The following is a 143,253-nucleotide window of genomic DNA, read 5'->3' on the forward strand; positions in this document are numbered from 1 at the left end:
GGCGCGGGGCGGGGCGGGGCGGGGCGGGCGCTGCCGCATCCGCTCACCTGTGGGGGCGGGGCCCGGCCCGGCCCTGCCCGAACATGCGCCGAGGTTCCCGGCCGCGCCGCTTCACACTATGCCAGGTGGCTGCGGCGGCCGCGCGCGCCGGGGATCAGCAGCGGGAGGAGCAGCAGCAGCAGCAGCAGCAGCAGCGCCCGCGTCCTTCCCGCAGCCGCTGGATCCCGACGCGGCGCCCCGATGGAGCCCCCCGCGGGCAGCGGCAGGTGCGGGCGGGGGGCGGTGCGGGGCCGGAGCTGCGGGATGGGCGAGCCCCGACCCGACCCGACCCGGCCGCGGGGTGGAGGGCCGGGCGAGCGGGCCCGCGTGGGGCCGTGCCCACAGCGCTTCCCTTCCTCTTTCAGGTGTTCTTTTTTTCCCTCCTTCTCGCGCGTGGGAGGTGTGGATGCCGTACCTGCGCTGCAGTCCTTCGGGAGCTGCGTGCGCGTCCTTCGCTGTGGGTGACGCCGAGTTTTACTTGCGTCCGTTGGCGGCCCCCGCGGTCGAGCGCGGTTAAACGCGGCGGTCCTGCGCTGGAAGGGCAGCGGGGCTCCGTCTGCCCCCGAGCGCTCTCCCCGCGTTTTAATGTTGGAAACAGCGAACATCAGTCTGAGACTTCAAAGGGTCTGCAGAAACCGCGACGGAAAGCATTTCCTGCGTTGCAGGTTGTACAGCCCGTACGGTGGCATTGATTTCTTTTTTGTTGCTGGCACCTGTGTTGACGTCAGTCAGAATTAGCGCGGTGGGCGCAGCAAAATCCCATCTGGTTAACGTGGTACAGGGGGCTGGGCCCTGCTCATGGTCCAGAGCGATGCACGTGTTTGTAGCAGCTTTACAGGACTTCGGTCTGTGGGGAAGGTGGGCCCGGTGTTTGTGTAATGGTGTCGTTGGGAGGCTGCTGTGCTTCCAGGCCTCGCCTTGGTACTGCACAGCAGCAAAGGCTGACAGTCTGCAAGTATATCTGTTGCAAAGTCCTGAATGTGCAGAAGAACGTTGGCGAAGTGTCCCGAAGCAGTTTGTTGGGTGCTGTTACACGAGGCGGTCCGACAGACGGTGCTGGGAGCTCTGTGCTGTGGCCCCGTTGCGTTTCTGCAGCTCCATCTGCTGGAACCGGCGGTCACACAGCAGCACCTCCAGAACTTCAGGCACTCCAAAATACTGAATTGTGGTATATATATCAGGATTTTTGCTAAATAATGGAAGAAATATCAGCGCTTCCTTATTATGCCTCACGTTTTTACTTAAAACTGCACCTTTATTGCCACAGTGAATGATTTAGGAAATGTTTCTGTAGGGCTGAGATGGTGGTTCCTGAGGTCTTGGATATGGTTTGGGAACAGACTGAAGTTATTAGGTTGTGGCTGGAGCACAGGGCTGCTTGGAACTGAGAGCAAGCATAGGGTTTTTGAACAGGAGTGGTGGAAGATGGCCTCTCATTCTGCAGTTCTTCAGCTTTTTGTCTTTGATGCTAAAATTTCAGATGTCTTTTGTGGGAGAACAGTAATGGGAAGATACCTGAGCATGAGAATGGTCATTTGGGTATACTTGAGTGGAGTCTCAAATGCAAATCAGAGTGCAGCTGTGCCATTACTAGTCCACCTCTTTGTCTCAGAGTAGAATTGCCCTGAATTGGTGAAGCCTTATCACTGTGTATGCATCAAAATGTTTATTTCTGCCAGTCCACCTTTCTTGTCAGAAAGGGAAATAATGCTAGGAAGTTCCCAGACTGCTCTGACTCAGAGTTCCGCATCCCCACTTTTTTTTTATTTTTATTTCTTAATCCTCCTGTAACTTTCTAAGTTGATTTTGCACTCTGTGAACTGGGGAGAATAGCTGCATCCTTCCCAAGGCAGTTGTGCCTATGAACAGATGTTCAGAATGGCTTTAGAAGTGCTGAGTGCCAGGAAGCCTTGCTGCTGGTGCTTTTACTGTGTATTGATTCAATTTACAGGTTCAAGAGAATTACAAAGGGGTTATGCTGAAGTGCTGTGCTTCAATTTGTATTTAATTGGAGAGAACGTGGCATTGTTACTGGCCAGGGTGCTGTGAAGTGTGCTGCACGGATAACTTCTTAAAACTGGTCCCATTTATTGGAAGCTCTCAGGGAAAAATACTCTGAAATTTCATGTAAAGCAATAATCAAAGGAGTGGCAACAGTCTCCTGTTTGTCCAAAGTGTTTTGTCATTCCTGTATGTAAGTATATGAGTCTCAAGTACTGCACAGCAATGGAACTGAAACAGAAGCAAGGTTTCTTTTCTTAAGTTGCAATAAAGCAACTGTGACTGAACAGTTCATTTTTTAAATGAGTTGCATATTTCTAATGCAAAAAAGAAACAAATCATCACAGCTCAGAATAAATACTGCAGGAAAATGCCTTTGGGGCTTAAAACGTGTACTTCATCTCTTTTGTGTTTTCCACTACATTGAAATATGAAAGCAGTAACCATGAAGAAGTACAAACCAGGTTGTAAACTGCTGAAGTCAGGTGTGTGGGTAATGTTGGGGACTTTGCAATTGCTCTTTATTCAGATTATTATTGGGAGGTAATGGAGCATCCAACCACTGGTAGAAATTCCCCAGCATCACTCCCTCCCTTCCCTCTGGATCTTATTTCAGTAATACCACAGACCTCTAACCTGATCTTGTACTCCACAGAAAAATAAATGTCACTGATGCTGTCAGACTTGTTGTGATGTACGTGGCAGATGTGAACTTGCATTTTGCAAAATCTTTTTGTTGTGTGTGCTGTGAGCTTAAATGTGCTCAGCACTACTGCTGGAAAGTGGTCCGGTGCAGCTCTTGCTTGTTTCTTTTAATCTGGACAGGATTAGAGTTTTGCAGATTGAGAACAACTGTCAGAAGTATGGGTCAGGCAGAGAGAGAGAAACTGAGACTTGGGCGATTTGGGGAAAAGGACAAATGGGTATTGTAAGGTTGTCTGAAGAACTTAAGACCCTTTAAAAATAAAAGCATGGCGTGATTCACACCTGTACTTGAAAGTGACAGACTGTGTAGCATTAGAATCGATGAAGAGGAGCTGTTAAGTGTTAATGCAGACAGATTTATGATGAAAATTTACTCCTAGTTGCAGTGTTGCTGCATTCTGTAGTGGGTTGAGAACTTGCAGTTTGTCAGACCATATACATATGTACACTTATTTTATAAGCAGTCACAACACCAAACCACCCACTGCTCACGGAAAGGGAGCTGCAGAAAGGACGCACATACTTTTTATTTTCCTGAACAAATCTACCTAAGTGAATTTATTGTGCTGTTTGCCTGCTCAAATACAGGATGAGAGCTGTCAGTGTAATGCAACCCAGATCCTGCTCGCTGCAAGTCAAACAGTGGTGGGACCAAGGGCAGAGCAGGAGTCTGACGACTTGCTGGACTTTGCTCCAATCCCGGACTGCTTGGCCACATCCCATTGTTCTGTGAGCTGTCACTGGAACCTAAGGGCCTCAAGCAGATGATGTTTGCGGCAAAAGCCCGTGACACTGCTGAGACATCAGCAGCTGGCTGCTTCCGGGGCTGAGCTGGCCTCAGAAATAAAGGGCGGCTGTGAGAAGGAGGGGACAGGCTCTTCAACGAGATCTGCTGAGAATAGGACAAAGAGAAATAGTTTCAAAATAGAAGAGAGGCAGTTTAGACAGGCTAGAAGGGATGTGTTTTTTACAGTGAGGGTCTGGAATGGGTTGCCCAGAGAGCTGGTGGATGCCCTGTCCCTGGAAACACCCGAGGTCAGGCTGCTGGGGCTCTGAGCACCTGATGGAGCTGTGGCTGTCCCTCTTAATTGAGGTAGGGTTGGATTAGATTGCCTTTAATGGTCCCTTCCAGCTCCAACCATTCTATAATAAGCTGCGTCACCATCCCTGTGTGGTTTGAAGTACTGACAAAGGTCTGCTAGTATCAGAATTGCATTGGTTTTGTGTTTCTTTACGAAACATTTGGAGAATATTCAAACCTTTCTGATTGCTTTGCTGTTGGTAGGAATGGTGGCATTTCTGCAGCTCCTTAGGGGTGTGTTAGTTGCAAGCCAGAAGTGTGCCTGAGAGCAGAGAATACTGCTGTGTTGCTGCCTTGGCACATAAACCAGGAAGGGATAGAGTAGAATTAATTTTCTTACATACTTATTTGCTTTTGAATTATGAAAAAGTTTCTGTATTGTCTGGAAAGTGAATGGCAACGAATTATTAACCAGAGTTGCATTCTGGTTCTCTCTTTCATGGTAATGAGAGCAGTTCATACAAGATTGTTCCTGATCTGAACAGTTTTGGGTCTGCTGGCAAAACAGAAAAGGGATTCTTCGCAAGTGATGTGCTTTTTGTTTTCTTTGCACGTAGGGATATTTTTCAGTCTTGAGATCAAAACATATGTCACACAGCCTGGCTCTAAATAACCATCCATTTGTTTAGAAAGGAACTGGCAAACTCATAGCAGGGAACGGTGGTGACTGCAGCGTGTCCTGATAACTCCTAAACTCCTCTGTGACTGGCCAGCATCACGAGAAGTAAAATGCTGTAGGTTTAATAACTTCTGTAATCAGGGGGGATCTGTTTGAAGGCATGCAATGGGACAGACCCCTGAATACCAGTAAGCCACGTTGTGTTTGTATGTTGGAGGTGCTTGAAATCAGGTGGGGTTTATTAAGAACCAAGACTGTGACCTTAGAGATATGCTCTGGGTGCTCCTCAGGTCTGTGGGTGGTTAAAGCTTTAGCACAGGTGCAGCCAGAGCAGCACAATGTCTGTAGGGAGCCAGCTGCATGGCTTCATTACTGCTTCCTCTTTGGAAGAAAAGCAGCAGCTCTGGGCATTTTTCTGATCTCTGTTCAGTTCCATTTCACACTGCATAAAGAGACTGTTCAAGAATTCATTATATATATATTTTCACTACACTGCTAGGAGTGCTCCCTAAATGTAAAGGCAATGCTGGAAGTTATCTTTGTGTTTGTAGCAAGCTCTCTTCTTCTCTCAGAGGTGAAAGTGGGCTGACAAATACCTTTGCTATTGACACAAGTACTTTGAAATAAGAGAAGCGTTTTGGTGCAATCCTGTCCTTTCTGCCAGTACAAGGAGAGTTTGTGCTGCCTTAAAATAGCTTATAATTGGCATTGTCTTGTAAAAAGGGAAACTGTTAGAGAGAAATCCCTTGCTACAAAGGGGCTAATGAAAGCCAAAATATCACATCTTCCACGTTGTTAAATATAAAATGAAAATAAGAGCAAATACTTGGCAATTACTTAACGGGAACCTTCTGAGCTCAATTTTTTAGCCCTGCAGATGTGCTCTCCTTCCCGTCCACGTTGAAGGCTGTATGCTGAGCAGCCTCTGCTCTGCTCAGAAATATGTTCTGCTAGAAGAGCAGCTGCACATACAGGAGAGCTACTGCCAGAACCTAGGCTGGTATTCGCTACAGTGGCTTCACTCTTGTTCTTCAGTAAGATTGAAAGCATTGCTCTTGATTACTGAGCACAGTTGCACTGGTACTATGCAAGGCCCTGAGGCAGAAGGACCCTGGTATGATTACAGAGATTTGAGATTTATAGGTAAAAGTTTTAGACGTACCTTTTTTTGCAGAGTTCTCATAAATACGGAGTTTGAAGGAGTCAGTGGTTCACCATTTTGCAGAATACAACACTTGAGATTCTTTTTATTAAAGAAATCCTTAAAACCAGTAAGTGTATGTGTGCTCCACACTCGTAGTGTGAAATCAGTCAGTATCGTGCACACAGTGAAATAAAACCTATGCAGAAATATTTTAAGCTCTCTCTTCAGAAATAAATATGTAGAAACCCCCTTCCCCATTTTGACCGTGAAAACCATTTTGATTCTTGTGCTTTTGAACAGGCTTTACTTTTCATTAATATTCAGGAATTTAATTTTACTTAGTGTGCTTATGTATTTTGTTCTGTGTTGCTGTTAGCATAAAGAGGATTTGATGTTTAAGCAAAAAGAGTGTTGCCTGGGATACCCTGAGTCATTGCCCTTCTGATGGGGGCGCGCTGGGGTCAGGAGCTCAGGTCTCACATTAAGCCACAGGATGTGCTGGCCTTTGTGAAACACCCAGCAGTGGTCCTTAGGGCAGAGAACGATGGTGTTTCATAAATAATAAAACCACAGTGAGAACCATGTGATTGTCCTCACAAGACCTGCAGCCAAAAAATCAAGAAATAGAAAGAAGCTTCTAAAACCAAGAGGAAAAGAACCCAAACTTGGAAATATTCATGATCTTAGTTTAGTTTTCTTTAGTTGAAAGAAAATGTGGGGGAAGAGAGGTTGTCTGAGCTGTAATTGTTACCAGACGAGTGGTGCTCAAAGGAAAGCTGCCAACTCAAGTCTTAGAGAACTTGGCAGGAGCAGCACAGCCCTCAACGCACACAGCTTTGGAGACAGATTTTGGAGATACAGTACCAGTTAGACATCAGGTAAACTAGTGTGATGATGAACAGCCTGTCCAGAGTAGCTCATTATCATGGGACAGAATTATGGGTTATCATGGGACAGACACATGGGTTAATTGTGAGTTGTAATTACTAATTATTTCCAACTGGGGGGGGGGGGAAGGGATAATGTCTTATCTCCGGCAAGCAGCCTAGGTACACACTGTTGTTAGGAGCTTGTAATGCAATCATTACAGGGGCAGCCTGTGGCTCTGTCAGGGTAATTTTAATACCAAGTGCAGCTTTTCCTGTACAGGGTGTCATAAAAACAGCAAGAGATTTCACCAGGTATGGTAACGTCTTCCAAATATCTTCCCGAAATGATCCTTTACTCGTTTGGCATTTTTGGGTCCTCCTCTAGTTGCTGATATCTTTATTGGTGATACTGCTTTGTGTAACCTAGCTAGGAGAAAACTTTTACCATTAGACTGTGTGCTCTTGGCAAAAGTTAGCTCATTATTGATCAGCTTCTGCAGTGCAGCTGCCTGGATGAGGGGTTATAGCTCTTGGTGATCACAGCTGGTGCCATTATGTACAGGGGCAGTGGTGCTGATGTGTTAGCAAAGTAGTTTGGGAGCATGCACTGTTTTATTTTGGAAATAGCCAGATGAGCTCACATCACTGATTCAGTTGTTAGTGCCAACCTGTTTCCCTTTGCCATTAAAGAGGTTTATACAAAGACCTCAACATCTCCCAAACTCCCAGGGCCCTGGGAACCACACTGCAGCTGGGCAGTGTGTTCAGGCCTGGGCTGCGGGGTCATTTGCTGGGACAAAGCACTCTCACCTGTCTGCTTCTCACTTTGAAGGCAATTAGTGCCTCGACTCCTTGCATTTCAGCTGGCCTCGTTTGACTCCTCATTCAGGTTTGCTTCTGATGCAACGTGCAGTAATTCGGTTGGTTTGGGTCTGTAATTAGCAGGTTGTTTGACTTCTGCCTTGGTGCTGAATGAAGTAGCTGCTATAGTACTAACTTCAGCCAGGTCTGTAGCTCCTCTGCCGGTGCCTCCCAGGTCCTGGCTCCCGGGCTGTGGGAGTGCTGTGACGCTGTGCCTGCAGCAGCGATGCTCACGCTGTCCCCGGCTGTGCTGGGGATGCAGGCAGCGCCCGGGCTCACTGCACTGGGCACGGATGGCCATGTCGGGGCACACTGCAGCGCTGATGGAAAGGTAAGGGGCAGGGCATGGTGTTTTCCGTGTGGATTAGAGGCAGTTCTGATCTTACAGCCAAAAGCAGGAGGGAATCTGCATCCTGCCGAAGCATGACTAATCACTTTGATACAATGCTCAGCATTTCTAGTTTTCAGTCTGTCTTTTTGTCCTGTTGTTGACAGCAGTGAGTGATCGTTCGTGGCTTTTACGTAAGGTGTGTGTCTTAGTTCTGGTCATAAGCCATTTACTTAGGAGCTACGTGAAATCTCTGGTTTCCTTGGAGCATTAGGGAAGCATGCAACTCATGCTATTGCTGCTGCTGAGGGTGGCACCATGCTAATAATTCTTATTCCTGAGACAAATGTATTTTATTTGTGCCTTGAACTTCAGCATATTTTTTAATCATCTTTCTGTTTTATTATTTATCTGATTTATCATCTTTCTGTTTTAAAAGGACGATTTTGAAAAGGTTTACTTGTATTGAACGGGTTTTGATTTATAATCCTGCATGGAGATAAACAGAACAAAACAAAACCAGATAAAATGCTACTAGTCCTAATATTTTAAAGCAGAAGAAAGTGTGTTTTACGTGCTGCTAAATGATTGTTTCAGGGCTTAAGAAGGCACATAGGAACCATAATACACACAGGCAATAGTTAACAAAGTTATGGTAAGTCAGGCTCAAAAAAGACTCAGGGAACCAGGCTGGCATGATACTGCATGTTGCATGAGGTGGTGCCAAGGCTGGGTTAATCTGTGTTTGCAGACACTTGGAGGGTCTCCTGCATGCAGGATTTGCAGTGTATCTCAAGTGGTGGCAGCAGCCACTATACACAGTGTCGTGTGATGTCTCTTCAAATCTACACACCTGGTTTTCATATGTGTAGTAATGGTCTTTCTTCTTTGCAGTCATTATTAAAGTCAAAACCAGAACACAGCTGCAGTGGTTATTGCTGATGCTATCTGTACAGTGCTGCTCTATCATTTTTCCTGAAGATGATACCAGGGCTTTACTGTCTGTTTCTCCTTTCAGCAGGCTGTGTTTTGCCATTTTTTAAGACTGTAACAGTTCCCGTGACAAGATAGTTCCCGTCACTTAGAGCTGTTTCAGTCAGAAATCCAATGAGGATTTTTTCTGTATTTTGTTGGGGCAATTTTTTGAACAAACTTAGATGTGACATACTAATGCTGTTTATCTCTTTGATCATGAGATGCAGATGTTTCAGCTATCCTGACACTGACCAGGTTACTTTAACTTTGTTAGTGTAAGGCCTAATTGGTTTCTCCTGCAGATTTGTCCAGCAGTTCTGATGGGGAGGAACTTGGGCCCAAACGTTTTCAGCTGGTCTGTGTTATCCCATTGCCAGTAACCCACAGACCAGCTGAGAGCCCTCGTTGGAAGGTCAGGCTGACATCAGAGTGTTGTGAAAGAGAGAAGTACAGTCAGGCTACAAAGATAATCTTCTGTCTTGGAGATGCAGCAGCAGATTTGTGTCGGAGTGCAGCATCACTTCTGAGGGACAGTGATGTTCCCAGGAGTATGCACAGTGTGAGACTTTAACCAACCTGTGAGTCTGCAGGAGTCTGCTGGTCAGGAACCAAGCTGAGCATGAACTGAGTTACAGCAGCAGTTGATGGAACAGTCCTGTGTGGTTTGGCATCATCTCACACTTATGCTAGCAGCAATCATAAAGTAATGAACCTGCAGTGTTTATGAGGCTCACACCCAGTATTCCTGCTAAGTGAGCTCATCAAAATGCCCTGCTCCCACCTGGTACTGCTGCTTGCACAGGTTCTTATTTACAGCACATGTGGTGCCTTTTATCCTCAGGACGCAGAAAACCTGAATTGCTTTTCACCTGTTCCAGAGCAGGAGTTCAGATAAGAGACAAAAATAAATAAATAAAAAGCACTCATAATTTGCAATCATTAGGAGTGGACTGGGAGTAAGACTAGTGCGAATGGGAAGTTGAAATATACAAGTATTGCACTGCTGGAAGGAGAACAGATGTGCTGAGTTTATTTTCTCTTCTTCTGGCAGGTCACCAGCATCAGACCTCAACGTGGCACTGCATGAATGCATGGCAGCTCTGGATTTATTTCTCAGCAACAAGTTCTCAGATGCTTTGGCTTCTTTACAAGCCAAGTAAGTTGGCTACTTTTACCCATTCTTGTTCATTTATTTTCTGCTTCACCATCTCTCATAAGAATTAACTAGATAGCTAGTTCTCTCATCAGTCATTGGTAAGACTGTGTGGTTTTGGTTCAGAAGGGGAGGGTAAATAATATATTAAGTTTTGGGGAAGCCAGAATAAGTACTTCATGCTTGGTTGAGTAAATAACATAATTGATCAAAGGTAACTACAGTCAGTTCTGAATTGCTATCCAAAGAAGTAACTCTTTTGCTGTTGCACAGGATATGAGATTTTTTTCTCCTAGAAAAGTAAAATCAATCTTCTGATGTTTTTTCTCTTTCCCATATTTCCTTGTATACAGTGAGATTTAGTAGTTTTATGTCAGCAACTGATAATAAATTGTCAGGCTTAGGGCATGTTATTCCAGGTTTCAGTGCATATATGTGTTTGCTTTGTGGCATGATTATTGTTTTCTTTAATACTTCACCACTTGCAGAAACTTTCTCAAGGTTTATTTTACAACTTGGTGTTGTACTCATGTGTCCTAATTACAATGTTCCCCACCTGCAGGCAGTGATACCCAAAACTCCTAGAAGTTATTTCATCTTGCCACTTTTTCTGATTAATTTTTCATACCCTCCTGAAGTTACACGTGCTCTTAGCTTGTTAAGTCTATGGTTAATTTGTTGTTTTTTTCCCCCTCAGTTTGCTCCATTTATTTTTTTTATCCATCAGCAAATTATGTTGTGCCTGCTTTCAGGTCACTGGAATATCCGGTAAAATTCATAGATAAGAGAGGTTTTCTCTTTTGCCACCTCAGCTTGCCATTTCCTTTATCCTTAACTACATGACTTCAGAGGTGTTTGGAGATATCAGTGGTCTGATGAATCATGTAATCAGAGCTCTGGGTGTTCACATGCAGTGAAAGGACATGCAAACACTTTTCAGTAAACATCATGGCTCTTGATGTGTACATTTGCTCAGACCTTTATGAGACTTCAGATATCCTCAGTGGCAGCAGGAGTAGCAGATTGCATCAGCTTCCTTTCTACCCAGTTATCCTTTTACTCACCTCATTCATCCATAAGTATAGCAGTCAGTGTTCTGCATCTCCTTCACTTCCTCTTTCCGTGTCCTCCCCAGGTTGTGACTGCTCAGGCAGGAGCCACCTGAGGTCGGGAGTCTGCTTGAAATCCATCAGGGTTTAGTGAATGTTGTATATCTGCTTTGCTTTGCTGAGGCATTCAGCTCAGTCTTTGATACCAGAATCTATGGTTTTCCAATGAAGTACACTCAGACGTTCATGGTACATTGTAGGCTCAAGTGTATCACTAGAATTGGATTTATTTGCAGCAGTGTTTGCTGTGCTTATGTATCATCAGAAGATACTATTAAAATGGTAAGAAGAGTGGCTGTTATGTTAAATTCTGGTACTGAAGCCCCTGTGCCTGTCTGGAAATGTTTATTCAGTGCCTAGTGTAAAATGGGAAGATACTTAATTGAAAGGAGGATTCAGTCCACTGCAAAAGCTAGTGAGGCTGTGTTGTTTTTTGTGAATCTGTTTTCTTGTATTGCATGTGGTCTCCATCCAGCTTTTGTAGGGCCCTGCAGAAGATGTTTCATGAGCTGCCATTCTGGTTTTGTACCTGAGTGCGTTGCATATTGCAAAACAATTTTGAAACTGGTTTTCCACATTAGCCTGTTGTTGTGAGGAAGCCTTATTCCTGTTGTCCTTTGGCAGCAAGGGAAATGCAGACTTCCAGTGTTTGCAAGTGTGATATAGAAACAGGATGCTAAATTCCCTGCAGATTATACCCATCATGAACACACTCCATCTCTTCAGGGAATGACTAGAGATGTAAAATGGGCACGTGGTAATGCTGAGTGTTTTCTCTGGGAGTCATCCATTCCTCACTGTTGCCTTTTAGTGTGCTGAGATTCAAAATTGGTTTTCACAGTCCATAAACATTCTATCTTTGTTTAAAGAAATACTTCTCAGTTTCTGTGTGCTGGATTTTGCAGCTTTACCAGTTATGTTGTAGGACATATTCTGCTCTGTATTACATTATTGTATATTCACTAAACTACTCCCATTTGTCTTCCACAATGAGTGTATTTCCAACTGATTTGTACCATGTGTAACTGAGAGCAGATATTGGCAATGTATGAGAGTTAAAATTAGCAGATCTTTCTTAGCAGCTTAAAAAGAAATAGCTAAGGATATTGTCTAGACTTCTTGAGATAAAGCTCCTTTTTCCTGTTAGGAAAATAATATCCTCCATAAAGATGATATTTTGTTTCATAAAAAATTTAATCTGGTGGTTTTGCTTCATAGCACAGAACATTTTGTATCCTGAAATGGTTTTAGAAAAGAGTCTTAGAGTCATTTTTCTTTCTTAATGAAGTCACCATACAACAGTGGACTCCAGTTCTTTTCAGCGCTAAGTTTAATTACTTTAATCTCTTATATGGAATATTGATAGTAAGTCTAAGAAGTCTGAGGAAATCCTTAAACTCAGTCACTAAGCACAGCATTTACAGTCCAGTCACTGGGGTGGGTACACGTGTGTTCCTCCTCAACCTCAAGGTACAGCAGATCAATTAAAAGCTGACTAGATTTTTAGCTCTCACTTAGTTGAAAATATTTAATCATTGCTGAAAGAGTTGATGAAGTCAAGATTTCTCATTCCTTTTCATGAAACAAATGGTCAATATCTTAACTATTATCCTAAAGGAAAGAGTGCCATAGTCACCTGATAGTTTGCTGCTATCAGATCACTTGGGATAAGTGTTAAAAATGAAGGAAAATTCATGACACAGTAATCTGGATCATTGGTTAAGCTTCCACACATCTGTCTTGCTGCCTTTATATTAGATATATGAGAGCGATTCATTCTGGGCTGTAGATTTTATTCAGGAAATAGATTCCAAAAGCCTTTGGTGATGTTAGTGTAATGTTGATCCTAGAATGACTGCATCCGAAAGCTGAGTTAAATCTTTTCATATATGAATATGTCAGATGGGTATGATGACATTCTGCTTTATTGGTTACTGTTATTGGAACAGTGGAGTTCCCTGGTATGTATTTACTATCACTGGAATTTTTAGAAATCTTGAGTTGTAATATTAAATGCTATCTGGAATATTCTGAGTTTTAAAAAGCTTGAGGAGGTTATTAAGGTTTTAATAGAAACTTTTTGTAATGACTGTTGAGTGGTGAAATGTTATTGTACTGTAGAACAAAACCAACTATGAAGTTATTCATTGGGTCAGAGAAGGTTTCTCAGAACTATCTAACCAAGAAGGTCTGTGATGGTCAAACTTAACAGTGCAAGAGTAAGGGGAAGAACATGGAGGTAGACTGAAGATCTAGACTGTGTTTGGATTAAGACAGTGCAACTCCATGGAAAGCTCGGGTTAGCTGTTTACAGTAAAGAATGTCAAGAACATGAAGGTCATTATTTCCACTTTTTTAATGATGGGAGTCAAGAGAAACACAACTTTCTATTTATTGCTGCCAAAACCTGACTTGATTGTCTCACCTCCTAGCTGAAAATACTTACTAGAATCCATATTGTATAGAACAGTTTATTTCAAAAAGAATGGGGTTTACTCTTGTTAAATTATAACATTTTGGTTTAGACCAGATTTAAACCATTTCTCTGGCATGTGCTGACTGAGGAACCAGACTGGTGGTTGATTAAAATGGTCTTTTTGAGTTGTAGACTGTGGGGAATTTTAATAGGTAAGAAGTTTTTATTGGAAGATGTCCAGCTGTCCGAAATGGAGGTGTCCTATGGAAGCCCACTCAGCACTCTAGTGGGTTGTTCGGACTTCTCGTGGTATTTCTGGGCAGAGAATAGAAAACTTTTTAGTCCCTGTGTCCCCAAATCCTCCTGAGGCAGCTTGGTTTTGAATGCTGATCCTTCATTCTTGGATATGCCTTGATGAACAGACTCTTTCTCAGTCCTCGTTGTTGAATTTGTTTCACTTGATACAGGTGTTTTAATACTAAATCAGCATACAAAGTTGACTCTGGGCTTTCTATAAGCTGGTGATGTGTGTCCTACCATTAAGTTACTGTTAAAGAATCTCCAAAAGGATTTTAGGCTTTGTGTTTCTCACACAAAAGATTGGCCTTGACTCAATTCTGAGGTTAAAACATGCCAAGCTTCTAGGCTTTCACACTTCAGCTAGAGAGGAGAGCTGTCAGTGTCTTCACGTAGGTGCTTGTTTTTAAGTGGGAATAGGTTATCTCCAGCAGGTCTTGAGGAAGGGCAGTGCTACAAAGATGATAATTATTGTACCACAGCTGGAGAACAGACATGTGGCATAACTCTGTAAATGCCTTAAGATAATGCTTATAATCCTCTTATTCAGACATGTGATGCCAACTACTTGGGTAAGTCGTTAATCAGAGTATTAGTTTATGTCATAAAGACTTGTTAACTCCAGTAATATCCCGAGGAAGAATCAAAATGTCCTGCTGAGGAACTGAAAGCAAAAAAAAAAAAAAAAAAAGCTGTTACATGGACAAATTTGAAATGAAACATAAAGTGGAAGTCCTAAAGCAAAATATAGCTGCTGATCTCAGTTGTTCATGTAGTGTTAAGTATATATAGTTGGTTACAGACAGTTGCACTGATGTCTTATCTCCCAGCTACAGGAAAAATAAAAGGCTTAGGTTTTGATGCTGGTAGATACCAATTGACTAACGATAAACATTATCTTACATTAAACTTCTGTAAAACATTATAACCAAAATAGATGAAGCTATTGATTAGGGCAGGATTGATTTGGCATCAGAAGCAAATTGCTGGAGAGGGAAATCCCTCTTCACTGTTGTTTATTTGAAAAATATGAATTTTCCTTTCAGAACAGTGGATTTAACATCTATCTGCTTTGATTCTGACAGCAAATTTCTGAAATTTTGGAAGAGGTCTATTTTAGTGCCTTCCCTGTGTTTTGAATTTGAAAGGGTTTTATTTTAATTAATCTGAGGCGAATTGTGTTTATCTGTGCCAGCTGAGGCTGATGAGTAATAAAATGAATAGGAACACTTCATAGGTGTGCATGTTATCTTTTGTTCTTTTTTTTTCCACTTTACATTGTCAGTCTACTGTAAGAATCTCAGTGCAGGAGGCTGAGACAGAGCTGTCCTGACTCCCTGAAATTTTAAACCAGTTTCTCTATTGTTGGTCTCTTCTCCTGTTTCACTCTGGAGATGATATGGATGTTGGGGGCTCATGATGCTTATAGCAGTATGTTGCTCAAAATGGCTTTTGTGCTAGATTGCCTTAGAGGTTGGTTAGAGCAGGTTGTTATGTATCCTGTGGGTGTAACATGTGCAGCTATGAGTTAAGGATGGTCAGAAAATGCTGATTTTGCATGGTTTAAAGATGTGTGCTGCAAATTTCTTCAGTACAGACAGCATGCTCTGTGCCACGTGCACTGGAAAAAGGGAGCCCTCTGGCATCGTGATGGAGGTTGGCAAGGGAGCTACCAGGTGTCTGTGTAAATGCTGTCTGTGCCAGTGCTAGGTATAATTTTAATCCCTAAATCTGAAAACATACGTGATCCAGACTTGCCTTGTATATATAGTTGCTGGGATTTCTCTTGGATCTTTTCATTGCGTGTTGACACTTGAGCAGGTTTTCTTGGCTTTGGAAAACATAACCAAACCTCAGGGACTCTTGAGGACACTTTAGGGTGTTTCACTCCAGTCAGCCAAAGAATGAATGTGTAAGAGTGTATGAGGAGTTGGAAAGCTTAAAGTGATTCAGATCACTTCACTGAGTTATTCAATCACTGACAAATGCAGGGTTATCTTAAATTACCCTTAAGATTATCTTTCAGTGCAATCCAGATATCTAAACCCAGAGAAGAAAGCAAGTGAATAGAGATGTCTTAAAAGCTTAGTAATAGACGACTATCTGATCCATTCTAAAAGTGTAAACAACTGAAATAACAAATGTAGCTCATTAGCAGTGTTTGAGCCATGGAATTTGTCATGAGTGAATTAGGTAGGTCCACAGAGAGCACCTATTACAGGAATTCATCTGAGCTTTCCCTTCAACCTGCTTCCCAAGATGTCTTTGTTGGACATCTACACCTGAAGATGCTTGTATTCATTTTCCGATGGTTATAACATGGTTACGAACTAAATGCTGTAAATGTGTGCAGTGTATGAACCCTTTCTGACAGAGGAATGGTGCTGGCAATGTCTGCAGATTACAATTACTTTTATTCCTTGCATTCCTGCCATATGTTTTTGGTTTTCTGTGGAAGAGACACCATCTGAATCTCACAGAGTAATATCTAAATTGCACAGTTCAAGGTAAAGTTGATATAGCCAGGAGAGGAGGAAGAAGCCGTTGTGTTTGATTTAGGCTGGAATCCTTCTAGTAGGAAAATCTATTTGAAGAGGATGCTACTTTGGCCAGGGTTATAGTATTGTGTTACTTATCTCCTTGAGTCTTTGCTGTGTAACTATCTCGAAATAGAATGATGTCTGGATTTCTGCCATGTATTGTTTAGTTCATTTAGGTAATGTATTAAAGAGGAAAAAAAAAAGTGATTGTTTCCCCTGAATGGTTAGCCATGTGGTTAATTCCTGTACTTTAGGTACATTAAGTACCTATCTTTGGCTCAGAATTGGAACATCTCAGCATAGTGATTGAAACTGGAGCTGTAGACATGATCTCCTGTACAAATTAGGATCTTTTATAATTTCTTGGTTATGTTAGCTGTTGGTATGCCCTTTGTGTCTGATTTCTATTTTGTGTAGGCCTAGTTCCCATCAGACTGACATATACGCTTCTGGAGTTCGATTTCTATTTGTTTTTTAAAGTAATAGAAACAAAGCAACTCTGCTTTGAATCCTGTGTTCTCTTGCAGAACAAAAGACAGTATGTATCATGCACTGACTTATGCCACCATATTGGAAATGCAAGCTATGATGACATTTGATCCTCAGGACATAATGAATGCAGGAAATACAATGAAAGAAGCTCAAGCCACCTGTCAAAAGTAAGTGTGGGGCGATTCAGTCACTGAAGCTGGAAGTTGACATCAAGAGGCCATCTAGTCCACCCTCCTGCTCAAAGAAGCCTCAATTATGAGGTCAGACCACATACTTCAGTGTTTTCAGCAGTCTGAAATATTTTGTGTACCACAATATCTGATTTTTTTTGTCAATTAATTTTATGTCAGTCAGTTTTTTGTCCTATCCATTGTACTGATTCTGCAGTGTCTGGAGGCTATTTACCATTTATAGATGCTACAGAATACTTCCATTTTGATGGTTTTGCTGTAAACAGCTGTCTTTGCAGCAATGTACACATGCATGCAAAATGATTCAAAAAGTCTCCTGATCCTTTCCACCATCAAGATGGGTTTCTGTGCAGAAAGGATAAAAGGCAGATCTCAAGTGGATCATATTGGCAAAAAATTTTACATGGAATATTCTCAGATTTGCATATATAGTGAGATGACAGTGGGTTGGTGAACAGTAGAGATATTTTAGAGACTGTAAAGATAGCCAGCCCAAAGATATGGTTCTCATGTTCCTTTGTGTTCAGAATGACCAAACTGACTTTTCTGCAGATTTAGGAAGAAGTCTACAGTAGCTGATTCCATCAACAACCTTGTGCATAGACAAAGCCTCGAAAACTTTACTGAAGGTAACATTATCTCTAATTTGCCTCTTGTTTGCTTTACTGGAATTAGAATTGTATAGAGTTGGCAATCTGCAAGAACACATTAGGTGAACAACTCACCGGTAAAACTGATGACTTATCAGCAATTACTGGATTGATGTTTTGGCAATTATGTCACCACGTCTGAAGCTGCTGACTGTTCTTTGTTGGCTATTGACTTAGTATTTCCAAAAATTACTACATAAGGAAATTCTTAGAAGTCTGTGGTTCTAGGTCCAAGAGTTTCTGGAAGTACTCATGCATAGAAATTTTGCAGAAATTTCCCTGCCCTTTTATTGCTTGGAGTTGCTTTGGTAGTGTAGAACTGAAACAGTGCAGCCAATTTTGAAATGATTTTTCTCAGTTTGAGATTTTTGGTCTAAGTTTTATTTAATGGTCTTTATTAATGGTCTAAGTCTTGTTTAATTGTTTTTCATCTGATTGATTTGGTTTTCTTCCATTCCATGTGACGTTAGAGGAAATCCATGCAGAAATTTGCTATGCCGAATGTTTACTTCAAAGAGCAGCACTCACATTTCTCCAGGTATGGCTTCATGCATAGCTCATGTGCAAAACAAATACCATACACATTCCCTTTGGTGAATTGAATGCATTGTAGATGACTGTCATTCGACCTGATGGTGTAAGACTTTTTCATCTGGATTATTTTGTCTTTATTTCCGTATTCTTCCTTCTTGGCATGAGTAGCTTCTAGTACTGGGGACAGTTCAAGTGATGTCTGATGCTGTGGCAGAAATGTTTTTCAGAACTTATATTATGTAAGAAAAGAATATTTAATGTCTCTTGGTTTTAAGCACTGCTTTCTCACTTTTCTATTTTTAAAACTTCTTATAAATATATGAGAAATTACAGCGTAGGAAAATAATTTCCAGTTATCTTCTGCATGATAAAGACTGGTTTATTTGCTTCCTCTTCTATTCTGTGCTCAATTTTTTATGAGCACAGGAAGTGGTTTTAAAAAATTAAAGGTGCTTCATTCCAGCAGCTACTGCAATCTGTTAGTTTTGATGCTTGATGTAAATGACCAAACCCAGTTGAAAATACATAGAAATTAGTATCAGGATTTTGAGACAGAGGCTGGACTATTCTTGTGCTGGTTATCTCTGTTGCTGGTATCTTGAGTATTCTGAAATTAAATGTTTTAAAATCGTCTTTTGTCTTTTCATTTTCCATTCAAAGGAAAATATTTTCCTCTGAATAGGAAGAGAAAGGTATATAACTGAGAATATATGGTTTGTTATGCTCAAGTCCTCCCTAACTAGTAATACAGTTTGTTCTACAGAACAAAGAAAAACAGGTTGACATCTTTGTGTGATTATTTTGATTGCATGTTATTGGGATTCAAGTCCCTGGGAATGTGTCATCAGGAATTGCATGTTTGCTTATGGTGCTTTAGCTTCTGTCCTCATCTGTCGCTCTTGACAACCCTTCTTAAGGACAGCTGTCAAAGACAGGTCTGTGATGATGCTGCAGTCTGCAGAAGTAAGCTCCTACCCTTTATTTCAGGACATTAGGCTTCTGACACTAATTTGTAATTCAGTATCTTCTAGAGTTTGCTTTTGGTAGGTTTGATAAGATTGAGTTATTTTCCTGACTGGCACAAAGGTGGAAAACCAGGCTCTGTCTTTGTTTAAATACTAATGAGCATGAATGGTGCCCATTTTCTTGTCAATAACAGTAAAACATTCATCTGATCTATGCTCTTTTCTCCTAATATATGCTCTCTTTTCTGCAGTGTGTTGTACAGTCTCTCAAAATACAGTCACAGAAAAAAATCATTTGCTAAAACACATGTAGCCTTTTTGTCTCAGAGTAACAGCAGATATTAAAACAAACCAGAATGACAGATTAGATGCGTTTAATAGAGCATGAAACTACCACCAGGTATTTCTGAAACTAAAGATTTCTCTCTTTGGGATACAGCTGTTGACTAAAGGTCCCTCAGAAACTTTCCTGTAATTTCTCAGTTCATTATAGCTAGTAAAGTACCATGCTACCATACAAGTATGGGGTTCAAAGATACTCAATTCAGACCAGAAAGAACATATCCTGTATAACTTTACTTACCCTGATTCCTTTTTTAGGATATGAAACTGTATTCTGTAGACTCCCGAGGACAGGCAGTTATTTGTGTTTGGTGCTGAGCCAGGAAACATTCAGATCTTAACTGTGCTGAAGGACAAATGAAAGCTATTTTTTTGAAACAGACATGAGTTCATGTACTGTAGAAGCCATTCATTATCTCCCTGTGCTCATTATGGAAGTTCAAATGGTCCAGAGGTCATGGGGGCTCTACTGATCACAGGAGGTATCAAAGTTAAGTATATGTATATCTAAACGGAGTACAGGTATTTAAATATAGAAAGGAAGCCGTAAATCCACATATTGTTTCTTAGTGAATTACTGTGTATGTGTGTAATGATGGTTATGTTCAGGGCACGTGTTCATCTCCAGAAGACAAAAGCTGTTTATAATGCTTAAAAATTTGTATTGCTTGTGTGCTTCCTTTCTAACAGGATGAGAATATGGTAAGCTTCATCAAAGGAGGCATCAAAGTCAGAAACAGTTACCAAACATACAGGTATGTTAGAGTGAAAATAAAATTAAGTGTACTCTTCAAGTATGAAGTCCAATTCTTTATTTCGCAAATAAATTAGTGGTGCATTTATTCCAGCCTTTATTATGGGCCTTGTATCTAGAGCCTCTCTTGGCCCACCCACATTGCTTCTTTACAAAATGAAAGGCAGTGATATTATGGTTTATTTGGATTACAAATTTGCATTAGATGGACAGGGAATAGGAATAAAAAAATAAGTAAGGTAGCGAACCCTTTCCTTGTTCTCTCCGAAGGTTTGTCTACTTCAGGTGAGATGGGCATGAAGCAGACCATCAGGCATATGAAATAACATATCTTCATTGTTCTAGCTGCAGCTCTTTTTGAAACATTGAAAATCAGTAGGTGAAGTGCAAGTAATTCCATTTAAAAGGCATGAAACAAAAAAATTAAGAGAAAATAAACTGAAGAGCTTGCAGTGGAAAATATAAATGACTTCAAAGGAAAGTCAAACAAATTTACAGGAAATAGGCTTATCAGGGGGTAATTAGCATAGAACAGATGCAGTCCCTCCACGTCACAAAGTCCCTGAACAGGCAATTCCTAGAGGATGCTTTCCCAAGCATATGTCATTGTCTGCGTGAAATATTAGGTTAGCTGAACCTTTAATCTGGTTAAATATGGCAGTTGTACTCTGAAGAGAAGGTGCGTGCTGTTAAAAATGATAAGCAGGGTTGCTTATCTGAACTCTCAGTATGTCCATTACTTTGTGTCTAGAAGCTAAAAACATCTGTGCAAGCATATTCGTGTTCAGGAAGTAATGGAGAGCTCTTTTTAAAATGTGCAAAGTGTTTTGAAGTGCAGTAGTAAATTCTGAAAAGGTGCATTAAAACGTGTGCCATGGGAAGCATGCTCAATTCTGCCTCAATAAATTAAGAACAGTTTTAGTATATGTGAAAAGCAAGGTGCTATAAATCTAGTAGGACTTAGGTTGCCTCCTTCAAAAGAATGATAAAAGCAACTTGCCCATTACTAGAACATATCTTAACAGGGCAGGTTTTTACGTGAGATTGGCAGTTTTAGTACTTTTGATGTGGCATGAAATAATTACTTGCAGCCCTGATGAGAGTGTGGTGCAGAAGGTTACAGAGAAAATGATGAAATGAGACTTTATTTGCATTGATTGATTGATATTTATCACAGTGTAATTGGTGGTATTAAAAAGCCAGCTTTCCTTTCACTGCTGCCAGCAGAACAGCAGCAGAAGCCCTGGCAGAGATGCTAGGCGGAAATGTTGCAAAGATACGATTTTTAAAACTCTTTCAGGGAGGAAAATTTACCATATGCTCTAAAAAAGATGGAATAAAATACAATAATTTAGAAGGAAACATCTGTAAGTGCATGGAAAGTATGAGAAAGCTTTTGTGGTAGTACCGGCTAGATGAATAATTAAAAAGGTGAAAGCAAAATATGCATCCTATTTTGTTTTATTTTAGGACTTTTTAATTTGTACTCAGAAAAGCCAGAAAAGTTTGTGTGTGTACCAGACACACAATAACATCCAGTCAGGTTCTCCAGAAGGATGCTGAAAGGGAGAAAGGTGACAGTGTCCATTTGCGTGGGCTGGAGGTGACCAAATGCAGGTCCATGGTAAAAGCTGTAATTGCAACAGTCCTATATCCATTAGCAACAGTCAGCAGATAAAACCTGGACAGCCTGAAGTGTGTGGCTGCCATTGAAGTGGTGTGTTTTTGTTTTTTTCCTCCAGTAATAAACAAAATGAACTAAAATTATATTGTGATAAACACATGGCTGTGGAGAGCTAGGGGACAAAACAGCTTCGGATCTGGTTGGATTATACAGGGAAGCAAAAGGATACTACAGAACTGAGAGCTATGACAATTAGAAAAACAAGAATTTCTGATAACCACACCACTGAAAATATATATTGTAATTTTCCTATATTTAACACGATGTTCTTTTTATTGAACATGCACAACATGAGAAAACAATCTTTTGCTTTTTCAGAGAGCTGGATAGTCTTATACAGTCTCCACATTATGTTAAAGGAGAGAACCACCTTCATTTTGAGGGAGGTGTAAAGCTTGGAGTTGGGGCCTTTAATTTGGTATGTACCAGCAGTTCTTCTTTTGAGCTGAAGGTTTGCAAATTGGAAATGCTGATAACTTGTCTACAGGTATTTATCAGTGTTACTGGTGGTGTGGTTGAAGGCCACTGATCGCTGCTGTTGTTTGCATTCTGACCTGAAAACAAGGAGTCAGATGGTGGGTGGATCTTGGTGGATCAGAGGCATTGACCCGGGGTGGTAAAGGGTGCTGTGGTTGTTGAGGTGATGGACTGCAGAAAGTGCCGGGTGCTTCCCTCAGCTTGCCTTAAGCTGTGTGAGAGTCTGGCACAAGCCCCAGTACTGGGTTTACTGCACAAAGAGCAAATATGTACTGTGAGGTACACACCCAGTATTTCTGAAACTTCCCAGAAGTGCTGCAGTTCCTGAGCATGTGCTGTGTGAACATCTTTCTGACAGGGAATCCTTGAGTCAAATGGCTATTTGTGTTTAAATTATATACAAAAAACAGCAAGTGTATAAATTTACCCAGGAAATCCTCAGATATATAAAGATGGTTTTAGTGATTGTTATTGACTATTTATTACGTTTGGAAAAGTGGTATGAGGCAACCTGTAGCTGAGATGCAAAAAGTCTGCTACCGTGTATCTTGTGGTTATTTTTCTGTAGACATTGTCCATGTTTCCTGCACGAATTCTGAGATTATTGGAGTTTGTTGGATTTTCTGGAAACAAGGTAAGGTTGAATAAGTGTTGTTGGTATATTTCCCTCACTTCTAAGTTTAAAAAAAATAAATTCTCTTCTTTTTCACATTAGTTGTAACTGAAACACACTGATGGCTGTCACAGCATGTACATTGCTGGCACTGAGAGAGTAACACTTGAAGCTCCTGTATGACACCCAGTCTGAAAAGAAAAAAAACAATTTCTTTTCTGATACTTTCCCCCCCCCTCCCCGTGTCTTTAATGATCTTCAAAGCACCTACATTCTCATTGCCTAAAGAGTTGTGAGTGCTATTTTGCTCAGAGAGTAACAGGTCTGACCTGTGTTGTTTGTACATGCAGACTAGCCAGTTTAGCAATGAAGCACCAGTAAACTTACATGAACTGCAGTAATTCTGCACAGGGCAAGTGGACAGAAAGTGATACTCCCTCTGTATTGGCTTTTTGTGGATCATTGTTTCAAAAGAGGATATTAAATTATGGAAATTACTTATTTTATCTTGGCTTCAGTACCTTGTACCTGCATTAGTCTCTCATTACACTACCACAGTGTGAGATTGATTCAGAGTTGTTTTCCTATATTAAGAAAACATTAAGGTTCACTTAGCCTAAATGACTGGTTAAATTTATGAAATAAATGTTAAGCTAAATGTTTGGTATCTCTCAAATACAGCAAAAGCCGTGTAAACAAATGCAAACTCAACTATTCTATTACAAAACTTTCTATTTAATAAACAAGTTTAAAGGAAAAGGAGGGCTCCTTGATCAGAGCTGTACCCTTAGGTGACATGTGGGTGAGTGTCATTGCTCTTTGATTAGTTTATAGTAAGGATCTTAGATCTGGAAATAAAACATCATGATTAAAAACAAGGAACATTTGGCAGAGCATTAATTAGAATTTGGAAACTTCATAGAGCTTATTGAGAGCTGTTTCACAGACAATAAAGGCAAAAATGCAATACTTTAACCTGTCTGTTATGAAAACAGAGTAGCTAAAGCAAAATCCTTAGAAAATGTAAAGATAATTCACATAGCAGAATTCTGAAAATAAAATAATTTAGATTCATCAGTGTCTTGGGCTTGGAGGGGCCCATTTAGTTCTTTGTTGAACACTTATCCTTTTCCTGCAGATGAAAATTTTCCCTTTAATTGAATTTCTGTTCTTTTGCCCTGTGGTTTGTTGTATGGCTGTGAGTGGGCTGCTATTTGTGTTGATGAGTCAGCTCCTGTTCCAGTTTTTTAATATCTGTCTAAAGCATGACCTAGATTACCATAAATTTAAACAAAAACCTGATATATGCACACCAAGAAAAATATCATTTTAAGCATATTATTTAAAGTTCATTGATAGTCATTTATTTTAATGTCCCAAAAAAGTCTTTATGCATTTGGCAGTTCTGAGCTAGATGCCCAAAGTCAGAAACAAGATTGCAATTGCATTTGTAATCCTTTCCAGTGTGGGTTTCCCAAAGCTTACAAGAGGAAGCTGTCCTCTGCAGTACGATGGGCTTGAAGGTGAAAGAAACAGTAATGGAAGAGGAGAGGGATGTTTGTGTCTCATGTGTTGCACCCCATCTGGAAAGAAGGAATTCTGTGTGCATCTGTGCACAGTAGTTTCAGTTAAGTGCTCATGGTGAGCACCAGGCTGTGTGGAAGATAAGAGAGCCATGGTGAGTCTTGAACAGCTTATAGTTCACTTGGAAGAGCTGTATTGCTCTGGAGACCAGTTTGCTTTTGGTGTGAATTGTGTCTTTATTAAAACTGGGTGTAAAATTGATAGATATCTCCCACGATATTAATCTGCCTTAGAGCCAGCGGACTTGCCTCTAGTGAATCTCCTCTCAGACATGTCATGACTGTTAGTTGAGGACGTGCCCAAAGCTGGATTAATTCCTCAGCCAGTTGTGGGCACTGTGGAAATCAATTTAACAGCAGTTTGGAGTCCCAGAGCTGCAGGTTGGATACAATCAAGAAAGTATAAAAGCCTGAGGCCCCCTTGCTCCCTTCCACTCAAAGAAGCGCCTGTTGTGCCATTCTCAGTTTGAGCTCCTTTCCCCTTTTATCATTAGTGAAACTGAGGGCTTATTTGTGTTTGATGGCATGGCTCTGCATTTAGGTATTGACATTCGAGGGACAGGGATGTGGTTTTACCTGATTTCATAAGAAATTCTGTGTTGAGGTGTATACATAATGCATTAGCAGGTACACTATCGTGTGTCAGAGGAGGCTGGCCTTCACCACTCACTTGGGTACTCAGTGAGGAAGGTATCCCATCTGGACTTCTTGTGTTTAATGATGACTAACTTCTGATGAGCAGTCACAAGACTCCTCCAGCTAATTTATGCTGTCATTCTTAATATCTGTACCATTCTGTAAACTGTGCTGCTAAGCTGTAGAAAAGTTTGACGTGAGTCAGCCATATGTTGCATGCATCTTACATTAGGGTGAGCTGCCAGCTTGATTTCAGGGAAAGGCAGGAAAAATTTCAGATAGAACCAATTTCCTTCAAATTATATGTTCTGATGTGGGAGGATGCTTTTTCCCAAGGCAACTGAACTGATGAATGTTTTTGATGTTTCAGTTTGTAATAAAATGAATTCCAGTTTCACACTAAGCATCTTTTTGATTTACATTTCAGTCTCCTGCAAATTTGAAACTAAAGTTATTTGCATTCAAGTGCCCAGTCTACCAGCTTAATTAGCATTTCATAGACGCTAGTAGTAGTATCCATCCTTGCTACACCTTCAGTAATGTCAACAAGTTATGGGACATGAGCAGTGACCTCGTTTTGTTTTGGTTTTATATATGGATTTGTAATTGAACAAGAATGATATAATACAAGAGCTTTCACTTCAGGTAGATAGATGGATTTTAGACACAGCTGATATAGATATAAGTTGGTCTATGTGTTCTCTAATAATGCATTTGGACTTTGTCCTGTTCATCCCACATTCACTGTGGGAATCCCCACTGGTTGAGATGTTCTGAGTAACTTAAAAAAAAGATAAGGGATCGTGTACTGTGTGTACTGGATCATGTTTGCCTGCACGAGAAATGTGTTTCGTCCTGCTCTGTATTAGAAGTTATGTTATGCAGGGTAACCTCCATCTTGTGTTAATGTCATGTAAGTATTTTACAGGAATTACTAGCACTTGTTTGACATGTCTTTGATATTGTAGCAGTGTGTTCTGTAATAGACTGTTTGGAAGTACATCCTGGTATTTTGGCACTGCTCCTGTCACCGGTGGCATAGGTGTGGGAGTTATTTACTGGTGTTAAAGGGAACTTCCTGACAATTACACATAATGTACTTGTACAGTGGCTGGCACCAGTGAGTATGGTTTGTTCAGACAGTAACTCTTTTCGTACAAGTAGCAGACTGGGCACAGATATCCTCAGCTGATCCCTGCTGAGGATCATATGGGTGTCATAGCATTGCCCAACTCATGACACCTGTTAGGTTTGCTGACTAATCTCCATTGGCCCCTTCTGCAGAAGATCATGTGCTTAGCAAGGTGATTCAGAGAGCCTGACAGGCATCCATGCTGATTTGTTCCTTGGAGAAATGTGTCCATCTCTGCCAGCTGCAGAGGGATCTGGGGCAGTCTGGCTGGATGCAGTGGCACAATCATACTTCTCAGAGATAGCAGTCATTTTCTCTCTTTGGTTATCTCACCATAACAGAAGCAGTTTGCAAGGATTTGGGGAGAAGAAGCAGCTTTGTTAAAGCCTTCTCTACAAGGAAGCATTGCAATGCTATAAGAACTACTTATCAATTTCTTATTTTTCAGACTGTGTCTATTGATGATATTACTAATTTAATATTGAAAGTTTGAGGTATTTAAGTGGCAGAGCAAAATGTAAGCAGTCTTTAATTGCTTCTGTGAGACAAATCAGGATTTTAGACATGATGCTTGGTGAGCTTCTCAGACCTGCGTAACTGTTCAGTTTAAGAACTGAACTGATGTATGCCAGATTTGCAGCTAACTTTTCTATAGAGTAGGGAATGTCTTTATCTACTTGCATCACTGTTACTGCTTTCATAGATGCAGTCCCACATGGGATGGATATGGACCATATTCCTTTTCCATATAGATGACAACTGTCGCTGGCTGTGTTAAAATTAATTTTGGAGACTTAAATACACAAGTGAAATCAAATCAAATTGATTTACATAACTAATATAATTTGTTTCACTGTTGTTCTCCAGTGCTATTCACAAGTACAAGCAGCAGCCATTAAACAAGCATTTCTACATCATATGGAAGATACCTATTGTGTGGGGCCAGGTTCTGCTGCCTGTAAAGGCTGAGAGAAATATCCAGCCTGAATATTCTTAACTTAAAAAAAAATCTGCTTTGGAAATCTACTTTTTTTTTTTTTCCCTGACAAAATCTGTTCTGCAGAATGTTTTGCCTTCTACCTTGTAGTACTGCAGTGCTACTTCTTTGAAAAATCCAAATATTTGTGGTTTTCATCTGAGCAGCTGGAAGAAGTTGAGTGTATCATATTTTACGAGGTTTTTATATCAATCAAACTTCTGCTTTTAAAAGCAGACAATGAAGTTGGCTTTGTTTGCTTAGTGTTTGCTTTCCATAAAGCCATTGATTTTTTGGTAATGTTTTTCACATCTTTTAATTTCTTCTGAAGTGCCATGCACGTCAGTATTTTCACTATTTTTATCCAGGCTGGATGTGATACAAACTCACCTGCAGATATTTGTGACAGTGCCATAATGCTTTTCCCATAACAGCTGTTAATGTAATAAATTAAGATGTAAATGTAGTTATGTTGAGTTTTAATACATTTGCAAAAAATTAGCCACACTAGTTATGTGAAAGCATTTGTATGGTAGAAATTAGAATATGATTACAGGCTTCAGGGTTTACACCATAAGAATTAATGTCAGGCAGTGTAACACCCTTCCACTGGCAGACAAAAATCAGATGAAAAAAAAAGATGAAAATCAGTGCTGAGATCATGCTGTGAGTGCTCTCTGTGATACCTTCATCAGGGGCTCCAACAGACATCCCTCGGGGTCCCTATTTATAGTGTTTGAATTGTATGTCTTTATAGTGGCCTATATCATCCAGTAATTTTCCACTGCAGTCACAGCACACCTTTCCAAACAGAATTTTCCCTCCTGCAAAATGAACAGTGCACCATGCACATTTACTAGAAAGGAAATCTCATGGTTAATGGTTGCATATTTATAATATTCTTGGTATCGTGGAGCCAGTCCTAGAATGTGCTGCTAAATGCTGTTGCCACAGGAGCTTGAAACCTTTGCACTCACTTGGAATGTGAATATAGCTTTACACTTGATTGTCTTAGTACTTCCCAGATAGAACTGAAACATTCTTTACGTTTTCCACTCATTATAGTTGTCCTGCAGCACCACTTCATTTGTCAGTGTGCTTACTGACATCCTTCAGCACTGTTATCCTTTGCCCTCCTCGTTGTAAATTATTTTTTCTCTGTTGTCTTTCCCAGAGATTAAGCATGTACTCCTTGAAAAGATGTTAGATAATTTTATGTGTTTGTGTCTCTGGTTGCTACATAAGCAATTTGCATCAGCGTGTTTTGGAAATTTGGTGGGTGAGCAGTCTACAAATGACACTGCAGAAGCTAACAAACTAGCAAAAGGTAGATTTGGTTCTTTTCCAATCCTTTGTCTTCCTCACCTCTGTCTTCACAGGAGCGTGGCCTGCTGCAGCTTCAAGAAGGAGCATCCTCGTACAGCTTTAGGTCGGTGCTGTGTACCATGCTGTTGCTTTGCTATCATACTTTCATGACCTTTGTTTTAGGTAAGATGGTTTACAATAACTCTTGGATTTGATCAGTTCTTGTGGGAGACAGGCTTGGGGGGGAAGATGATTTCATCACCTGTGTGTTGATGAAATGTTGGTTCATGATCAGATTAAATATGTCATTTGTGTGTGGCTTTATAATAGTGATTATACCTGAAGAGAGCATCTTAATCTTCAAGAATGAGATTTCTTTAATGCATAAGATGGGAAAAAATGGGGTAACAAAAGAAGTCACGAGAGCTAAATCTGTATTCTGTAGTCAGTTTGAAATTTGGAAGGTTGAAAGCATAACTGAGATTACTGTCCTAAATACTGTAATCACGTTCATATATTGTCTTCTTGGGGAGATGATAGCTTCCAACTGAGAGTATACTCTTCCCATTTAGCTACTATTAAAACTTTTTCAGTGCATTGGTCTACACACACTTTCAATTTATAAAGCACAATGTTGTTTGGATCTTCCTGCTTGCTAGTTTAGTGAAACACTGACCTGTATTTATGCCTGATTTATGAGAGAGGAACTTCTGTATTGGCCAGATGAAGATGGCTATCAGTACCTTGCCTTCCTGTTTTGTCTTGTTTTTTACTTATTTTTTTATCATTTGCACTCTAGGGACAGGAAAAGGAAATGTTGAGGAGGCAGAAAGGCTACTTAAACCTTACTTGGCTCGCTATCCAAAGGTAAACTGAATCATAATTCAGATTGGTATGATTGTTTGATGTTTCCCTGCCAAATAGCTAAGTTAGACTGTATAGTCAGCTTGAAAACTGTTAAAGAATACTTGTATTTTTATTATTATTTATTACAGGGAGCCATATTCCTGTTTTTTGCAGGCAGGATAGAAACACTGAAGGGTAATATTGATGCGGTAAGTAATCCATTCGCTTTTGAGAAAATAAGCCTCAAAAGCTTCAGAAAAACTCTGGGGACAGCGTTTCCTTTTTTTGTTTAATGCTTCCTGTAGCTTTGGCCTGTATGAATTTATTATTCATGAATTTCAAGTAGGAGTTTAGAAAACTATTTTGATGAACTTGTTGGACCAGCTCATGTCACTACGCTTGATTTATGGTGATAAACTCATCCACCAGTATCAGTGACACTGTTTCCTCATTGCCTTTCATATCCTGAAGCAAGTCATACCTTTAATAACATCTCATGATAATATTTCGCCTTCTGCCTGAATAGATAGTCAGTCATACAAGACTTGAAAGAGTTAAAGTGCTGGAGAATGCATGTCTAAAATATTCCAAGAATGAGTATCAGTTGATTGCAGTGCTATAGCTCCTTTGGAGCTATGATAGTAAGTCTCAGCTTCACATCTGTCCTCTGATTTTAGTTTCCCAGTTTCCCCTAGGGATTAACATTAATTTTTGCCTGCATGTAGGATTGACAATATGTTTCAAGAATGGGGAGCTGTGTGGCAGGAAAAAACTTGCTAACTCCGGGGTAACTGTGGAGTCAGGGATCTCTTATATGAAGCCACCAGACATGATCTTGGGGAATGCTGGGCTGTTTTTAATTAGGAAGTTGCAGGGGCAACTGTGAAAGCAGGTCATGGAGACCCAGGGTCTATTACATTTACATGTGATTAAGGCAGTATCTGGTAATCTCTCTGTTCAGGCAGTTAATAGGTATGAAGAGTGCTGTGAGGCTCAGCAATACTGGAAGCAGTTTCATCACATGTGTTACTGGGAGCTCATGTGGTGCTTCACCTACAAGCGCCAGTGGAAGATGGCCTTCTTTTATGCAGATCTGCTAAGCAAAGAAAACACCTGGTCAAAGGTAAGCTAAGTAGAACAAGGATAACATACTGAGTGGCATGCATAAGGCCCTGTAGTGTCTATCAACTCTTATCAGATGGAGCTGGCTTTTTGTAGCTTTGAGCTGACTGAAAACTGTAAAATAAAATTCTGATCTATTGTGACTTCTAAGACAATGTGAAATGTGAGCATTTAAACCAGAGCAGATTGTGGGCATAGAAAAATCTTTTGGGCCCCATTTGTAGATGAAGAACAACCTGCTAAAGATGTTCTGCCATGCATTGACTGGTCATTTTATCAGCACACAGCAGTTAGTGGCAAGCTGCCATTTCCCTCTTTACGTTATGGATATAAGCTCTGTTGGTGATGAGTGAGGCTAACCATGATGATGCCTCTCTGATAATAAATGTAATCAGAAGATGCACCGTGCCATGTGCACGTGAAAAGGAGAAGTTCTCAGGTCTATAATTCTTATTAGCTTTTCTGCAACCTTCACCTGAGCCCCAGAGAAATCTGTCAGAAAAGTTTCAAGTCTGGTAAATGGGTGCTGAGGTTAACTGGTGTTCACTGGTTTGTTTCCCTTCAGTGTGGTCACACTGTGTGTGCATGGGAGGTGTATCAATGTTTGTTTTTTTTCAACTGCTCATTGTGTGTATTGGCCAAATGCAACCACAAGTGGGATGAGGTACAAACAGCCAGATGAGAGCAGCTTGCACAGTATTCCCAGCTGAGTAGAATCTGCAGCAAGGACTCCCACAGTGCTGTTCCTTTGTAGAGGAGCAGTACTCAACCTGGAGCTCAGATATCCTGAGACGCTGTATGATTAATATTAATGTGTGTGTCCTTTTAAACTGTGTAGCTTTAGGTAGTATATTGCAGGGGGCCTTGAGGCAGCAGAGAAGGTGCTTCCTATTAATAGGAATTGCTTGGTAGGACCAAAATATTAAATACTTGAACTAAGTGAATGATGGTCATGTAAATAGACTCTTAAGCTTGGACTGTTTATTTACAGCAGAATCTAAGATACTTTTCCTGAAAACTCCTGAAACTTAAGGTTAATTTAATCTCCTTAAAGCAATACTCAAAACTCATGACTGTTACCTCTGCTGTTCCAAATACTGTAATGTCCTGTGTGCTGCTTTGCTTTCTTTGGTTGCTTAGAAATCCCTGTGGAATCAGTACGTTTCATAATCTGAAATAATGAAATAATTTAAATTTAAATAATAATTCAAAAACTACTGTCCTTTTTCTAGAACTTAATATTTGAGATATGATACCACCTTCTTGATTGCATTTGCAGGCTACCTACATTTACATGAAAGCTGCTTATCTCAGCATGTTTGGGCCAGATGACTGCAGTCCTTTTGGAGACAATGAAGTTGAATTATTCAGGTAAAATTTGCTAACTACCAGCTATAAGAGTTCCGTATCAAATCACAGTGTTTGAGGAAGAGAGGCAAAATTACTCATTATGCAGTTTGAAAGATCTGCACAAAGAAAGTTGGAATTGGTAAGAAATTGCAGAATGAAATGGTACCTTTAGGCTAAAGGAGACCTTGAATGGAGACAGCAGATTTCTGCTGGCCTGGGAGAGCTTTAGGGACCTTTCTTTGAGAAGTTAGTTTAATCAGCCATATGGTGGCTGCTGTACTTGCATGTAACATTCAAGTTCTTTATAATTGTTTCTTTAATCAAAGCCGCATGTAAGATCAGAAAGTCTTCAATGCAGTATGCTACAAGATGGATGCCTTCTGTAGCAGTTAATGGAGACGTTCTGATTTGGGGATTTGAAGTCTGAGAGAAGTATGGAATAGTTACATGTGCAAGTGGATACTTCCATTATTGACACAGTAACTTAATCTGATTGTTATGAGTAAGTACAAAAAAGTCTAGCTTTTGCTGGGCCAAATAAAATTAACTACTTTGCTTTTTTGAGTCTATTTCTGTAAAATTTGAATAACACTATTTTTTATGTGCTTACTATGTATTGATTCTTTTCAGATGTTCCATAATGTAAATAATCATTGCAAGCAGATTTCATTCTTTTTCATTGGGATACATTGCAAAGGGAATCAGGTTGTTCTTTGGGAAAGCAGGAGCCAGCTTGCCTCTTTCTCACTCTGTGAAAGTGGTCCCTTTATAAGTTAGGCACATCATCTAATTTTTTCTTTTGGATGGGGAAGAGCACTTCGTTCTTCTGCTTGTTTAAAATGGAAGCCCAAAGAGCTATATGCATGCGCTGCATAAACAGCTTTTGTGAATGCATGTTGCTGTGCTTCCCCAGAGATAACAGTTCAGTATGTAACATCTTTGACTCCATTTATTTATTTTTAAATTGAAGTGTTGTTATCCCAGGTGTTCCTGCAGGAAAAATCCCTTATGTTTTCTTTTAAACTTTCAGGATTGTTCCCAGCCTGAAACTGAAAATTGCAGGGAAGTCACTGCCTACAGAAAAGTTTGCCATTCGGAAAGCTAGACGGTATCTTTCTTCAAACCCCATTCCTTTACCTGTTCCACCTTTGGTAAGCTAGAAACGTTTCCTCCCCCCCCTCCATGTTACACTTTCGTTTTTTTGTTTTTAATGGAAAGAAAACCAGGGTAATTGGAATAGTATCTTTCCATGTTTCTAAGGTAAAACCTCTGCAGGAGACTGGAATGTTCCCAAAACAAAGCCAAATGAATGCAAGGAATGCTGTAAAACTGGGGCAGGCACCAGCCACAAGGAGCTGAGCCAGTTGTTTGTGACACGTAAATGTGTTGCATGTGTAACTCATTATTCCAGCTATAGACTAGCATGCTCCTAACAGCTTTCTTTTAATTACCTTTTGAGGAACTTTGTCCTGGGTTTCTTCTGTCACGAGTCATTTACTGACACTATTAAAAGAAGACTTTAAGTGAGGAAAAGAACAAGAAAACAATGCAAGAACTGGGTGCCCCATGTAAGCATCTACTTAATCTGCCCAAGTGTTTGCAGTGTGGTGCCCCCAGAGCACCTTGGTGATGGGATGAAGCATGAACATGTCTCTATAGCCACTCCAGCAAGCTGCTCTCCACTGGTAGTTGTTTATGGTGGCTGGGTTTTTTTTTGATGCCTGTAGATGCATCAGATGCACACAGTTCCCCTTGATCAGGTAGGATCAGCTGCATAAGGCTCCACCCATTGCCTGGCTCACGTGGCTCTTATAAAACTCTTGTCTTTAAATGCCAAATAAAAGAACATTAAACATAAAAAGAACAGAAAAGGTTTGCCAAGAGCTGAGGAGCTGCCATTTGCAGTGCTCCAAGCTGTTTTATTTGAGAAACAGATGAATAATTAGTAAATTCTCTTTAAAAGAATGCCTGAGCAAGGAGAGCCTCCTGGAGACACTGGTGAGTGATCATTTCTCAGCCCACCAGCTGGGTATGTGACACAGTGCTTCCTGAAGAAATACAGTCTCCTGGAGATAAGTTACAGCACGGCGTGGGTATTCACTAGAGACCACTTTCCACCTCGTCATAAGACTGACATGAGAGGAAGTACATAGGTGACACAGATTTGTCTTTCAGGTTTCAGAGATTGTAGAGAGTAAAGAACCATACACACCTGGGGTTTGTTTGGGGTATTCTAATGGGATTTTACCTAATCAGGTTTCTGTACTAAAGGCTTTCCTTGGGTGTCCTTGTGGAAACACAGCAGTCTTTGTTTCTGCTGCAGTTGCATATTTGAGGCAGCAGATGTCATAGCTGAACAGATAAAAGTACTCTGAGGATATGGAAAACGGTGCAGAATGCCATTTCTAGAATTTTTCTTTACCTTGTGAAGGGACTCACTAAGGGAGAAAGGTCCTAATCTCAGATATTTAGCCTAGAATAAGTAGTTCTGCAGTATTTATTGGCATTGAGTGCAGTCAGTGGCTCTTCAGCTGTTTTCCAGGACTGATCTGCTCTGAAAAGGAGTAGGACTTTGGCAGTGACAATATGTTTTGACAAACTGAGATTTTGGTTAAGGAGTCTGTAACTTTTGAATCATACAGAGATAACAGAAGTATTTGATAGCTGCATTTATCCACATGCTGTAGTTAACAATGGCGTCTTCTCTCCCTGATCCTAGGAGATGATGTATATCTGGAATGGCTATGCTGTAATTGGACAATGTCCCAACTTAACAGAAGGCATGTTAGAGACTTTAATTGAAGCAGAAGAAACATTGGCAAGAAGTTCAGGTAATCAGTGATATGGTTTAATCAGGTATTTTACAGTGCAATAACTGAAGATATTATCCGTGAATAAAGAGAGACACTTGTTAGTAAAGTTAATCTGATCATATGAGGAAAGTAGATTATGAAACCATAAACTGTTAATGCAGACAGGAATAATTTTCCTCTTCTGTCATAGCAATAACTCATAATACTAGCAAGCTATTTTCCTTCCACAGATGTATATTAGGAATAATTTATGACACACATTGAAGGCCTGTTTATTTTGCTAGCTCAAAATCAGTGTATGAAATGACTTGATTACTTAGATCATTAAGGTTTATTATTCTTAGGTACTGTATTTCAGTTTTGAAGAATAAATAGAATGAGATGAATGTCTATCTTCTGTTCCAAAAGTGCTGTCAGCTTACAACATGACCTTGGAGGACTGAATGGTATTCGTGTGTCAGAAGCTGGGACACCAGGGATGGTCTTTTCTTTGCACAATGAAGGGACATAAGAAAGGAGATAATACTGAACTGGAACAGTCTCTGCTACCATGTCTTTTGTCACTCTATTAATTACCTTTTTATTTCTTGCCAGTATTTCCCAACACCACGGAATTGCAACCTAAGTTTTTCTCATAGTTTCCCCTTACATAAATATTTGATCTTATGTCTTTTCTGTAAAAGGATTGAGCCCACCTTTATAAAGGAATATGGGTTGTCACTGCATTGCAGTCTTTTCTGGGACCTTGGTGCATTGTTACACAAGTACTCCTTTAGAGTTGAAAGAGTTGCTTGATAGAATGGCTAAAGCTGTCTCCTTTTTAATTATGAGAACAGGCAAAAACATTTCAAAAGATGACATCTTATTAAAAATAATTTGTCTGTTTCACCTCATCACACATTTTGCTACATTTTTTGGGATAAGTGAATTATTTATTTCTTTTTTCCTAGTTGATAAATAGTGAATAAGGCTGACACTTTGCAGGGACACGTGGGAGCTTATTCACGTCTGTAAAGTATTATGAGGACATACAATTGAAAAGGGCAGTATATTTTAAACACATCAACAATTTAAAGTATTACTTGTTACAAATAATGACTTGCTGTTTCCAGGCATCATGCTTCCCTGGAGCTTTCCTGATGATGTTTGAGGCTGAACTGTAGCCTTTTCAAATATTTTCTTTCTTACTGCTGGATTCCTAATTCAAGAATCTAACACTATAAAATCTTCAACCTGAGAATGTGCTCATGCCAGTAATACACAGATAAGGTGTAGAAATTCTGTTAGTGGAAATATCTAGAAATGAAAAATCTGATGTTATACACAGCTGTGCCTAGGATCAGTCCCTAAATGTTTTATTTTATGCACCTGGGGGCAGTTTGTAGGCTGTATTATATCGAATCATTAAGGTTGGAAAAGACCACTAAGATCAGCTAAATCCAATCAAACAGAAAAGATGCTCAGAAGAGACGAGATCTGCTGATTTTCTTATGAAATAATTCTTCTGTGGCCCTGAGACATCTGACAGAGTGCATTTGTAGTGTGTCAGCTGTTGGAGTGACAGAGGAAGAACTGGAGAAAGGACTATGGTACACAGTAGAAACAGGTTGAAAGTCAGCACAACATACAGCGTCACACATATTACTTCAATTTCTTATCACCTGATATTTCGTGGTACAGGTTTGTCTGTGACAGCAGGAAACTACCCTGAATGAACTTTTAACTGAATTTATTGTAGTTCCTTCTCTCCTGTGTTCCAGTAAATGGGTTTTATCATACTTACCTGTGTAAAAGTTTTCCTGTAAATAAGAAAGTCTGCACTGCTCTAAGAAGTTTTCTAAAATATGCCATTTGCTTCACCTTGCAGCTACAGAATTGCTAGCAGATGACCAGTGCGTGATAAAACTGTTAAAGGGTTTATGCCTCAAGCATTTGGGCAAGATCTCAGAGGCAGAAGGCCATTTTAATTACATCTACTTAAAGTAAGTTGTCATACCTGGCATACAGGCAGACTCTTGAATTTCTCAGAACCTGTTCATTTTGAGTAAGAGCAGGTGCAACCGTAATGTGAACAGAGAGGATTACAGAATCTTTAGTATTTATTTCACTTGTTCTGGTATCAAGGGATCACAATTTTAATTGCCAGTGTTGTTAGCCATATAAGGAGGGAAGAAGTGCACTTCGGCACTTTTTACTGATGTTTTCTCCTCTTTGAGAACTACACGCACACACACACCATTTTTGTGATGCTGCTGTTTTTTCCTCCCTTTCCTTTTAGCAATTATGCCTAAAGAACCAAATGTAGTCTCCAGAGATGACTGGCAGCATGATTGTGTTTGGAACTCCTGTACATCGTGCAGAGAATGGGATCTCTTTTTCTCAGTTCACACAGTGCTTGTAATATTATCACCTTCTTAAAATTTTCCCTTATAATAAATGCCAGTAATTTTTAATCCTGAGAAATAACATGATGTTATGATGGTTATGGTAAAGTGCACATTTAATAACCTAGAAGGTAATGTTGGACAGAGAACACAACAAACATTGTAATAAAGATTGATTGCTCCTCGTGATCTTAGCTAATCTCTTATTTATTTTTGCTTGGAGCTGTTAAATGAAGGGAACAATAAATCATTTCAACATCTTGAGGCTATTTCTTTTCCTATGCAGTGAGAAGAAGATAAAATATGACCATTATCTAATTCCAAATGCCTTGCTGGAGCTTGCATTGCTGTATCTGGACCAGGACAGAAGAGAAGAAGCAATAAAACTACTAGAAAGAGCTAAGTAAGCAGGTTAAAAGCCTGTTCTGGTGGGTCAGTGTGGTGTGTTACTGATGGGCAGGAAGCAGAAATATTAATACTATAAAAACTCATAATTTTTTTTATTCAGCAGAAGCACATATGAGGTAGGTTCACTTGGGACCTTCTCAGGTAGCAGGCAGTATCTGATGGTTCAGTCTCTGAGTTAACCATCCATACTGATCAGAGCAAAAATAATTTTAAGGATGTTAGTATGAGGTTCAAAGGCTTCCATAAGAATTATTCCAATTATTACAAGATGTAATTTTCTTTGTAATATATTTACTTAATCATAAAAGACGTATTCAGTGAAATCACAGCCCTGTGTAAGGGCTGAAGAAATATTATTCAGATTGATGGCCAGCAGTGCTGGCTTCTTTCCTTGATTAAATACATTTAAAACAGTGTTCCAGTTTGCATTTAGTATCTTTGCATTTTCATCTGCATCTGAGAAGGCTGAAACACCTGCCATTGCTATCTTTGTTGTGATTGTTTTTTCTATCAAAGTAGATTTATGAGGAATAGTTGGACTTGATCATGTGTGTTCATTTCTATAAACCTAACAAATCTAGTTTTGCCTCTGTCCCAATCTTCAGTGCTTTGCTGAGCCAAAATTTCTATCTGGGGAAAAGAAAGGGGGGAAAAAAAAAGAAGCATTCCAAGCCAAATAACCCTGATCTCCTTCAGGCATCCTGCAGCAGAGCAGTTCACCTCTCTGCCTGCATGCTGAACGAGTCCAGATGTCTGCATGTTTCCAAGCGAAGAGTCACGCCAGCCACTGCTGCAGGTGTGCAGCTGCAAAACTCATCTCTAGCCCCATCTTTCAAAGAGGCCAGACAGAGGTTTTGTGTCGATCTCTTGTCCAAGTCAACCCACTAAGAGTGTTGTATTAGCCTGCTGAAGGTGATGCCAAAAGCCTGTCAACGCAAAAATTAAAATATTGCAATCCTTAATCCCCTGTGCTTGTGAGCCTGGTTCTCTGAGGACACATGGAAGATAGTAAGGGTAGCAAAAATGCTGTTTGCAAAATGCAATGGAAATTGTTTTAGTCAGTTTCGTGTTTCTCAAAATGCACCTCACCTCAAGCTGTATTTGAATACAGATTATTCAAATCTTAAAAAGAAGTCAGGAAATTAATGTTGCAGAGCTTCTCATTCTGTCTAGTATTGCTGACAGTTCCTGCTCAGCCTTTCCCCTTTCCACCTGGCAGCTTGTGTGGCTCAGGTCACAGACTCTTCAAGGGAAGATGTTTGGCTTACAGGGGAGCTCAGCAGATCACAGCTTTTAAAAATCTGTGTATGAAAAGCTAATAATCAGATTTGTTATGCTCAAAGAACTCATGGGAATTGTAACCATAAAAAAACCAGAAAGGTCTTAGAATCCTCAGAGTCACTGAGATTGGAAAAGATCACAAAGATCACCAAGTCCAACCCCAGCCCACCCCACCGTGGCCGCTCACCATGTCCCTCAGTGCCACATCCCAATGGATCTTGAACACCTCCAGGGAAAGTTACTCCATGCAGCCTGTAAGTTACCACCTGTAGCTGTTACGTCCTCAATCAGAACACACACAAAGGTTTTAGGAGCCTTCAGCTATAAATGCTGAACGTCTTTCCAGCCACTAGAGGGAGAATGCGTTATTCGTGTTGGGTTGTAGAATTGCAAGGCTATATGTTCGCTGCTGGCAGGAGTGGAAATGAGTGCTCTTCTTGTGCGTGACGCTTGATTTGCTTGACCTAAATCTGCATACTGCTGCTGGCTTAAATGTTTCAACTCTAGGAGAAAGGAGTGAAATGAGACGATTAGTAGTTTAGACTTGATCACGCTTGGAAATATTTGTATTTGTTTTACCACAAGCTACAAGCAGCAATATCAGCCTGCTGATGAGAAATACAAGAGGCATTCTTTAATATCTGCGTGACAAAATCTTAAGTAAAAACTCTGGAGTGTTTCAGATGAGCATACAGCACAACTCGTTCATTTCCTTCTCTCAGTCAGCCCCTTGAGTGCTGCATACATAAAATTATAAGTGGGTATGGGACAGGCAAGGAATGCCTTGTTTTCACTGTGAGGCTGCTGTAGTGGCAGATGCTTGCCTCCACGCTTCATTGAATTATGAATTTTGAGCTGAAGTGTTTTAGATACACAGACTGTTTAATATGTGATGTAATGCTTCTGTAAAGATGACAAATATCTGCTAAAAGAAAATTACCCTGCTAATTTTCTTATCCTCCTTGGTATTTGGATTCTGTATCCATCTTGCAAGAGCTGAAGTGCTAACTCCTAGTAAGTAGGATCTGCATTTTCTGTTTTTTTTTTTTCTTTCCATGAAAATACAGATTCTTCTGCTCTTCAGGACATGACTTAGCTGCAGGAGACAATAGGCAGGTGGCACTGCTGAATTGGCCACTGGATGTCTGTGGGAGGAAGTCCTGCCAGTCTTCCTCTGGGCTGGCGAATTGCTCTTCAAAAGCAGATATGGACTCATGTGTACCCACTTTCCAAGCTTCTAGGGCAACAAAGTGCCTGGCTCTGTTTCTTGCATGCACAGTCCTCATCTGTGACAGCCACAAGATGGTGATGGGGCACTTCCTTCAGAGGAGGGCTCAGAAAAGCTGCTCGCTCCTTCTTTTCTTTCTTTTTCCTCTTTTCCTCCCTCTACTTTTATGAAATGTGACTGCTGAACTAAGATGAGTCCAAGGTCCATCTGTGCTCCGGGGTGCTTTGTAGGTAGCACAGGGAAAGGTGTAAGTACCACCTCAGAATAGGTTTCAGGTCCCATCTCCACTTCTTTGTCAGACGTAGTTTTTTCTCCCTGCATGTTGGTTCTAATCGATTTATTTTATTCTGATTTGGCAAGTAACTTGCAGGCAGCATTAAAAAAAGAAAAAAATCTGTTCAAATTTGTCAGTTGTACGTTGGGAGAAGAGAAAAAAAGCCCTAATTTCTGAATATAAACTAAGTTGGTGTTATGGATATTTAATATTTTTAAATATTTTATTGAGTAGAACAAATCCAGTTCTTATTAAGCCGTATTTTCTGGTAATTGCCAGACAGTAGAACTACAAATAAAGAACAAAGAGCTGCATTGTTTGGCTGGGAGCACATGCCATGTATTTTACAGTAAGCAACAAAAGAGCTTGTGAAGGAAGGCGTTTTGCTGTCTACAGTTGTTTTGCTTAGAGCAATAATATAAAGATAACTTGAAAAAGTTTGAAAAATATATATTCATCAGAGTTGATCTGCTTTTGTTTTAGACAAAACTACAAGAATTACTCCATGGAAACAAGAACACATTTCAGAATTCAAGCTGCCCTGCATCAAGCCAGATCCGCCCCAGAAAATGGAATGCATTCTGGAGCCTCTGCAGTGTCGTAACTTTCCCTTCTTTGATGTCCTGTTTGTGGCAGACTTCGGTGCATACAGTTACTGACTCTTCAGAATTATTTTTCCTTCTCTTTCAAGTCGGTGAGAAATCAAGTCATTCAAAATTTTTAGAGATGATACATAAAACTTTAATGTAATAACACGGCGAAAACTCTCAAACCAACCATAATGCATAAAACATTTGTTTTTCCAGCAGTCGCTTTTCAAATTCTTACATTTGTGCAGCTCACCTCTCAATCGTGTGCCTTTTCTTGCTTGTGTTCACAGCATTTGCTAAGCAAGACACAACATCAAGTGCAACAACCGGAAATACAAACAAACCCTAAACCTTCTGGGGTTCACAGATTTAATCAGTTAGCTTTAAGCACTCATCTGGATTCGTGCTGCTAGCAGTTGAGAACAAAGCTTTGCTTTTTCCAAATATCTGCTTACTTGAAATGGTGTGAGAGTGGTGCACAAGAAGCACAGCAGGGAGGAGCTCTGAGTTCTGGGCATTTTCAGTTGAGCATAGAATGTCTTCTGTGGCTTTTAGTAGTTACTTTTTTGCTGCTATATGAAACTTGCTGGTGGAGAAAAGCCATGCAAGTTTCTTGATTTTTTTTTTTTCTTCAGTCTTCATGTCAAGTCTGCTGCTTGTAGTGGCTGAATGATTTATGAGGGGTCAAGGGCAGAGAAGAAGATGGTGGCAGGATAAAGCTGCACCACTGCTTTGAAAAGTTAAAAAAATTGGGAGGATGTTAGGAAAAAAGTTCTGTCATCAGAACAAACGTAATTTTAAGTTCTTATTGTATTTAAAGCACAAGTCCTTGAAGGTCACTTAAGAAACAGCAATATTCCACTGGATGCAGAGCAGTGTGCAGTCACTGTGACACTCACTTCCTTCGTTCAATGATTGTTGTTGAAGTTGATTTGCCTGCTTGAGATGTCCATGTTTGAGGAGATGCACGGCAGTGTTTCCTGTGGTAAGCAGCTCAGGTTGGAGTAGGCTCTTCTGGCACAGTGCTCTGCCCTTACAAAAGAGCCATTTTGCTTTTTTCTTCTTCTGATGTTTTTGGGGAGTCGTGAGGAAGGGGGTGCACTGAGAGCAGAGCGAGAAGGGCTATTACTCCATGTCCAGTGCTCTCTGCCATATCATTGCTGCTCTTCTGCAGAACTGAAGCAGTCAGAGGTAACACGTTTTCACAGTACTTACTGTTCTCTGTACTTGTACGTCTGTGTTTTTTGAGGGCACACTTCTACCTCCCTTTTGAGAGAGATTCTTCCCAGTAACCCATTCTGATGTGTGGAGATGGGATGTCTTCTGATGGCCCTTTTTCTCTGATGGAGATCCTCTTTGGGAAGATTCATATAGAAGCACCTCGTGGTGTAATATTCTTTCTAAAGTGATTGTTCCCAGCAGAAGATTGACAGTTTATAGCTCTGCTTTTACCTCTCCTAAGGAAATGTCATTGTTTTATAATGCAAATTAATATACAGGGAGACAGAACCACAGAACCACCTGTTCCTCAGCACTGAGAACTTGCATTGTATTAAAAATAGACACCCTTTATAAAAGTCTTCTCCAGTTAAAATTATAGATGAAAACCTCATTTTTTTTAAAGTGACTTTCTCATATAAATTCAGTTCAGGTAAATTTCTCAATTCAGATACAATTCAGTATGAGCAGTTAATGCTATTTACGTATTGCACATCAGAACTTAAGTGTAAAAACTCAGTCATTCTTTGTATAGAATAAAAAAGGTTCTTGTTCTATTTCATGCATATAATGCCTCTTCTTCCTCTTGTGTCCTTTTGAAATATTTTGGCAGTCTTAGCATCTTTTGACCAAGCAATGCCATGAAAGTTAGCATAATTTGCACTGTGCAGAAAGTGAACAATCTTGTGACTGTAGATTCATCTCTCAAGGCCACTGAAATGCCCTTTGAAACTTCACCCACAGCTGAGTTTCGCCCATGCTCTTCGATGCGTTGCACAAAGGACACGCTGTGCAACGTGCACTCAGCTCTCCTGACTCTTTGCCACGATGAAAATCTTAAGGTTTTTATAGTCATCTTTGGTTGAGCATAAACACCAGCAGTAGCATGCTCCTGATCTCCAGCTGCAATTGAGGACCTCATGTTAGTGGGATCGAGTCATTAGTGCCTTCACTCCGACGTGTTAGCTCCCAGTGAGAAGGAAATACCATGGTGCAGCAACATCTTCGGGACTGCACTACTCTGAACATACTAAAGGAGAATAGCTCCTTGCTAAAGGGTGATTGGATGATCAGGTATCTTACAACTTTATGTTAGACTTGATTTTTAGGTAAGTTGCATTTTGAATTGCCCATGATTACCTTTTAGTGTACCTAATTCTGTTGCTTTTCTGTGGTTAGGGGTCAAAAACTCAAGTGACATGAGTGTTGGCTGCAGCTAATGTGTCGATGTCTGGAACATGCCATTGGTATCTGGGAGTGCCTGTCAGGATGCAGGACCCTCCCATTGCTTCTGAAGCTGCTGCATCCTCTGAAGGAGCTCTCCAGAACCACGGGTTGCTTTATCAGTCTGGAGCACTGAGTGCAATGGATTAGGGAAAGCACAGTTGGTGTGAGAAGTTCCCAAGCAGCTTCACTGTATTCACCTACAAGAGAATAGTGGATACTGCAGTGGAATCACAGATCAAGGATTTTCAGCATGGCCTGCAGTTCAGGAAACGTGAAGTACCCCTTTGGGTGGATAGACTGAAGGCCTCATTTGCAGAAGCAGTTCTGTTTTCAACATAGTATGGTCTGACTAGCACTCAGAAATGCTTTGTGTGATAAGCTTTAGCCAAGTGCTGGGATGAACTCTGAATCCTGAGCAAAGCCAGAGAGGTCAACCAAACAGAAACCAACTGACACAGCAGAAAGCAGAAGCTCAGTAGTACTAAGCCAGCAGCATAGGAGCATGCTTGGATTTGTTACTGATGCACAGTTCTGTTATGGTCTGCAGTTAATTAATTCTGCCATGTTCTGCCCTGTTCTAGCAGTGCCTTTACAACAGCATTTGAAGCTTTTATAAAACATAGAATTGTATCAAGCATTTCCTACTATTTCACACTGATTTTGGCACTGCATTCTGCATTTAGTTCGGCGCCTTAATATTTCTTGTTGATCTATGGCCTGGATCCAAGATAGCTTGAAGATGATGGGGTGACAGCTTGCCTATCTCTGGCCCAACAGAAGCAGCTGCAGTAAGAATAACGTTCCTCTGTGAAAACATGCTTCCCCAGGGTCAGCTCAGAAAGCAAAGGGCACTCCAAACACAGCACTCTCAGCCTCCTGCTCCACCTGCAAGATGCGTTGCTTTTCTTCTCTATCAAAGTACAGCAGCAGTGCACACGTGTGTAGAGTGGTGAAACAATGTGTTCTCCACAGTTCCCCCTCTGGGAGGAAGAGGAGCAGATAAAGAGGTGAGTCACGCTGTTTACTGCTCTACAGGAAAATGGTTAATGGTTGGAAACGTCACTGATGAACGAGATTGGAAAACCTGGACAGGCTGGAAATGAATTTGCTTCTTTTCTCATTACGTTCTGCAGGCACTCTTTTGTGATAGATAACATGCAGAGCATGTATTGGCAAGTTCTATAATTGAATGATTTGTCATCAGAAAATACTTGAAAAAGATGCTTGCTAGAGTTGCTCAGGTCCGGTCTCTGTCTTAAAGATTTATGAAAAGCAACATAGCTAATAAATATCTGTGTTGCTCTGTGGTAAAAATCTGCATGGTGTTTGCTCCAAATTCAACAGCGTTTTGTAGGGCTGGGCTTTGTTCCATTACTTTCTGGGTTTTTTTCATCTCTGGACCTACTCTCTTTCATTGCTGGCTGAACACAGGCAACACGTTTGCTTAGAATTATGCATTGTGCTCAATCCCACTCACTTTAAGCTCTCCCTGACTACTCCACACAGAGAGTGCAAAGTGCCCACAAACACCCAGCACGCTGTGACGGGGTTCTTCAATTTATAAAAAAGAGAGAAGCAAACATTTATCTCGTGGTATTCAAGTACTGGAAGAACATTTTCAGGTCTGTGGCTGAAAAGTAATGTCTGTTTTTCATCTCACTTTTACATAAGTCTTTTTCTTACTAATTCATCCAAATAGTCATTGGAATCAAACAGAAGCCATAATATTTACTGATTTTAGGAGAAACAGATGATTGAATGTTGCGTTCACATTCTGTGCTTGTAAGAGAGCCAATGGCAGTTACAGTTTTTATTACTTGAAGTCAGCTAGGCCCTGTCTTTGCAACTGCTGTTGAAATAACGGAGGTTATTACGAAGTGATGATTTAAGTATCATTGCTACCAACTGGTTTTAATGCCTGTCCGTGATGCTGCCTTGGCTTCATGCAGGTTTGCTGCTGGAGCAGAGGGCAGAGCCCAGGGCTGGGGCCTGGTACACACAGCACAGCTCCAGCTGTTTGGGGTCTGGCTGTGCTGCTCTCTGTGTGCCACATGTATGGTTCCACGCACTCTGCTTTTGCAGATGTCTGGCACAGAAGTTATCAAATGCTTCTGTGTTCCCCATAGCATGATGTCGGTCTGCATTTGGTGATGGAGAGTGTGGAAGGTGTGCAGGTCTCCAGCACCTCTGTGTGTCTGAGAGCAGCACTTTGTGTTCTGTTGCAGTGCCTGGTGACCAGGAATTGGGGTTTGCTGCTGGATCTGAGCAGGGTGCTCGCAGAGCTCAGGCCTCCTTGTATGCTCGTTGTGGCATTGAGGTTGTGTTCGTGCTGCACATCAGCAGGGAAATAAATGATGCCATCTTTCTACAGCCAAAGTGTCCAGAAGTGTACAAGGTGGTTACCAGAAGGGAAGAGGAAATGCAGGATTAACTGTGATGCATAGGACAGACCTTGGTGTGGATATTTTGTACAGCAGCTGAACTTGGGGTTCTGCTGGGGCAGGGGCTCAGGTCTGAGGCTTTGAGCTGCAGCGTTGTGCAGTGCTCACCTCTTGCTGCTCTCTCATCCAGCACTGCATGGGGCACACAGATGTAAGCAGCCGTTGGCACCTGTGTTGTGTTGGATGGTGGGCTGCAGTGCTGGAGCTGTGCTTGGTGACAGAGCCATGGCTGCAGCTGTGGGGTGAGCTGGTTTGTGCTGCCAGTGCTTTTCTGCCCACTTGGTGATGGTGTGAGGCTCTGCTATACCACCCAGAGCTGCAAGGTTAGGAGCAGAACCTTTCACAGAGCTCAGGAAATCATTCCGAAGCCGTGAAGCAGTGTTAACTGTTAGAGATAGCATTGAACATGCTCTGTGCACTGTGTCTTCCTTCAGGTACCCCGCACTGCAGTGCTGCAGTCAGAGATGCTGTGAGGCAGCTGCAGATGTTTCTGAAGCAGCAGCATGGCCAGCTCAGTGCTGGCATTGTAGGGCTGATGGATACCTCAGGTGTCAGGAACTTCAGGTAAGGATTCCCTTCTGTGACACTGGGCTTGGCCCTGGTGCGTGTATTTCCTGGTTTTCCTAAGGAGCAGCAGGAAGCTTGTGCCTCTGCTGTGTGCCAATTGAAAGTCTGTGATATGACAGAGATATATATTACAGTATCTATTACTGTATTAAATCGCAGACTTTGAGTAGCCAAAGCTTTTTAATAGCTCACATAGCTCTGATAACTTTTTAACTTCAGCACTTTAAATAAAATAACTGCGAGATATACCTTTTCAGATGATGGCTTTGGGAAATGCAGGGAGGTGAGGGGCCTTTCCTGCTGGCTGTGGGAGTGTGCCTACAGCAGAGACGTCCTGAGCACAGAGGCAGTGTGGGGAGGCAGTAGTGTACCTCTCCAGAAAGCAGCTTCATGCTGGAGCATGAGGGAAGAGCAGAGCCCTGTGGCATAGGGTGACAGGCTGGCAGCAGCTGTGTGTCCTATCAGCAGGAGTAGGGCCTGCTCTGTCCAGAGTAAGTGCTTGGTGTGCACCTCAGCGTGTGCTGGGCTGTGGTTGGAATGCTTCTGTTTGTAATAGAAAAACGTTCTCTGAGGTTTTGGTGCTGAAAAGAACAAGTTTATGAAGTTGTTTCTTTATTTTCTAGCTGAGGATGGAGGTCTGGGGGTTTCTGGTTGGCTGTAGCATGGTTGAGCCCCTCTTGCTGGTTAAAACACATACCTTTGTGCTGCTGGGAATAGGGGCAGGTGTTTTCACTGGTACTGTTTTCATTATCTGGATTCCTTCCTGCAGCTTTACGTGGCTGCAAGTGGATGTGCAGAGTGGGTGCTGCCATCAGTCAGACTGACAGCATACAAACACGGTTATTTCTTCTGCTTACATCTAGAAGATGCTTTTGCAGATTGTATTTGGAAATTCCTTTTATCAAGAGGCACAAGCTTTACATCTCATATGACTAATTCCAAAGGCAAAGAATAGATTTAAATCTGCAGAGGATAGTTACACATAAATCATGTTCTAAGTTACGCTATGTAACAGGAAAAGTTAACTCTTGAAGCTAATTTTTATTCTGGGTGTTGAGTGCTCTGTGGGACAGATTTTATTGATGCATTTGTAAGTTATCCAATAGTTGTGTGTTTAAAAAAAAGCCCACGGTGCTGGCAGTACGCTGTACTTCCAGCTGCCCAGCAGACACTTTGCATGTCCTTCTAACCCAGGATTTCACCTCGGCTGTGTTTTGGTTTCAGCCATCTCAGTTTTGTTTAACCGACTCTGACACGGTTTCTTTTTACCACGATTGCACAAGGACAGGAAATGGCCAAGTTTGGAGCTGTGACAATTCAAGCTCAGGTATTTCACAATCCCTCTGCTTGGGTGCGTGTCAGGGTGCTGACAGGGGGCTGTCAGCTTCCCAAGCATGAAATTGCCTTCAGCCCCAGGAAGCTGTGAGACAGCACTCTGAAACCCTTCTGTCGTTAAAGCCTTCCTCCACTTCCAGCTCTTCTTGAAAAAATTCTTTGGGTTTATGTACATGTTTCTGTTTATCACTCAGATTTACATAATGAACTGGCAGAACCCAGTAAGGGATGATCATCTTTAGACATGATTAAAATGTTAATTCCAGTAGCATGCAGGTATTTTAAGCATAAAGGTCTTTATAAAACTAAGTACCTGTTACTTGCCGTTACATTTCTCTTGCCTCAGCAGGAATTTTAATTTCTCTTAGTTGTATGAGACAAAAATTCCTTCCCCTCTATAAGCTGCAGTCCATCACCCACGTGTGCTGGAAGCAGCAATGCCCTCCATCCCCACCTGCTCCAGCACTGTGGCTGCTCTCAGGCTGTACCTGGGATGACATGCTGCTATGGTGTCTGGTGCTGATGGGGTGCCTTCAGGCTGCTGCCTGAAGATGCACAGCTGTCCCTGAGGCCATGCCAGGGTTTCATGCAGGTTACAGTTCAAAGGTACGTGCAGTTTTTCTAAGAGCACATACCCCACCCCTCAAGTGCTTTAAAGCAACACTTCTTTTCTGGTTCACTTGGTGGCTGTTGATGCTTTACAATCTCAGTTCTAACGCAGCAGAGGGGAGTGGGTTTTTCCTCACTGCTGCTTTGCTAAGGTTTTGCTACGGGGCCATGCACCAGCACTGCTGCAGGAGTGGCCACAGCCAAAGGTTGGGTCAAGCAGGAGCTGCTCTGCTTCCTGTGAGGAAGGGAGTGCTGGGGGCCAACGCTGTCCTCACCTCACAGGTGGTGGTACTGAGACACTGTTCTGCTCTCAGAGCTGAAGTTCAGTGTACACATTATTTCAGATCCAATTCAGATAAATTGCTTCTTTGAATTAGAAATCATCCAGAACAGCACTGGCACCTATAAACCTTGAAAAAGTCATTTCATTTATTTGTTACATTTACACATTTTTTTTTTAACTAAAATTCGCTATTTTTCTTTTTTTGATGTTTTTGGAATGTTGTTGTGTAATCAGCTCTCATTTTTAGCCCTTCCAGACCTTCTTGTTACTTAACAAGTACTGTAATAACAGTACTTCCTTCCCATGGGCTGGGAAGTAGAGCAGATGATGGTTCACCTACACGAAGCGCTCAGAACCACATTCAGCTCAACACCACTCACTCCGTATTTCTTTCAAGTCTTCCTTAACTGAGCCTTGTAATAAATAAAGACTAATACCAACGTGACAGTGATGCTTTTTAAAATTGTTCATTTGCCAGTTTTAACAAGATAAAATAACTAATACTTAATGTGGACATCATTTTATGTAAAAAAAAAAAAAAAAAAAAGAAAAAAAATAAGGAAAAAAGGAACTAACCCCCAAACCAAGAACAAACACCCCAAACCAGACAAAGGAGGACACGAAGGAACACACATGGAATGATGAAAAGAAACAATTATTTTGCACTGAAAAATATTGCACAACTTCAGGTCTGTCTGCCCCGATTTTGCTCCGTGTAAGTAGGCATGTATGAATGAAGCACAGAATTGTGTCCAGGCAAATCTGTAGGATTTGAGTGAATCTAGGACTGTAGACTGCTTTAAATTGTTTCCAACTTGGAATTCTTCAGTAAGAGAGCAGGCTGCTGCCAGCTACAGGAATAATAAATAAATCAACGCGTCGGTTCTACGTTTTGCTGGCCAACCCTTCAGAAAGCATCCATGCCATGCACAGTTTGAGCTGGTCGATACACGAGGTCAAAGTACTTGGGTCTTGGAACACAACTTGACAGAACAAGTACTCAAACCGTACATGAAAAACAATCAAGAACGTTCCCTGATTTGTTGTGGTTAATGTGAGATTGCATCTCATTTTGCAAGACCGAGACTTCTCAGTGCATCAGCACTGCACTGAATGCATAAAAGTCACTGCGTGGTAAGTTAAGAAAGGAAAAAAGAAGAAAAAAAAAAGCATGCTAAGTGGATAGAAGTTCTTTACAGCTACAATCTTGCAAGACCACCTCCTCACAAGCACACGTTTTGCTGCAGAAATGAGCTAATGGTGTCGCTGTGGTAGTACAGCAGTACTGTCTTCCCCCTCCATTGCTGCTATGCCAGTCTGCATTTATATAAACATTGCTTTTATGAGCAGAACAAAATATTTTTTTCTCTGCTTGATAAGGTTTCTTATCTGCTTGGTGGACTGATGTGTCAGCCAGCAGGGCTTAACAGATACATGTCATACAGGAGACTGAGATACAGTATGTTTATTCTTAACTTCTGAAACCTAAGAACTACAGGAACAAGAGATGCAGTATCCATTTGCTGCAATTCAGGACAACCATTTTTAGGGAGAGAAAAGATAAAAATAAGTGATCACTGCTAACACTGCATCAGTTCCAATTTTTTATCCCAATTACATTAACTCAACTATTTAGTGTCAATTTGGCCCACTTTTACCTTGATCAAGTTCAAGCAGATATCTGAGGCTAAGGACTTGTTTCATCCGAACCAAAGTGAGTACTAAAAACCACGATTCCATAGTTTCAGTTGCAAGACTTGTTCTGTATCTTCATATTCAACGTCACTTGCAGAAAAGGGATAATGCATCTCAGTTTGCTTACAAGCTAGGATATCACTCCGAAGTCTGTATATTCCTAACTGCAAACATAATATAGCACTTGTAACAAGGTTATAAATAAACTGGTTTTCAAGCATAGAGCCAGCCCAACAATAACAATACACTATTAAAAAGACCTAAGGCAATGAATTCCATCTCCAATGGAGGGAAAAAAAAAAGAAAAAAAAAGTACTGTGCAAACAAGCTTAAAACTATTTCTTTGTGCCAGTGTTATAAAATGTAGATTTCAATAAAGCCTTGACCCAAATGCCAGGACTTGTGAGAAGAATCAGGAAAAAAAAAAAGTTACTTTATTTAGGAAAAAAAATACTCTTATCTTACTGCTAATAAAATTGGATACACGCAGTTTAAACATTTACAGTTGCTGTAACACTTTACAATTCCTATATATGGGTGTAAGAACAAACATTAAAGACAATGGTGGGTCAAGGCTTTACATTAAAAATAACAACCTACTTCCTCTATAGTCTCTAAAATACTATGGTTTTCTTTCCCCAATATTTGCAGCCATTCAGGAATTATATTTTTTCATTAGGAAATGTATGTTTTGTGCATGACCTTAATTCCTAATGTCTGGCTCTTTGGGCTGAATGACAAAAGGATCAAACCCATTGAAGTGGATGGTCTCCTCGGAGGTTCACGGAGAAACCCTGGCTCAGTTAGTCTCGTATGATGAAAGCAGTGCTGCATCCACTGGCTCCATGCAGGAGGGACAGGTGAAGGATCTCATCAACCAGTCATCTATACAGTCCAGGTGGTAGATGTGCATGCATGGCAGAAATCGGATAGGGTCCCCGTACACAAAGTCCATCATACAAATGACGCACCTGGGGAAACAAGAAAGAGTTGAGGTGCTGTTAGCATGCTGGAAATGCAAAGCCATGTGTCAGATATGACTGTATCAAACAAACTTCTGTTACTACTGAGAGATGTGGCAAGGATTTCTGTGGTATCAGTGCCGGCTCCACCCAGCACTGGATTTCTCTTCAGACTATGAGCCAGCATTAGCAGGAAGCCTGCAGCCAGGGCTGGGGCAGCTCAGTGGCCTGCACAGAGTACAGATGGGAGCCATGGAGCTGAGGCAGCAGCAGAATGGAACTATCATAGAATCACAGAATGGCCTAGGTTGAAAAGGACCTCAAAGATCATGGAGTTTCAACCCCCCTGCCATGGGCAGGGTCACCAAGCACTACAGCAGGCTGCCCAGAGCCACATCCAGCCTTGCCTTGAATGCCTCCGGGGTTGGGGCATTCACAACCTCTCTGGGCAACCTGTTCCAGTGTGTCACCACCTGCTGGGTGAAAAACTTCCTCCAATTACTTCCCCATAAAGGGAGGAGAAAAAAATAAAAAGGTACAAGTTATACCTATGAAGGAAAATGCATTTCATTTGTAGCACAAAAAACAAGGATAAGGCAAAGAGGCCTCTGCATGAAAGCTGTGCCAAATTACACTCCTTGAAAGTACAGCAAACACAGAAGGACCAGATGAGGTTTCCCATGGGGACAGCACAGACCAATGGACACCCACAGTTGTTCTGTGATGTCTGTGGAACTTACTCTCTGATCTTCTTCTCGGAGCCGTCTCTCCCAGGATCATAGACGCCCTTGGGTAGGTGCTGGATAAGGCCTATCCTCTGCGCTATTCGGATCTGCTCTTCCTCTGTCAGCTGTGTTGCCAGCCGGGTCTGGCTAGGGGTTGGGTGATACACAGGAACGGGGACTTGCTCCTGAAATTACAATATTCCAGTTCAAAAAACAGAACAAGAAAATGAAAAGGCTTTCCTAGTATTCCCCAGCACAATACAGGCAGTGTATTTAACTTTTCTTCTCTCAATCCTACAAATGTATCAGTGATCTCCCACTCCTACTTTGCAAATTCGTGGCTAAAATTATATACAGAATGCATTTGTGAGTGACACCACAGCCACACTTGGAGACTAGCACTGCTGGTGTTCAGTAAGTTGTTTGGTTGATTTCCTCAGGCTTTATTTCACAAAGTCATGGTTCCCTTCCAGCACAGCTGCCTTTTAATAGCTCCCATAACCTGAAGGATTCTCTATGCGCTGCTGGGACAGGGACAGCCAGCAGCTGAGGGTCCCCTGTCATTCAGCAGCACCCGTGCTGTCTCTGACCTGTGTGACACAGAGATAGAGCATCGCTCCTCTCCCAAAGGCTGCACCTCTGAGCTGCACACATCAGCCAGGGCACAGCCCTGTCCTGTTCTGATGTTGCAAGCACCACAAGCTGCCCCTGACTTTGTGTTTTCATGGCTTTGCTGTACTTCTGTGGATTACACTGCTAGCAGAGGACATTACGCTCCTTTATTTCTCACAGAGAAAGGAGTGTGCAACTTGGCACTTCAGGTTTAATACAGCAGTACAGCTCCCTTGGTAAAGCCCTGAAAGCAAGGAGTTACAGAAGCATAAGGAAACACGGAAACCAGAGGAAGAAAAAAAAAGGCCAAGGAGCTCAAAATGAAAGTAGCATGACATGGAACTGCCAGTGGACAGCTCCGCCAGCAGAACAACAAACTGAGCATGACAAACTACCTGAGCACAACATTACTGCATAAGAAACTACAGTTGAACAAGATCCTGCTGCAAGCTGAACCGCTTGCATTTTGGACAGCTCTTGAGGCAGTCCAACTGCTGACAGCTTCAGGGGCTTTGGGACAGTAAGCACAGCTATTGAGCACTGAAGGTCAAAGAAGGCCAAAAAGCCTCCCCCTTTTCCCAGCTGCATACCAGCACCTGCTCCTACCGACCCCCAGAGTCCATTAACCTGAGAACTCCCTCTGCGTTATTTTAGGGCCAGCGGTGCACTCCATGCCCTCCACACACCAAAGCACAGTGCTGTCCCAGCATGGCAGCTCCCAGGCTCCCCCAAAGCACAGTTGTGCCACATCCCCCATTAAGGCATGGGACACAGGACACAGTGGAGGACAGGGATCCCACATCAGATGTAGGCTGAGAACGGTGCTGCTTCTCTGCACAAGAACGTGAAAAACCAGGGGCTGCCAGGCCGCTGTGACAACACATAAATCGTGTTACTGTAAATAAAAATGAGTGGCTGCTCCATTCCCCGATCCCTGACACACCGTCTGATGGCACTTTAATCTCTCCCCCAATTGCTATTAAAAGCCTGCCCAGCCCGAGCCAGAGCCTGCTGCGTGGAGCCACGCCAGCACCATGGGAGAACACAGCCATGCACGTTGCAGGGCTCGGAGCACAGCTACCGTCCCAAAGCCGCCCATTCCCCATTGGAGGGGCAGCAGCCCCTGTGGGCTCACAGCCCCTCTGCACACCCCACTGTCCATCGGCCCAGCTCCCACAAGGCCCCACACCCCACCGGGTGCTGCTGGGGCACCAAGGATGCATGCCAGCGGCACTTGTAGCTACAGCCCCCTGGCACATACGTACATACATTAAGAATATCATGTTACCCGTGTAATTATTATTATACTCCAAAGATGAGCACGGATTTATTGCTCTTCTGGCTCACTTTTATCTACCATGGAAAGCGCTTCTGCAGACAGAATTACAAACACTGAATTTCTGGCCAAAGTCTGTGTTCTTGATCGCTTGATGAAGATGCCAGACATGTCAAACCACGACGGAATTTCACGCTAACTATTCCTCCATACAATCTTTTACATATATATGCCTATACATATAGCCAAACCAAATAACCAAGCGCCCATATCAGGCCAGCCAGCAAAATAAACACCGCTCCCTGGCGCTCCGTTTGCTTTCATCAGTATCATGGTTTTATGATTACTGTTACCCTTCCCCCACAGGACTGCCAGGGCTGTGCTGCAGTGCCCGTGTGTGCCCCAGGGGCAGCACGGCTCTCCTGGCTCTGTGCTCACAGATGCTGTGTTCCCCTCGCTGGCCCTGCGGGAGCAGCACCAACCCAGACTCCAGATCTACAGTGGGGTTTGTGTCTTCGTGTCATCCTCAATCTTCCTCCACTGCTGGGAGGGAGGGGGAAATCACACAGGGCATCCAGAGGTCAGCATTTTTTAACTTCTTGTGAAAATAAACATTTTCACACACTGCAGGCATGGTTTCTGCACATGGACTCCAGGCACACTTGGGGTTTTGCCTAGAAAGGCAAAGCCTTCGTTAAGCACCATTTTTTGTTGGAGGTCTTCTCATCAATGCATGCCATGGTTACTTATACTGCTGCAAAACTGCTGCTATTTTGTTTTACCACATTTCCATCTTGTTCCTGCAAGTGTAATGAGTTTGTAATTCTCTGAAAGCAGGTCAGTGGTAGATCAGAAACTCTTAATCCCCGGATAAAGATTATTTTAAGATCCCTGCACGCCGCATATCAGCAGTATGTTATCGGGGCTTTTATTTGTTTGTTGCTTTTAATAATTGCACCAGCATGCACAGATTATCCTTTCGGGAAGGTCAGAGGTGAGACAAACAGCTCTGACATCCCACAGCTCCAGAACTCAATGCCTCACTGCTGCCTCCAGCCCCCACCTCCCACCGCCAGCCTCCATGCTGGGGTCCCAGTTCTGCTTCCCCCCTCCACCCAGTGCTCTCAACAGTGCTGGTCTGCACCTGAACACACCCCCAGCACCCACCTCTAAGGAACCTTGACACAGACAACTCCAGCTTACAGGCGTAAAGCCAGGAGGTGAGAAAAAAGCTCTCACTTTTTGTGCTTCTTGCAAAATCCCTGCTGAACTGTATGAAACCTTCTCCTCTCACTACTTTATTACTCATAAGGAACTAACTGGGATAATGGTCCAGAGGCCTTTTCTGGAAATGCCATTCTGACCTGGATGAAAAGACCCGAGCTCCATCTGTATGTTAATACCCGTTCTGAAATAATATCCTCCCCCAAGACATATTACTGTAAAACCACTTGCCATTATAATGTGCATTATACTGCAACTACAGCTTACTTTAATAATCCTTAGAATATTACGAGCAGACTGCCAAATATAAAAACCTTTTTGTGCCGTACAGGAGAGAACAGTTCATTTATAAAGCTGAATACCAGTTGCCATAAAACATCGTGTAATGAAATCGTTACCCAACCTTTATATTCCTGCTTCCAGGTAGCCAGGCAGTATAAATAACTGCAATGGCTGAGCACTTATGCTAAGGAGTTCTTTTTAAAGAAAAATTCCCTCGTCTCACCTCTCCCATTTGGAAGACGCAGCGGGTACAGACAGCTGGGCTGGGCGCACACACATGAGAGCCATTGAGACTGGGGTTGCCCAGCAGACCCAGGGCAAAAGGGATGCACGCTGCCTTCCCAGGCAGTAGAAGAGCTGCTCCAGGGATGTGGTTTCATGCTTCTTACACGTGTCATCACACCGAAGCCTGCAGGCCACCCACTGCCCAGCCCCACTGCTGGCACCTGCTGCACCACGGAGGCAGCTGGACAGAGATCTCATTGCCCACCAAAGCAACCCGAAATACCCAGGATTAGCAAGAAGGAATGGGAGGGGAAAAGCAGTAATTAAACAGCAGTAATTAATCCCTGGAAGCACAATCTCCTGACACAAGCAGATAATTTTTACATTTCCAGACTGCTGAGCAGGCTCCTCTGGCTCCAGGGCTGCATCCCTGGATGCACCTCTGCTAAGCAGGTCCTTGGTCACCAGCTCCCTGCTGGATTTAGCTGCCCCTGTTCCTCTCTCCACCAATCCCATCAAATTTCAAGGGCTGTTTCTGCAGGAAAGCAGTACCACACACACCTGCACGCTCCTTTAAGTCCCAGGCCACACAACCCTCCACCTCCAGCCACAGCTCCAGCTCCACTTGGGGCACCAGCACACAGCTCCCAGGACACACAGCTCCCAGCGTGTTTATTTTAATGGATTACTTTTATATGTGGAGGGAAAACGTCCACGAACAGCTTACAAAAATCCACGTTTCTGTCAAGCTGTAGCAGCAAGCAGAACCAGGAAGGAGAGCTGTCCCAGACATCACTTTGGGGCACAGAGTGCTGCACCCCAAGGATGACAAAGCAGAGCAGCCAGCTGGGGCCGGAGCAGCCCCTGCTGCAGCTGGTGCTAGCAGAAGCACATGTACACAGATCATCCTCGCCCATGTGCAAACAGCAACATCTGCACCGCTGGCACAGATCCCCTCCTCCTCACACCATGTGGTTATCTCTGCAGAAAGCCCCTCTCAGGCCTGGAAAGCGGAGGTGGCTGTTAGAACACCACAGCTGTATATACACACAGCACTTCGTGAGAGATGGCTGCTGGGGGAACGAGGAGCAGAATTCACAACAAAGGAAAACCTGGAGTTTTGGGAAGAAGAAAATATAACAAGAGAAACTTGGTCCTAGAGAGCAGGGGGAGAGGCTGAAGACAAAAGGTCGCACAGTGAGGCTGGCTCTGCCTGAAGGGTCTGAGCAAACTGCTGCATCCCACTCGCTCACTGCCAGCGAGCAGGAGGCAGAAAGAAAGATTACTCAAAAAACAAGTGAACAACTAAGTTAAGGGTTTCTTTGAAGGCTGCATTCAAGCAGGAGATGGGGAAACACAGCAGAGCTGCGAGGGAGGGGCTGACAGAACAGTAACCCACAGGAATCCTTCACACATCCTGCAGACGCCTGTTTACATTCTGGAAAGGTTAAGGCATCAATCACTGCCATTGTTTCTAGTGTAAACTGAAGGGAGAAAGGCTAAAAGCAGTAGGGCTGATGGCTGCGTGCTGCCAGGCCAGGGTGCAGCGCAGCACAGAGGCTGTCCCAGCACACCCATGAGCTCCAGACACCGTGCTCACACACTGCCCTCAGCGCTCAGAGGCTCTGATAAAACTCACACGCCTGTTTCTGTGGGCCAAGCCGAGCACCAGCAGCCCCTGCTCACCTCCCAGTGCTGTTTTGGAGCCATGTGGGGATAAGGGTGACCCACGGTGAACTAACACGGTGCTGCCTCTGAAATACCGGTCCTGCCACCTCCTTCACAGCAGCTCCCATTGCCAGCTGTGCGGGCACTGACCTGACTGACTCTTCACCTCTCCAAAAGCAAACACTGATCGCTGACTGTGGTCACCGCAGTGCCTGGAATAGCTGGGAACCACCACTCCTCTTTCAGGGCTGTCAGACAACCCCAAAATATTGACCCCGAACACTTAAGAAATAGCAGGAGTGCTACAGTTTGCCTTTTGGCAATCAGTTACCTCAGCTGGACAACTCAGCCACTCTCAGTACTTCAGGAACAAGGCAGCAAAGCCACAGAAGTCAGCTCCCGTTGGCTAGTGAAAAACGGCCAAAATGGCAAACGTGAAAATACACGTGCATGGAAGATGTGAGCAATCCATCAGGGGAGGACAGCTGAAGTGTAAGGACATCCAGGCTGCGCTTCCATGAGTAAATCTGAGAGGTGTCTATATACATTTCAGGGTGCAGTACAAGAGCTGGGCTGGACCACTAACAACACAGTAACATGCAGCAGGAAAATATTGTTGATTCCTATGCAGAAGTAGGAATGGACTTCAGAAGTATACAGTGGGCATGACATCAAAGGATCGGTGACATCAAGTGAAGAGTGAGCTCATCTGTAAGATCAGGGCATGTGTTATCTGGGCAGCATCTTTCAACAGTACAGCGAGCGTATCCCAAAGCAAAGAGGGCCACCCAGAACACAGCTGAACAGCCTCATCTAAAACAAGTTTTATCAGACAATCACAGCACAGCATCAGATCCAAGGCCTCGTACAGCAAGCTCCTAAAACAGGACTGACACAGACACAGCAGGTAAAGCTGGAACAATATCACCTGAGTACGGTCTTCTGGGAGGTATTAATTTAGCCTAAGGCAAGAGGTAACACAGGTGATGAAAACAGATCAACATCAGCTATCTTAGTTACCTACCTTTTTATTAATAGTCTGTTCCCACCTCCCCACATAAGAAAAAGGGGCAACACAGGATGATGTCTTTTTGGCACAGCCTACCAGAGGCCTTCCCTCACCTGGGGAGCAGGCCAAGAGCACTCCAGCCAAGCTGCACTGACCTGTGGGAGGGAGGAAGGGTTTCCCCAGATAAGGCAGCACTGAGTCCATGATGGTGGGACACCACCACACAGTGCACATTTCTGGCAGCCCACAGCAAGAGGAGAGCAAACTGATGGTTCTGCTATAACCCAAAGACACAGCACCTGGGGTTCGTGCCAGCCAGCAAGGCAGCCCACGACAGCAGGGTTTGTTCCAAGCCTCAGGAACCTGCATCACACTTCACCTGATCATAGCCTGGTACTCAATCTGAAATATTTTAATTACACTTTTAACAAAATCATCTTCAATTATGAGTGCTTGCTCAAGCAGGAAGCTGCCACACCTTGGCAGTTCAATGGCACAGTCAGATCTGAAGCCATTTTTATTGTCTTAATTGCATCTGAATTTCTGACAAAGCGTTAGAAACACAAAGTGTTTCAGTCTAACAGAAACTGCATGTACCTGAGATCAATGCACATGACTCAAAACCCAAGCCCAGGCCACAAGCAGGGACCTGGACTGCACAAAGAACATAGCAGCCTTCTGAGGCCAATAATAGCACCAAGTCATGCTAGGTTTGGCAACAGCTTAACCACAGGGCTTTTCCTGCACATTTCTCCATCAGCTTGTTAGAAAGCCACAGATACGTGAAGGACATGCACTACACCTACACTGGGGTCAGTGCAGCAGGAGCCTCCCTGACCAGCTGTCCCATGTGTCATCAGAGTACACCAGCCAAGACACGTGTCCCCATCACTGCCCTGCTACAGGCTCCTCCCTTCTGCCCAGCCCTGGGCAGCCAGCAGGGCACATCTGCCACTCCTCCAGCACTCTGAGCTGCCGTGCAATGAGGTTTGGATGGGGCAGCACTACCAGCACCGGTGCTTCATAGCAAGGATTTTCGTCAGCAATGCCCACGCGCAGCACAGAGCATCACAGTGCCAGGAGGCTGTCACCTCTCCCAAGTGCACTCCCATCTCACACTTCCCTGAGAATTTATGCACACAAAAAAAGGCAATCTGGCTATTCGTTTAGTGCCATTTGATAACAACATTAATTATTTCAGCTACGAGTTAATGAGCAGCAGGAGTAAATGGCCAGAGGCACTGCTTCCGGCTATCAGCTCATCTCTGCCGTCACTGTTTCATCTGAGGGGAATGTCTCAGGCATCAATGATCATTGCTACATCTGTTGGGTTGTTTCTCTTTTTTTGCTCAGGTTATTTTGAAGTAGTATGCTATCTAAAGGCAAGGAATGACTGGACAAAAACTAAGCCATGCTAAAGCTTTATGAAGCAGCTTCCCTTCCCAATGCAGTATTAGCAGCCAACACAAGGGCAATGTTTCTATTTTCTTCCAGCTCAGTCTTGTCCTCACAAGCAGTGACTCTGCATTTTTAGCTCACAGGGCATGAATCCAAGAGTGATCTCATCCAACTGTCAAACCGCTTCTAACAGAAAAAACGCCTGTGCCAAGAACAGGTAGAAAAATCATAAATAACTCTCTCAGGACTCAGTTATGCAAGCAAAGTACTTCCAGAACGTATTTTTCCTACTTATTTTAATGTTTTCTATGCACAGAGGCAATCAATGAACACAGGGGCCTTCCCCAGCCTGTCACCAGAAAGCACACCTTTTTACAGTTGCATATGAAATAGGTGTTCAGTCACTGGAGCAGCCAGGCTGCACTGTGCACGTTCCACTGCACAAATGAATACACTACCACATCCTTCAGCAATCTCTGATTGCAACTTCTTCTCTAAGCAACATTTTGAGCCTGTTATTTCTTCACATCCTCTTCTTTGGATCTTGCCAGTGTTTGCCTGACACAAAAACAACACCATCAACAGACTGGAGGCCACGGGGTCTCTCCTGACAACACAAGGCTGTCTTTAGTCAGCCTGCTGCCCTGCTGACACGTGCTTCCATGGAAAGCAGCAAGAACTTCACTGACATTAACACCAGCTACCTGGAGGAAAACTTGAGGCCTTACAGCAATAGCTCACTGATGGAACTAGGCCCACCACACACCACTGCACAACCACTCTGCAGCCAGAGACGTCCTGCTCAATGCAGGCAGCTCCTGCACCCAAACAGCACCAACATCCTTGCATCTAACCCACTGGCATGCTTGCTCACACAAACACATGAGCAGAAGGCATCACAGGGCCCCAGGAGATGAGCATGCAGCAGGCCAGGGCCTCAGTGCAAGTGAGGTGCATGCTGAAGGGCCCTTCTAAGCCAGAAATCTGTGTAAGAGGAAGGCCATGAATACAGAGAGGTCATTTTGCTGAATATGCACTGCCCATATTCCCCTATGGGAAGACAAAGCCTATTTTATCCTGAAATACCTGAGCATGTGAACAGCTGCAAAACTTGGAGATACCCAACACGGCCTGAGCTCATCCCCATGCAATGACAGGCTCTTCATGCTACATGAAGTGCACCAGGACCCTAGAATATCTAAGCTGGTGCTAAACACAAAGCCATTCCATGACTGGGATTAAGAATGAAATCCCATTGCAACCCCACCCCAACCAAGCACTGAGACACAGCTCTGATGCAGGGGATACACTCACTGCCTTAGGTGCAGACACACAGCCGTGCAATATTATGCCACCAACACTCCTTCAGTGTATTATGAGATGTAAGGAAATACCTCCACTTATCTTATTCTCCTGTCTTAATGTTTGAGATGGAATAACCATGCCCTGCTACAACCCACTCCATCACTAAGAGAAACACCAGTCATGTTAAATTACCAACATGGAGTAACACTGAGCTACAGATGGAAAGCTTTCTGACAGTAAGTCAGGAGTCAAAAACAAACTAACAACACAGCCACAGCCAAACAGCTATCCAAAAAGACCTGGGAGTTCTCTAGGTCTCATTTATGGCATTTAGCCTAGCATACACCTTGCTACTCACAACGAGGCTAGAGATAACTGTAATAGTTAGAGATCCTTAAAGAAAAGAGAGAAAGAACAGGTGGGAAACTTCTTGCTGGGATTTCATCTGCAGGAGCAGAAACACTGCCATTCAGTTACTACGGGATTGAGTTATCTTTCTATATTATTTAAAGCTTATTTGCTAGGCTGCACCCCATCAGCAATGCTTTCATTAAGCACCTGCAACCACAAATCCCTTTTCAACATTATCGCAGAACCTGGGAGACCATGGCTGATTTAATCTTGTGCTGTTCCAAAAACCCCAGCAAAGCAAGAACTTTTACCAGAGGACTGTGTCTGAGCCCCCCTCTGTCCCCCTGGGCTGGGTGCCCTGAGTCCTGACACCAAGGAGGGAAAAGGCTGTGGCTGCATTTTTGTTCTCGTGCATTTAAATGCAGTAGCAAAAACATACATACCAATTTCAGTAACAACTTTGCTCTCAGCTTCCTGGATGGTTTCCAGAAGGACACCCATCTTAAATGCATCTTTTTGAGAGGACAGTTGCATCATGAAGTAACCTAGTGGACACGCTTCCCTGGGGACATTACAAGATTTCCCAAGCCATGAGAGAAGGTAATGGCTATGAGATTGCTTCATGTTCTGCAGATTTAATGTGAATGTTTTTATTACTTCCATTATCAGTCAAAATTCACTGCAAGATGCTGAGTAATGAGACAACAGTCCCCCCCCCCATCACTTATAAAGGGTAAAAGCCAGGTGTGTCTTAAGTTTTAGTCACTACAGTTTAGACAAGATTTTGTTTTTCAGGAAAACTAAGTTTCTTGAATATTATACCCACTGACAAGCGAAATAAAAATAGAAGCATTAGCCTAGAAAAACAAAGGCTGAAAGGTATTTAAGACTGATCTCTAAATAAATCAGGAGAGTAAACACTGGGAAAGGAAAAACAAGATCTGCTCAGTACAAGAATAACAAATGCAAGTTGGCCATAAATACCTAGATGTGAAATAGCCTCTTGAGCCTTAGTTCTCTGCAGGACAGGTAAGGGCAGAACCTGACCAGCTTCTTATAAAAATTGCATAGAATAACATGTATAACAAACCACATAAGATAATGCACCTACAACATGTGTATCATACACATTGCAGAAAATAACTTCAGTGATCACAGTATAGGTATTCATACACTTACTAATATGCAAGTTCTAGCACTGCACCGAATAGATCTGCTATCCAAATCAACATAATCTATGAAGTAGTGTAATAACTAGCAGCAATGCTTAGTGTATATAACCTGATGAAACCTAAATAAAATAGAGAAGGCAGTGCTCATTAAATCTGAGCCAGATTTTGTCAAAGCGATAATAAATGCCTGCAGACACTGTTATGAGAAATTCTGCCTGGACATTTAAGATGCAAACAAAAGAAAAGCTTTAAAAATGAGAAAAGTTTTTAGATAAAACCATTTTGTGCTACTAGTTCTGGAAATAAAGACAACTGCTGAGAAAAGCCTTTGATTTTCTTATCTGGTTATAGACAGGGTACTCTGATGCACACTGAATTGGCCTGTTTCACAACCATTGCTACATTCAGTTCACCACCAGGCTTTGACAATTTCCCACTGCACCCAGCCCAGCTATAAAGCTCTGCATGGCTTAAGCAATTTAGGTAGGCTCCAGCACACAGCTGGAGCTCAACAGCACGCAAGTCCTTCCTCCTCCCCTTCTCCCAAGGACAGAACATAGAACAGCAGCAGCAGACCTGGCTTCACCCTGCTAGCTACCTGACAGCCCAGTGGTGGAAACCACCTGCAGAAGCACGAAAGTTTTTGGTCAGACCCTACAGCACACTTTGCAGGTAGAGACAGGAGAAAGGTGGGGCTGAGAACAGACCTGTAGGAAGCCCGTTCTGCTGGCAGTACACTCACTGAAGTACTACCACACGTGGCAACCTTCAGCTTTATAGACCTGCTTTGCTGCTTGCACTGCACCAGGCAGCTGCCTGGGGAGGACTTGGCCTGTGGCACAAGTGAACAAATACACACGGGTTATTACAGTCCTAAACGACACAGGTGCACCTTGCTGCTACAAGGCAATAAGCACTCTGTTTCTAGGATTTTTAAAAAGTATATACATAGCTATCTTACTTCAGTTTGATGCATTACTTAAGTCTTTCTAAGGGAGAAAGGGTGATAGCAATTGGTCTAATTTAAATAGCCACATTCTGTCCATTACTGTACTCAAACTGAAAACTGAGCAGCATATTTTGTGAAATAAAGCAAAGCAAGCAGTGAGTGGGCTCCCTGGGAAGGTAACTCCAAAGCTCTGCAGAGCTGTGCTTGCAGCTGGGGAAGGCTGGCTGTGGCTCGGGGGCTTTTCCTGCAGGTCAAGACCAAAATTGCTCTTGGCCTGACTTAGCTGTAGGATCCAGCAAACTGAGGTGGCCAGCTCAGCTTCTGCCTTTGCATGATTATATAATTTCTTAATCCTAAACACTTTGGACAACAGGGAGCTTGTTGCATTAGAAGCCACATACACCAGCAGTCCCCATACACACACACACAAAGGTAATCAAACTCTTAACAGCACGGACAAAGCTTGCCAAGTTACATTCAGACTTTGGAAACAATCCACACAGTAATAACTGGAAGGCTTGTGTGAGGAAGGAGGCACCACAGCACCCCACAAAGCACATGAATGATGTTACTGTAATCAGTAGTGTCCCACGGGAGACCAGCTTGCTGCACAGCATGGGCAGGCTGTGAAAGTCCTGTACTTACAAACATACCCGTAACTGCTGGGTAACTTTAGCAAAGTTACTTAAAAAAAAAAAAAAGGAAAAAAAGGGGGGGATGAAAAGTATCTAAACTTTAGCGGTTGTAGTACTTTTTTTTTTTTATTAAAGAGTGTTGGGTTTTCTGTTTTATTTTTAAACAGGAAGATCACAATGAAGAAAAACAGAATCAAAGCTCTGTCTACATTGGACATTTGTCCTGAAGTGGCGTTAACTCCTTCAGCTGTAATCACTGCCCCTCTACAGTCAGAGATGGCAATCTGAGACTGCGTTTCACAGCCTGACCGTCCCCCAGTGCATTCACCCTCCAAACTAGCAGCAAGCCTTCACCCTGTGCATGCTCTGGGACGCAGTTAAGTCCAAGCAAATTCTTAATTGCACTATGGAAAAGCCATAAATGCTGTAACACTTTGTGGAAACAGCACACGTCTAATAGCTGGCATTTCCAGACCTTTCCAGAGATGTCAAAGAAAAATTGAATATATGGATTGTACGGAGTGCAGATAAATCCAATCTCCAGCAGGAAGTCAGTTCGGTTCACTAAGCTGACAGGAAGAAAATAAGAGAGAGAACCCGTTTCAGATGCTTTAGTGGTGTGAGGTGACTCATGGAGGGATCAGATAAGCACCAAAGCCACCATAAAGAGAGCATGGAGCACACAGTTGTAAATGGGAAATGGGGGAAAAGCAAAACTATCAATTCTAGCAGCAGCAAATTGCAAGGTCAGACTTCAGAATCACAGCAGCACACAATGTAGCTCACAAGGCACTGTGTATTTTAGCTTGGTTTCAACCCATGGTGTCTTGAGTCTAGAGACAGCCCCCAAGTCTTCTTGTTGGCCTCGGCTGCATTCGCTCCCCAGTACAGTCTGTCAAAGACTTTATTTTTAGTGGTGGAACAGAATCCTGTACTAAATCAAGTTAAATGAACACAGACTCTCATTTCCCCCATATGCCTGAAGTGTAGCACACTAACACAGGGGCACGGATGGTTTCAACTGGCATTAGTCCCTGGTGTAGCTAGGGCCCTGTAGTTAGACAGGAGCATTCAGTATCATCACACAGCAGCACTTTCCTGAGGCCCACAAAAGTACCCCTCTCTTTTCAGAAACACTGCAGAAGTCCAAACAGCTCCAGTTACTGACACACTGAATCAGAATAACTCCCCTCTACTCTAAGAAAATGTCTTATCCTGACAAAAGGATGAACTCCCTTCTGCCTGCAGTACTCCACTTGACTAGTTATTCTGAGATGGAAGCATTTGTCTCATCCCTCAACACCAACAACCTGTTTGGTAGCATCTGCTACATGGCTGTTACTACTGCTTTCCCAGTTTTCACTTCTTTATATAAACTACTGCTGCAGCCCAAATGCTTAGAGGAATCTCCAAGAAGGGCAGCAGGCACAACCTGGCTAAGGAGAAGCAGGCACTGAGCCCCACACACTGAGCCCACTGCAGAACTCCTGCCAACAGGCACACTTGATCCAACCTACTCTTTAATGAAACGTTAATTAGTCATTATTCATCCGCAGCACACTAAGAAGACAGAGCTGAAAGAGACAGTAAACTCCTGATGCTGCAGCTGGCAGTTTGAAAGCACTACCTACACTCACCAGTAGTCTAGATAGCAGTGCATCCACAAGCTATATTTCACAGGCCAAAAAGAAAGGAAGGATAACACACCCCTACTCCCTGCCTCCACATAGAGCTACAGCTCTTTTCTCCCCAGTTCACTAGCTCTGAGCAGGTGACCAGTTCAGCCACACCAAGAGACTTCAGGAGAAGCTACACGTAGAGCGAGCTGTGCTCTTACACAGAAAGGGCTTAAACCAGGGTCATGCTGCTCCCTCTGGGGAGGGAGGAATAACAAGTCACTCTAGAAACAAGAGGAAAGATCACAGTTTATAGAGGAATGCAAAGATCACTTGGAGCATGAAATTGTATTTGTGTGCAAGCAGATTTTTTTTTTCTTTTCTGTAAGATCTCACAGAAGGATTTTGTAGAATAAAACTAATTATACATTTACTACAGTGCCAACCCCACCTCCTGCAGATCAATACAGTCACTATACACAAAAGGAATGGGTGCTCTTCAGCAAACATTTTCCGTAGGTTCGCTGCACAGTAACGCAAGCAAACACAACCTGAATGCTTACAGATTCCAGACAGTTTGTCTAAACGCAGACACAATGAAAACATCTCTTTTTGCACCTCGGTTTCGGTCCCCGCAGATGACTGGCTGGGAGGATTCTATAAATAGCACAGCTCCACATGAGTTACCATACCAAGCTGTTCCAAGGGATTCATTCTCACTGCACCACCTGCAGCCAGGGCTGCAGCACACCCTGAGCGTAAGAGGTCAAAGAGCATTAACCTAAAAAAGAATTCACAGTTCATTTCCATTAAGTGTTCTGCCTTCAAATGTGAAAGTTATATTGTTTCCTTCCACTGACAACTTACTTCCGACAATGTTGCTGTCCACAAAACAACCCAGTCCCCTTAATGTCCTAAAATAAAAGATAGAACATCACAGAGCTTCACGAAGCAGACACTAAAAGCGATGACTTACTCGTATCTCATAAGCTAAACTGAAGATGGATGCAACCGCAATACAACCATAATAACTCCACAGAAAACAACCAAGAGAAATTACAAAACATCAGAAAGTGGCACCAGCAATTAAGCATGTACTATTAACAAGCAAAAAAAAAAAAAGTCTACAAGTGTTAAGACGTTAATTTTTGTCTCAATTAAATTTGAATTTACAGCATTTGTTTGCCAGTCTGAGACTTTTATACAGTTTCCACTGAGTGCAGCAGTTAACTGCTTTCTGTTAGGCAACGTTACAGACCAAACCAGTTCAGAACGTCTGCAGCCATGCAATCCTTACAGCTGTTTCTTCAAAACATGGGAGCAGTCACTTCTCTCTCTCTCTCCCTGAAATTCAACTAAAATGAATTGATTCAGGTAAAATAAATATTGGTCTTCACCAATACTGCAATGTTATACTATGTCTGAATTACAATTTCAACAACCATGTTAATAAAGCACAGCGATTAATGTTCAGCACAGAACAAACTCTGTATCTGGGTTTAATTACAGTGATGAATAAGCCAGACACTGAGGCATCATCCCAGAGCAGTCATGCATTATACTGTCCTGTAGATACTGAAATAATGGAATCTGATGCACTTTGATCTCTCAGATATGTCTCCTGCAGCTGTAAAAGAGAGGGGGAGAGCACCCAGCCTCATCCAATTCTGCAACATATGCACGCTGACTCAGAAGAGATTTGTCTCCCAAACTACTTACAGGAATAAATAAAGCCAGATAAATACTGCCCCATTTCCTTAAGGCTGGAGCCTGTATACAAATCATCAGCAGAGCCACATTAAGTGATGGTGGCGAGGGCCACAGGGAAACCGTGTACTCGGACAGCAGCTCAGGAGGTGCTGGATATATTTTCCACACAGATATTTCTGAGTTATAACCAACCTGGCCATTTCTTTTTAAATTAGTTTGGCCATGATATAAAACTAGAATATGCAATTCTGTGAAACCGAAAATATCTGATAAAATCAGTGGTTGAATTGAGGCTGCAGGACAACTGGTTCCCTGCCTCTGTCCAAAACAGCACCAAATGTTTGGGTTCTTTTTCTGCTTACACTGGATATTTGTACAGCTTCGTTATATTTTATTAGTCATAAAACAGGCATTTCCTTGATGCTTCTAGGACTTGTCTTAGCAGTCCAAATTCTAACGGCACATGGGTTTAGTCTGGAAAACTCAGCACTGTCAGCCAGCTGAGGTTCATCTTAGAGGACGAGGCTGTCTCTGTGTGGTTATTTTGCCTTTGAGTCAAGGAACAAAGTACAGCGACAGCTGCCAACCTGTGCCTCTGGATATACCAAGTGCTCCAGGTGGGGAAAAAGTAAGGAGGAGGTCACAGCGGCCACTCGGGTGTCCAAAGAATTACACCCATAGGAAACAAGATTCAGTATCACAAGAATAATAGCTCACAAGGATAACAGCCCACATGTTCATCGCCACACGCTGGGACTACGGGAACTGACTTTCCTGAGTCACAGTTTCTCCTGTTCCTCCCCCAGTCTCAGCCCTCCCCCAGGCAGTACAGGTCTACGTCACCTCAAGACTAAGCCGGGTGGCTAAACACGGGCAGGATGAGAGCACTCAAAAATCAAACCAGCCTTCAGTATGGTTTCACACATGTGTGCACGTGTGCGAGGCATGGAGCGTGCGCGAGCTTTCTGACGGCTCAGCAGAAATGTCCAGTGCAGTAAACCAGCTGGTTGTGATTTGGCTGACGCAACTATGGTTGAAAGGAAAGCTCTTTCATCTTCTCCTCCAGTTGCTGCTTGCATCTGCTGTTTGTCCACGCCGCTGCTCAGGGACTGTGGCCACCAGCATTCTAACTTTCTTCTTCGTTGTTGAGAAACAGCGTGGCTGACAGAGCCTCCTATGGAGGGCTGGTAAATAAAACAACCGCTCTCTATAACTCTGTGGTCTCTCGGAAATTGTTTCATTAGCTCATAGGAAAGTCACAGTTGGTTTGCTTTAGTCATTCCACAAACCATTATCTCTTCAGAATACAAAACCCGCTTGTTTTCTGTGGTTCTGAAACCCAACTCCAGATGTACGGACAGCAACATCGAAGAACTGGTGGCACATCCAGGAAACGTAGCAGCTTCCGTGACACAAGGTGGTCCTGGGTTTGGGGAGGGCCAGTTGGTTTGTTAGGATTGGCTTGCCTCAAAGAACACTAGAGCTCCCCAGATAATGAAGATTCATTATCCTGATTAGGCAAGATTTCTTATTACCATCTCCACTGCCTCTTCATTTCTCCTAATTGAGCATCTGGAAGCATCTGGTCTGCCAAACAAATACTAAATTATCAAATTCCACAACAGATTTTAAGAGATATCTCTTGTCTTAAACCGATCTTCTGATAAAGCTCCCTCTCCGCAGGAGATAATTTGTTGTAAATTCCTGCAGAGGTTCATTTTGTACCAGCAGAATACCATTTTATTAAAATCAAATTATCGCAGAACACTTTACAAACATGAATTAATTTACTAAGCATGTCTGCACTAAAGATAAGCTTTATTACTCCTCATTTTGCAGACGAGAAAACTAAAGCACAGAGCAGTTAAACAATTTGCCAAAAGTTACAAGCTAAACGTCAGACTGAATGAGCTCAGTGCAACCACAGCTTAGCTAAGCCTGTTCAAGCGATGTATGTTTTTATCATCCTAAGTCTCTGTTTCAGCCAGCAGGAAGCTAAAGACAGCTCCAGCAGTGCCCACCACGGGGCTGCATGGGAGTTGCCAGGCTGGGTTGCTGCTGCTGCAGCAGCCAGGAGGCTGCCAGAACCATACAGCAGATAGCATCTTCCAAGAACACTTATCTACCAGCATATCTCACTGCTGAGATTTCCACAGCATCTTGGTGGTTTTTTTCCATGCAGTCTAAGCCTCGACTGGAGCTCGTTTTGCCTTTTATAGTCAAAGAACTGCCAGCTTTTTCCCCTGAAGAGGTTTTAGTCTAACTCGGCCACAACATCCCTAAAAACCTGCTCATTTTGTAATTTTTTGGTCTCTTAGGAACAGTTTCATTAGCTCACAGAAGTCACGGCTGATTTCTTTTAGTCCATTCCACAGACCATTAACTCCTCAAAATATAAATAGGTTTCTGTGTGTGTGTCTGTGGGGAGGTAACAGTAAGGCAGAGCACAAAGGCTGGAGGACACAGGTTTGTCACAAGCAGGCAGTGTTATTTTTATCTTCTTGACCTTACATTCCACAACCAGTTCAACTAGAAACGTTAAGAGGGTCGATGGCAACATTCATTAAACCAAGCATCTTTTCTTCACTGAAGAGATGAGCAGTGACACAGCAGACAGCAACAGACCTCATGTAAAATCTCAGTGCAACTTGCCATTTCTTGGAGAAATGCATACAGCAGATCAACCAGGACTCTGTCAGATGAACTCATGAACACATTATCTTCCTTTCAAAGCCCCTACTGCAAAACCTTCCAGCCAAAATGGTTATGGACAGATCTCCATCATCTGCTGATTCAACAACAGTCAAGAAACTGACTCCAATGTTCACAAGAAGAATGCATCAGAACTCAAACGGGCATACAAATCCCATCTCTTCTAACCATGACTATTTCATTTATAACCAATTGGAGTTTAAAGCCTATTTTAAGCCTGCAAGGAATTCCAATATTCAACCAAAACTCATTAAGAACAATTTATAAAAGGATATCTTCAATATTATGCAAAAAAAAAAATCACCTACCATTATGATGCTATCTGGTATCATTTAATCTCCAGGCTCCTCTTCCTTCTGCTCTTTCCATCAGCTTTTTCCACCAGCAAGGTGAAAGCCAGCACCACCCAGCCAGCCTGACACCACAACCAATGTGTACTTCCTGTCTTAATGCAAGTGCACTTTCTGTTTTTACTTAGTAACTATTATCTATAAAGGAATTTACACATGGCATCCCCAGAAAACTTTGTCTGGTGCTGATTACCAGCAACAAAATTCTCTGGATGACTTGCTAAGTTCTTCAGACACACACACAGGGCACTTCAATAATGAAAATCTTGACAGCTACTACAATGAAATTCATAACACACATACTACTCTACAGATAAAATAAACTGAATATCCCTATACAGGCATCTAAAGCAAAACAAAACAGTTTGTTACTGCTTGGCACATGCACAATTACCAGAACAGCACCTTAAGATACCAATGGCTTACAGATTTTGTGAACACAGCTGTCCAAGTTGTACCATAACAATTTACCAAGATGGACTTTGTCATTTACTGCTTGATCTTTCACAGCTTTATCCCACCATTTCTCCATATAGTAAATCTCAAGATTCAGCCCCTCATTCGCTTCCTCTTTTTGCTGAAGCTGATCCCCACCTGTGCCCAGATTTTGGATTGCAACACTTAACCATATCAATTACCATCCCTTTGAGAGGACAGCATCACACCTGTCTACCAGTTAAGTCATAACATAAGTCACGATGAGACAATAATAAAAACTTTCTGGTCTACTAAGCAAAATACAGCCAACACACACATCCATGGTGGCAAGACTCACGCAAGCACAGCAGACTATATCAAGAGCAGCCTCTGACTGTTCAAACAAAGGACTTTCTCACATAAGGAACACCCACTGAGCATTGCACCAAGGCTGCAGGACCTGCAGGGCCCTGGAAGCCCAGCACGACAGACGGATCAGAGCAAGAGCACAGCGAGCACCAATGATGCTCGCTGAACAGTGCAGACCCAAGGAGGCCACTGCTGCAACCTCTATTTAAAAGAAGCCATGAGATATCCCAAATCACATTCTCAAAACCTGCTGCTGCCAAGAGCTTCTGGAAGATTATGGGCACGCCGTGCTGACTTAAGCTCACGTCTGTGATCTCTCGCCTCATTTTGTGCCTGCTATCTAATCAAGTGACTACCAGGTCGCAAGGTTTTAAATGATGCCTTAAAAAATAAATTTAAAAAAAAAAGTAAAACATACTGAAATACTTTATCAGGGCCCCATAGGCAACAGAGGGTGGTATAGAGTACCAGATCTGGCTTTGGGTCTCCACAGATAAAGGGACAGCATATTTCACCAGCCCATCCTCCTCATCGACATTTCAAACATGCTTCTCTGAGTACAGGCCAATGCTGGGAGTGGGCACTTCTGCACTTTTAGCTTACTCGTTCAGTAAATGTTGTATGCCTTTTTCAAAAGATCTCAGTGTGCATTGTCCACAGCAGTACCTCTGAGAAACTTGGGAAGAAAAGATGTACTCTGTATTCCATTGATTAAAATTCCAAAGTTCAGTAAACTCAGAAATTATTTTTCTGCAGCTGTTAAGGAATTACTGAAGAACAGAAATACGAGACAAGGACGGAGAGGAGTGGCACATCTGTTCTGCAAAATAACATCACTGCAAGGAAGCACTAGAGGCAAGAGAAACTGGGCAAAAACAGAGTTGTGTGGACAAAGCAGCAGAAGGCATACTGCCAACAGATGGCAAAAGAGTCAAACGTGGGACAGAAAAACAAGCTTGAAAGCACACTCAATTTTGAGGACTTGAGAGGGGAAAAACCAAAGCTAACCCTTTCCTAAGCAGATTCACTAGATAGAAATGGAGTTGCATGTGCTCAGCACTTGGAAAAACAGTTGTAATTTCAGGAGTCCAAAATGAAGGCAGCCAAAATCAGCGTGCCCATGAAAATGCTTGTCAACTGCCAGTGTAACTTCCTCCCCCACACAAAAACACACACTCTTCTCTGTGTGTTTTAATTATTTCCCATGTTAGCCCTTAAGCTTGATGCACTGGAAGAATGCTGCTGTTTTAATGGACCATTTTCTCATGAGTTCAGATGGCTGTTTAAGGGGATGCACTCCCTCAGAAGCCCTTCTCATGTAGCTTACAGCACGTCGACAAGGGACAGCTACACGCAGAGCTTCTGAAGGGAAGGTATATTCCTCATTATTGGATTGTCAGTACAGACACATGGAATTTTCAGTTCAACTTTTAGAAGCAGGAATTTTATACAGTAGTATCACTCATTGACAGAAAGGGATTTGCCAGGCAATAATAAAGAAATTCCTGGGTGCGTATTTTGCAGTTAGGAGGGAACACCTTAAAAAAAAAAGTTATTGCTTAACTAGACTCCCGTATGGATGCCCACAGCACAAGCATGCCAAAACACAGAAAATATTTTGAACATCAAGATAGCACAGACATGAGCTAAAAGAGAGCCACAAGTCCTTGTCTGCAAGGCTGCACCTACCCCAGCAAGCTTCTTTTGCTCAGCTTGTTTGCATACCTTGCAAAAGCAGCTCAGGAAGTTTGCACATCGTTGCTGCAAACCCAAAGGAAGCAAACCCAAATGTGGCCATTTTATGGCCAACGTTCCAGCAGCTCAGGTTTAAGATGTTAATCTTCCACAGCTCCTTGCATGCAGCACTAGCTGCCACAAATAAGTTTTCAAACTCATTTCATCCTCTTCCTCGCTTTCCTTCTGCTGGTCGGCGCGTTCTCACACATACTAATTCAAACACTGTGGAAAGTACTCGTGTTCTCATTTCTAACACTGAATCTGAGCAGTGATCTGGAAGCTAAAACAAGACCATGATCTTCTGCTGCCACTACAGCAACAATGGAGCACCGGGAGTTCCTCAAGTCGTGCCTGGCTTGCACGCCTTTTGGCCCCAAAACAATTCAAAGTTACAAACCCCCTTGACCTCAAACAGCATCAAGTACGAAGGGGAAGGCCCTCTGTCATCACAAACCACTGCACTTCCATGTTTGTGGAATTCATACTTTTGAATTTTGACTACGTGGCACAGAAGGCCCCTTATAGTGAGGGTTTGGGAACTGCTGGGATCAGCACGTGGGGTTTGGGACAGCTGAACGCCTGCGTGCACACCACTGCACGCTGGGGAGCTTTGCTATGAATGCATTTAGTAACAACCGTCCGCAGGTTTGCTTATTTTACTGTCTACTGTGCTCTCAGCCAACCATTCACACTTACGTACAAGGTCTTCATTCAAAATTAAAAAAAAATAAAACCACCAGCAACTGAGGAGGAGTACCTATCCACCGCTGAAGTTGACAGGAGAAGGCCTGCACAATGTGATTTCTCAACTCCTGCAAGAGCCAACAGGTTGTTTTCCAAGGGAAAAAAAACAACAAGCAACCAAAGTCTTCCCAGAAAGCACAAGTATGAACGCAGCCAGCAGCACCAACAGTGGTGAGTACATTACTACAAGAACACGGTGTGATCCCAAACAATTAGGACTGGTTCAGAACATCGCCTTTCAAAAGGCCTGACACCGAGCACTTTTATTTAACAGACTTGGGCAGACTTTGCTGAGAATTCAGAGGAAAAAAAATAATAACCCATCTGTTGTTATTAAGCACCCACACAAAGCGAGCAGCTCTGCAGGGCACAGTGGTACCAGTGTGGCTCCTCCTGAACAACCCAGGGACCTTCTGGCACAGCTGCTGTCCCTCTGCTTGTTGACTATCGCAGGTTACACGTCTACCTTACTAAATACAGCCTACAGTTTTGTTAATTATACGTTAGGGTCTGCAACTCCTGCATGACTCCCACTCTAAGCAGCTCTCAGGACACCCCGCGGGGTTCATCTCTACCTGTCATCAGTACAGATCATTTCAGACAGGGGACTCATGCCCTGCTTAAAGCCACGTACATTTCTACGTAAGGGCATGGCAATGGAGCAGGGGACAAGCACAGCCCCAGGTTCGGTGTCCTCCTTTTGGGGGCCACCACCACACAGTGCTCAGGACTGGGGATCCCACACCGCAGCTGTGAGGACGTGACAGAGCACCCGGCGTTTTTCCCCCAGCAAGTCATCGAGACGTAAATGCACGCATCCTTTCCAGCCAGAAGACCAACCAGCCCTTCCTGGAACCCCACGCAGCTGAAAGAAATAGGATCTCCCGCACCAGAAAAGTTACTCCGGCTCAGCTCCTGCCGAAGCGCCGCAGACAAAGCCCTTTGGGCTGCGCGGAGCACCGACAGGAGCGGCACAGACAGTGATGTCACCGCGCGACGACAACAAAGGAAGCGGCACGGCTGGAAATTCGGCGCCTTCCCCCTTTCTTTCTTCAGCCCAAACCCGGACACGACCGCGGGGCTCCGATCCCCTCCGCAGTCCCCGCGGCCCCACGGGAGCTCGCTACTCCTCCGCCGAGGCCGCGTCCCCGCGGGGCCGAGGGAACAAAGCGGACCCTCTGCTCGGTGCCGCGGGGGCTCCTCCGGGCCATCCCCCGCTCCCGTCCCCGTCCCCTCGGGCTCCGCCGCGCCGCTCCCTGCCCCCTCCCGCACCTGATATGGCGGCGGCGGCTCCTGATCCGGCTCAGCCCCGTCCCCGTAGCTGGCCCGGTCCGACTGCGACTCGTGGAGCAGCGAGATGTCATCCGAGGTGGGGGACTTGAGGCAGTTCCCCATCTTCCTTCCCCTCCGCCTCTCCCCCTCCTCACGACGGAGGGCTCCGCACCCTCAGCCGCCCCGCAGCGCGCAGCCCGCAGCCGCCCCGCCGGGGAGGCTCATGCCAGCCCGGCCCTAAGCGGCTTAGCGGCAGCGCGGCCGCCCGCACTCCGCCCCGAGCCGGGGGAGGGGGCGGCGGGGTTGGGGTTCGGCTCCCGCCCGGGCGCGGTGGGGCAGCGGGGGGCTCAGGTGGGGTCCTCCCACCCCCCGCCCCGCGGCAGCCCGGCGCCGTTCCGCTTCCCGGTCACCGGGCTGTCTGCGCACTGGGCTTTGTCGCACGGGCCGCCCCGGCTCCTCCTCTCGCTCCGCCCCGCCGGGATCGCGCACGCAGGGCTCGGCGGCACCACGCTCGGCGGCGGCGGACGGGAGCTCTGCCCGTCCCGACCAGCCCGGCGGCCGCCAGCCCTAAACACGGCGGCCGCTCGCTCCGCCCCCCCCGCCGCTGTTGATGTGCCCCGGGCGTCTGACCCCGGGGGCGGGGCAGTGCCGGAGTTCCTGCCCCGCGCTGGGCCCCGGCTGCGGCTGAGGCCTGGGCCGCGCCTCCCTTTGTGCCGTGCTCCTGAAGACGGCCTTCGTAGTGTTACAGTCGGTTCAGGGTTTATGGAACGGCGCGTTCAGCTCCTCTGTTAAGATGAGCTTTGTGATTGAAGTAGAGCTGCGTTCACAGTGCAGTAGTCAGTGTCCCCCTCCCAGCGTAACCACCCTAGCACAGTACGGGGAAACAGGTTCAGGGGCTTCCTCCAGCTTTGTTCCTCAGCACAGGTCCTCCTTCCTGCTCAGATTCAGGCTACTGAGTGCATCTCAGGATCAGTTTTTGTTATTGGCCCTGAAGTTAAGCAAATTGAATGCAGGTGCTAGTAACTAGAAATCAGTTTCTGAAGCAAAGCAGCATGGCCAGCCTTAATCAAGAGTGCCTCAGCTGATCTGTGTAAGGCCTGATGAGCACAGGGCTCCCTTCTGAGCTCAGTGCCTCCAAGCCAGCTGCCCAGCAGCAGGTGCTTGGCTCTGCCTTGTCCACTCAGACCTTCGGGAGGCCCTGCAGTGTTTGGAGGATGGGGAGTTGTGCTTCTGTTTGTTACGCCCGTGAGTTCCTCCTGGAGGATTTCCTTTTGCTATTGTTTGAGAGTTTTGTTTTGCTGCTTGCCGTTGGATGACTTGAATGCTTTTAGTGTAAAAACTGTAGCAATGGATAAGATATTGCTGGCATTTATTGAGCTCAGAAAAGGTATGTCCAAGAAACTAGTAGTGCCTGAGTTGTGAGTATTGCTTGTGATGGAAACTCTTTGCAACAGTGTATTGTAACTAACAGTGACTGCCGTACGTGACATGGTATTTATCACAGGAATATGTTGACTTGGTTAAATAGAAAAATTAAGAAGCTTAGCAGCGGTTGGAGAGGAGTCACTGCCTCTCCCAGGAGTGGTTTCAATGTGAGAGCAGTGTCAGAGCTGTCGCTGCAGGATCTTGTGGTGGCTTAGAGGCACAGTTAGAGACAGTTAGACCTTTCGTTCTGCAGTAGTGATATCACTGACGAGATAACAGGCAATGAGAAGAATGTCTTTAATCTACTGCCACTTCTCATCTTATCATAGAATCATTAAGGCTGGGAAAGAGCTCATCCACAAGTCCAACCCTAGCCTGCCCCCCCCCCCCCCCCCCCCCCCCCCCCGTGCCTGCTGACCACATCCCTTAGTGCCACAGCTCTGTGGTTCTCAAGCACCTTCAGGAATGATGACCCCACCATCTTGGGCAGCCAATGCATCTGCACTCTTGCTTAGAAGAAATTGTTCCTAATATCCAACCTGAGCCTTCTGTGGTGCTGTTTAAGGTTATTTCACTCTCTGCAGAGCTTCAGCGTGCGTAGTTGCTGTAGCTCCGTGTAGGCCGAGTAGCTTTGAATGAGGAAAAGCAATTAGCAGTCATTACTGAGCTCTTCGAAGTAGATGTGGGTTTAAGTCACCTGTTTTTCCATTCCATTTATGTCAGGTGGGTGGTTAACAGTGGCTGGGCAGCACCATCACATCACAAATTGAGAAGTGATCTGGGAGATGGATAATGGAAAAATTTTTCTGTTTACAAATGCAGAAATATTGTGGGTTTTCTTTGTATCCCCGTACCTGCTGTGATGTTACTGCGAGGCCACTAGTTTTCTACAACTTTATTTCCTTTTGCAGCTTGGGGACAAGGAAGCAGTCAAAAATCTTTTCAAAGCAGAAGTTGGTTGTCCTCAGTGTGCAATAATCAGTTGGCGGGAGCCTTTCTTTAGAGACCCTACAACCTGTTTTCACTGTTTTTCATTATGAAGTTGCAAAAAATGGAACAGATCTGTCAAGCCTTCAGTACTGGCTTTCTATAGATGCTATTTTTAAGTTCATGAGCTGCTTAGAAAGGTCTGCTTTTGTGGCAATAGATATGCAAGTGTCCTTTGTGAATGCAGAATGGAATAGGTGACTATGGACCAAAACAACACATTTCTGAGCTGTTAATTCTGCAGTCTTGGAAGCTCCCAAATAAGTGTTTACATGGTCCTTTTTTTCTGAGATTTGCAGGTACATGCACCCTGTTCCAGCAGAACTGTAGGGAAATGTAACTAATGGCTTCATTGGCTAAATTTTATTTTTTTTTCCCCTCCTTGTTTGAGGAACGAGTAACTTAAATTTGATCTTGCTGGGTCTTGAAATGGTCACAAATTGAATTTTTGTTTCATTTTGAAGAGCTTTGATATTAAAGGAGGCAAATTATGTAACGTTGCATTCTTAAGGCTTATAGGAGCTCAGCAGAGATTGAGCTATTGTACCAAAAATGCCTGAAATGCTCTTGGAGTTAAAAACCTGAAGGCACTGAAGACTTGAAGAGTCTTTCTTCTTAACAGTTTCTCTTCAGAGCTGACATCATAAGTTGCCTAATTTAGAGGTAAAAGACCTTCTGGTTAATTCTGAAAGACCCATTGTCATGTTATTGTTGAAAAGCATTTTATATGTTTAATGCATCACGCTCCCCAGAAGTTTCTGGAAGGTCTTTTGTATCAGCAAGAAATATATTCCTTGCTTACTTTTCTTCCATCAGCCTTATCTCCAGTGTTTATCATCTCTGATGATGTCTTATCATTCTGCTGGATAAGATTGTTTTATCCATTGACATATAGAAGCCCAGTTAACTTCTGGGTGAATGGCATGACAGAAAGTTTCAAAGATAGCAGTGTTTGCTCAGGTAATGGTGGTGAGTAGACATGTTATTTTAGAACTTTTTTTCCTGGGGGGGCAAAGAAAAGTATTCCTTTGAAGAAATAAATGACATTCTTCTGTTATTCATGTGAATCTGATTGTGGGAATTACCTAATTAATGAATTCATTTGGTTGGGGTTAAAGAACATAGTATCTTCTAAAATACGTGATTGCTTTCAGTTCTGTTGATATTTTAGGTGAACCATAGCCATTTCACTGTGTATATTATAATCGTATATTGTTTTCCAAGAGAGACTGAATAGTAAAGTAATTAAAACACAAATATCTTTCCCTTTCATTTCGTGATGCAGTATTTTGCTCGTTTCTAAAAACAACCCTCTACTTAAAGTATCCTGGAATTGCAAATATCACTTTGATTAATTTATCCTAAAGATAATGATCAACAGGGATGTGTTTTCCATCATTCAAATAAGTTGCCTTCCCTAATTACTCTTTTCCCTGAATCCAGAATGTTTTATCACCAGAGTGCCACACACACTCCATACTGGCACACCCACACTGCATGTCATGGAGAAGAAAAAAGACCAAAAAACAAAGAAAAAAGAAACACCACACAAAAGCAACCAAAGCAATCATCATACAAAGGCAACCTCTTCAAACAAACCCCTGTCACCCAACTTCATGTGTATTTTGAGTAGGAGTCAGTCTTCCTTTTTCCTCGGGGCAACACACAGGTTCAACTGCAAGAGTGATCAGAGACCCAGAAAACATGATCTGAGAGGAGGGACTGAAAGAATTGGGGTTGTTTAGTCTAAAGGAGAGGAATGTGTTGGGAAAGGTGATAACAATCTTCAAAAATATAAAGGGTTTCTGCAGAGAGAAGCTATCATCCTGTTCAGCAGATCTAGGGCAAGAGGTAATGGACTCAGGGCTTTAAGGTAGGCGTTAGTAAATTACTTCAAACTGCTAAGGCATTTTAGCACTGGAAATTATTACTTGGGAATCTCACTTACTGAAGGTTATAGGAAAGCTGGTTAGGCCAAAAGGCCCAGGATTGGCTTCAGATGAGGTAAATGATACGCAGATAACCTCAAGAGGTTTCAGACTGTTTTGTATTGTTTAATTTCTTTCAGATAATGTACCACAGATGTACTACTGCTATATTGTTTTGATTTGTATTCTGCCTTATGTCTTCTGAAAATTCTAGTAAGAAAGCATGGTGGTAGATTTGGCGGGGGGGGGAAATAGGTCATGAAGTTCCCGACAGCAAAGTATTTAGGAATCACAGTCACTGCAGGGTGACTTTTTTGCTTGAATGGGAGTGTGACTCTAATTCTGCATCAGGGCCTTGGGTGGTTTGAGTAGTGGGCACACAGTGTTGGGAAGTGTATGTTGTAAATTATCTTTTCAGTTTAGTCAGCGTGGTGGTCTTTCTTCACTTTTTGCTGTAAGTACACTCTGACTTCTCAAGCAGCAAGTCCTGTGCAGAGCTCACCAGTGGCCCTTGTGCTTATCATCGAGTGCCACGGGTTCTGAGACGTTCTAGAAAACATCCACATCATGCAGAGAACAGTAATGATCGTAAAGGAAGCCTTCCTGATTTCTCTTGTTCTATGAAAATGGTTAAGAAAGTATAGCTGTATGGTTCTGTTTAGTTTCGATTGGGTGGAGATCCCTCCAGGACGTGAAAAGCTCAATTGTTTAAGCTGGCTTATCTGAGGCCTGCTTTTTAGCAGAACTAATCATGTGCTGATTAAGTAAACACTTCACAAACCAAAACAAGGCAGCAAAAGGTACTGTAAGTCTAGTCCTATTAATTTTATTTTTTTTATCTTTGTGTATAAGAACAAATAATTTTAATTTTTATTCGTTTTGAAGTGTGTGCCTCCAGCTAGTTTTTGTGACAGCGATATTTTTCCCTCCCTCAAGTTAAGTTTACAGAAATTAGAGACTCTGTGGAGTGAATTACTTTAACTTCTGCTGAAAGTGCCATCTTCACAGCAGCGTCCTCTAACAGTGATGTTGCAGACTGGAAAGTCATGTATTAGGCTATATACTGACTTTGTTCTGTTGTCCCAGAACAACAGGCACTTTATTTGATGTTTCAGACTACACACTGTTGTGGAAAAGCTCATGAAGTAATTCACTGTACAGAATCCCTGAAGGACAAGGGATGATTGCAGTGGTGCACAATGCAGAGGTTCAGGTCAAGGTAAAACCACTTGCTGCTGTTTTGATTTACTGAGGAAATGCTTTCACCCATGAAATGTGAAGTGGGATTCCTTTTGTGACGACTATTACTGTGCCAGAATTTATAACCATGGGGTAAAAGTGCTCTGTTAACTGTGGTGAAAAGCGTTTGCATTAGAATCCTAAATCTGGATGCAGAGATCCCTGTTGTAGAAGCCCCATCTTGTGGACAACCAATCAATAACTACTTCAGCACTGCTAAGATTCAAAATGCTCAGGAAGTAGAGGTTAATTTGGAAGACTTTGCAATAAACTGCAGTCTTCAGACTTCTGGACAATATGCAAACATCATTTGTGTGCAGAAACTGACGTATGCTTTTTGAAGGCTGTTTCCACAGGTAATAGTGAATTACAGAGAGAAGCCACGTAGAGATGGAGACAAGAATTTGTCTCCAGAACTCTATTTTAAGACTGGATCTGCTGAAGTGCTAATGAGCCTGAATCCTGCCCTGAAATCCCAGAATGGTTTCCTGTAGCAACTCATATAATGTAAATTAGACTCTAGGTGACAAAATCGTGTAAGGGCAGAAGAGCGTTGTTTGAAAAGCCTGTTCAGACATAAAGAATAGCAAAGACTTCACAGAAACTGCATCTGGGAACTTTGAGAATATCCTTCAAGATGTGCTTTTTTCAGCACAAAATAATCAAAAAGGGCAAGCAGCTCAGCATCAGTGAGCCAACGTACTTAATGGGAAGAGTATTGGGAAGGTGAGGAAAAATGGGGAAGTAAATTGTACAAACTATTCTCAGATGCAAGTATGACTTGTAGAATATACTATATGTGTATGCTATGTTCAATTATGCAGAGCTTGAATATACTTATATAATTAGGATATATTTTGAAGAAATTATGCTCCTATTTGATAATTTTCCATTCAGTAACATTAACGACTATAATAAAATAGCCAGAAAGTAGAGCGACATCTAGGGAAAGCTTAGCAGAAGTGTCTCCTTGCCGAGATCTGTGTAGCTCCATTTTTATTTGTTAGGCTGGCGTTTGATGGATGCAGTGTATTAAGAACAGAGGATCAATGGCTGAAATTTGCAGAGTTCCCTGCATTCCTTCTTGTGCTATTAGATTTTTATAAAGAAAATACAAGGTGATAATCTCAAGTGTAAATTTGGAGAAATACACGGGCAGAAGAGAGGTGTGTGTGTGTATAGAGTTTACTTTAAAGGACCTTAGGTGTAATTGGAGAAAATGGAGATGGGTATCATGATTCATAAATTAATGCACGTGTAGGTCATCTTAAAGAAATAAGGATGAAAACTTACTTTATTTTACTGTGCATGTCTTTGTGAATGTTTAATTTGGTTACCTGTAGCCTTTCTAAAACATTTAATCTTTGCATATTAACTTTTTATTGATCTCAAACTGTTGAGAGATGGTGATACCCCTAGCAATTTAACATAAAGATTTTCAGCGCTGTTAGGGTAATTTATGTCATTTGAAAGCACAGCTTGGTCTGCTTTGTTGCTACAGAATGAAGTATATGCAGATGAACTCTGAGCTCAGTATGTAATTTTAGTGCTTTCAGCAGTGTGGGTTTTTGCAGCTGGGTGGCATGTGGTTTGTTTCAAGCATTCATTTGCCACTTTGGTTTGATTTCGGTTTGCTACCTGTCATACTTTTTTTTTTAACCAAGTTAATAACTTTTTAACAATAGTTGTGTTTTAACACATTCATCTGCATATTGATAGAAAAGACCGATCTGTTCTTAAAACTAAGAAGAAAGTTCAGTGTGTTAGTTACAACTCCAGCACGCTTCTGATTTAACGAGAGTGCGGGTCGTGTGTTTGGATGAAGTAATGTGCCCACATTGTATCTCTTAATAGGCGATAAGTTAAAATACCATCCCATTTGCCAGACTTCAGTTATAAGGAATGTAGGTGTTATACGCCTTCTGTTTCTTTTTCAGCATGCTAAGAGGCAGAAATGGAGAGGGGAGAGGGAAGGGAAACTTGCACCTAGTCGAGGTGAGAAGTCCACCAGATAGCCTTCACAATGCTAAGGCTTGACAGCATAACGTGCCTTAGTCATTTTGAAAAATGAACTGAAACCACAGATACTTCTGCTTACAAGTCTGTGTGGTAACATGTCCGTCATTATGGAGGAAAAAAAAAAGCATGCTGTCCACATTACACACTCTTGGATTTTGCTTAAGTAAGGAAGGTGTCACTTAGAGCTAACATTCTATGCAGAGTTCAAAGGGACAGAGGGAAGGGACTGCTGGATGGCTCAGTGCTGCGTTGCTGGATATTGAAAGCATTCCCTTCCCCTGGCACTGATTAACCAGGATGTGACAAGGGATTTTTGTTGAGCTTCTGAAGCAAAATGTTTCAGAGGAGCTGAATCTTACGTATCTGCAAAGAAAAACAGCTGTGTCTGTGGAATCATGAAGAAGTGGGTGCCTAACTCCACAGCACTTGGGTTTTCTTTCTTTCCTAAGCAAGGAAAGGATGCAGCTAGGAGACTTGCAGCCCAGAATCTGGCCACACATGTGGAAGATGGTTGATTTATCTTCTTTGAAAGACGAGCACCTGTTTACAAACTCACCAGAGCGAATCCTTACTGAAACTTTTTTGACAAGACGGTGTTTTGGTTTTGCAATTAACTTCTGCAAGGATACGGTGCTGTAGGAGCGATTAAAGAGTAATGTTGATGTATTTTAATATTTTACCAGAAGAATGATAAGAGGTTAGTTGCTTATCTTTGTGTGCCTGATGTCAGCCTGTTACACAACCACACCTGTGCTGTCTCTGCCTCGTGTGCCTTCCCCTGCCAGCTCTGACCCCTTCTCTGGAGCTGGGCTGCTGCCACACTGCAGTAACCCCACTGTCCCTTGCAGAAGTCACCACCATGGGGTCCAGTTCCCCCGAGGTCTTTGTGCCTGTGTATGTACAGGTCAGGGAGGTAAGGAGAGGGAAAGGCCCCTGCCATCTCTGAAAACATCTTGAAACTCTTCTGACTCCCATCCAAAAGGTGTTGTAATTCCGCAGTTCCTGCTGGTAAGACATGTTTTCTGGTGTTAGTGTCAGGAACGATTCTAAATGATATCAGCCATTAATCACTATCACAGCTTCTCATTCTGGTTTTCTGTTTCAAATCTTCCCTGGTTCAATCAGAACCAAAAGTTAATGCCCTCTGGCTGATCTCCAGCACGTGTCTGCGCGGAACAACTGTTGCCTTTAGCTGGTGGAGAGATCAAGGCTTGAACTGACAAAAGACATCTGTATCTTGGAAAACAAATTAATGTTTATGTTTTAATTTATAAGTTCCTGGCTCTTTTATAGTTCCTGTTTTTCAAGTAATATCTCTTTGGATCCCTGGCTGATGGAGAGTCAAAATGGAAAGGACCCATGAGAGAATTATCACAATATAACATCTGGTCTGCATTGGAAAAAGCTGAGAAAGATATTCAACATCTTTGAGACTAAGAGGCAGTTATAAGCCTCTTTAAAGTCAGTCTGTGAAATACTGTGCAGGTTGTGGCCACCTGGGCCAATCTCATGTTGTTTTGGGAAGAGACACTGCTTCCTAGCATCTGAATTTTAATCTCACTTCAGCATGGATATGGAAGAGCTGCGAGCAATATGAGAGGTGTTTGTTTTTCATAATGTCAGTCTGATTCCCAGCATTGTCCTGATTATACCGTGATTTTTGCCACTCTCTCTATTTCCTTTTGGGCACGTGAGCTGAAGAGTCAAAAGGCTTTCCCAGGTCTTTCAGCATAACCTTGTAGGTGTTTTTACCATCAAAAAGGGATGTAAAGGATTCTGATTCTCTGTATTTCCAGAAGCATATTTTGTGTCCTGTTTTAAGCTTAATTCCAGAAGGTGCAAGGACATTAACTGCATATTAGCTGATGCATGGGTGTCTCACTTGAGCAAAGAGTTTTGCTGTAGCAAACAATTTCTGCTCAGAAATGAGACTGTGAGAAATGCAGAGAAATCACGGACCGAGCCGGGCAGCAAGAGCACCAGTGAAATTCAGAGAGAACAAACTCCTTCCAGCACATGGAAACTTAGTCCCTTAAGTCGTCAAGGCTCATGCAGAACAGAAACAATTTGACATGTATAATAAGAAACACTGAAAATTGTTGGCCAAACAAAGACATATACTGCAGATGGAAAAGCTGATGAAATTTGTTTATAGTTGAGGAACTACATGTAGATTTTTCAAGAAGAAGGTTGCACTCTTTCTTGCCAAGACAAACAAATCTGATAGAACATCTCATTGCTCTAGGCTGCCTGAGGACCTGCTGGAAAGTCTATGGGTTTTCTCTGCAGAAAAAAAAAAAACAACCAAAAACTGTGTTGTCAATACCTAAGTGTATTGTCCACAGTTGCACTGTGGCAGCTGCAAAGGAAGTACAAGGTTCTAGGGAATATGTTGAGGGAGAGCTGGATTTTTGGCTCCTGAAACGATATGGAGTGCTTTTGGAAACAGTGAAAGATTGTGAGCTGAATGTTATTGCTACAGAGGGTTATCTGTGAGTTAAACATAACAGTAATTAATCTGCTATCTTCAGATCTTACTACTAGCAACGTGATGAGATTGGGAATTCTTACCATTTAGAACTGAAGTTTTCCAAGATGCCTGCATTCCTACAGAGATAATCAGTATTGCAGTTATACCTTTAGAAATACACTGTTATGCAGCTGTTTTCACAAGGCCATGTATAGTTGTCCCAAATAACTATTTTTAATGGGCCACTTATTTAAAAAGAACACTTAATGAGCGTAAATGCAATCCCTGATGTGGACATAAAAGCTGTATTAGTAGTATAAGATAGTTTTTACTCCCAGGTTTATAACAGGTCCTGGAATTATAAAACTGTGTCCTTGAAATTCTTTTATAGGTATAAAAATATAGGTTGGAAATGGGCCAACAGCGTTCTGGGCTGTGTTAGGAAAAGAATTACCAGTGGGCCAAGGGAGGAGATTATTCCCATTTACTCAGCACTCATGAAACCTCAGCAGGAGTCAATACTGGACTGGACATACTGGGCTGGGTACAGGGAAGGACTTTAAGCTGATTCAGGGCCTGGAGCATCTGCCACATGGTTGGCCAAAGGGGTGGTGGATATGGGGATATTCCAGCCTGCTCTGAGTGACTCTGCTTTGTGAAGAGAGGTTGGACCAGACCGTCTTCAGAGGTGCTCTCAGCCTCAGAGATTAAGTGATCATCTGAGATGTTTGTTTATGTCAGAAGTTGACTGTGCAAGGATTCTAAATACAACAAAAGCTATACCCCCCAAAATGCTTCTTAATATCTGGCACCCGGAAAAGGTATGACAGCAGCTGGTGAGTGTTCTGAAAGTCTCATCAGAATGATAACTGATTTAAAAATAAAAGTATAGAAGTGATTTTAGGTCTTAACTGTCAATGAATGCCCATAATGATCTCCTACTTCAGCCAGATGATGGATGTTAACAGCTTCTCCATTTCTGAGCTCCTATTTTAGTTTGATCTCACTCTGGAAAGTCTTGTTACGTACTACACTCTAGAGATGAATATTTGATGTTTTATGATACACATCTCATTTGATGGTTTATTACAAGTTTTCTTTCCTTACTGATATTAACAAATCACAATGTATTTTGACTCGTTGCTTAGGTACGCGCTGTGTCTCAAGGAATTGAGAATATCACAATTTGAGCATAAAAGTATTCCATCAAAATATGTAATTACATTGTTATTTTGTGGCATGTTATATAGATAACTTGCAAGTATTCTTTAGCACCATGAGAACAAGAACAAAGCTGAAATTCAGGAATCTCTTGCATTTGTATTAGACAAAGGGATTTATGTTGAAAGGTATTACTTTTAGGTCAGCTGAACAGGGATGTGAACGTTTGCCTTTGTTTTTTCCATCATGAAAACACTGAGAACTAACTTGCACTGTTGAGAGTTACCAGATCCTCCTCCTTTGGTAAACTTTTTGCATATTCCCTCTAAGAAAGAGAAAAGATGCTCTGGAAAACAGGAAGCTGAACATTACACAAATAGTTAGGAAATAAATTATAACGCATTTGAAATTGTTTTGTGCTTCAGGAGATGAAACAGTAGTAAATAACTTGTTTCTTAGTTATCAATAGATACGGTCAAATAGACTTTTGTAGAACAGTGCATAAATGTGTTCTGATCATTATCAGAGGTGCTATTATTACATCAAATTTTGCAATGGATAAACACAAAAATTGAAGTCTTTAGACTTCACTTGACTTTGTGTATTGAAAACACAAAGATTAAGTCTTTAGTTTACATAGCATATGAAGGTCAAATACTTGTAGTCATCTGCTGTTACCAATTTTCCCTGTCTTACTGCTTTCACAGCATATTTCTCTGGTTGTAATCATCTCTCTGTGGGATGGGGTTCATTGGTGGTCAGAATATTATTTGAAATTGGCACCTCTGGCAGCAGTTCCTCCTTCTACTGTTTTCCCTTTATAAATGTATTGTCTGTCCTATCTATCCAAGCCTGGCATAGCTTCAAGTCACCCATTTCTCAGTAATACATGAAATTAAATCCAATATTTAGTAAGTGTGGTGGCTTTAACTGAACAAATACTTAGCATGTCTTTTGATAGTGTGCTTTGTTGTTCTGTAGACCAAACACACCCTGTGTTTGGTCCAGGGGTGGTGAGATTTGTCTGCTGCTTTCTGGAGACTTTCTGAATGTCGATCAGTGCTCCGCTCATGTTGAGGGACCCCCTGGAACCTTTGTGTCTGGGGTTTGGTGCCCTTTTCCACTTCTCCTTGTGTGACCTCTGAAACTGTTTCTCTATAGTTCTTGTACTACATAAAATGGCACAGGGTCACGGATGTTGTGGAAATTGATTTTGCAAGTTGATACGCTAATTTGGCAAGAAATTAGTTTCTGCAGAAACCTACTGAAAAATATTTTAATATAGTGCCATCATAGCTGGGTGACTTTCAGGAAAAAAGATAATTAAGACATTCAAGGGAATTCCAAATCTCTGGAGAAAATCCCATTGTGGAGATACCAGGTTATTTTTACAATACAATATTTTTACAACTAGCTTCTTCATTAAAGGGGAAATCAAGGAAGTGAATATATGAATAAGTGAGTATATAACCACAGTATAATGATATATAATAACTGAGTATATAGCCACAAAAAAACATTTTCACCTGCTCAAGAAGGTGAGAAATAAATTGATGGACTGAGTTCATTATAACACTAAACCTGCAGTGAGTATAAATTGGATTATTTTCAGCCAACGAGTTCTTCAGAGCCCACGTCAGTGCTTTAGCTGTTCTGATCCCTCTTCTTCCAAACCAGCAGTGGGTGGGAGCAATGCTTATTTATCTCCTTTACTGAGGGTGCACAACCATAGAAGTAGAAAACAACGTAGTTGAGAAATCCATGTAACTTATCTCCAAACCTCAGCTCCGTGGTTAGGTCTGCAAACCTTACTGGAGATGAATTTGCTTCCCTGGCTGGTGGTTTGTCCTAGTTTTGCTGCACTGGGTTTCTTCCCAGCATGGCTTGGTTTGGTTTTCTCTAATGCTAGACCTCTTTTCCTGAGAGTGACCTGAGATGTAAGGCAAGCAGTCCCAAAGAAGCTTGTTTACTATATGTATTTATTCAGTTATTTCAGCTCTGTCTCAAAAGGGAACAAAAATAGTTTTGAAAGCTACCACTCTTCTTGTCTGATGTCTTTGCTCTTTTCTCCTGAACAAGTGAGTACATTGAGGCCAGTGTTTAGTGCAAGTTTTATTTCATATCTTGATTCTTAGGAATCAAATTTGTGATTTACTTTGCTTTAGCAGATCTTCCCTCCCCCTCCCCTCCCCCCAAATTAACTGCTGTGGTTTTTAGTTGCTGTTGTTGATGATAGGCAGCTTCTCATTTCATGTAGCAGTGTCCACAAGGTGGTGCCACTGCTAAAAAATTAGCAATAAATAAAATAAATATAAGCTGGTGATCCTACCCGAGCATCACTGGAGAATGAGTAAGCATTTTGTAAACAGCGTCATCTTAATTTCTAATGACATTATGGATTTGCAAGATGTTTTATTTAAATCATTCATGCATAAGCATGGATAAAAATGAGGAGGGTCAATTAGATGAGTTAATGAAGAATGAGGAATTAGATTGATGGAGATTCAGACCTGCAGAGCTGTGTGTCCTACCAGGGCCAATGTGGTGCCCCACAGAGGATGCTCTGCTGCTTCCAGTATAGGTGTATAGGCTTTGCTGTGTGACAGCCTCATCAGATGCTGCCCGGTCTCTGCAGGGTCCCCACTGCCTCATTGCTTTTTTTCCTCAATATTTCATGGGTTTGGAGGATTCAGTACTGTGTGTACAGCTCCAGAGTGAGGAAGGACAGACCAGGCTCAGCACCTACTCAGTAAACAATCTTCTAACCAGGAGCATGGGGAGATATGTGCTCATAGTGCTTAAGCAGTACTGTAGGAGTCAGCACAAGCAGCATCCCTTCTCCTCAGCTCCAGCCAAGTCATCTTGCATGAACTCATGTCTCTACAGCACATTTTTTTTCATCCTGTCATAGGACAATGTACAGCATACATGTGATAATGTACAGTTGATTTGGAAGGGGTATGAAGTGCCTGTGAAGGGACATAGAATGAGTGCAGCTGGATTAGTATGAGCAGGCAGGAGGTAGCAGTAATCTTTTCTTAATTTATCCCTTGTTAAAAAGGCAACCATCCTGAACTATGGTTAGTACATGTGATGAGGTACGTGTGATGAAGTTTCTGAGCATCCTTCTGCACAAGATCAGACCTGAGGAAAAAAGAGACAGTAACAGGGAACATAAAATGAATATAAAAATTAAAACCCCTTTATAGAAAGGAAAATAAAACTTATAGGAAGAGTTCTTTGTGTGGATGTGGATGGCTGCACTGTTTTATAGCAGACTTGTTCCCAGAGGAGCTTGCTCCTGCCAGCTCACATGCTCTGTTCTCCAGCCCTGGCCATGCTGCAGGTATGCACACCAGCAGCACTGATGTTCTCTGTGCTTCTGCAGTGGAGAGATTAAGTTTGACCCATTCATTCATCACTTTATTTTGTACCAAACACACCAAGAGAAAGGGATAATTTAAAAATACCTTTCAAACAAGCACTGTGTTGATTGTCATGTACTCCTCGAATCTCTTTTCGGTATGGAAGACCTGGATCAGAAAGACAAAAATAATTGTTTTTTACATGTTGTATTTCCTCTAATTTGCCATGTTATTATTTTAAAATAAAATTCTGGGGTCTTGTAGGACTTGGTGGAAATTATATACACACAGAAATGTGTCCTGTCACTCTGCTTTAAGGCAGAATGAGAATTAGGGCCTCTGTGAGCTTAGCTTTAAAAGATGGTGAATGATACAACTGCCTCTTTTTTTTTTTTTAATGGACCTTATTGTTAAACTGTATTTTAAAATAGTTTTGAGCACCTTAAAATATCTGTACTGAATGTAACACCTGGAAAGCCTGCTGAATGAACAGATCATTTAATGAACAGATCTCATTTCCAAGTCAGCCCAGTAGCAGTGACACGCTGCTGTAAGATTGCACTTGGTGTATGGCAGCAACACGTGTTGCAATTGAAATGACATATTTCTGTTTCAGTTTGCAGTTTGCTTTTTCTCTGACTTGCAAAAAAATCTGCTTTTGAGTATGTTTATTTTCAGATGTTTGCTTGTAGATACATCCACAGCGAGGAAATTATGCTCTATTCTCAGGGAAATAAAGCATCTAGGATTATATTTTTAGATTTCCACTGTGTGGAGAAAAAAAGATAGGCATTATTTTGGTAACTTAACAATCAAATGAAAATCCTGAGCATTCGTGCTTGTGCTTTGCTGCAGTGATTTTTCATTCTCATTAGAAATCCCATCAGTATTTTTAAAACACCAGGACAGTTTTTTCCTCTAAGCCTGAATTTTCCTGGTTTCCCATTTAGGCAAATGTGAATAAATCGAGGTTTAGCTTTATGCCCCTAAATCTGTGTCTATCTCTATATTTAGATCCCATTATGTATTTGTAGGAGGCAGCTTCAAGAACACGAACTCGGGAGTCACTCTGAGCTCAGAAATCATCTTCCAGATGCGCAGTGTTCACCGGAAGCAATTTAGAATGGCAGTGGTATCCTGCAGGATGTGTGCAGCTCATTCGACTGCGTGTCGATGTGCACAGTACTGTATTATAGATTATACATTCTGGTAATTGTGGTATTATTACTGCTAGGCTGTATCTAAGCACAGGAAATGCATATAAGCACTTCTGAAGTGATAACATCCACTCCTGTTTAAAATGTAATATTTTATCCCTGATGAAAAACGCATACGCAGTGCAGCATTTGCAAGAGGAAATGGGCAGTTTACTAATCAGTACTTAGCATGATGTCTAGGAAAAAGCTGATTAATTGTGGAGGACTATAGCCAGTATTTACTAACAAATGCAGATTAACTTTATGTTTTTAGCGATGTCTTTCTAAGTGTGATCTGGATCCCAGAAAAAGTAGACACTACATTTCCATCTGGAAGCATGAGACATCAGGATAGGTCTCACTGTCATCAAAACCACAGCACTAGTTTTCTATTGAGAAGAATGAGTAATAACTATTCCAGCTATGCAGAAGACTTTGAAAGGCAAATAATTTCATCTCACTGACAGTAGATGATATTTGTACATGCTTCAAGAAAACAATCACACTTAAAACCTCACCCATCTCTCCATCTCCATAAGAAAGCCCACCCCACAGCCCTTTACCTGAAGTCCCTCTGTGCCTGCCTACTGAACAGCAGGGTCCAGGAGCAGGACCACTCTCCATCCCACATCCCCAGCCTCCTGCTGTGGTTCAGGAGCAGGTTGGCTCCAGTCTTGGCATGAAGAGAGGCACCCACTACTGCTCCTGCTCGGCACGTGGGGCTTGGGGTGAGTCAGACCCTTCCCATAACACTTCTCACATTTCCCTGTAGTAGCACAGGCTTCAGACCTGTGCATCTACCTGGGGATAGGAGTTGAGGTGGCTTTTTATTTATTTATTAGTATTAATAATATGTTTGTCTTACAAATTTGGAAATCATACTGGTCTGATTTATTTCTGTTATCAAAGTAACAGTGAATAGAACTTCAGTTTTGTTAAATGTCATATTAGCAAGATTTTGCAGTAAGAAGGTGTTGCTTCTACATTCATATTAATATGCCTTTGCTTCTTAGAATTTTCTTTTTAATATTATTTTAGAAGAGTCATCTGTTTATGTAAACTCTGGTTTACACGATAATTTGAAGATGCATTTCATTTTAACTATGGTCTTCAGTATCTTCCTGAATTGGAATCTCTCCTCCTAATTTATACTTGTAATATCCTGTTTAACAAAGGAGCAGCTTCAGCAGTACTTGGAGTACTTACTGTTCTGCAAGTTCTGTTGCTGGGATCAGAGCTTGAAAAGCAAACGTCAGATAAAGATCCCTTCTTGGAACACGGTCGGAAATGAGCTGTAATGTTTATTTTTCTTCATAAATTTACTTATGAAATAGTTAAGTGAATGATAGCTTTACCTTTAAAATAATTAAATGCATTTGTGTGAGTCATGGGACAGAATACATGTACATGTTTTGTTGAGCTGCAGACCTAACGTGGCAGCAATGTGTGAACCTTTCCATGCCACATCCAGATTTTGCTTTTCATCAGGCAGCAAGAAATGTTGCACGAACAATTTCACAACTTAAGCAAAGGATTGTAATGTCTATCTCTTTATTTCACATGGGAAATGCATTTCCTCACTCTTGCATATGATACTAAAACCATTGCGTCCTTCTTGAGTCATCACTATGGAGGATCAATTGTAATGTCAAACTGCAAGCACCACATGCTGCACAGTCTGTAATCAGCTGGAGGTATCCAGAGGAAATTCTGTTTCATAATATCACAAGTGGACAAATATGTCTCCTGCTGTAGTCAGCAGCAAAAATGTGATTTGCTTCAGCAGACCACAATAGGCTCCAATCTTAGGATAACAGTTCATGGCTCTTTTTAATACTGAAGTTAAGTTTCAGGCATAATGGACTTACTTTAATCTGACTTGGTTTGAGTTTATAAGAGCAACTTCTCAGCATATACGTTTTAATGGCGAGACCTTGTTAAAATCTTATGAGATCTACCATGAGGCAGAGTGTGTGAAGATCCATGGGGACCACTGGACAATGCAGAAGCTTCCTCACTTTGCCTGAGCAGTGTGATATAACGCTGGGGATACCTTTAGGACTTTGAATGTGGTTTAAATTTCTAAAACATAAATGTCTTAAATCATTTAAATCAGGCTGTGTTACACCTTTTACATCTACATCGTTAATAAAGCTGAAAAAGGGCTGAACAGTCAGCCCCCAGACATGCTTTCTTCTTGTTTGGGGTAAGTAATCCCTAAGACCTGGCATCTTCCTTGCAGGTTATGTCTATGTACATTTTGCAAACAGTTATTTCAGGTGACACAACGAAATGGGCAGCATAAATTCAGAAATCATTGCATAGCTCTCTGTCAGCGTGCCAGAACAAACTTGTAGGGATTTTCCTAAGGTTTAATTTCAAGTAATTGCCAAATTCCACTTATCCTACACTAGGACTCATCTTAGTCCCAGACACCATCAACTAGCTAGAATCAATGCAGGCAGAATGGCCTTTCTTCCTCCAGCTTGAGCCCTCTTATCTCTGGCTCTGCTCTGCCAGGGTGAGTGGGCCCTCAGTTGCAGGGCAGAAAGCCGAACTCAACCAGCACACCAATTTTTCTACAAAATAAAGTGGTCTTCAGCAACAGTGTGGAAAAAAAATTAGAGCTCCTCAAAGTTGTTAAATTATGTCTGGTTTTGAAAAGGGGCAGAAATGGGCAGATATTCAGGGAAGCAGCAAAGCCCAATGGATTGAGAAACCTGAGTTGTCTTTTTTTTCCCCCATGAGTTCCCCTGACTTGTAAATGACCTTGAGCTGTCACTTCTCTGTGCTTTGGTTTCCCCATCTTTATAAGGAGGATGATAATCCTCTGTGATGATTTTAGGCTTACTGAAGGAGCTGTGTCAGGGCTAGGTGTTTCTTCTATCACCCTGAGCTGGAGGCGTGTGGTTAAAGATGGACAGGATTTGGTCAGTGCCCTGTGTGTTCCTGAAAGTTTGGGAAATAGAGAAGAAACTTCAGTTGTCAGGCACCGTGCTTTCTACTGCCTCTCAAAACATGTTTTCATGTAAAAGGTCTGTCTTGTATTTCAGACTCTTACAAATATCTCTAAGACATTTCATATTCTTCTGTTGCTGTATTCATACAGTTCCTATGAACGTTACTGGGAATAGTGTTTGCCAAAATCTTTTCAAGACTGTACAATTGATAATTTGACATAGATTAAGTATTTTTGAGAAAGAAAAAAAAAATGTTTTCTCATATTATACTTAACACATTTGAGTAAAACTGGTATCATTTAGCTTATGTTGTAAGGTACTTCAATTGGACTTTCAGTCTGAGTTTAAAATAGTTTGATTTAAACTCAAAAAAACGTGTTTTATTTTAATTATATATTGATTTTACACGCCTTGTATTAATATACAGCTACAAGCTCTGTGTACAAAAAGAACAGTCTACATGCAGAACTGTTGAATGCTTTGACCTCAAGGGCATAGAAACTGTTGACTCATTGTTTTTACTGCATATAATATTAGTCCTTTGTCACATCCAGGGAATGACATCATCTTCTTCATTGTTAGCAGCAGGTTTGAATAACAGAAAAAGTGCAACGTTCGTTGTCTGCTGTATTTGCCCTTAATAAATGAATGGATATCTGGTCCCAACATTCAAATTTGTATTTCTGAGCAAATTTATATTGCTTTTAGAAGGAGTCCCTGCACATAGCTCTCCTACTCACGTGCACACCCCCGTGCAGGCCAGGCAAGCTGGCAGCGTGGAGCTGCGGAGGCGGTGTCACCAGTGGTGACATTGGCTGCTGGATGGGATGAGGGCAGCCAGGAGAGGAAGAAACTGTACACAGAGTGCAACAAAAGCTTTCTTTGGGGTCAGTTTAGTAAGAGCAATCCCTGAGCTTCTGGGAATCGTATTTCTCCAGAATCTAAAATTATAGGAGGTAATTCTCTGAAAATAAGTCATCTCTAGGATGTGCTAACAAAATGGGATCTGATTGTCTTCACAAGACACCAGGAGAAGTGTGTTCTCCCTTCCAAATCTGTATTCATGTTTGTTAGTCCTCTATGTCTTATTCTAAGAGAGTCATTCCTTATTAGAAATATTTGCTTATGCCTGCCTGTTTCACGGAGGAATGGCACATCGTTACAGATTGCAATCAGGCTACTGGCAGAGTTCTTTGAGTAATTAACCTCCTACTTCTCCAGGATTCTGCTGAATTCTTTTATGGTGAGCAAAATTCTAAGTTTTGCTTCCTGGACAATAAATATTCCCAATGAAACAGAGTTTACTCTGGGAGAGATTTCATGAGTGATTGATAACATGCCAAATCCTAATCTCTCTCCATTTTCCATTGCCCTTAACTCCTTAGTCCAGACAAAACGTGATGTGTTTCACTAAAAAAATTATACCTGGGTGGTCCCAGAGAGATTATATGCTGTATAGATGTTCCTGTGATGGCAGCCTGAGTCAAACTGGACTTTGAAAAGCTGTGAGAGGATGACAGGAGGCAGCAGACTGGTAGAGCTGGAGGCAATGGATTAAGGGTCCTAGATTGCCTAATGCCAGAATGTACTCAGGGAAGGGGTATGCACATGGAAATGCTACCAGAATGGCAGGGGCAAAAAAAAAAAAAAAAAGAAGAAGAAAAAAAGGCAAAAGTTGAATTCAGACCCACTGACTTGGAAGTAGTAGGGATTTAATGCATTGGCATTTTTGCAACAGACTGCACTGTCACTCAGATAGATTGCTACCTTGCAAGCAGAAGGCTCAGGTTTAGGCAGGTGCATCAGTCCCAGTTCCTATCCCAAATTTCAGATTTATCTGTTAGGAAAAGTACCAAATGTTACTTTTTCTTTATTTGTTCTTCTGCAGTATAAAGTCCATCTTTTCTCAGTCTTCTGTTCCAGCCCACATTTCCTCTGCAGCGTTTTCAAAAGATAATAATGCCAGTCAATATCCCTCATTGGTTTAAAATTACTGACCACCTCTACAGAACTTGGTGTCTTTTCTTTTTTTATTTTATTTTATAATAACTTCTCTAAGTTAAACAGGTTGTGGCCAAATTAAAGGCTTGGGAAATAGACCATATGATTCCCTTGCAATAGTAAGTTGTGTCAGCATCATTTTTCTTCCCCTCAAGGGGAATTCTGGCTCAAACAAAGGAAAAGGTTAATGTAATAAAGATAATCTGAAGACATCCTGTTATTGGTCCTGAACTGGGATGGTATCATCTATTCTCACGTGCATAATCAGCAAACTGTGTAAAATTCAGCATTTCTTCCTACTGTAAAATTATGTCCCCGAGTGCTACAGAATAATCTCTGCATTTCAGGAAAACTGATGAAAATGTGGTGTGGGAGAGCTTTTGTTTGGTTTTCTTAAGTTGCAACCATTCTGCCCAATTTATGAACACACTAATAGGATTTCTTTTTTCTTTAGACAAGTCAGAAACATGAAGAGAACATAGGTATGTGAACAAAAGGAGAATTGTGAGCAAAATAACAGTTGATTTTGAAAATATATATATATTTTTTTATTCTCTGAATTTGTAAATAAGATTTCCCATGTTTGTATAGGGACTGAAAAGACATAAGGTTTTAAATCCAGCCAAAATGCAAGCTTTCAACTACAGATCTCTCTGAAACAATGACTTTGAATATCAAATTCAGTGACAGCAAATATCATATGAAAACTCAAGTGCATATATCCAATAAAATTCAGATATAGTCACAAAAATTCACCGGAGCACAGCTTGCAGAAAATCTGCATGAAACAGGAGTTTGCAGTTCTCTCTTGCCCTAAAATGGCTTTTCCTCAAAATGGATGAAAGCTGATTCAAGGCAGTTTTTCTTGCACGAAAATTGTCATAAAATATGAAAGGAGACATAGAATGTTATTTGTTTCAGTTCATGTACAACACTCAAGCTGAACGATGAGAGTCTGCCTGTAGTTGGGAGCATTTCTGAGTACTATGCATGAGCAGTGTTCCTCCCCACGTAAACAACTGCAGCTCTGCATGTGCGCCACTGTAGAAAAACAAGTGCTGATTTATTCACAGCTTACTTTCTGACTCCAGATTCCCAGAAATATATTTGTATAACAACAGCCAGAAGCAAATGGACTCGATGATCATTTAAGCTTTTTTTTTTCTTTCGTTTTTGTGGCCTTGATCACTTTAAAAAGAAATGATATTGGTCATTTTTAAAAGCAGAACTTTTGTCTCATCTCTAATGCTCGCTTCATTACTTGTCTTGCAATATAGATTTTCTGCATGGATTCAGTTTTCCCCATTTCATTTTCTTTCAGACTGCCATTTCAGATGTTTCTAAATGTTTTAGCTAACAGACAGTTTCCCTACGAGGGAACAACTTGCTCTCCTGCTTTTATTATTTCTGTATCTTTCTGAAATGCACTGAATGTGGTACAGGTTTTCTTGCACATCCATATAGATTTTTAAATTCGGTCATTTTGCAGGACAGTAATGAGAGAAAACAAATCCAATCTTTTATCTGATTGTGCCTGGAGTAGCTCACAGGCTTTCCTGTGCTTTCACACAGAAGAGAACAGAGTGAAACAGTAATGCTCCAGGATTTTTAGCTTAGAAAATATGTTAAAGGTGTCACAGGAAAAGCCAGACCCAACTGAGAGTGGAATTCTTCTCATCATAAAGCAAGTCTCACACTGCTCTATCGTGGTCATGTCTGACCATTCAGGATTTCTCTGTGTTTCATATGTTACATGAAAGAGGAAAAACTTATTTGTAGGAGGCAAAATGTGGGCAGGATTTCACCCATTGTGATGTTTCCTATCGCTCCCTGTGTCTGTCACAGGTGGGTGATGAAAACTGTCCCTAACTGTGCTGCTGGGCACAATCTGATATGTGGCAACGTGGGAAATCCTGACACCGTGGTGCAGGCATTGATCATGGCCGCAGAGGTGTGTAAATGTATTTATAAATTAATATTGCTAGTGATAAGTTCAATGTAGCCATGGAAGTCTAAAGACTGCGATGGAAAAACAGAACAATGTTGGGGCAGGGAGGAAAGTAACGTTGTTCCCTTTGTATTGACACCCTCGCTATAGGCAGAGTATACTGAAGATTGGCTCTGAACGTTATATAATGCATGAAAACAGTGGGACTGTGAAAATCCCAAAGGTAGACTTTAACTCTTTCCATCACCCTTATTATCTTCTCACATTATCCTTCAGAGATCCAGGGGCTGGACCTCTAGGAGAGCTTTGAGAAAAAGTCTGAGGAAAATGTTCTTCAAAATAATTCACTGTTCAGTTTCCCCCATATAGGAGCAGCTGGGTAGAACTCCTCTGACTCCTCTCAGTGCTCCACTGATGCCTCCCATTTATAAAAGGCACCTAAGAACAAATGCATCTTCTCAGTGCTCCAAAACAGCCAGCACTCTCATTATTTATGTCATGTACTCAAATTGATTTCTCTCTTTTGGTGCCTCCAGTGCAAAATTACTACATTGTCAGAAATAAATCAAGCCTAACATGTGGGGAAAAAACGGGATTCCATCATATGTTTCATATTGTGCCATTATGAAAATGGTATATTAAATTCAAATACTTCAATTGTACCATTAGATGGTGTCATTATGTGGCTTGCTAATTGATAGGTTTTTCAAATGAACGTTGTAATTTCAGACTTCTTAGAAGTATCCACATGAAGAACTTCCAAACTTCAGAGAAGTAGACTGGGTGTTATGAAGGAAAACCATTTTCTGACAGTATTTCCTAATGCATGTCACTGAAAACCCATTACATAACCACTGTGTGCATTCCAGTACTTGGTGCAGTCTATTTTTAATACCTGGTATGAGAGAACTTCCTGCTACTTTTTCTCTTTGAAGACTGCTTTGTGCCTCATTACATCGTGCTGTCAGGCCAAATTTTCTGCTGTCCTTGAGCCTTGATAAATTATATCAAATGGAAGAAGATGCTGAGGGACAAATGGCATTTACAAAGGAGACAGGTTGTAGAAGTGCTGCAGCAGCAGTCCCAGAAGTGAGCATTGCGAGCTGAGCCTTTAGTATTGAAGCTTAAAAGGAGAAAACAATTCTGAACTTGTTGAACACCTGCACTTCTAGAAAAGGCAAACACACGTGTGTGCTAAGCAGCAACACCCAGCATTGAAAATTCAACTTTTGTGGGGGTAGGGGGGTGTATGAAGCCAGATTAGCTCTCTGTATATATGTATATATATACACACTTTTTTCTTTTTTTTTTTTTTATTAGAGCAGTTTTCATTTTGCCCTTTTCCCCATACAGTTTTGTCACAGGTCACCGTTTTGACCACAGTTAATACGATTGCAAACAGTAACATAAAGCATTTTGCATAAATGCAGCCACACTCCTTCCAGCTCAGGCTGTGTGCAGCTCCGTTCCAAATATTTTAACAGCACAGAAAGTTCAGAGCCTTGTCCAATTTTGCTGTCAAAATCACAAAGCCTGACAGAGGTGAACTGGCCAGAGGGGACCACCATTTCATCTGGGCTGACTTCCTGCAAAACAAAGGCCACAGGACTTCCTGAACAAGCTTCTTTTCAAGCTAGAAGGTATCTTTTAGGCAAATGTGCTGTCAAGTGACAGACAATCCATTTGTTCTGCTGACAGAATTGAAAAGCATTAATCTCACAGGTTAAAAAGGAAAAACACACAGTGATTTACCTTGCAAATTGACAGGAAGCTCATTGTGCATTAGAAAGAACTCCTGTGAGTCTGCTTCTCTCCCACTTAATGGAGAAATAAATAAATATAGTGAAAAGTAACGATTCTGAATGCAAACTAGCACCCAGCACCAGTTAGTGCACAGGTTTCATCCGTCACATGCTGACCCAGAAGCTGGGGTGGCTAACAACCCCAGGCAGACTGCTTGGGCTTCTGCCCCTGGTGGTGTTCTCCTCCTAGAACCAGCTCCTGCACTCCTTCCCTCTGATGCCTCCATCTGGTTTCATCTCTATGGAGCACCTTTTGATCATTTGTTTCAAAATGTGAAAACTGACTGAATTCTGCTTAATTCCACCAACGTGCTACTGGAACAATTCCATACAGGTCACCTAAAGACCCCCCCTCATCCAGGCCAGAGCCATGGCAGTGCTCTGCTTCGAGCCCTGAGCTCCACCATAGCATCTGATGGTTGTGCTGATGTGTTCCAAGCTGAATATCTGCCCCAGGTTTAATTTTTGGCAGTTTCTGGATAAACCACGGTGGTCATCCTCAAGCAGAAAGTAAACAAAATTTTTTGCTCGTGTTAAGGAACAGTGATAATAATAATATTAAAAATGCTCCGTTCAGCAGTGTTGGTGTCCACGTTTCTCTGCAGAAGGAGTCTGAAAGGCAACACTGATGCTGGCCGAGCCCGGCACTGCACCTTCTGAGCAGCAACTCAAAATTTGGCAGCACAACTGATGTGGTTTCACAGAAGTGCATCCAAATGTAACAGAGTTCTGAGACGCTGTAAGATCTCAGCTGGAATGTGGCTGTGGACAAAGGGCATCTATGGTCCCCAGAGAGTGGCCTGCGTGCTCCCAGGCAGGGGACCAAGTGCTGTCACCCCACGCCTGGGCAGCTGGGGCAGCCTGGGCTGGGGTCGGATGGGGGGCAGTGTAGTGAGTCCTTGTGAGTGGAACAACGTGGGGGCACAGTGAGACTCTGCTAGGCACAGGGGAAAGGATGTGAGAGCTGGGTAAGGATAATTAGGGTAAGGTGCCAGGGGAAATAATTAGAGGGAGAGCTGGGTTGAGGTACAGATGAAAGATTTGCACTAGGAGGTGAAAATAAAGTGCAGGAGAGCAGGAAGACAGAGCAGGGAATGGGGCAGGAATCCCCCCAGCGTTGTGCAGGGAGGAGGGTCAGGGCTGAGCACGGAGGGGTGGGAGCAGAGTGTGCCTCAGGCATGGGCTGAGTGCCTGAGTGCGATATCTGTGCAAATTGTGATTCATCTTTTGTGACAGAAGAACAGAAATATAAGAAAATCAGCATGGGGTATGGGTAACTTCTATTGCGATACATTATTTTGTCGTTAAAAAGCTGCTTTGTTCAATATTCTGGAGCTCTTGAGCCAGTTGAGGTGACTGCATGTCACTGTTTACTGTTCAGACTTCCTCTGCTTTTGTTAACAAACATCCGAATCGCAAAAGTGCAGCAAGCTTCTTTTTGAAGCGCAGTTAAAAAAAAGAAAACAAAACCTATTTCTGCAAACTACATTTGAAAATACTTAAAGTGATTGGAAATAGGGCCGCCAGCTATGAGTTTCCCTGGGTTGGTTCGCAGCATCACTGCAGGAACCGGGCTCCAGCACGGGGGGGAGCGGAGCAAAGTGGGCTGCGGGGGGGGCAGGGGCTGCTGCTGCCCCCGGTGCTGCCGGAGCCGCGGGCACCTGCTCCTTTCCGTTGGTAAAACGGGGAAAACTGCTCTTTGTGCTCTCGCGGGTTTGGGATTGCTTTAGCAGAAGCGGCGGCTCTGCCCCCAGCCAGCGCGGGGGGGTTGGTGCAGCCCCTTTCTTCTGGAAGGCTCTGCTGCTTCACTTTCCCTTTGAGAATGAAAGCAGCGGCGCTGTCAGATGGAGTTGTTGGTGTGCATCAGGTGATGGGAGAAATTACTCATAGGAGCAAAGGGTCCGTCGTGCATTTATTGTGATGCAGTTGGGAGCTGCAAGCGTTGATTCGCTGTGCATTTGTCAGCGTGTAATACTGAGAGCTGAAAACCGCAGAGGACACTGCCAGTGACCCGGCTCCGGTGCTCCTATTGCCTGAGAACTCCGAAAAACTCTCATCTCGGGGGTTCGGGAGGGCTGGGGGCTGCTCACTGAGCCAGCACCTCGAGACACGGCTCTCTGCTCCCACCCTGACCTCCGTCCCAGGTAAAGGCGCACTCAATCCTTTCTTCATTGGTAATAGATACTTGTGTACATTACAAAACCAGCTCACAATTTGGCAAATTAAGCTGTCTGTGGTTGGCTCCGGGACTGCAGAGATATTGCAGCGCTGCAGCATTGCATAACGGCTCGGCAGCATCTGCCCTACTCCGCGAGGAGCAGCAGTCCTTATCTCGGGTGGGCATCACATTCACCCCAGTCCTCCAAAAAAAAAAAGAATTAGTATCAAATATACGCGGGGCATGTTCTGCCTTGTGGCTGCAATGTTTTTTCAATTAACTTCTCTGAATATACCACAATGAAAAGTGTCAGCTTTTTGCCTCAGAGGCCTATAATTAGATTAAATGAATACGGTTAATTATCTGCTGCCTTCTTTACACAAAACAATATGTTTCTATAAATTAAAAGGTTCATACGGGAAGGAAATTGCTGTTCACTTCGCTATAAGGGTGTACCTCTGTACCGGGGGCATCTGGTGCACCAGAGCTTCGTCTGCAGCTCTTATTGCAAAGCAGTGAGAGCAAAATCCATCCGAGCAATCTATACCACATACACTGCAGTAATTAGAGCACACGTCGGTGACACTATTGACAGTGACCGTGTCCATCAAACAAGCACGCTTTCCTAATGAGCAGCTGCTTTCTATCCAACTCCCTTCCCCAGCCTGAGAGCAGCAGGTACCTGCGGCCAACCCGGGACAGGAGCACGGCTGGGCAGAGTGCTGCTCCCGGCACACGTACCCCCGGCCCCCCGCTCCCCCCCCCATGCGGGCCCAGCGCCCAGAGCCGGCGGAATCGGTCTGTATCAGCGCCCGGCCCGCAGCGGGAGGAGAGAGCGCTGCCGGGGTACGGCGGGGCGTCCCTCGGTGTCCCCTGCTCCCATCGCAATGGGTGTTAATAGCTTACGGCCTACGTGGGACCCTCGCCCACTAGGGAATTGCTATTACAATCAGCAGGAGCCCTTCTTGCAGGCGGCAGGACGCTCTGAGCTGCCCTTCGTTAAGGTGCATTTTACCCCGAAAAAAAAAAAACGCTCGGTCCGCTCCGTTTTCCCACGGACCCCGCGCGTCCCCGCGCTGTGGGTCTGTCCCTTTCAGCCTCCCTGACCCCGCGCTCAGCGCTGCGTGACGGCGGCAGAGCGGCTGCGGGGAAGGAGCCCCGCGTGGGGGCACCGAGCGCTGCGGGGACTCCGCCGCCGGGAGCCGCGTCCCGGCGGTCGCCCCCGGGCGGCTGCGGCGTCAGCATCTGCGCTCTCACGGACGGTGAAACTTTGATTGTCAGTGCCCATAAATACCGGTGCCCCTCTGCGCACCTCTGCGACCGCCAGAAAGCTGTTACGGGGGCACCGCGGCGCGGGGGGGCTCGCGCTTCCCCGCACTGCCGCTCGGGGCTCAGCCGGTGCCGGGGGCTGTCGAGGCTCGGTGCCCCGGCCCGGCTCCGTGCCCCGCTCCCCGCCGTCCGGAGCCGACCCAGCTCCGCTATGGGAACAGCCGCAGCCGTCGGCGCTCCCGCAGGTGCCGCGCGGTGCCCCGCTATCCCCGCAGCGTTGCTCTCTTTCGGGATAGGCGCAGCTCAGGGCTCCTGACAGCACCCGGAGCTGCTGCCGGCAGTTCCCGTCGCTTTGACCAAATATCGCTGATATTATGCCCGGAGGCGACGCGAACACTCAGAGCAATGAACGCAGAGCGAGGAGCGCTCCGCGCTGGGACCCCCCCCAAACCCTACCCCCCCCACCCCAACCCGGAGCGGTGCGGGGATGGCAGCGGCACTCCGCGCTCGGGGGCGATTTCTTCGCCTTTGGGACACCGGAATGGGCGGCTTTGGGGGGTACCCTGAGAGCCGGGGGGGTGCGCTGTACTCACCGCACTGCGGCTCTTCGGCTCCGGGAGAGGGATGGGGAAAAAAAAAAAAAGCGAAAAATAAAAAAAAAAAAGAGAGAGAGGAAATAAAATAGAGAAAGAAAAGGGAAAACATAACACCGCGGTTGGGCTGCGGAGCGGGGCGGCCGGGCCGGGCCGGGCCCCTCGCGGCGGGGGGCCGGAGGGAAGCGGCGGCGGAGCCCGCGGAGGAAACTCACGAAATAAAATCAGACTGTTAGTTAAGGCGCGTAAATTTAAAAATATTTGGACAGGAAGAGAAAGGGGAAAGGAACCGTAGAGACGAGCTAACGGTTTCGGAGCCGGGCGCTGCCCGCCCTCCCCCCCCAGCCCGGCAGACTCCGGGGACGGCCCCGCTCCGCCGCGTCCCGGCCCCGCTCCCTGGGGGCCGCCGCAGCGCTCCGCCGACACCGACATTTTGAGAGCGGGCGGCGGCTCCCGGGGCTGCGCGGGGACTTCGGCTGCGCTGCCCGCGGCGGCCCGGAGCCATCGCCCTGCCCGCGGCCGCCTCGCTTCCCCGCTTGCTATTTTTTCTTCATTATTCCTGTTATTATTTTAATTTTTTATTTTATTTTCTGTTGTCTTTCCCTCCACACCCCCGCCACGCACAGTGCCGCCGTCCTCCAGAATAAATGCGGTTTTTCCTCTCTTGGCTTTTTTTTTTTTTTCCCCTCTCTCCGTGGCAGTCACACTCCGCTGGGAAGCGGATAATACCGCGGTACCACTCCCGGCCCCATCGAGCCGCCGGGTGCACCGATGGCAGAGGCACCCCTCTTTCTTTTAGAGGCTCCGAAGTGGCGGTTTTCTGACGTTTTAACCCTTTCTCCACATGAACGCTGCAACGGCGTTTCCCACGAAGGTAATTCCTCACCCCAGCTCGGAACAACTCACCCATCCCTCCTCTCACCGCACGGAGCCTCACGAAACGCCGTCCCGCTGTTGCCCCCATTTGCTGTGCTGGGGCTCACCCCCAGACCCCGCTCCGTGCCCCCTCCCCGCTCCCCCCGGACCCAGGGGCCGCTCTCCACCGCATCCCTCCGGGATCTGCGCCTTTTCTGACGTATTTCAGCATTCCTTCCCGCTGTAATTTAGAAGCAGAGGTCAACGAGACAGCTCAGCCCCGCACCCCGAAATAGGGGAGAGGGCTCCGTGGCCGGGGCAGCGCTGAATGCGTTTTGTTCCCCATCTCTCCGCACCGCACTCGCTGCGGTTGTGGTGTGCACGGCCCCGGCTGCGCAGCTCCTGGGTTTTTCCTGCCCGGGAGATGTCCTTTTCTGATGGCTTCTGTCTCAATAGGAGCTTTCAAACAAATATTTCGTTCCATCTGAGCGTTTGCATCCTCTGCTAAGTGTTATTATTGACACTATCACCAAGAGGCTTTGTAAAATAGGACTTTCTGCCGCTGTCAGAGCGCGAGGAAAGGCTCGCCAAAGCCAATTCTCGAGCCACGTCCGAGCTCAGAGCCCCCTGGGGCAGAAAGCTCCACTGCAGCACATAGGGAAGACCCCACTTACGTTCCCCGGAGAGTTTCCAGCATCCGTTCCCCTCCTGATGCCAAGGGCGGGGGGGGAGAGGTGTCAGTGTACCATATCTCTCCGAGGAATAGGCATTGCGGACGGGAGAGCAGCGCACTGCGCGCCAGGAGCATCCCGCGGGCACCGGCAGGGCGGGGCGGGGGTGCGGGCAGCGCGGGCGGACTCTGGGGGGCGGGGGGGGGGAGCGGGTATGGGAGAGCAGGAGCGGGGAGCGCGGCCCCTGGGTGCTGCCCCCGCTGCGGGTGGGAGGGGGTCCGCAGCCCCTCGGGAACGGCTGCGCCACAGAACCGCGCGAAGCTACGTGGTGCACAGAGCTCTTTAATCACAGAACGCAGAACACAGTGGTTGTGAGAATACAGCGACGGGACGGACAGTTCCAGGAAATTACCGATACTGGAAAACAATGGTAACTCATTTTGCGGCTCTGCCTATGTACACTTTTTTTTCCCCCTTTTTAAAGAAAGAAAATGTAAAGCAACGTACACCCCATCTCTTTCGGGTGCTATTTTGCAGCCAGTCATTCCTTTCACACTGCTGGAACCCCCCCAAGCCCGTGCCTCCGGCGGTCGGATCCCGCAGCACAGAGCTCGCCGAGGTTCCCTCCGCCCGCTCCCTCCCGCTGCTCTGCGGGGGTAACGGAGGGGTTCGGCCTTGGGGCGCTGGAGGCTGTTCTGGAAGGGAAACAGTTCGGGGATTACACTGCTCGTTAGGTGCAGACAATAAAATAACCTCGCGAGTACCTAACGTGACGCTTCCTAAATTGCACTATATCCAAATATTTAGAAGATGCAGCCATCATCCATTTGTTTTGCCCCAGACAAAACAAAACTGGAGGTGCGAAGGGATCATTTCTTATGAGCATCGAAACTGCACTCAGCTCAGGCAGGGACCGGAGGAGCTGTAGCATTGCAGCCCCCTCGTGTTCCTTCTTCTGCCCGTTAGTATCTGCTATTTTGAAACTGGAGAATAATGCACTTCTTCGGCGCGGAGCGCCCAAGTGAGCGCTTCAAAACCTGACCAAAAAAAAAAAAAAAAAAAAAAAGCCACTTATGTTGTTTCTGGTAACTAAACTCAAAGGCAGCTCGGTGAAAGTTTAAATACACAAAGGGGAAAAGTGTCATCTACATTTAGAAAGCGAGCGACCTACTCCTACGAGCTGCTGTTAGTGTCAAACTGAGGCTGCTGCCCGAAGCGGCGGTCCCGGGTCCTGTGCCCCCACTCCCCACCCCGTCCGCGCCGTTCCCGGTCCCTGTCCGACCCCAACACGCGTGGGACCGAGCCGGGGGGGGGGAGGGAGGTTGGTAGAGGGAATAGCGAGTGGGGAAAGAATTCCCGCGGGCTGTTTCCTTTCCCCTGCGCAGGAAAGGAACGTTTAGCGGTGGATATACAGCGTTTGGGTTAATGGCTGAGTAATGAGCGGGGATACGCTGCAGAGCGCGGTGCTGGAAGCCCGGTGCGAGCGGCGGCGTGGGCACGGCGGGGGCTGGGAGTGCTGTGAGCCGCCACCGTGCACCGAAATCATCTTCGTTAGCTAAAATCCCGCCTCTACAACTTCTTGAGCTCACGCTATCAACTATTCCAAAAGTGTAACAACAACAAAAAAAAAATAAAAGGAGGGTTGAACCAAACGTTATTAAAAAGAAAAAAAAAATTAAAAATAAAAGAACGAGGCTGGGAGCCACAAGGTCCGAGGGGGCCCGGTTCAGTCGGCGTCGGCCGCGGGCGGGGGGCCGCCCTCCATCAGCCGCACTACGGCGCTGCGCCGGTACAGCCGGGCCAGGTCCAGCGCGGTGTCGCCGCGGCGGTTCTGGTGCGCCACGCGGCTCGGGGTGCGCCGCAGCAGGAACTCCACCACCCGCACGTGGCCCTCCTGTGCCGCCAGGTGCAGCGGCAGGTTGCCTTCCGCGTCCTCGATGTTCACGTCGGCGTGGAACTCCAGCAGGGTCTGCAAAGTGTCCAGGAAACCCGCTCGGGCTACGTCGTGAATGACGGCGAAGCCGGTACTGTCCTTCAGGTTGGGGTTCGCGCCGCTCATCAGCAGTCTGCGGGCGATCTCGGGGTTGCCGAGCTTCATCACCTGCGGGACCGAGTGAGAGGTGAGCGCCCGCGGGGCTCCGCGCTGCCACAGCCCCCAGCCCCCGGCTCCGAGCCCGGCCCGGCTCCGTCCCCCTACGGCGGGCAGAGGAGCCCCGCGCACGGCTATGAGCACCCGACGGCACATCTAATTTTAAGCCTTCCTCGCTGACCTCGGCAGCGTCAGGGGAGCTGGCGGTGTTTCGGCGGTGACAGCTCTGTCTCAGAAATCAACGCCTGCAGCGGGCAGCGAGGAAGGGACACGACTTCTCCCCGAGAAGTTATCTCGGCTCCTTATTGCAGGGACACGGAGCCCGGCCCGCTTCTGTTTGCTCCGAGACACCTTTACACCACCGCGTAATGCCGCTCACCATCAGCTATGGGTCTCCGAGGAACAGAGATTGTACCTCAGCGATAGAAAATGCGCGATGTGTTTTGATAAGCCCTCAGGTGTTTGCATTGTCTGTGCATTATCATAAAGCAAATATTTGTGCCGTGCCATAGTTCTGGCTGCTAAGAAAAATAAATGCTCCAAGAAATTGTTCTCCCCGGTGTTTGAGTCTCAGAATGTCACCTGAGAAGTTAAAAGGAGTGTTTCAAAGTCCCACATATTTTCTTCCAAAACCAACACATTTTTCTACGTTTAAATGATTCTGTGATGCCATAATTTTACCATAAGCAAACCACGGCTACGTTCTGCTGTTACACACATCCCTACTTCAAAAACAATCGTTGGATTTTTCTGATTGTTCCTCTCAGGAAAAAAAAAATTAAAATGCCTCTCTAAATTTTTTCGATTGCATCATAAAATCATTAAAAATTAGAATGCAAATTTGTCTTATCTGGGACTTGACAGCCTGCACCGATTTCCACCCAATTCCTCTTTTTTGTTGTTGTTTTCTCAGGGACTGCCCTACCCCTCTGGCAGCACTGCCCTGGCCTTGCCATCAGCCTCACTGCAAGTGTCAAATACGAGAGAAATATCCTCTATATTTCCCTAGAACTAATTCGAAAACCTTGCAAAAAATAATAATATTTTAAAAAAATTATCAGCATGAATTAATGTTAAAGTGCATTGGATGTTAAATAATTTAGCATAACTTACACAGAGCATTTGGCCCAAAAGTCTCCTGGTGTAAAATATGCATTTGGCTTTTAAAGAACATTAAAAAATAACGTTTCTCTAATTATTCCTCTAATTAATTAATCTCTTTTCTTCCCCGGTGCGGTGTGGGGCAGAGTGTGTGCAGAGAGCAGAGGCTCGGGGAAGGCACTGCTCTGAGCACACTGCCCCAGCCCTCTTTCACTTCTGAGCGGGGGTGAGAGGGAAAACAGGAGCAGTGTGAGCCCTCCTTTGTGTTGGTAAAATTCATGGGATGTCCTAGGGAGTATTCTTGGAGGGCTCGGGTGTATTTCTTGTGGATTTAAAAAGTGTTTTTGGTTGAAGTGGGAGCTAATAGGCTCGAGGAAGGCTGGCTCGGGGAGTGAGGCTGCACTGCCACATGCGGGGGGGAGAAAATGCTAACAGAGGGGATGGAGCCGGGCCGGGGGCCGCTCAACTCCGTTCTGCCTGGCTCTGCTCGGGAGCGAGCAACAGCCCGTAACTGTGGCAGGGAGAACCGGGGCAGGACGGGCACTGAGGCCTGCAGAGAGCACCTCGTCTGAAACAAAAAGCAGAGAGGAAGAGAAGCTGAGCAGCTGCTGAATTAAACAGAAATTCAGGGGCATAAATATATACCCACAAATATTAGTATTTAGGCAGCCCGTCCGTTTTTATCGAGAGATTATTGAGAGACTATTGAGAAATTATTGGGAGAATATTGAGAGAGTGTTTAAATTTGGGAGGCTGCATTGACAGAGCTCTTCCGAGGGCAGCCACACACCCGCAGCCCACTTTGCAGGGTACCTACAGAGAGCAGTGCCCCGGACCCTCCTGCTCTGCCCCGGGCTGCACCTCTCTGCCCGGTGAGGACCGATGGTTGCAGTGCGGAGTGGGGTCGGGGCGCGGGTGCTGTGTCCCCGTGTGAAGCAGCCCCACGGAGGGCACAGGCAGCTCACAGCAAATACATTGCTGCTCTGCGTATCTCTTTTCAGCCTTAGTCCCGAGGATGAAGCCCCGAGCTGGGAGTTTTTTTCTCCCTTACAAAGTTTTTGCTGTAAGTGTCCAATTTCCATCCTTTCACTCTCTTAAAAGTTGCCTCAAGTGCCCGCACAAGTCACCCGGTGCCCGATTTGGGTGAGAATAGCCTCCAAAAAATTGTACAGCCCTCAGGCCCCGGTGATGTGGCCCCCCAGGGCCAGCCCCGCTTTTCAGAGAGGTGCTCATTTTCAGAATGCAACATGTCGATGTCAAATCAGAAGAAAAAAAAAAAAAGAAAAAAAAATCTTTAAATATATCTCGAGTTCGCCCGCAAGCCCTCTGCTTTTTACAAACAAAATTTCAGAAATGATTCTCGTGGTTTCGGGGAGGGGGGAAAAGAGTTAACAAACGATTTTTCTAACGTGTGAAATTAATAAGCCCCGGAGCTCTGCTTCCACGTCCCTCTGTTTCACCTTCGGTACTAATAACCACACACTTTCTCCTGATTTATAAACCGTTCCTTTCGCTATCCCGTACGGATTCGACCCTTTTCGCCATCATTATCTGATATTACAAAAAGCAAAATCTTTCATCAGCTGCAACAGTTCGCAGTTGGATGAGCTCCAAACGCTGCCTGCGCGGCTCCACGCTGAAAAACGAGGACACAGCACCCCACGGACGGTCAGAAATGAAAGAGCCGAACCCCCGCCCCGCCACCGAGCTGAGAAAGGGCAGTTTTCAGCCCTAATGATGAATGGAGCGGCGGTGGCGGGGCTCGGGGTGCCGCTCCGCGGCTCCGAGCGCGCATCGAAGGTGCTCGGTGCTGTGCAGCCTCCGAACGAGAAAGGTCATTCGGCACAAACAGCGCATAAAGGAAAAGTACCATCGCGGCAGAGCCCAGCACCCGGACAAGGCACATTTTAAGAGGGAAAGTTGGGGGGGGGGGGAGAACCAAGAACTGCAGCTCCAAACCATAGCACATCGGTGTTTACAGACCTGCCCTGAGCCCTGCTCACCTACGGTGATTTCTTTTTCTTTTCCTCTGTTCCACTCTCTGCCTCCTCCCCTCCGAGTTCCCAAATCGCACCCAACTCTCAGCCCGTCCGCCACCGAGGGTGACCCCCGGCTGAACCACTGCTTCTGAGCACTTTTATTTCAAGTACGTCATTTTAGGGAGCTGGAGCCACTAAAGTTATAAAAAATGGCATCCAACTCGTTGAAAAAGCCCTCGCATTTCTCCACCAGCCTGCTCAAAGCGTTGTCTTTTTGGCAACCCGGGTCACGTAGGTAGCAGTGATGAAATATTTTCTCCCTCTCTGGATACCAACCTGCAGCGCAGTCCTCCCAAATCCATTTTGTGCATTGACGTTTACATTCTTTTGCAACAAATTAGTGAGTTGCACTAGGTCCCCCTTGGCAGCCGCGGACGCCAGCTCGTTCCCAGAAGGCTCGGCCATTCTTTAGGGTGACTGACGATCAGAAAAAGATGAGATTTTTTTTTTTAACCAGGCATGGCATCGGAGACTGACAGAAGGATTGGGATGGTTAATCTTCTGGAGTAGACCTTGTAGTAAATACTCGTAAAGAAACTCCTTGCCAAGAGCCCGCCCCTAACTCACACGTGATTATTCAGCAAAACTGCAGCTCCGCTTGAAAGAAGATTTCTTTGCTTCCACATAGAGAGGAACTCATATTAAAGCCTTTGGCCGGTTGCGAGGGGAAATATATTAAGAGCTATGCGATATATGATATATGTTACACGTAACATATATACACGTACGTTTACCGGAGACTCACTCAGACCTGAGATCCTGGAAGAAGACAACCCACCCTGCTCACAGTCGGCATCTGAGCCTCAGCAGCCGCAGCTCCGAGGCTAAGTCTTCGCTAGCGTGGTCCGCCCGCAGCATGCCCCGCTCCGGGCCGGGCAGAAGGCGCGGGGCGAGGCGCGCCCGGAGCTCGCTCCCTCTCTCGGCGCTCTCTCTGCCGCCGGCGGCCTCACTCCCGCGGCCTCTCCGCGGCTCCGCGATCCGGGCCGGCGGGGGCCGCCCTGGGCGGCGGCGGCCGCGGGACATCCAGCGGAGCCGCGGGGCGGCGGGCGGCGGCCCGGCGGGGTGGGCTCACGCCGTATCCGCGGGGAGCCGAGGCCCCCGCCGCCCTCGGTGCCGGTGCCGGTGCAGTTGCCGGTGCCGTCCGGGCCGGGGACGAAGGAGCCGCGGGTTGCAGCGCCCGGCCCGGGGTGCCGCCGCCGATGACAGCCGCGCTGCGCCGCTCCGTCCGCTCCGCAGAACGCTGCACTTGCCGCTCCGCGCCCGCTGCCTCCTCCCGCGGCTCCGCGCTCTCCCTTTTTTAAGCGCAAACAATCGCTACTTCTGTTTCCTACGGACACGAAGCCGGTTTTTCTCTCTCTCTCTCCTCTCTCTCTCTCTCTTCCACCCCCCCCTCCTTTTTTTTTTTTTTTTTTAACCTCATCAGCTTTTTTTGAAAAGAAAAAAAATTTGAGCGCTTTTTGAGTTGAAACACCCGCCCACATTTTAACGGCAGAGATTTAAGGAGGCGCGGCGGAGTTGCGGCGCGGCCGGGCAGGAAGGCCTGCAGCGCCCGCCCCGCCCCTACGGCCCCGCCGCGGCCATCGCGCGGCCGGGAGGGAGGGAATAGGGGAAGGGAAAAAAAAAATAAAAAGAGGTGTTTTGGGCTCTTTGAGCTCCGGGAGCCGCCGTGCCCCGCGCCTGCAGGCACCTGCCCGGGGAGCGGCCCGGGCCGGGGAGAAGCTGTCCCGGCGCTGCGGGAGGCGGCGCTCCGCGGCAGCTTTTCGACTTTGTGCCGTTCGCGATGGATTCGAAAGTGCCATTTTGAAGGGGGTCCGTATGGGCACCGAGAAGACGCGAGGGATTTCTGTCTTCCCGCAAAAGGGCCGCGGAGCAGCGGCGGTACAGCGTGGGGACGGCAGCGCCCTTCTGACAGCGGCACTCCGCGCCCTACGCCGCTCTCGTTGCTTTACGTCTCAGGAGCTCTCGGGAGGCTGAACCCGAAGAGCCCTGCGGGAGGTAAGGAGCCAACGCCGCGGCCGTCCGTGCCGGGGTCCGTCGGCACCCGCCCGCCTCTTCTCACCGCGGAGACGTTGGCTGGAGCGTCCTCACGCAGGAGGCGGCCCGGAGACGTTTGGCACCAGGGAGCTGCCGGGAGCACGGCCCTCGCCGCGGCACCCAGGCGGGGACAGCCACCGCCGAGGGCCTGGGACACGGCCGATGCCTCCGGAGGAGCCGGAGTCGGCCCCGCGGGGACCCCAGCTGGGATCGCCACGCTGGGAGCTGCCCCTCCCTCGCGGTTATCCCGCAGAGATCCTCCAACCGCCCCTCGTTCGCGAGTACAGAAAGGTGGACGGTAGTGAGGTGAGCAGGAAAACGCAGTGCTCGGGCTGTCAGCTGTCCCCAGGCACGAAACGAGGGAGAAAATAAAGCACGCCCAAGGGCCTTAGTATGACAGCTCTCTGTCAGAAGCAGTGGTGCAGGCAGTGCTGTAAACAGAAGTATGAATTATCATTTCCCCCAGAAATAACTCCGGATGTATATGTGTATATATATATGACACCCGTACATTCAAGTCCAGTTGCTTTTTATGCATGAAAATGAAATAATATGCATCACTATGAATCCAGTGTCAGGAAGATTAATTATGACCAGTGTCATCACTGATCAGTGCCCCCGATCTCCAGGTTTGGTGGTGTTCCCTGTACAGATGTCCTGCAGAGCTGGACTTGGGGGCCTTTCTGCAGTCCCCCACTACTTGTTTTGTTTCACAGTAACAAAGGAGGACCCTATCTTCTGCTAATCACATCACGTAGAGAAAATAATTAAGTGAACTGCGGCGGGGTGCTGCAGGCCTCCTGCGAGCTACACTGCCCGCCCAGATCGAACAGGCAGACATCCTCTGCTGTACTGGCTGCCAAAAATCCTTCCAGAAAGAAGTGTCCTCGTCGCAATCATTTCCTTTTCGACAGTGGTAACTGTACTGTAAAATAGAAGGAACTGGACCAAAATCCACAGCGAAAACCCCTCCTGGGGGGAGCTGATAGCAGTGGGCTGTGAGGGCAAACCTGGCCTTGCACTGCCCGGGGACGCCTGGGAGCAGAGCTGCGAGAACAGAGCCCTTCGCTGTGACTCTCAGCTGAGCTTCCCGAGCTGGGGCACGTCGGGCTGCTCACCTCTCCTTCACATTCTGAATCCAATCCTTCCCGCGTTGACCCAATGAAGATATCATTATTTACAACAATCCAGTGATAGACGCGAACACGGCGTAACTCATCTCGACAAGCACACCTAGAACACGTTACACCGGTGCCAGGAATGAACTGGCTCCGGTCCAGTTCCCAAAACTTGCCTTTCAGACCTCGTTACAGTTACTGTCTAGCAATGCGTGGGTGGATTCGTCTGCAGCTCCGCCACGGGCACCGCACCATGGCTGGTACAGCCCGCAGCAGCACGCAGCAGGTGCTGGGCGGTGCGCGGTAGTGGGAAACCCCTCGGGCAGCCTCACTAAAACGTAACGTGCAGCTTTTCCCTCTGCCTTTCTGTCCCGAGTGGTGCGTTAGCGCGGCTGGGCTCCAGCTCGAAGCTCCGCGTGGTTCTGCACCTCCGAGCGGCGGCGGTCGCGTCCCGGAGGCGCCGGCGCGCACAGCGGCGCTCCCGGGGCGGCTCCGGGACCCGCGGCCGGCTCTGCTATTAGCACGGTATGAACGCTCGTGGGTAGCGGCTCTCGCCGACGCGAATAGAAAAAAAAATAATAAAAAAATAACAATAAAGAATTCTGTTTCTTAAAGCTGGGGAAGAAGCTTGGCTCCAGGGCGGAGCTTCACGGGCTCAGCCTGCCCGTGAGCCGAGGGACGGGGTGACACGGGGCTGCGCCGTTGGATGCCCGCTGTTATTCCTCACAGGGCACGGCCGCCCCGTTAGGCCGCCCCATAACCCCTCGGCCTCGGGGCGGCCCTGAGGACGCGGTTCCCCTCCTCAGCCCCGCGGGGCGGGGCGCCCTCGCGCTCCCTCAGGCGCGCTGGGCGGGAAGGCGGCGCGAGCTCTGCGCGCGCTCCCTGCCTTCAGCGGGAGCGCGCGGTCGCTGCCGGAAACGCGCCGCCGCCGCCACCGCCTCCCCCGCTCCGCGAGCGCTTGACAGGAGGCGGTCACGTGGCGGCCGCAAAGCGCCTCTTTGCGACCTCGATGACAGGCAAAATGTGCGACAGGCGCCTTGCGGGCGGGGACGGAGCGGCGCTGCCTCCTCCTTCTCCTCTTCCCCGCGCGGGCCGTTGAGCGAGGCAGCGCTGCTCGGCTCCGGCCCCCGCCCGCCCCGCCGCCTCCCGGCCCTTCTTCTCCTCCTCCTCCTCCTCCTCCTCCTCCTCCTCCTCTCCCACCGGGCTCGGCCCGCCGCCTCCATGAGCCCCTAGCTCCCGCCGGCACAGCTCGCGCTGCGCGGGGCAGAGCGGAGCCGGGGCCGCCGCCGGCCGCCATGGCGTCCAACATGGACCGAGAGATGATCCTGGCCGACTTCCAGGTAAACGGCGGCCCGCGGGGCCGGGGGCTCGCTCTGCTTTCTCCTTTCCTCCCCCCTCCCCCCCGTTCCGCTACCGCCCAGGCTTTGCGGGAGGATCACGAGCCGCTCTCCGCCGCAGCCGCTCCTCCGTCCTTTTATTTTCCTGTCGGAACACGTGTCCTCAGCGCTCGGGGTGCGTCGTACCCCGAAAGCTCTGTGCTCCACCTCGCCTCCCCGGCCCGCGCGGGGCAGGCCCAGCCGGGGTGGTTCGTGCTTAGGCCGGGCCCGTGGTTGGGTGCCGGCCCGGCTGTGCCCTCCACGCGTGTTGTAATGACGGAAGGACTCTTCCCGTCCCGGTTCGGTACAACGACGTGTCTCTGTAGAAAGAATATGCCCTTGCAGCTTGTTGCCTCTCCCCTCCCGCCAGCGAAAAGAGGTAACGTTCAACTTGGAGCTCTTAAATCCTTTCCCCGGAATGAAGTCCTCCTGTAAGTGTGGTGGTCAGTATTTGTTGCAGGGCCTGGTCAGTCTGGTATGGCTTCCTCATGCTGCTTGTTTTCCTTAATCCCGCTCCCAGGAACAGGTGGATGATGCTGAGTTTGTAATGGTAGGGAGACCCCACAGAGAGCAGCCTGTAGGGACATCAGATTATGTTTGCATATCTCCTTAATATTTGTTTTTCAATCAGCCTTCTTTTTCAGGCTTTGTTCATTTGCAGTGCCTGATTTTGACTGGATATACTCTTGAATTGAGTAGTAAAACTGCTCTGTGTATGTATGACTCCTTAAAAGAGCCTCTCTCTCAGCTGTCGCTGTAAAATTGACATATTCCATTAAAAAAAACGTGGAAGGGAAAAACTCCTCCCTTCCCTCCCTGTGTGCTTAACAACATTTCCTTGGAATTAGAGGTGGTGTGACCGTAGTGTACATTACATAATTCCTCTTTTGCAAAATTTATCTGATCTCTTCTTGATGTAACATGCAGAGCTCTCAGTTGATAAGGAAGAAACATTTTCACTTGTATGTGAATATGTTGCACCCATCTTTATTTAAACATTTAGCAAGTGTTTGTATAACCATCCTTTAATTTACTATGCTTGGAGTTACTGTTGTGTGGGTAAGGATTAATGTCTCAGTACATACTACTCAGTATACTGAGTAATATCTCAGTACATTGCATAAAAGGAGACTAGGGCTCCAATTCTGCATCAGTACCAATGGAGACAGACTTTATGGGCCCCCCTGCATTACTAGCTAAAACAGCTTTACATTCCGAGTGCGAGACAATGGTTCAGTTAGTCAGGTAATCTAATAAGACAGGATTCTTTTTCTGTGTCTACTTTCCATATTTTCAGTGGCAGTGCAATTTTGCAATTCTGCAGTAGTTTTCTGCTTGGGTTTCGAAACCAGCTAATAAAGGTATTAGAGCAACTGCACTGTTTGTTACTGCAAAGACAAGTAAGTACTGCTGCAAACTTGCAGAAAGGCAGTGGAGCTGCAGGAATTGTTTGTAGGATAAGGGTGATGTAGTTTGCACCCAGGAAATGCTTTACTGTTTAATAATGCTTCTTAAAAAAAAAAAACAAAAACAGAATAAGGAAGCTTCCTTTCTATGTGCTTGTTTATTTCCATCGTCAACTTTATTTTTCTGTTACACTTTTTTTTTTCAGTAATTCTCAAACTTTCATTTGATTCTGAAATACTGAACTGTCAGTTGTCAAACATTGCTTGTCATTTTTAGGCCTCACATCTTTTAACTGTCAAAAGTGATGGAGGATTTTGGATACTTTAAGTACACGATGGGATTTGCAGCTCATTCACTACCAGTTTAAAATGGAAAATAAAACATGTACAAAGCAGTTTTTCATGATTTTGTCTTTTATCTGTATTTTTTAACGAATAAATATATTTCTCAGAGTTGTGTTGCTGTCTTCTGTATTTGTGTGGGATATCTTGTTGAAGAAAGGTGTACACGATGGAAATTTTAAAAGCGGCTCTTTATAGTTGAGCTAATTTTTGCTAAGTGAAACTGGGAGGGAAACTTAACGTTTTGCACACAGCTTTCACAGATTTCTTTGAAGAAGAGCAGAGCGTTGGTCTTTGAACTTCTGCTACTTGAAAGGGTTTCCCATCTTCCCCTTATTTGTTTATTTATTTATTTTTAGGCAAGTCTTAATCATGCTGAAATTTGTTGTTTTTGTGAAGCATTCTTGGGCTTATTTTGTATCTTTCAAGATCATCAGGGATTTTGCCATTAGTGTAAACTAGAGTAGAATCTTATGTTGCATTTGTTGTATTTTTTTTTCATTTTAACTTGGATTGCTGTAACAGGTTCCTTCTAGCAGAGAAAAAAAATACTTGAAGTTATTATGGTATACACATTTATAAAATTATCTAATGTACATACTTATATAAGACTAACCACAAGGTAAAACACCATAAATGATGTACCAAATGTTTTTTTTTAATGTGTCCCAAAGCAATTAAAGGCTGTTCTGTGTGATTTGTATTTGTTTTCTTTCCTTCTGCTGTTTTTTAATAAGGTAACTTTATACTTCCTGTAGAGTACTAAGTGTGTACATGCAGGTAGGCTGTATAAGCAGCCCATCTGACTTTTTCCCCTTAGATCCTCACTTAGGAAGGCTTATACTGAAGCCTAGCTTTGTGCATGATCAGGCTGTTTGCAGTGGAAGGATATGAAGGAGTGGAGTTAAACATGCATACAAGTTTTGTTTCTTTTACTTAATGCAGTTCAGAATTTCTCCACAAAGTGTCATTGGCATATAGAAAAAATTTCACAGGAGAAAAAAAACGAACCCAATTCTTTGAAAAGGTAACTGCATGTGAATTGGTAAGTGATGCTGCAGCGTAGGTCAGATTCTATTACAAATAAGGGAATATAATTTCTGCCACTTTATGTTGTCTTCTGTGTTCTTTTTCTACTTGTGTCTAACCAGGGTCAATCCTCAGGTAGTCCCTTGATAGAAATGTATTAATGATCGAAGAAGTTGGGAGTTTGAAGAGAGTTGCTCTAAGTGTATTAGTCCACTTTTCACTGTAAAGAAAAAACAGATAGCAACTTCAGTTGCAGTTGTGAACTTAATCACAACCTTTTTTTGTGCTGAACTTAATTGAATTTGTATAGTTAAACTATTCAGGAATGAAAAACAGTCTTTGGGTATTGGCAGAAGTGTCAGATGTGGACATCTATGTATACTGGCAGCTTGGGATGAGTGCTGGAGTGAACAAAAATATCTTTTTGTCATTGTAAATTATGTCTGCTTATAGGACCACTTTAGTCATTCAGTGTGGTTATCCTCAGCAATTTGGAGGTGTAGAGTGGGCTGGAGTGTGGGAGCATGGTGGGAGTTGCCAGCTTTTGGGTGTCCATGTATTACAGGAATATCCAGCACACAAAACTTCCATAGGAAAATTTTCATGAAATTCACAATTTAATTGACCAAGTAAATTGGTTCTAGGTTTGAGCATGGTGGAAGACTTTGGAATGGAATAGTAAGACTCAAAAATCCTTACTTTCCTTGAAACAGCAGGTATCTAATTGTTCTGTGAGATAGTTATATGGTGTTTTTCTCAAAATTAACTTGAGAGAAAAGCACTGGGCAATGATGTGCTTTGGTGTGATTCACATACACACATATAAAATATACTTTTTTTTTTCTTCTGAGCTTCAATTCTGTGTCAGTCTTTTTCTCAAAAAAGAGATTTGTGAGAGGAGCAAAGAGGGATTGGGAAGGAAGTATATAAATGCCGGAAAGATGAGGAAGCATGCTAGCTACTCCATGTTTTAAGTTATAAAATTTTTCACTACATTGGTACCTCAGCCTATGGGTCTTTATTTTGGAGGTTTAAGCATAATTCAAACTACTCTTTTCATTCTGGATTGGTCGAACTGAAGAAACTGCAGAGTTACTTTCACTTGGAAGTTAACACAGTGCTGTTAAATATCTGTCAAGATTATTTTTTAAAGACACTTATTTTACTGGTAACTGTGGAAAACATCATTTTGCTTCAGCCCTGTTTAAGCTTATCTCTGTTATGCACCCAGTTTTCATTTTCAAGCAGTCAGTGTGCAGAATTTACATGTGTATTACTTTTTGTTTGCTATGGGAGTTCTGCTTTCTTCTGCATGTATTGTGTTGGCTTCAGTCATCTTTTGTCATCTTTTAGTTAATGCCAGTCTGAAGAGTTGATGGGTGAAAAAGGTAGGCAGATGCAAGAATAGGTCAAGTTAGTGCATGCACGTGGTTCTTGCCCTGCACTGTCACTTTTGCTGGGGGCTGGAAAGAATGTCCCAACTGTTTGAAAGGGGAGACTATCTGCTTTGGCTTTAGAGTCTGTAGCATATTTGATGTTCATATAATTGATTTCTGAAAGAAAAGGTGTTGGTGTTTGGCCATGAAAACATAAGAGGGGAAAAGACTGTTGTTGATTTCTGAGAAGGCTTTCTGTGAAATGTTTGACCATTCACTTAGAACAAGACCCTCAGCAGGAGATGGATGCTGAAGAGATATCCAGCCGAAGTTTAAATCTTTGGAAGGTGTTCTCAAACTTATTTTTACAGTTCTTGGAGGCCTATGTTTTCATCAGGAGGGTTGCTGTGGCCCCTACGTGTCTATTTTTGTATGTGTTTGGATCTGTCTGAGTTTAAAAACTCCTAGTCTTGCTTACACCAGATCCAGCAGGATTCCTTCCCTTGTGTGGCCTCTGAAGAGCTTTAGCAGCAGGCGTTCCCAGAGCACAGCAGCTGAACTGAGCTCTGCAGCTCTGTAGCTCTGTAGCTGGAAGGAAATGCAGTCCTGTGTAGGTTAGAAATCAAGGTTTGAGAGATGCTGGCTTGTTTCCTCTTTCCCTCCTACTGAGTGTCTTCATAAAAGTGGTTTTGTTGCATCTTATAATTTTGTGCATTACACGGTCAGTAGCAGCTTTGGAACTGGTATTTGGACCTCTTGGTTTGCAGTGCAGTTGGTTTTGTTTGCTGTAAGTGGCCTTAGGGATCGAGACATGATGAAAGTATACTACACGCTTAGTGTATTTTAGTTTGGTTACTTTGACTGTCATTGTCTGCTACCAAGGCTATTGCTCACATTTGTTTGTTCTTCATGTGTTTCTGAAGAATCAACAGTTTAATTTCTGTAGATACTTCTTGATTCACTTGTGATGCCAAAACTCTCATGCACCAGAAAAAAGCTGGTTTGACTTCCTCATCACCTCTCTGGCCTTCAAACAGGAGATGAAGTGGATTGCAGAATTGTGAAATGAGAAATTTGTGTAAGAGTGATGTCCAGTTCATAACATGATAACTTGGATATTTCCACTGATAGCTCTTCATGGAGAAGCTTGCTATGCTCTTATGTAAGGACAGATATTTAATTACAAATACAATCTGACATTTACGGGGAGAGAAGAGGATACTATGATTTGTGTACTGTAAGAACCTAAATAATTTACTACTGGAGCAGTGATTCATTTTTAGAAAGAGGTTTATGCAGTTCTTTTCATTCAGTTACCTTGGAAAGAGTTTTCATGTCTTAGTAATCTTGACACTTTTTTCATTGGCCAATTCATAGAGGTATTTGAGTTAGTAGGTCACTGAAACAGATCGAGAGGTGATAGCTATAGGATCCTTTTTCAAATGCCAGGACAACTAGTAGCAGCTGTAATTTGAAAGTTACTGTATCTACTCATAGTCTAGAAACATGCTTTCACTGGAAGAAAAGAGGATATTTGGTAAATACGTGACTAATGTTTCTTGGTGCACGAGTATCATTTATAGTAAACAGATTTTCTGAGTTGATACTTTTGAGTGGAAGGAGGTGTAGAAAAGGAGAGCATGGAGATGCTACAATTCAGTGCTTCCCCAAACAAATGGGAATTTCCCGTCTTAAAAGCATCACAGTGCTGAAAGTCTGAGATGTTCCTCTCTATTTGGGCAGTTGTCTTGGTTCACTTACCCTTGCGTGCCTTGTTTTCATGCTTAAACAGGAGCTTAATAGCTTATTAAAGAAACCACATAGCACTTTTTGGATAGAATTTCACATATTTGTAGTGAGTAGATGTGTTAGAGCATCACACAGTCAGTAACAACATTGGAACTGGTAGTTGGACCTCTTGGCTTGCAACCCAATTGCTTTTGTTTGCTGTAAGTGGCCTTAGAGATGAAAGCATTCTGCACGCTTAGTGCATGTTGGTGGGGCAGCCATTAGATGAGTCCTTCCTTTTAACTGCTTTAAGAACTAGAAAAAAACTGGGTAAACACCTAGCATTTGGATGAAAGGAAATTACATGCTTAGTGGCTTGATTGATACCTGGTAATTAAACCCTTTTTTTAGAATTTACTAGATAATATGCAATTGTTAAAAACAAGTTGAAGAGGAAACCCGAGTTCTAATGTACAGATTAGATGTTACTTGGTTTATCACAGCAGTTATGTGGTGATCCTCTGAGTTTAACTGGCTGAGCAGGTCTTTGTTCTGTTGGAGCAGTTATGCTTTCAAAAGGTACTTGAGTCAAGCTGAAGTTTTTAGGACTTCTTGAAACCAGAGCAGAGTAGGTTGGTCCTTCGGAGTTATTTTATGTAGGTTGCATAGTCTACCTGTTGCAGGAAACAATTTGTAAAGACAGGAGTTCTGGATCTGAGTCATCTCTATTATTTTTTTAAAGGTCAGGTTATTTGTGTGAGCAAATACCAAAGGTGCTGTATCAGCTCAGACCCAGCTTGCTGAATGTCACATCTGCTGGCAGTGGCTGGTGTCTAATCCTTAGGAAAGAGAAGTAAGAAACAGTGTTTGAGGGGACTTTCTCCATTCCAGTTCCTGGAAGTCAGCATTTTGTGAGTGTAATGTAAAGAACAGTCTGTTGTGAAAACAACCAACCAACCTACCAACATTGTTTTCTGAAGTTCCTTTAAGATTTTTGGAGACTATCATCTGATCCTGGTGATTCGTTCTGGATATGTCTACTGATGCTTCAGAATAAGAGTTCTCTGTAAAGGAAATTTTTGTTACAGGATGGGCTCTAAGTTCCTTTTTAGTAAAACTGAGGACAGGCAATTCATTTAGCTTATCCATTGTGTCCTTGCCTCCCATTAGTACTTCTTTGGTATCTTCTTTGTTCCTACTGACTTGTTGACAATCTTCCTTGTCCTGATGCTTTTAAAAGCTTATGTAATGTTTGTCTTTAGTCAGATGTTTTTTTATAATCACTGTTGGCCCACTTTATGGTATGGTGGTACTTTACTGGGATTTGCGTGTTCTACTTTCCTGTTTTGGATAGTATTTTCAGGTTTGGAGAAATAATGTTGTCCATTCATTGTTGTCCTGTTCTGTATCAAAAAAAAAAAAAAAAAAGGAAAAAAAAAGACTATGGAATGTTGAGTAAAGAGATATGTTATATATTTATACTGAATATGAGGTAGCACTCTTCTGTTTTGTGTTATCTTGAAAATGGGTGCTTTACTTCTTCAGTTTCTTTTAAGGTTCTATTGCTTTGGAAGCAATGAAGAAAAAGATGTTTGTAACTATCCAGTAACCCAGAGTGTTTGCCTGACCCTTGTTCTTCACTTTTTTTCTTTTTTCTCTGATATGATAATGTATTTAGATTAGTAATGCCTCCTATTTATTTCCATGGAATCTACAAAAGATACAGCAAGCACAATAAAACTATTTGGTGAAACAATTTCTTATCTACAAAGTGCTATTTTTCAGAATAATTGCCACCATTAGCTGTACGTTTTCACTATCAGTGGACAAGAACCTGCATGCTGCTCTTAGAAAAATCTGCACCAGTGGAGGTGACCCAGTGTGGTGCTGAAATGCACCACTTGCAATGCTCACATTCATGGTTTGTCTCTATAAACCCTCATCAAATATCAGTGAATGATAGTGGATGCCACTTTTTCTGTATGAGGAGTGCAGTGATGCATCTGTGCTTTATACACACTTCCATGTCAGGTGCCATTCTGTCAGACTGCCCCTCTGCTGCCATCTGTCACGTGGTGACATGCTAGTGGGATATTGGTGGGAAGGTTCAACTTCTACGGCCATACCACTGTCTGCTTTTGACATTGTGGGCCAACATAACAAAACAAGAGGCATTACTTTCGTGGCAGTGCTTGTACGCTGTGAGAGCAACTGTGATTCAGGAAATCTTGGTGTTTTTTCTTCCACTGAGATGCTTTTTGCAGATTAAGAAAGCACAGAAAAACTGTGATTATCTGAACTAAAGCACTTTATAGTTGGATAGCAGTTGTAGTGGAAAAAAAGGACATCTTCAACCTTCAGAAAAGGCAGATGGGTTTACTAGTGCAGAGTACTAATTAATGGCCCCTTAATTTTGGTTTGGCGTGGTTTTCCATTCAGTTTGAGCACTACTTTTTGTATGTAATGCAGGGAACACGTGGCTAAATTGCTTAAGTGTTAGAAAGGGGCTTGTGAAACTGGGGTTTGTGTCCTGGCTCAGTTGATGGCCTTCCTAGGGCTGTGCCTCCATGGCTTTCTGGAAGCGGAATTTGCTGCAGATTCTGCTGGAAACTATTTGGGTATGGTTAATGTGGTGCCAGGCTAGCTAGTTCTGCTCAGAAGTGGTTGGAGCTTCGCACTACCTGCTCAGACTTTGTACCCTGCTTGCTTTGTTCAGAAGGTCTGCAGTCATCTCAGTGTGGGCGAAGTTCACTCTTGTTTGCCTGATAACTAATAGGTAGAAAGTCTTGTGTGACCTTCAGAAATACTGCTTTTGATACCCTCTGTAGAAGGGGGAACGATGTCTTCTCGCTTTGTGTAATGTGGTGCTGAATTAGTATGAACAATTGGGGCGGGAGTTGAAAGCATTGGGCAGATCTTGCTCATAGACCCTTTCTAGATTTCTGTCACTGGGAAGGGTATTAGCTTGTTTTGTTAATTGAACAGCTGGTGAATCTGCTTCATTTTTACCAGATGGTCTTGGAAGTTATGTAAAAACAGAGAAGCATTCTTATATCTTCATTTAGTGAAGTTTAGCTTGCAGTAGGTGACCTTTCAGTTTGTGTCTCAGTTGATATGCCTAGATGTTTTTAAAAATGTTTCTCTAAACTAGAAAGAAGTAAAAGTTAATTTAATAACCACAGATGACTCACAGTAAGAACAATTTCATTGCATCAATACGGTTGGGTTGTTGCAGGGTTGAAGTGATACAGGATGCCACTTGGGGGTTCATGTCCTGTTCTCTGTGATAGGACAAGTGGGAATGGCCTCCATTTGTGCCAGGGGAGGTTCAGGTTGGATATTGGGAAAAATTTATTCTCTGAAAGGGTGGTAAGGTGCTGGAATGGATAGCCCAGGGAGGTGGTTGTGTCACCATAGGTTCATAGGTTCATAAGGTTGGAAAGGACCTACAAGATCATCTAGTCCAACCATCCTTGGAAGTGTTTAAGAAATGTTTGGATGTTGTACGAAAGGGCGTGGTTTAATAGGGAAATATTGATGACAGCTGGACGGTTGGAGTGGATGACCATGGAGGTCTTTTCCAACCTCAGTGGTTCTGTGATTCTGTGTTGAAGTCTGCGCAGTCCTGGAGTCTGGAGGTTGTTCTGTAACAGGAGAGGATCTGGTTGTGCACAGTCTGGGAGAAATAGCTAAGGGGGATCTCGCTGCTCTTCCATCTCTGCAGTGGGCAATAGACAGTATAGAATCCAATATCTAGTGACAAAACAGAGTGAAAGGATGAGAGGTGATGGATACAGGTTGCATCAAAGGAAATTATAATTAAATATAAGGGAAAATATCCTTCCACTGATGGTGATCAAGCACTGGAGCACGCTGTCCAGGGAGGCTGTCTTTGTCACTCTCTTTTGAGATGTACAGAACTTGACAGGAATCTGAAGTGTGTCCATGCACTGACCTGTCTCGTTGTGATTGAAGGAGTCAGTAAAACAGCAAGCTGAATTTTGGTTTTATTAGAGGGTAAAGTACACGAGGAGACAGACAAAGAAGGATATTGCTGATATTTCTGATGCTATTAAGAACAGCTCTGAGGTTTCCTTAGCTGCTGCCCTTGAGAATTCTGTCATTCTTTCTAGCAGATCTGTGGCCTGCACCTGAAGAGTTTTTCATGCTTCTGGTCTCTTATGTTTTAAAGATCAAGTTACTGAGGGGACAGTGAAATGATTTTAACAATATTCGCTCTTTGCCGGTCGTTTTGATTTATCTTTAGAAACTCATATATCTTTATAAAATAGAGAGAGCTCCAGCTGTATTGCTAAACTCAATAATAAAAATTTGTTGGATACTTTTTAAACTAATCATTTCCTAGGGTGCTATCTGTGCAGCTGTGGTGGATGGAGATGAATTAGGCTGCTTTCCTGATGTTTTGTAGGAGATCTCAGAAGCTGTAATCCTCTCAGGTGACATCACCTGTTGAACCTTGTGATGCCTTCAGGGAGATATTTCCCTGGGTAATCCAGTTTTGGGTACATATTAAGAAGATGGACTGAGCTACAGCTGCAATAAAATGCTGATGGCTGAAAGCTCTTTTCCCCTTTTTCATCCAGCGCAGGAGAGTATGGATCAGTTGTTTCAGTACCTGAGGAGCAGGCATTGGACTGAATGTAGCTTTAGTCTTACTCTGAGACAGATGGATGGGATGTTAGTGAGAGGAAAAAATCTGTAGTTGACAACTGGTGTGAGTCTGCCCTGCAGATTCATTGTCTGAGCTTGCTGTTCTGGGTGATTGGACCTAGGGCTCCAATGCAATCCTTTTTGCAGTATGGTCAGTGCATGGCACCTGTATCTGTGTCTACCATAGGTTACTGCAGGAAGCTCAGCTGAAGATGCTGACTGCAGAGTGCATGTGATTAGTCAGGCACACTGTGAGCTTTTTTTTTCCCAGATGACTTTCACAGGAGAGAGCAATACGTGATGTAGTTCGCTGCCATCTGTCTGTCTGATTTTAATGGGCCTGAACCTCTTGTTTGATGTGTTTGAGCATATAGCCTAGATTGGGCTAGTGCAGAAGCAGTCCTTGCGTGGGGAAAACATAATGACTGTTGGCAGTCAAAGGAAATAAGGAGTTGTTCAACAAAGTGTTGAGAGAGGAAGACATCAAAGTCATTCCATTACTGGCAGTTAGGCTGAACCTGGTTTTCTGGATACTTCTGACTGTTGTGTTGTGTCTTGATGAGAAGCAGGGGAGGCCGCAGGTGAGCAGGGGTAACAAGTCCTGCCTGGCTGCCAAATACCATTTAGTCCCAGCTTCTATGCAACAACTGCCACCAGCTATCTGTCAGGGCATCAGTAGCCTAACTCTGTATTTGAGCCAGCAACAGCTGTTTGCTGCTCTCCCAGCTTCTGCAGAAGTAACAGCCTGGGTCTCTGTGTTGGGAGCAACAGTTGTCTCTTCCAGCTTTGCTGTGTAACAACTGCCTGGATCTCTGTAGCAGGTGCAGGAGGAGCATTTTCAGCAGCAGCTGCTGCCAGATGGGGAAGTCAGCTGTTTTCCTGTGATGTGGAGGTAGGCTAAAGCCTTGGCTGGTGAGATGGAGGGTCACAGAGGTTCTCAAAATCCAGATGCAGCTGTTAGGGCTGCCAAGGTCAGACCACCCTGGAAGGAATTAGAGGAGCGAGTCTACCGCAATGCGTTATAGCTTTCTGTAAGTACCTCCTAGGTTTGTCTTGGATGCCTGGAACTGTCTTCCCTTCAGTTGAATTATTTCCTCAGTGATTAATTCAATTTTTCCTGTTTAACAGTGATTTGGATTACTTTGCCAATTGAAAAAGATAGGTGTTCTAATGGATAGCTATGAAACTTTGCAAGGGTAAGCTCTGTCAGTAACTAAGGTGATGGCAAAGCTGTAAAGCCATGTAAAAAATATTTGGAGGAGAGCTGTGGAACTTTATGCAAATCTAAATCTGTCTGATAGAAACACCTGGTCTGGAAAAGCAAGGTGCTGAAAGAGTTAAATTGAGTAGTTTTATCTTCAGAATCTGTTCTTGTGCATTCAGTAAAAAACAAAAGTTTATTCATTTTCACACTCATTTTCCTCTTGTGTGGTCTGAAAAACCAAGAAGAGACTGCTCAGTCTCTGTGAAAATGCTATAGCTGCTATGGAGGGCTAGGCTGCTATTCTGGATTTAGAGGAAATCCAGAGAAGAGAAGGCACTCATCTTAATATTTTCTTCCCTTATGTCCTTCACTTAAATTCCTGGGTTTTATATAAAACCTTTATATAATATAAAGGTTTGCAAACCAGTAAGCCTGAAAGGTTTTACCCTTACTGCAGTTGTTTGTTTAAGTTTTAGATTTTACTTGGTGGATGTGCTTGTTGTTGCTTAGATTTAGTACTTTGCTGGTAGGAATTTTCTTCTTCTTTTTTCTTCTCTTTTCTTGAAATATTTAATGCCTCCTAGTAAACAGGTCTCTTATGAAAATAAACCTGAAAAAATTCAGTTAACCTCAGAAGTAAAGCAAAAATATTCTTACCATACCTCTGGTTGCTTAATAATGAAGCTGTGCTTTTGCTTTCCAGTGTCTTGAATTTTTTTTTCCTGTTTCTGTTAGAATTAATTTTTTTTTAATGTTAGTTTTAATTTTTCTTGGGTAGAATGAAAGGCATAAGAATTAGAAGAACCATGCTTTTATATATTGTAAAGAAGTTAGTTCTGTCATTCTTAGTCTGGTTTCCTTAAGATCTAATGACTATGAGATTATGGTACCCACGTATCCTCACAGATAACTTCTGAACCTATGTACTCATACTGATTAAATTTTTCCAGATTTCATCAAGATACAGCCAGGTAACATGGAAATAAGTCCTTACGAAAAAGACCTCATGGATACTCTAGTCATTGGAAAAGCTTAATTCAGCACTTGTAATTAGGAGTGAGACACAAACCTATAAGGGACCAGACTTTAGTAGTTCTGTGGCTTGCAGAACCTGCTGCTTCCCTGTGTGTAACTTCCAGAGGAAAACAAAAGCTGGTGCCAGCCAGACTGTGCTGGGACTCATCTGCCCCTCCAGAATCCCTTGATGTCACGGCTGTTGGTGAGGCTTGTCTTAGATGCTTCTTAGGGAAAATAATTGAGGTTCAAACCAGATGATCTTCTTGACCAGTTTAGACCAGTAATGGAGTGTGACTCGAGACAGAAATTTGTGTTTGACAGCTAGCAGTGTAGTGCCTGAATCAATTCCCCTCCTCCACGTTGAAATGGTTTTCTGATTATCAGCATCTGCTGCAACTGAGATATTTAAGCATGCTAAGGAAGATTTTAATGCAGTCTTTACATTAATGAGCGACTTCATTCATCCTTTGGTGTAATTCCAAAATGTTTGTTTTCTTTTTTATTGGCAACTAACAAAACTAACAGAAATAGTCAGTCTGAGAAGTGAAATCTCAGCGTTGTCTTCTAAGCAGTCCAGACTTTGTGCATTTCACTTTGTTGTCAGTGGAACCTCAGACTGTCACTTTGGGGAAAGTTTTTCAGAGTCAGAGTATGTTGCAGCAGAGCTGTCAACATCAGTTTCAATATGGCCTGATATTTGTGTGCTCCCTTCTCTACCATTTTTCTGTTTTAATACTTAAAGCGATAATTCTTAGGAATTGAGGGAACTGCTCTGTTTGCTCCTGCTATCTGATTTTGTTCTATTACTGTTAAAATAGTGAATTTTAAAAATACTGTTTATATAATATATAAAAAGAAATGTATATAGAAGTTTTATATACTAGTATGATGGAACAGAAGGAATATGATCGTGGCTCAGATCTTGTGGAAGATGAGCAGTGCCCTCTCTTGCCTTTGGAGCAGAGTTCAATTTACAGTACTGATTTGATTAATTTTACCACTACTTTAGAGTTGCTGTTATATTGGGTTACTTGAACTATATAAGAGTATGGTTCTGGAACAACACTGAGGCATTTTATCTGAAAGGAAACGTTGCATCATATAGACATCATTTTAAGTAGTTTCACAAGGCTCCACATCTGTATTAGGTTGTGCAGAAAGTCTCACTTGGCACCTTTTTCTCCATTTAGAGTGCTGTGTAACACCCACAGTGTGTAGGGGTAAAAGGTGTTGGTGGAGGCAGTAGAGTTGGTTTTGGTTTGAGACTAAATACTTCAACCACCCCAGACTTAAATGTTAAGTATTTTTGTGCTCCCTTTTTAAGGGAGCACAAGTGTTTCAGAATTTCAAACTCAGAATTCTCAGAACACTTTTATGAGACAGCACTATTGTCCTAATTTTGCAGATAACTACTTTGTCTTGCTTCCTTATGTGGCTTGTCCAAGGTTACACAGGAGTCCTGTGGTGAAAGAGTGAATCATAAGTGCATCTGTGCTCTCCTAGCAGAAATCAAAAACCTTCGTTTCCTGTCATTCTACTGAATGTAATTCTGAGTATTAATGCTTACTTCGATCAATGCTTTTAATTCGGTTTACTGCTTTTTTTTCTTTCTAGGCTTGTACTGGTATAGAAAATATCGATGAAGCTATAACTTTGCTTGAACAAAATAATTGGGATTTAGTGGTAAGTATTCTAAGAGAATGACTGGTTGGCTGAACAGTGGTGTGCCGTGCTGAGACAGCTACTGTCTTTATTTCAAAGTTGTATATATTGTTCATAGCTGGGGCAAGCAAGTTGCATGCAGTCTATTTTTTCCTAATTCTTGCTTATGACATTTTGCAAAATAAACACTTAGTATACACTGTCCAATACTAACTTTAAGCTATGAAACTTTAGCAGTCCAGAAAGCGTATGCAAAAGTGCAAATTGAAAATTTTAGTCATTAGTGTTTTCAAACAGGAAACCAACTGTGTGTTGGCAGAATGATACGATTTAAAACATCCTTAGTCATAGTAGTTTGTTGTGACACAGTGTGGGCTGGGCTGTTTTGCAAAGAGTATTTGTTATGTGGAGGCAAGGAATAGTGTTATGGATTCTTTCTGGGTTGTAAGGTTCTTAATACGATGCATTAAATCAGTTGGATATGATTGTGGGGGACTTTGTAAAGAAGTTTTTGTAAATAAGCATTACAGTAAATGATCGCAGGTAATGTTGGATGAGCAAATTGTGATGGAAAAAATGTTCAGAAGAATAAAGAGGAGTTGTCTTACTATTTATTTGTTTTCTTCTGAGACTCCATGATGAGCAAAAAGGGAGTGGAGTATTTACAGCCATTATAATACCTTTACGTTCTTTGTCTTACTAGTGATGATTAAATGATATAGGAGTTAATTATAGTAGGAAAAGAAGTAATGTCCCAAAAATGCATGCTTAAAAAAGACATTATGAAAAAAGACATTTCTTAAGAAAGAAAGGAAAAAAGGTTAGGATGTAAGAGATACTTTAGGAAAGTGTCTACAAAAGGGGAACAGTAAGTGGTAGAAGAAGAAAACAAATGAGGGTGGGTAGAAGTGACAAAAACACCTTCAGTTCCTGTCATTAATAGGATACTGAGTCTCTCTTATTGAGAGCAGACTTATTGTAGAATATAGATTGGATGCTGGATTATGCAGAAGAGTGAAGAGGAGAGAACATGAAATTTGAAGGCAGAAAAGGACTTGCTAGCTTGAAGGAATTAAACATCTTTTTGTTGGGCAAGGGATTTCTGCATTTCAAAAATCAGAACAGCGCATGGAAAGAAGTTCACTTCTTATGAGAAACTTAGGGACTTTTTATTTTACAGTTTCATTCTACACTTTTAAAATAATAATTCTTCATGTGCTTACTGCATTGGTCTTAGGTGTGTGCTTGTGTTGTGCCTCCCTGCCCTGTGAGTCAGTAGTCAAGGGCAGAACCAGAGCCAAGAAACTGGGGAGGAGGGAAGACTTTGTTTTTGATTAAACCAAAAGGTCTTGAAACTTTTTAATTCAGATGGAAAATATGAAAGTGTACATGCAGGAGGAAAAATAAAAAATAAATGTATTTTCATGTAGTTTTGGGAATTTCTTTGTTTGCCCTGATGCTATTCCTACTGCTTATTTTATTTGTGATTTTTTTTTTCTGGTCTTGTTAGCAGATTTTAGTACAAGGGTTAAAATGTCACCCATCTCTTTCCTGTAACTTGAGTGTGTGTTGCTTTTATTTATTTATTTATTTTTTACATTAGGCCTTATCTTTGTAAACAAAACAAACCAGCAATCCAAGCCTGAGTGAGCTCTAAGGAACTTCTTTCTTGGTTTAGTTGCTCTGGAAGTCTTTTATTTTCTTAAGAATGCATCTGATTTACTTGTTTCATTTTAGAATGGAAACATCAACATCATTTTTGATCTTGTAAAGATCCTACTTCTGTCCTGTTCACATCTCCCCAGTCTTCATTTATTTCCCTTAATGTGGGATACTTGGAGTCATCAGTTTATTTTCCACTTGGAACTAAACAAATTGGATTTAAATCTGAGTTGGGTGTGTTTTAAGGTGGTAAAATCACTTTCGTAGCTGTTTAAAGTGATACAGGAAGCTGCTGCTCATAAACATTGTATTGCTAGGTTTCAAGTGCTCAAAATCAAATTGATGATGAGATTGCTGCCGAGGAATTTGCCTGCAGTAACAGCATGTGAATTGCTTGATGGGATCATGAAGTGTAATCTTGACAATAATTGGTTTCCTCTTGTTGCACATGACTCTATGTTTGTGGAGGTCTGCTGCAAATGACAGTTTAGTTGTATTTTTTTGTTTTTGTTTTTAATGTATTGGGACCCTGTAACCTATCTACTGGGCTGATCGAAGGCCAAGTGATAAAATGCTACAGATGTTCTGTGAAATAAAGAAGACTGACATAATAATGCAGTGATTTCTTTAGGTCTTCATCTCTAGGAAATTATTCTTCAGTAAATGGATTCAGCAACTCTTAAGCCTGCTCGAGAGTGCTGATTTGTTACTTCCTGAGTGTTATTTCTCTGAGACCAATAAATTTATTGTAAATTTTAACATCTGAGGAAGCAAAATTTGGGAATTTCTGTGTGCTGTAAAGTACGATGGTTTGTTTTCTCATTCAGAACCTTCTGTTTTGATATTTGAAGGTAAGAACAACAGTATAAATGCATTTTAAATGTTGTGTAAAGGGAATAAAAATATGTAAAATCCCAAGTATATCTTTTTTGAATTGTTTCTGATGGTATACGTTTAAAGGAAGTGACCTATTAGTACAAAAATCCCTAATCTGCTTCTTGGTCCAAGGACCTCCGTGTATCTGAGGTTATTTCATATGTGGTAATTCTGCTGTCTAGATATCCTGTACATAAAGTCTAGTCAGAAAAGAATTTTTGATTGATAAGCTTCAGAACAGATTTTTTTTAACGAAGAACAGGAATTGCTGCTTGATTTTTTTTTTTCTACTTTTTTCCATATGAGTGTTTCTGTTGTTACTCCTTCAGTTGTTTTTATTTAATATTTTTTTTCCAATGTGGGTACTGCTTAGCAGAACACTTTAAGAGGAAAATCAATTTAATCAAAATTAAGGTGGGGTTATCACATGTTCACTGTAAACATTATGTGTATAATAATATATTAAAAAAGAACCTCACAAAAATCTGTTTTCTTTTCAAAATAAGCTCTTAGAAGTCCTTTGTGCCTTCCTGCTCTGCTTAGCTTTGTTATTCTGTGTTCGAAGTACAGTTTAATTTCAGTGAAACCAGCAGTTCAGCGCACCTGGAAACGTGATGTCATGCAGTTCCTTTCTTACATGGCTTCCAAGGATCAGCTGACAAAAAAACCCTTACTGTATCTTGGAATGAGAAAATTGTATATTTTGAACGTCTGTTTTCAACTCTCAATTGTAGGGTTTTCTGTTTTTGTTTTAATGTTTAACATATACAAAAGATTGTTTGTTTTGACTTAGTTTTTTAATAGAAGTATGCGTTTTGTTTATGCTTAATTCTTAAATTTTCTTGTGTGATGTATTTTGGAAAGAAAAGTAAAAAAAAAACCGAAACAAAACACAAGAAAAGCTTGAACTGAGAAAAGTGAGAGAGGGCTTTACAGATTTTCTTCTCTGTTTCAGTTGGAAATGGCATTTTAGATGGAATTCCTGGTCGGAGGTCGGTCCACTGCCTCCTGGCAGTTAGCAGCTGTCCATTATTTATGTCCTTTGCTACTTTTAACCATTAACTTAGTTCTTTTGTTATAATGTGTAGTAAATCTCAGTACTAGCTGGTAAGAACTAAAACACTAGAGATGACATTGGTCTTTTTTCATTCTTCCAACTGATTTGCCCTGCAAAAATATTGATGTATCACTTTGTATGTGTTTATTATTGGTTTTTTTTTTTAAGTTGTTTTAAATTAGTCTGCATCCAGGAACTAGGTGATTAATTTATTTGGCATAGGGCCGTATTTTTTTTCCTTAAATGTGGGGCAGTGTTGTCACATGCCTGTCAGCTCTTGTTTCATTCTAAGCTGTCTGCATTTCAGTGGCTGCAAAGCCAGGACTATGTGTGACTGTGACCGTGTTCATCACATTTACCTCTTCTGTCTTGTTGACCTCCTGTTTTCTTTACTTTTCACTTGGATACTGAATGTGGAACACATTTGACAGTACTTACTGTTGGAATGTTTAAGTCCAGCAACTGCGGGACTTTAACTGTTAGGAACATGAATATATCTGCTTTTATAAAATTTTCTGTATTCAAGTGAACAGTCACATGGGAACTAGATGTTTATATCATTTTATTTTTTCCAATTTCACATTTGGTTTTTAGACAGATGTCTGTTGCATCTCGGTGTTCTGTCAGATATGTTCTGCTTAGTTAATTCTTGCTGTTACCATGCTGAGTAGCCTGGACAGCACTCAGGATGGTGCTGCCAGATGAGCTGAGGAGGAATAAAGCTCAGAGGTGACAATGACAAGTACACGCTTGGTGGACACGCTTCCCCCAGTGCAGGTGAACTGTGGTGCCTGTTCTCCAGGAAATACAGGAGTTGCAGGTTTCTTGTGCAACATTAACCTCTTGTAGAAGGAGGTGATTAAACTGTATGTAAGCTTCTGTTTTACAAAGGCATACAGAAGTCCCTTGTGGAAGTCTTTAATTTATATTACATCAGGATCCCTCCTTGCAAAAATCCTTTCATGTCTTGTTCTTTGTATTTCCAGCTGTTTTGCAGCTTCCCAGTGACATGTCTGTATCCTTGAGGAAGCTCAGATGAATGCTGTGTACTTTATGGAAGTTTTGTGCAGCTAAGCAGTGGCAAAGATGACCAGCTGTTCTTAAAGAGTGATTAATAAATCCATTGTTATTATTTACTTTTGAATGCCTTAATCTCAACTGAAGCAGATGTTTCTTCCCTTTCTGTATATTTTCTATTCTGAAGACTCTGTGTAATGTGAGGATCTATAGGTAGCTGTAAGCATGGTATGGCTTTCCATATAGCAGTGTGCACGTCCATCTATTAAGGAAAAAAAAGTACAAAAAAAGCCTGCAACAACTAATACTTAGGGAAAAATTAAGGTTCTTAATTTGCAGAGTGCAGAATAAGAGAGCTTCTTTGTCACCTTAGTAATGTGCTTCAAGGAAGGAAGATCACCTCTGACAGCAACATGGTAGCCCAGATTCTTTGGTCCTACCAAATCCCAACTGCTTCTGCTGGAGGCTTTCAGAAGTGAGTTGATAGCTCAGATGGGGTAGGAAAGTGCTGGGTGCATTGCCACTGGGACATTTATTTCCCGCGACCTTCATGTGAGAGCAGATTGCAATTGATCTTGTGCCTCTCAATTGGCCTTGGTCCTGCAAGTGGTCTGTTAGACAGTGGTGATCAGCAAGGCAATTGCAGTTCAAACTAAAATGAAGCCCAAACAATAAAAATGAAAGATGCATTCTGATATATGTGAGCAAGGAAACAAGCATAGGAGAATACAATTGACAAGCAGTTAGCTTGAATATTTTTAACCTTCGATTGATTTCAGTGAAACCTTCATGTTGGTCCTTGGAATTTATTTCATTTTTTTTCCTAATTTTCACATTGCTTTTTGAAGGGTGGTGTGTAATACTATAAGAACATTCAGTGTAGAGTAAGACTGGTGTAGCATAGATGTCAGAACTTGGAGAGAGCATCTTCTAAACCAATACCCTTTACTTCCTGTTAAAATGTAGTATTTTCTCAGTATATGTGAAGAGATCTGTATCTTCCATCCTTTCAGTATTTTAGCAAATGCAATGGTTAACTGGCAAATTGTCATTTTCCCAGACACTAAAGGGATTATGCTAATCTAAAATAATTTGATTTCTTTCATTACTATTGATTTAATATTTCCAATAAGAAACGCCTGTTTTATTCTCTGGAGCATAACAAAGGAATTGTTATTGCTGTATTTTGACTGCTTTGGCTGCATTGAAGAAATTTAAATTAAGCTTAAATTTCAATGTCTGGCCAGAAATGTAACTGAGCAGAGTTTTTTAGGTGAAATGTTAATTTCAACATTGTGAAGTCACGGAGGCAATGTGTCTTCTTTCTAAATAGATAGAATTTAGTTACTGAATAAATAAGCTCCTTGGTGTTTGTCTTGCATAGTGAAAGCAAATAGTCTAGAAAACTCTGGTTTCATTTCATTAAGAAAAGACTTCTAATTGAGAATCTTCTGTGCTCTGAGAACACCAAAAAACCAGGATCACAGAAATGCCTGAGTGTTAACTTCATCTGTATGTGTATGTTACCCACCTGCCTTACATTTCACAAACACTTATTTTCATGGGATTTTGCCTCTGTATTGGCAGCCTCTGTGCAGACTGCTTGGCGTTAATTTGTCCTTAAACATTGCAATTTAAGAGCAAATTTCTGGAGTATATTAATAGTTAAGTGGCTGGTAATTGGTGTTTTAAGATTTCTGAAAGTAGTTTGTCGTGTATTACTCTATAACTAGTTGAACTGAAAATTGCATACATCTTCTAAGTGTGCGTTTGACACGCAATTAGTCTGTCATGGAGTCACGTTGGGAATGTATGAGTAGGAGTAAAATGAAGTAATTTATTTAATTTGAGAACCAGCATCTGCAGATTCTGTGACTATTTTGCAAGTGAACCTTAATGCGAAAGCCTGGGCCGTGGTAAGCCAGGGGTCATCTAGACCCACCAGGCAGTCAGAATATCTTAACTTTTCTGTCCTGGTTTTATTTAAATAAACTATCTGATCCTGAAAGACCTGGTTGGAGCAGTGCCAGGAACACAGCCTGCTCTGAAACATAATCTGAAACGTTGTAGACAAGTTGTACCCTGCATACTCCTGCGTTTTCTGGCTTCCAAAATAGGCTAAATGTTGCATAAGTATTCTTTACTATTGATTAGTGATTAAGCAGTCTCTTGATTGCAGTAAAAGTAATTTGGAATCTGTCAGGATGTTTCATGTTGTTATGCCTTTTTCAGTAAAAACAACCTTACTCCATATACAGTACTTCCAGGATTTTTTAAAGCCGTGTTGTGTCATGAGATTCCATCCACACTCTATCTTTGTAATACTCACTGGGAACTAGCATGTCACAACAATGAGCAACTTTAAAGTTGGACAAAAAGTTTATTATCTTGGGTTAGCCATCCCCAACCTTTCCCTTTTAGTGTTGCCATTCAAATTAACATAAAATAATCTGGAGAGGGATAGAAGTGTGGGAGTTCACAATGCAGATGTTTTTCAGGCTCAGCCTTTGTTTTATCTGTCTCTCGTGTTGTCTAGTTTAGTGTTTAAGGACTAACAAAATACGCTTTGATATCAAGCATAAGCTCTCATTTCTGTGAAGTTAGGAGGTGAAGCAGTGTTAGTGTTAAAATGTGACATTAATCATTAGAGACAAAGTACATCCATATGTGTTGGAAACAAGCAGATATATCATAGTCCACTCTTTTCCCTGTATGTATATATGATTTGTGAATGGATAGCTTCGGAGTAGGTTCTTCTCCTATTTTCTTCTGTTGTAAATAGTGTTTGGATTCTGATCAGTAAGCTTCTTTCTTTACGTACTCATGTTTTTTATTTTAATTGCATTATAAAAATACATCTATTTGTGAATCTGTTATTGAGATTGAGCTTTATTTGTGGAATTATGCAGTGACAGTATACAATTAAAGGACCGTGTAAAGTGTGGCTTTTTTCCCCCAGGATTATGGAAGTATATCTGACTGTTGAAAGGCTTCCTAGTGCATTTTGGCATGTTGTGTGAGCTACAGGAAAAAATTTGTAGAAGCCACCAAAGAAGTGGGGAAAAGTGGGAAACCACATCTAGAGTGCTAATTGCAAACTATTTCAATGCTTGCTCTCTTGCTGATGATGTGAATCATCTGTATGAATATATTCATGTGGCATTTTTTGATGAAATGTTAATTTTTTGCTTTATTAGTAATCCTATTGTTTCACAGCTTTCCATGAAGTATATTTGTTATAAAGAAAGCAAGCTGAAATAAAGCAGAATGCATAGAAAGACATTTCATTGTAGTTCAATTACAGCTTTTGGTTAAATTTTAACCACGATGGGGACAAATGTTGGCGTTTGGTGAGGACTGTGGGTGTAACTTAACGTCTAGCACTTGGAAATGCTTTTGAGACTCACACAGCTGGGGAAATGCCAGCAAGTTTAATGCAAGCTGCAGGAAAAAGCTCACTCTTTTCCGATGCCTGGTGCAGCCTGGTGATGGTAACGAAGGTACAGATTGCTCCTGTTCATTTACTGCTGGGCATAGTTAGTAATTGTTAAGAAAATTGAAATACTATTGCATTCATTTAAAAATCCAAACCGAGTAATAGTTTTTGTAACTTAAACCCAAAACAGTCATTACGTGTTTCAAAATATCTGTGTAGGAAGGTGATAGTGAATCTTGTCTGTAAAAGTCTGTGGTCTAAAATAATTTATATTTGTGCAGAACGTTTTACTGAATTCCACATTTAGGATGACAGATTGCTGGCATACATGTAATGGGAGAGATTAGGCTGTTGCGTAAAGTTGCAAAGAAACCATGTTTTTTTGCTTGGGAATCTTGTGATACACTCCTGATGCCTTAGGGCAGAAAAAAGTGATTGCATTACAGCTGATTTCAGTAAGCCTTCGTTTTATTAATCCAAATTGTGTGCATTGTTTGACTAATACTTGCTGTGTCTTTTTGTCAGTGTCAGTGAGTAAAGCTTTTCCAGTTGGTCCCCACATTTTCCACTTTCTATGGTTATAATTAAATCACAGGAAAAGTTTCTACATACTCTTTAGTTTTACAGATTTGACTGAATTTGTAGTATTAGGAGGTCAGAACAAACATTTTGACAGAACTACGTCTGGAATTAGCTGTTAAAGACGTGGCAATGCCAAGATCAGATCTGCAGAAAATGGATGATTTTTGTCGAAGTCAGTAGAAGAGCATTATAAAAATGGTTATTGTACTGAAGACTGCAGACAGCAATAATCCTGTGTTTCATTGTAGGAAATACTCCTGTGGTCAAAATGGACAAAGAAATCCTGATGCTATGTTGTGTGTGAAAGCATATTCCTTTTTCACACAGTTTAAACAGGTATTTTAAGTGCAAGTTAAAATCTGCTTCAATTTTTTGGTCCTTTCGTGCGTATTTTGTCTGACCAACACTTCATTAACCATTTTCCTCTATGGATAATGGCTGTTAAAAATTTCTATATACATACATACCTACTTATTTTCAGTGGGAGTTTTGTTTTATTTATTTATTTTAAGCTTAACAATTGTACGGAGTGTTGCTGTCCACTTATTTTGTTTGAATGCAAAGTAAAGTAATGGATTTAAGTCTCTCGGTTTAAGCATCTTATTGTGTGAAAACAACAATAGAGTTTACATGTGAAATCTGTGAAAGCAAAAATAAAAAAGTAAAAAATATTTCATTTCAAGGGAAATATCACTTTTAGCCCAAATGAAGAGTAAAGTAAGTTGTAGTGGGATTACTATTGTGAGCAGAATAGTATAAATAAATTATTCAGCACAGTGGGAGTATCATAAAATACAAACTGTAAGAAATATTTTTTTCCAGTGTGTTTTAGATTGCCTAGTGAGGGCCTTTTAGTATATTTGATTTAACTTTTAACTTCCTAATTAATTAAATAAATAAAGGCACATGTTCACGTTTGTTTTTTCTAAATTCAACAATCTTGAGTGATCCTCAGGCAGAATGAATTGATCAAATATAGGAAGACTCATTGACATTTTCAAAACATCAGTGAGCAGTTTTTTTATTGGTACAGAACCATAAACACTTGTCATCTCTCCCTTTACAGTGAGGTTTTGTATGTGTGGCTTGGTGCTCTATTCACTTGTTTTATCAGATAGAAAAATAAATAGATAAAGGATTCGATGAAATGGTTGATCAGCTATTTAGGAATATAGATAGTGTGAAACAACAAACAACTATTTTTGTTATATTTCTAACTGTACTCCAGAAATCTGCTAGTACTGTAACCTCTGAGATGGTGAACTGTTTGTAGGAGGCAGTGTGGGATGAACTATCTGAATTTGTGGCTTGAGAGAAATCGCTTTCATATTAAAAATTAACAATTAATAGGAAGAAAACGCAAAATGAGCAGGATAGCCACAAAATGCAGAACTTTTGTTTCTGTGTTCTCCCAGGCATTTTAAAACAAATGTAAATTATGACTTGTAACATTTGGGAAAGAATATTGCTTTTTGAAAGATATAACAAATGAATTCTTTTATCAAAGATAGCTCTAACTGAAGTTCATAGAAAGAATTAAAGATATGGATCATGAGGGTATTATATTACTTAATATGGAGTACAGCAAAAGAATGTGCTTATGAGAAATCTTTTCATGTCAAGCTGTCAGAATACTGGAGAATTAGAAGAAAAGACCGTGAGCAACTTACTGTCTTCTGCTTAGGGATGTTTTCTGGTATCCAGTTTTAGAAAGCTGATCCTGAGTCATGCTTCCCAAGATTCATTTTACTCATGGAAAATGCCCTGGTTGTTTCCTGAGGAGAAGCCATAATTCTTGCATTTCAGGCTGGATCCCACCTGCTCTTGGTTTTCATTGAGGTAAAAGTCTGAATGTGAAAAGTTTTAATGTATATGTGTCTTTGGTAGAGCCTGTATATGTCAGCCAAAACTGCTGTGAGAAATAGAGACTAGGGGGGAGTGGGGACAATAGGTGGCTGAGGAAGCTCTTCTCCCATTTCAGCCTCTGGGAGAGCCTTTGGCTGTGCTCATCTGGGCCTGATTTCAGGCAATTCAGGTAATTAACCTAAGTATCACTTGTAAATTTTGGAAGGTCATGAAAAAGAAGGAATTCCCATCCTGGTTTGTGCATGCAGTCTGTTGGTATATGTAGACCTCTGCTTCTAAGTAATATCATTAGCAAATCTGATCTATTTTCAGACCTAGTGATAACCATTTAGTATTTTCTCAGGAGATAAGTTTGTACTGCCTTAAATGCCACATTTTTTTCATTATTTCCTCCCCCCAGTTTGAGAGGCACCATGAAATGTGCTTAATTATTTTTAAATGATCAGTACTATAAGTCTGCATTTTGAGAGAAGTCACAAGCATTGTTATTTCATCAGACTATTAAAAAAAAAAAGTTTGACCTTGTTTTTTCCTTCTAACACTGTTTTGTACCAGTAAAATATAGATTAGTCAATTCAGAATACAGCTGACTCTTTCAGTTAATATTCCCTTGAAGAAAGGCTTTAAATTTAAGAGACGACTTCACAACATTCTTCAGGAACTTAGATGATTTGAATCTGTGGAGTTATACTGAATTCCTGGGTTGCCCAAACTTCTAATGGATTTAATAACCTTTTATCAATCCTATTGCTTCATTGGATTTAATGTATTTTGATACTGTAATTTGAAAACTTGCTGCTGTGAAGCAAACACCAGAAAAAAATATTGTTACTTTGACCTTTGTAATTGTCACTCGTCAGTCTAGTATTATGTCATATTCTTGTCTTTCCATTCTCTGAATGAATAAGAGTCTTAGTTGTCATTCTCAATATGACTTACACTGGAAGGTTAAATGAAGGAGCCTCAGAGTCATGAGACTGGAACTTTTGGATGTCTGTCTAGTCAAAAAATTGAGCCAGTTTAAATCAGGTCGTGCTGGACTTAGCGAATTCTTAAGTAGTTTCAGTTCTTGGATATATGACAGTCTCTAACCAAAATATATAAACAAAGAATAACTGAATTTGGCTTAAAACTTCCTAAAATAAGTTGTGGACATTGTAGTTGTTTGAATTGTTTGAATTGTATTGTCACTGAAGCAATAATTATGTCCCTGCTTCTGTTCACTTATATGATATTTGAACAATATTACACTAGTTCTTGTACATGGGTAGCATTGTGACCTAAGTTCTTTAGCATTTGGAAAGATCTTATAAAAACTCCATAATTTTCCACTTAAGTTGAGATTAAATAAATACTTTAAATACTGATAGCATTAGAACAGACAAAAAAACATCCAACCAAACAGACATTGAAGTTGTGGACAGTAGTGGAAATACACAGTGAGAATGGAGTAAGCACATAGTTCTGCTTTCCTGGTAACACCGTGAAGCTGAAGAAATTTTCTGAACCAGACATGCATCTTTATTTAATAACCCATGAGTAGATTTACTGCACCTGTTATTAAAACTGCTTCAAGTGAAATATGTATCTTTAACTACTGTATATTAGTCACACATGCTGGTTTGATGTTCAAATGATCTCTGTTTGGAAAGACTGAAAAAAATTAATATCTTTGAATGTTTGCTTCACCACAGGGAGCTGATCCTCTCTCAAAAGGGTCTGATGCTGTGGAAGAAAAGCCTGGAACTGCCTTAATGTGTTCATTTATTTGTTCTTAGTCACAACATTCCTGCTTTGAAATCCTAAAGGGGATGGTTGTTCCCATTTCTTTGCAGTGTTCACTGATAGATGTCTTGTATGAACATGAATACTTAATGTTTATGCATTATCTACCTTTGTACTGCCACCATTTGTCACAAATGTGTTACTCAATTTTAAAGAAAATTGCTTGGAGCCTCTATCATATTTAGCCCCTCTGATTAGGCTTAGAAAAAAATGAGCTGATTTAATCCTCTGAGATTGAGACATAAACTTTGACAGAATAAGTGTGGAGATGCCCTGCTGTGCTATATTTCTTTGTTGCTGAAGCAGTTTCTTTTCCTCCAGTTTGTTACTGGTCCTGTGGTGCAAGAACCTCTGTTTATTTTTCATATCCTACAGATGCAAAATAAAGGATGTTTTTGTCTATTAACTGACTTCTGCACGTTTCTGAAGAATATTGGGGCCAATACAGGAAAACCCAAACTAACCAGAACCTCCCACTTTTTCCTGGAGGTTTATTAGATGAACATGATCAAGAGCAATGTATGACTGCAAAAACCACAGTAATGATAAATGAGACACATTAAAAAGAATCTTCTGGTTATTGCCACACATGATGGATAAACTAATTTAAAATGTGTTATGCTAGGAAGCTTTGTTTTCACTGTAATTTGATACAGCCTTGAGGGTAGTTGCTGTAGCTTATAGATACCTTCAGCCCCTTTATGTGTCTATTCTGCTGTCATTATGTAATGTTTTGCACAATAGATCTTGTTGCAGTATCAAAGTTACTTTGAGTTCAGCAGTAATACTTTGACTTTAGTTGTTAACCATTGTTCGTTAACTGTTAATAGAAACTGTAAAAAATCATGTACTCAGAGAGGAAACATATGATTTGAGTCTTGATTTATTCTACCTATATATTTATTGGACACTTCTTATTTAAGTCATATCTGTTAATATTAATTTGTAAAAATGATGATGGATAACGGCAGTCTGTAGTTAAAGTATTTGACTTAATCCTTCTGTAGTAGTAAGGATTGTGAGCTTCTAAATTTCAGCTTTGTCTTCTTCAAGTACCAGTCACTCCTCAGGTATAGAGGCCAGCAGGTCAGATATATCTGATGTGTGAGTATGGATGTTTAATCATAAAGAAGTCCTGGTAGAAATTGTGCAGGTGGTACAGCAGAAAGTGGAGATTAGGAGTGACTCATGACAAATACCAAGTCATATTTGTTAATATGTTTCTGTGAAAACAATAGTGATTATAAATATTTTGGAATAGAATTTATCTTTCGAGCTCTTCTGTCCTCTCTTCTCTGAAAAATGTGTTGAACTTTTCTCATTCTTGGTCAAATATTCTTCTTTACCTGCCCGTTGCTGGTCCTTCCTTAAAGATTAAAGTTAGTTAGGGTTCTTATATCTCTACTGCCATATTTTCTAACAGCTGAATAGTGAAATGTGTGAGCCAGTGTTACCAGCTAGCATGGTATCACTTCTGCTGGACCTCAAGTCTGATGCATTCTAGCATCAAGGTGATTTGGAAACTTTTTTGTGATATGAAGCAGTCTGAATGAAGCTGTCCTCTAAATACTGTTGAAGAGAAACTTAATGTCTTTCCAGCTTTTTCCCTCTTTCCAGCTTTTTCCCTCTTCCTGACTTTGTGCAAGCTTTGGTATATATGTTATTCCAAAGCATTGAATGTGATGGAAAGGTGTTAAAACTTTCTGCAAAATAGATACTGTCACACTTCTGCCAGAAGTAGATTTTTGAACTTGAAACTGGAATATGTGATAGCTATTCTAAACAAAAAAAACATTTTAATGTGAGATATTTTTATAGACAGTAGTGGTAGTTACAAATAAGAGGCCTGAGTTGAATGCAGCTTGCTAGGT

At 42.9% G+C, this 143,253-nt stretch overlaps 4 protein-coding genes and 1 long non-coding RNA gene across 8 annotated transcripts in view; 2 read left to right on the plus strand and 3 right to left on the minus strand.

The window, feature by feature from the left end:
• Positions 1–247: 247 nt before the first annotated feature.
• TTC39A (tetratricopeptide repeat domain 39A) lies at positions 248–41,508 on the plus strand. Of its 2 annotated transcripts, XM_065738797.1 has the most exons (18): positions 248–266; positions 9,674–9,778; positions 16,665–16,796; positions 17,373–17,449; positions 17,941–18,008; positions 20,002–20,066; positions 22,068–22,167; positions 22,795–22,860; positions 28,546–28,654; positions 29,271–29,338; positions 29,467–29,526; positions 30,279–30,440; positions 31,719–31,810; positions 32,820–32,940; positions 34,509–34,620; positions 36,470–36,584; positions 37,273–37,389; positions 40,661–41,508. In XM_065738797.1, the coding sequence occupies exons 2-18, from the start codon at positions 9,714–9,716 to the stop codon at positions 40,779–40,781; spliced, it is 1,650 nt and encodes a 549-aa protein (XP_065594869.1). In that variant the 5' UTR covers positions 248–266; positions 9,674–9,713; the 3' UTR covers positions 40,782–41,508. The 2 variants fall into 2 exon arrangements, with proteins under 2 accessions (XP_065594869.1, XP_065594877.1); XM_065738805.1 differs by lacking the exons at positions 248–266; positions 9,674–9,778; positions 16,665–16,796; ... (9 more) ...; positions 31,719–31,810; positions 32,820–32,940 and adding an exon at positions 33,721–33,787.
• Positions 41,509–48,898: 7,390 nt separating this feature from the next.
• On the minus strand, positions 48,899–75,325 carry RNF11 (ring finger protein 11). Its single transcript, XM_065738846.1, has 3 exons — positions 74,863–75,325; positions 51,845–52,014; positions 48,899–51,113 (listed from the first exon to the last, which is right to left on the minus strand). Exons 1-3 carry the CDS (start codon positions 74,983–74,985, stop codon positions 50,942–50,944), a joined length of 465 nt encoding a protein of 154 aa, XP_065594918.1. The 5' UTR covers positions 74,986–75,325; the 3' UTR covers positions 48,899–50,941.
• A 12,979-nt stretch (positions 75,326–88,304) lies between these two features.
• LOC136054803 (uncharacterized) lies at positions 88,305–103,659 on the minus strand. Its single transcript, XR_010622774.1, has 3 exons — positions 103,384–103,659; positions 89,562–89,624; positions 88,305–89,473 (listed from the first exon to the last, which is right to left on the minus strand). It is a non-coding gene; the product is annotated as an uncharacterized LOC136054803 (long non-coding RNA).
• Positions 103,660–106,561: 2,902 nt separating this feature from the next.
• CDKN2C (cyclin dependent kinase inhibitor 2C) lies at positions 106,562–111,508 on the minus strand. 3 transcript variants are annotated; one of them, XM_065738826.1, is made up of 3 exons: positions 110,917–111,508; positions 110,415–110,555; positions 106,562–107,010 (listed from the first exon to the last, which is right to left on the minus strand). In XM_065738826.1, the coding sequence occupies exons 2-3, from the start codon at positions 110,541–110,543 to the stop codon at positions 106,636–106,638; spliced, it is 504 nt and encodes a 167-aa protein (XP_065594898.1). In that variant the 5' UTR covers positions 110,544–110,555; positions 110,917–111,508; the 3' UTR covers positions 106,562–106,635. The 3 variants fall into 3 exon arrangements, with proteins under 3 accessions (XP_065594898.1, XP_065594906.1, XP_065594889.1); XM_065738834.1 differs by lacking the exon at positions 110,917–111,508 and adding an exon at positions 110,706–110,910; XM_065738817.1 differs by lacking the exon at positions 110,917–111,508 and having other exon boundaries at positions 110,415–110,910.
• A 2,766-nt stretch (positions 111,509–114,274) lies between these two features.
• Positions 114,275–143,253, plus strand: part of FAF1 (Fas associated factor 1) — a 142,010-nt gene continuing 113,031 nt past the window's right edge. Inside the window, exons 1-2 of the mRNA XM_065738862.1 lie at positions 114,275–114,630; positions 129,054–129,122. Of these exons, the coding sequence (XP_065594934.1) occupies positions 114,586–114,630; positions 129,054–129,122 (114 nt within the window). The 5' untranslated portion in view covers positions 114,275–114,585. The remainder of the gene's footprint in view (positions 114,631–129,053; positions 129,123–143,253) is intronic.

This window comes from Cyrtonyx montezumae, unplaced genomic scaffold (assembly GCF_038088225.1).
Source record: "Cyrtonyx montezumae isolate F1298 unplaced genomic scaffold, pur_monq_1.0 scaffold_1, whole genome shotgun sequence".
In the NCBI taxonomy this organism is placed as follows: Eukaryota; Metazoa; Chordata; class Aves; order Galliformes; family Odontophoridae; genus Cyrtonyx; species Cyrtonyx montezumae.

Excerpts from the sequence above, each read along its gene's own strand:
- TTC39A (XM_065738797.1), top strand. The coding sequence starts at position 9,714 with ATGGCAGCTCTGGATTTATTTCTCAGCAACAAGTTCTCAGATGCTTTG. Across the intron at positions 16,797-17,372 it reads GCTCAAGCCACCTGTCAAAA|ATTTAGGAAGAAGTCTACAG; the intron begins GTAAGTGTGGGG and ends ACTTTTCTGCAG. Across the intron at positions 28,655-29,270 it reads TTTCATGACCTTTGTTTTAG|GGACAGGAAAAGGAAATGTT; the intron begins GTAAGATGGTTT and ends TTTGCACTCTAG.
- CDKN2C (XM_065738826.1), bottom strand. The coding sequence starts at position 110,543 with ATGGCCGAGCCTTCTGGGAACGAGCTGGCGTCCGCGGCTGCCAAGGGG. Across the intron at positions 107,011-110,414 it reads TTGGGAGGACTGCGCTGCAG|GTGATGAAGCTCGGCAACCC; the intron begins GTTGGTATCCAG and ends TCGGTCCCGCAG.
- RNF11 (XM_065738846.1), bottom strand. The coding sequence starts at position 74,985 with ATGGGGAACTGCCTCAAGTCCCCCACCTCGGATGACATCTCGCTGCTC. Across the intron at positions 52,015-74,862 it reads AGCCGCCGCCGCCATATCAG|GAGCAAGTCCCCGTTCCTGT; the intron begins GTGCGGGAGGGG and ends TTGTAATTTCAG. Across the intron at positions 51,114-51,844 it reads TCCGAGAAGAAGATCAGAGA|GTGCGTCATTTGTATGATGG; the intron begins GTAAGTTCCACA and ends TTGTTTCCCCAG.